At 44.9% G+C, this 142,747-nt stretch overlaps 5 protein-coding genes across 7 annotated transcripts; 4 read left to right on the top strand and 1 right to left on the bottom strand.

Annotated features, from left to right (window-relative positions):
- The first annotated feature begins 2,984 nt into the window (after window positions 1-2,984).
- GPANK1 (G-patch domain and ankyrin repeats 1) lies at window positions 2,985-8,107 on the top strand. Of its 2 annotated transcripts, none has more exons than XM_054978155.1 (3): window positions 2,985-3,071; window positions 4,804-5,447; window positions 7,425-8,107. In XM_054978155.1, the coding sequence occupies exons 2-3, from the start codon at window positions 4,861-4,863 to the stop codon at window positions 7,885-7,887; spliced, it is 1,050 nt and encodes a 349-aa protein (XP_054834130.1). In that variant the 5' UTR covers window positions 2,985-3,071; window positions 4,804-4,860; the 3' UTR covers window positions 7,888-8,107. The 2 variants fall into 2 exon arrangements, with proteins under 2 accessions (XP_054834130.1, XP_054834129.1); XM_054978154.1 differs by having other exon boundaries at window positions 3,010-3,155.
- Window positions 8,108-21,147: 13,040 nt separating this feature from the next.
- LOC129329072 (zinc finger protein 271-like) lies at window positions 21,148-37,825 on the bottom strand. Of its 2 annotated transcripts, XM_054978481.1 has the most exons (7): window positions 37,210-37,825; window positions 35,002-35,077; window positions 34,562-34,688; window positions 31,457-31,570; window positions 31,111-31,206; window positions 28,015-28,104; window positions 21,148-24,370 (listed from the first exon to the last, which is right to left on the bottom strand). In XM_054978481.1, exons 2-7 carry the CDS (start codon window positions 35,023-35,025, stop codon window positions 22,245-22,247), a joined length of 2,577 nt encoding a protein of 858 aa, XP_054834456.1. In that variant the 5' UTR covers window positions 35,026-35,077; window positions 37,210-37,825; the 3' UTR covers window positions 21,148-22,244. The 2 variants fall into 2 exon arrangements, with proteins under 2 accessions (XP_054834456.1, XP_054834457.1); XM_054978482.1 differs by lacking the exon at window positions 35,002-35,077.
- A 2,707-nt stretch (window positions 37,826-40,532) lies between these two features.
- NFKBIL1 (NFKB inhibitor like 1) lies at window positions 40,533-45,861 on the top strand. Its single transcript, XM_054977714.1, has 5 exons — window positions 40,533-40,610; window positions 41,250-41,566; window positions 42,831-42,943; window positions 43,037-43,154; window positions 45,272-45,861. Exons 2-5 carry the CDS (start codon window positions 41,278-41,280, stop codon window positions 45,811-45,813), a joined length of 1,062 nt encoding a protein of 353 aa, XP_054833689.1. The 5' UTR covers window positions 40,533-40,610; window positions 41,250-41,277; the 3' UTR covers window positions 45,814-45,861.
- A 983-nt stretch (window positions 45,862-46,844) lies between these two features.
- Window positions 46,845-98,338, top strand: LOC129327747 (TNF receptor-associated factor 2-like). The gene is made up of 6 exons (XM_054976506.1): window positions 46,845-46,986; window positions 91,602-91,869; window positions 93,117-93,171; window positions 93,700-93,798; window positions 95,084-95,203; window positions 95,671-98,338. The coding sequence occupies exons 1-6, from the start codon at window positions 46,845-46,847 to the stop codon at window positions 96,349-96,351; spliced, it is 1,365 nt and encodes a 454-aa protein (XP_054832481.1). The 3' UTR covers window positions 96,352-98,338.
- A 19,459-nt stretch (window positions 98,339-117,797) lies between these two features.
- On the top strand, window positions 117,798-122,150 carry TNF (tumor necrosis factor). Its single transcript, XM_054978152.1, has 4 exons — window positions 117,798-118,345; window positions 119,476-119,506; window positions 120,079-120,144; window positions 120,862-122,150. Exons 1-4 carry the CDS (start codon window positions 118,163-118,165, stop codon window positions 121,302-121,304), a joined length of 723 nt encoding a protein of 240 aa, XP_054834127.1. The 5' UTR covers window positions 117,798-118,162; the 3' UTR covers window positions 121,305-122,150.
- The last annotated feature ends 20,597 nt before the right edge of the window (window positions 122,151-142,747 follow it).

Genomic DNA, 142,747 nt, shown 5'->3' on the forward strand with positions numbered 1-142,747 from the left:
GAGATCTCTGTCTTTTGGTGCTACACCTCTGAAGATGGCAGCCACAGCTGCTGGCGAAACGTCAGGAACTACAATGCCAAGACCACTGCAATACAGCCCGGAAAACCTACAACAACCATCGTTCTCCGGCCGTGAAAGCCTTCGACAATACAGCTACAAAACTGTTTACTTTTGCTTGAACAGGCTTAACATGGCCACTCCTCTGCAGATTAAACATGACTCTGTGAGCATTAAAAACTTCATGAGTAAAATTTCACCAACCAGTATAGTGTCTAAATCAGGCCACAAAGGATGAATGAGCATGGCTTTTGGATTTCTTGAAGGTGAAAAAGTTGTGGTCCACGCAAAACCCCCAAACAAGAACAAAATTCATGTAGATAGTTTCAGGTAGGTCTGGGGTCATTTCGTAGAAAAAGAGCTGGAGAAACTCATTAGCATGACTCATAATATGTCCCCTCTTGCCCTCACCGGAGGTGTGTTATTAGTATAACTGATTTGCATATGCCACACCCCCTGACATCACCTATTCTGGCTGATTTGGACCCAATCCTAGCCAGGGCCAAAATTGGGCCCAAAATGGCAAAAAAGGGCTGAAAATGGCTGAAAGGGGGCACAAAATGGTCAGGATCAGGCCACTGCTGAGCGGGAGAGTGATCCACCACCTGTCAGAGGCCTGATCCAGGCCGTTTCGGCCCCAATCCAGGCTGAAACAGGCCCAAAATGGCTGAAAGTAAGGTGGGCAGGGCCACCTGACATGTGACCACTTTGGGGAACTGCTGGAACTATGTTCCTGTGAGTTCCCCCTCGAAATGAGCCCTGAGGTAGGTTGGTCTGCAGTAGAACTGCAAGATTTAAGTCCAGTGGCAGAGACCAAAAAGATTTTCAGGGACTGAGCTTTTGAGAGTCACAGCTTATACTCTCAATCACTTATACACTGGATATCTTGTTGGTCTCTAAAAATCCATGTAATACCATTTCTTAGGACCAACCCATGCTTTAATTCAACAATAGAGTTCAGCTATTGTCTTGCTTGTATCTCACAAAGGATGCATGCAAGATCAGACCTTGTTGTGGCCTGAAAAAACTACCTGCTACCCCTCTGTCTTTTAAAAATTTGTAATATCCAGCCTGATGATGAGTTATGGTGAGTTCAAAAGCTTGCATTATATTTTGTATCAATTTGATTGGTCTTAATAAAAGTCATTTACATGGATTTTATTCTTATTTTTGTATTTCTACCTATGTTGGACTAAGCAAACATGGGATGGCCTGGTAGCTTTCAGAAGGTGTGATAGTGCAATAAGTGGACTCTGTAGCAAAGACAGGTTAGTTGTATACTTTTGGAGTAATCTAGAAACATATCTAGTTCATTTCCCAGTAAGTTACCGTCCCTGATGCTGGTACTGCTTCGCCGGCTCGTTCTGTCTGAAGTGCTGGTCCTCAACATGGCTGTCATAATTAGATTCCTCTGTTAATTGGCCATACCTGTTAAAAGAAAAAGGAAGAATAAACAATTCATACAAAACACACATAAATCATACAACTAATCATGGAGGTCTTTTTGACAATATGCATTTTTATGTATGTATTTTCAGGATTTTTACACTACCTCTGTTCTCATAGAACACTATTTAACTTCTCTGTTTTAGCAAACACCAGAGGTACAGAATATTGTTTTTGATTTTAATGTTTTATCAAACCTGTTTTTTTTCTTTTACGTCACATTTCTGCTAATTAAAAATATCTGCAATGTTGTTAATTCACTCTTTTATTTATTGCTGCTTTGATATGGATGTTTTAACTATTTTATATATTTATTGTTGTCCTATGGATAGCGTTGCCAACCTCCAGGTGGGGTCTGAAGATCTTCTGGAATTACAACTCATTTCCAGATGGCAGAGATCAGTTCCCCTGAAAGGAGATGGCATGTTTGGACCGTGGAGTCTATGGAATGACATTCTTGACAAACTGAGCTCCTTCCCTCCCGACCTCTCCCCAAAGGGCGTCCTCTAGTCCAGGCACCACCTGCCACCTCCAGTAATGTATCAAACTAGAGTTGGTATTGCCACTTCTGGGATTTGTTAGCCAGTTCAGACTAAGAACGTAGGATATAAGCATCTTAAATAAACAGACAGCAATTTTGGATATTTTTTTCCTTATCCTGATGTCTGCATCTTGCATTTGGGGGGGCGGGGGGGGGGGAGAGGAGTTCTAATGCAGCTTGAAGATAGATTTTAAAATAAAGTAATAACTTGGATCCCTTGGGAAAGTTATCTTACAAGCATAGTGGGGCATAGTGCTGGTTTTCTGACAAGCCGGGTGCTGTTTTTAACTAATTTTTCCCCATTGGAAAACCCGCACTTCCGAGTACAGTAGGAGCTCTGAGGAAATTTGAGTGTTCGTATGCAAATTAGATTAACGGTCGGTAGAGAAAACGGCTGGAGCTAGAACGCCGCCCGCTGGAAAGCATGCGCCAACAGCAAAGGCGACCTGAGTGCGCGTGCGCCTGACTCCCCGTTTCTACTGTTTCCGAAGGGTAGGAATAGCTAGTCAGATGCGCACGCGCAGAAGTCCTGTGTATCCTCGAAGAGGTTCCCCTCCCGTGTTTTCCCCCAATTCGAAATACGGATGAATCGTAAGCAGATCTTGAATTCATCCCCTCGTGGCAACTACAGGCACGTTTATTCTTTTCACTTACTCAAGAAATAGCCGTGCGACTAAATTACTGGAGGACTTTACAAAGCACCCAACCCCACCCGGCCATGGAAAGGTGTTACTGTTAGGCATGGATAGCGTCCTTCCGTGTAGCCTGGCAACGCTCCCAGCACATGCGTAGAAGAATCGTCTCCTGTGGCGTATCAAGGCCTTAGCGAGGAGGTCATGAAGAGAATAACAAGATATATAATCTAAACTTCCGGTTTAAAAAGAACGCCGCTCTTGGGTCCTGTTGGACCTAGTTTGACTCTATGGTTTGCGTAGGAAGACTGGAAGCCCCGTTCATTTTAAACCGGAAGTTATAATAAGGACTGCGAGCCTTCTTTTTATGACAGAAGCAACTTTGTTCGGAGCAGGTATGAGGCGGACTTCCCGATGTTCCTGGCTTAGGATTCTTCTTTCGTCGTCGGTCTGGACTTTTGGATACATGCTTCTCTTTGGTACTGTGGAATGTTTGGGTCCCCTTGGGGTTTCCTGTGTGGTCAAGGCTTTACCTGGCAATTGAAACCGCACTAAGCCAGAGACTGCGTGGGGTAGTGGTTAGAGTGTTGGGCTAGGGCTAGGAAGACGGTTCAGATCCCTGCTCCGGAAGAGCCGGCCCTCTCTCCCCCGCCTCGCTGCTAGGCTCCTCGGTGTTATTGTAAAGATGAAGCAGGGGTGCAGGGAAATCAAAACATAGTGTCCTGAGTTGCTTGGAGGAATGATGGATTCAAAAATTAGAGGCAGAGGGTGAACGCAGCCCCCTTGAGGCTTCCTATCCAAGGCTTTGAGTTTCCACCCCGCTTTCCTGTCTGCCTTATTCCTTCGCATCCACTCCCAGAGCGGTTTTTCTTTGACTGCTTCTATCTTGCTTCCACCTCTCCCAGTTTTACCTCTTCCCAAAATATTTCCTCTTCACTCTTGTCTTTCTTCCGTGTATGACCAGGAGCCAGGTTTTCTACCTCCAAACTATTAGCATGGTTATTCTGACCCCCACCCCCACCATGGATTGGGGTTACATGGCCTGCGTCCAACAGGTGTGTGCTTTGGAAACGTCCCCTTATTCCTCGGCATCGTTTTATTGTCCTTTTTATAGCATAACATCCTCCATGTTCTCCAGGGCGACTTGTTGGCCACTGTGTAAAAAAGGCTGCTGGACCACTGTCCTGATCCAGCAGGGCAGCTTTTATAACTTGGAGGCTGAGCTGTAAACTGATTTGGCTCTTGTTTCTGTCATGAACTTAGTATGTTAAGTCAGTCACACACTCTTAACCCTTTTATTTGCAATAATAATACTCCTTTATCAAGATTAGTGAGAAAATGTATGTAAAGCACTTTGTACAACAATCATAGGATTGTAGCCCAAAAGTACTGTATACTACTTTGTGGTTGGGGAATTAGCACCAACTCTCCCCCCCCCCCATCGATGGCTGAGAGCATTTTATACCTACCCAGGTGGCTCATGTGACACATAAGGTGGTATGGTTTTCTGAAGTTCAGCAACTTGCATTTCTCAGATTTTTAAAAAGCAAGTTTCTATCCCTTTTGGTTATGAAACTTGCAGATGTGCAGATACACCTGGTAAAGCATCAGAAGCCAAAATGGGAAAGCAGCAGATTTTAGGTGCTCAGAGAATTTTTTTTGTGCTCTGTGCAACACACTTAACCTCTTTCTACTAGTAGAATAAATTATATGCATATCTGGTTTGCATTGGCATTGTACAGAAGTGGGGTTCTTTTATGACAGAGTCATACATCTGTGTGCACCAAGAAAAAGGAGAAAGAGCAATGCAAATCTGTTCCACTGCCAATTCTGTTTTTGCCAGTCAAGGGGAATGGCATGACACTATGTGTGATCCTGAAACCACAACCACAGAGATATCAAATTCGGCGAGGTCACCTCGCTGGCCTCTGTGATTTCAACAAGCATTGTCTACAAGCTTTAACTCCTATCTCTGCAGCTGTAAGGGGCTAGACACTTTTTTTAATTGAAAGATTTTTAGGAAGCTGAATTCTGCATCCAGTACCACACTATTCTCCTTCAGAATCTTAACCTGTGCACAGTCCTGTTCATAGTAAACCTCTGGCTCTCTCTTTTTCCCCTTAACAGGCTGAGAAGCTCAAGGTTACATTTTCCACTTTATAGCCAGCTCTACTCTGCATTGCCATGAGCTGTGGCCCACAATTGATCGCTTTCACCCGTGCCCAGGATGAATCAGATCTATGGAAAGATGGGCATGTCCAGAAAAAAAACCACCCGGTCACCCCTATCAATGGCCAGGAGGAAAGGAATGCAGATGGCGAAACAGCCCACAGCTTCTATGAGAGCTTGTTCCTTTCAGGTGATCCTGGGAGAGCATCACGCAGGAAACGCAAGGTGCCTTCTGCACATCCACCAGCACAGGAGACTGCTCACACCCAGAACCAACCTGCACAGACAGACACCCGCAAAGGAAACCAGCTCTTGAAAGCTGCTCAGGATGGTAACCTCAAGGCCCTGCGGGCATTAGTGGAGAAGGAAAAGTGTGATGTGAACTATAGGGACAGTTATTATTGGACAGCCACAATGTGTGCGGCTTATGCTGGGCAGACGGAGGCTGTAAGGTATCTGCTGAGCTGCGGTGCTGCCTGGGTGGGGGTTTGTGAGCCACAAGGCCGAGACGCTGTGGATTTGGCAGAAGAAGCGGGGCACCAGGAAGTGGTGGAGGTCCTGCAGGAAAGTGGAAGGCCCCGTGTGAAGGAGGAGTCTTCCAGGTGAGTTTTCTTGTTTCTGCAAGGTTGGGCGATTCCCTTCTCAAAGGAGATAGAAAATAAAATCTTCAGGACAGAGTGATAATTGGAACTCCTAGTCTAACACACAAAACACTACAGCATGCTATCTTTTGCCAGTTGCGTTGCTGTATTCCATATATTGATTTATTTCTTTTATTTTACTTCATTTATACCACCCTTTTCCCCACTGTGGGACCCAAAGCAGCTTACTTTGTTCTCTCTTCCATTTTATCCTCACAACAACTCTTGTGAGGTAGATTAAGCTGAGAGTAGTTCCTGTGTGGTTTTTCTCAGTTTTATTTAGACATTTGTACCCCAGTTTTCTCCCCAGTGGAGACATGGTCCTTCTCTCTTCCGTATTATCCTCTCCGCTCTGTGAGGTAGGTTGAGTGAGTGGCCTGAGGTCACCCAGCCAGCTGCCATGGCAGAGCAGGGCTTCAAAACTGGGTCTCCCACGATAACCTCCACACCACACATTGAAATCAAGCGGGCTCAGAAGGGTGTAACTAGGATGGCCCTGTCAGATAACTGGGCTTTTAATATCCCCGACTAATAGTCCTCTCCAACTCTGCCTATATCCATCTCCTGAAGTGGGGTGTGTGGCGTGGGGTGGTTAACCATTATGGCCCCGCAGATATCTCGGCTTCAGATGTCCCTCAGTTGATGCTTTTGGGCCTGTCTCCCATCTTCCTCAGCCTTCTCTGTGAACTAGCTGTGTACTTTTTGTTCGTGCAAAAACTACCAACAACATCAGAAAAAAGGCAAGCTGCAGCCTGGCACCTTTCCACCAAACCTGGATTCTACATCCCAAGAGAGCCCTCACCCCTTGGATTGGGATATGTGTAGGACTCTGATTCCCGTGAGCATCTTTGGGAATTAAGCTTTGGTTGAAAAACTGGATAAAATTATAGACCCCCGTTATCCTGGCTCCTGAGCTAATCGCAAAAGCAACAAAATCAGACTGCCCCAAGACAAGGCAGAGACCTCTATATACGCAAGAGACTTCCCAGGCCTGCAGAAAAATACGGCTTTGTAGATTAACCAAAAGAAAAAAGATGCGAAGCCACCAAGAACTTCTGTCTAATGAGGATGGAAATTGCTTGAATGCCTTGGTCTGTTAAGGTCCGTATTGTCTTCTCAGACTGGCAGTAGCTCTCCTGGGCCTCAGGAAGAGGTCTCTCACCTCGTCTGCCGCCTGATCCTTGTAACTGGAGATGTCAGGGATTGAATCTGATCCCTGCTGCATGCTAAGCAGAGGCTTTGCCAATGAATAATAATAACAACAACAACATTTGATTTATATACCGCCCTTCAGGAAAACTTAATGCCCACTCCGAGCGGTTTGTTGTTATTATCCTCACAACAATCACCCTGTGAGGTGGGTGGGGCTGAGAGAGTTCCTAGAAGCTGTGACTGACCCAAGGACTCCCAGCTGGCTTCAAGTGGAGGAGTGGGGAATCAAACTCGGTTCTCCAGATTAGAGTCCCATGCTCTTAGCCACTACACCAAACACAATTGCAGGAGGCAGGGAGCATCAATTAAAAGGCAGGACATAGGAAGCTGGGCTGTTCAAGTCCCTGAGATATTGAGAATAGAACCCTGGAAGGGGAAATTTTGAGAATATGAGTAGGGTTTCCAGATCATTTCCCTTGCCATAATTGCTTGTGGTCCCCAGCTTGTAATAAATAAAGTTTTTCAATTATTTAGAGGATGTACTTTACTCCATTACTGCTTTATTGCCTTGCTGGATGAGTTTGTCTTTCTCTGTTGGTATCCAGCCGAGATGTTCTTGGGAAGCTCTTGAGGGAAATAGTCGTCCCCTGAGCTTTGTCCCTGGCTTCAGGGGTATAGTGATGCTGAACATGGAGGATTCTTTTAGCAATGCTGTTCACAAATGTAAACAACACCCCTTCACCCATGGCACACTTTTCCTTAATCAGTTTTCCCTCCTTTCTGCAGTTCAGAGACACTGCCCGAGAGAAAATACTGTGCTGTGTGCCAGGCTCACTACAGCGAGGACACAGTGGCCCTCCATGAGCGCTCCACAGCCCACCTTTTCAATCGGCGTGATCCCCTACCCCCGACGCGATACCACATCCCAGAGAACAATGTGGGCTTCCGTCTGATGGTCAAGGGTGGCTGGGACCAGGAAGCTGGCCTCGGACCGGAGGGCACTGGCCGCAAGTTCCCCATCCAGACAGTCCTCAAGCGAGATCAGAAGGGCCTGGGCTTCTGCAGCAACCTCAAGCCCAAGATTACCCACTTCAACGCCCATGACCGTACTGCTGTGGCGCAGCCTAAAGGTCAGCGGCCCAGGACGGAAAGGGCTGCTACAGTGGGGAAACGGGAGGCTCGGCACAGGGAGGCCAAAGCTCAGGCTTGGGAACGCAACCTCCGCACTTACATGAACCTTGACCTTTGAACTTGTGCTGGACAGCAAAGCTTCATGCCTCGGTTTGCCTCAGTTAGTGGCTCAGGATCGGACTGCAGGAGAGAGATCTGGGAGGGAAGGAAGCCAGGAACTGCTTCCCTTTGGTAGCCAGGGAGGAGAACTACAATGACAGTCTCCCGGTCTGCCTTTGAAGTAGGTTGGCCTTCTGTGTACAGTGGTAAAAGTGCATCAATAAATACTGTGTAAAAATTATGAGTCTTACAATTTTATGATAGTGCTTAAACATTTCTCCCTTGTCCAGGAAAACCATCTTGAGTCTTCCCCTCTCTCATACTTGCTGATAGTCAGCCTGATACTTCAGATATACCAGCTAAAAGGAAGCTGTCAGAATCCTAAGACAGGGCTCCCCAGTGTGGCACCTGTGGGCACCATGGCACCCTCCAAGTGTTTTTAGAAAGTAGGCCGGGTCAGGTGGACCTCTTGTCCAGCAAGGCTTCTGACTGGCCATAGGAAATCTGAATGGCTGTGCAGATTTTTAAAAAAACATTTAGGCAGCAGCTGCTACTACCATACAAGGGTCTTCACTGTGTGACTAAAGGTAAGCTGGATGCAAGAAAACCATTTTAAACAAGAGTCCAGTAGCACCTTTAAGACTAACCAACTTTATTGTAGCATAAGCTTTTGAGAATCACAGTTCTCTTCGTCAGATGCAGAACTGTGAGAACTGATTCTTGAAAGCTTATGCTACAATAAAGTTGATTAGTCTTAAAAGGTGCTACTGGACTCTTTGATTTTGCTACTACAGACTAACACGGCTAACTCCTCTGCATTTTAAACATGTCCTATTTAAAAGGCATCCTGTTAAACAGAACTTCTGCCTGAAATGTTGAAGAGTTACTATTACGGTTATTCATAACCTTACCTCTTGACATTATGTGTTGGCACTTAGAGCAGCCATTTTGTGCTTGGCATTGCCACCTGTGACAGGCATTTTTGGTTGCCTCCACAACGATGTCCAAAGGTGCTTGCAGGTTGTGGGGCCCTGTTTTAAGGTCTTCAGAGACAGCAGAGAGGCCCAAATCAGTGTTCAGGTGAAATGATTGCATTGTCTCTGCTGATGTGAAGGGGCAGCTCTCTATCTTGAAAATAATTAAAAATTATCTGCCACAATAAGCCAAATTCTGTGGCCTATGAAAAGTAAATTTGCTAATGTAGAAGATCTCACTGCAGCTTTATATTCTCACACCTTTGGCTCCTCAGGTTTCAACCCACATGGTTGGAGCCCTGAGGCCAAAAACGTGCTTTTAGAAACAATAACAGACGAGATTCTCAGATTTCTGCACACAGCAGCCTTGTTAGGGTCTGTAGAGTTACTGCCCAGCAACACTATCTCCTGGGCTGCTCAGGGAGCGTCAGTTCTGCTGGGGTTGAGAACTGGGAGGTGTGCCTTTGGCATAACTGCCTCCTGCATCCCTTGGAAAGTCCTTCCAGTGTAAAGGACTAAAACTATGTACAATGTCCTTGCACATTTCTGTATGTCGGCTTCTTTACAAGACCAGTTAAAACTTGCCTTTGTGAGCATAGGAGCTGCATTCGCACCAAGAAACTTACAGCTCCTCTGTACAACACTTTGTTACCATCGCCCACGCTGACAAGAGATTTACTCTTCTGGATTGCAGAACAGGTCGTGGCTCCTCCAAACCAGCTGATTAAAAAAACTAGGAGACTTTCTGGATATTCACTTTAAATACATTACAAACACCTGGGCTTAATGAGGAAATTGACTGGCTTCGTTTGTAACTTACTCAGGACTGAATTTGTATGTTTCACCATGTACAGTGATTTGTATGCGAGTATTATCTCTTCAGGCAGGCTCCGCAGTCTGGTTTCGTTTTCTCTCCGTCTGTTCCTTCCTTCTCCCACCTCCTATTCTGAGCTTGAAAATTGCTGACACATTGTAGCATTATCTGCTCTAGACTTTGCTTTCTATATTAGACACGGGATTACTTTGCACACTGACTGGCACAAGGACAGACGCTTGGAACGCAACTTTGGCTCAGGACAGGTCAGTATGTAATAAAACATTTTGGTATAATTTGCATTGTGTATAGGGGCATTGTATAGTATTTAATAGTCATGGAACTATACAATGATGATAGGCCCTTACAATATATTTTCACAGAATGCTAGTTCAGCACCACCTCTGTGGAGTGAGGCCACCCAAGCAGATGTTATATTGGGGGCTATAAATGAAAGTGCTACTATCTTTTGACCATATATAGTAATATTTTTGACAGCATTCTGGACTTGACTTACACCAATATGTTTATTTCTATTTTTGATTTTAGGTTACATATTTAAACTACCTGGCCTGAACCAGCAACATTTTTTATATTTATGAGCCATAATTTTTATGTGTGTGTGTAATAACAAATTAGACCGTTGAGGAAGGCCCAGGGGACCGAAACGTGTTTGGTCTCTGTATATGTGCAACCAATTTTTGATATGGTTCTTGTATATGTGCCAACAATTTCATGAATCTGTCCAGAAGAGTTAAGCCGTGTTAGTCTGTAGTAGCAAAATAGAAAAGATGGTTGTTGTGGATTTTCCGGGCTGTATCGCCGTGGTCTTGGCATTGTAGTTCCTGACGTTTTGCCAGCAGCTGTGGCTGGCATCTTCAGAGGTGTAGCACCAAAAGACAGAGATCTCTCAGTGTCACAGGGAGAGATCTACAATGCCATACAGCCCGGAAAATCCACAACAACCATCGTTCTCTGGCCATGAAAGCCTTTGACAAAATAGAAAAGAGTCCAGTAGCACCTTTAAGTCTAACCAACTTTACTGTAGCATAAGCTTTCGAGAATCACAGTTCTCTTTGTCAGATGCATGATTCTGACGAAGAGAACTGTGATTCTCAAAAGCTTATGCTTCAGTAAAGTTGGTTAGTCTTAAAAGGTGCTACTGGACTCTTCTATTTTTTCACGATTATGTAATTGATGTTAATAGGTCTCTAGGTTCTTAACTTTGTTCCATGGTTTTTAATCATTTATGCAGTGTGCAATGAATAATTATTTTATATTTTCTTGGGTGCTCCACCATATTGGTTCCTGAGAGGGAAGAATTGCTCAGTTCCTACTTTTCCTCAGCCTTCCCCTGCAAGGGAAATGATGCTTAATGTGGCTATAACAGAAGACATGAGGAAAGTTGTAGTATATAAACACCTAGTTTCTTTAAAGGAAACTAAATCCTCAGGCCCAGATGAATTGCATCCAAGGGTACTAAAAGAACTCGCAGATGTAATTTCTGAGACACTGTCCACCATTTTTGAGAATTCTTGGGAAACAAGTGAAGTGCCAGAAGACTGGAGGCAAGCAAATGTTGTCCCCCATCTTCAAGAAGGGGGGAAAGGAGGATCGGGGTAACTACCACCCCATTAGCTTGACATCTATACATGAAAAAGTTTTAAAACAAATTATTGTCAGTCCTTGAGCATTTAAAAAAGATGGTTGTGATTAATAAGAGTCAGCATGGGTTTCTTAAGAACAAATTGTCAGACTAACCTTATCTTTTTTTTTGAGAAAGTTACTACTTTGCTGGATCAGGAGAATGCTGTTCCAAATAATATTCTCGTTGCTAGTTAGTAAAATATGCTTTGGATCCTATTACTGTTAGGTGGATCTGTAACTGGTTGACAGATCACACCCCAAAAGTGCTTGTTAACAGTTTCTCATCTCTTGGAGAAGAGTTACAAGTGGAGTGCCTCAGGGATTGGTTCTGGGACCTGTAAATGATTTGGATGAAGGAACAGAGAGAATGTTTATTAAATTTGCAGATGATACTAAATTGGGAGGGGTAGCAAATACACTAGAAGACGGAGTCAGGATACAGGATGATCTTGACAGGCTGGAAAACTGGGCTAAAACAAATAAAATGAATTTCGACAGAGATAAATGCAAAGTTCTGCATTTACGTAGGAAAAATCAAGTACATAATTATAAGATGTGGTGATTTGTCCTGGCAGTAGTATGTGCAAAAAGGATCTAAGGGTTTTGGTAGACCAGACACTGATTATGAGTCACCAGTATGATGTGGTAGCTAAAAAGGCGGATGTGATTTTGGGCTGTATCAGCAGAAGTAGTGTCCAGATCTCTCAAAATCATATTATAACTCTACCCTGCTCTGGTTAGACCTCACCTAGAGTATTGTATTCAGTTTTGGGCACCACAATTTAAGAAGGATATAGACAAACTGGAATGTGTTCAGAGGAGGGCAACGAAGATGGTGAGGAGTCTGGAGACAAAGTCCTATGAGGAATGTTGAAAGAGCTTGGTATGTTTAGCCTGGAGAGGAGATGACTGAGAGGTGATATGATAATCATCTTCAAGTACTTGAAGGGCTGTTATATAGAGCATGGTGCAGAGTTGTTTTCCATTGCCCCAGAAGGGGGTTGAAATTAAATTTTTTCATCTAAACGTTAGGAAGAACTCTGACAGAGCAGTCCTTCAGTGAAACAGGCTTCCTCAGGAAGTAGTGGGCTCTCCTTTGAAGGTACTTAAGCAGAGGCTAGATGGCCATCTGACAGCAATGCTGATTCTGTGAACCTGGACAGATCAAGAGGGGGAGGGCAGAATGGGTTACATCAGCGCTTAGTTCTTGTGGCCTTTTCTTACATGCCCAGGGTAATGCCAATCACCACTTTGGGGTCAGGAAGCAATTTTCTCCAGGCCAGTTTGGCTAGGGATCCTAGAGGTTTTCTGCCATCTTCTGGACATGGAGCAGAGGTCACTGGGGGCTGTGGTGGGGGGAGGTAGTTGTGAATTTCCTGCACTGTGCAAGAGGTTGGGCTAGATGACGCTGAAGGTACCTTTCCAACTCTGTGATTCTATGGTGTAGGCAATACTCCAGGAATTTCTCTAATATCTGTGATTAATACCATAAATATTTCAGAAATTCTTAGAATATCTCTGATTTCTGTGATGTCATTTCCACCCACTGAAATGGAAGTGATGACACCGTATCATTCCAATTCCCCCCACCTCCTGCTTTTCTCTCCCACTGCTCCATGAAGCAGGGTGGGAGCGGGAGTGCAGGCAACCTAGTAACCTAACTTCAATACAGTGATATAATTATTTTAGACATGTTTGCACAAGCCATTTTGGGGATCTGAAGATCATGTTTTGCCCAGTACTGGATCTTTTAGTTTTTCTCCCATTTTCTGGTTTCTTGTACAATTCTGTGTATAATTCAAGGAGCTGGCTTTAAAATCCTAAACAACTTTGGCCACCATACTTAAAGAATCCCATCTCTTGCATCCCGTCACTGTTCCTCTGGTATTATATCAACTTCATTGGTCTGGGCCAAGCTTGAACAAAATCACATCTAGAAGTGTGCATTTTTAGTGGTTGCACCCCAACTTCCAGAGGCCCATCAAAGCAGCAGGGGCACTACCAGTGCCACCAGTTCATCCATTTGCAAAGAACAGAAGTCCACCAGCTCACAGGGAAAGAGGAGAACAATGCTAATGAGAAGCCCAGTGTTCAGGCAAGGCCCTAAGGTTATATCCCCTCCCTCTTGTCCTTGTGCAGGTGGAATCAATGCAGCTGAATTTTTAGTAGGTCTTTATGTGAAACAATGGCCTCCAAAATGGGAGAACTCACCTTATCATCATTGCTGTCCATTCAGAGCAAGGTGGAGCCTAATGGAGAGCTATTCTTCTGCCTGAACCTTGCCTTGGAACAACTGAGCCTGGAGCCACCATGCATAAGAAACAATGCCCGGCTCACAATTGCTGCTGGCCAAACTCTGATGGAATGGGTCTCTGGAACGGGTAGCTGCGAGATCGTGATCTTCCACAGTCAAGGCGAACCCCATTATTACACCTATGCAACCAAGTGGGAGCAATACCTCTCCCGCCTCTGCTCCAGACCCCAATTCCTGACTCTTGGTAACCTCCTCAAAACCCGTAGCAAGGTGCGCTTGTGGAGCTCATCCAACAAGTCTCTGTCCCTGGCTTGCTTTGACCAAGCCGTGAAATGTTTCTCTTTTTTTTTTGAAAAATTTTTTATTGGGTTAGAACATTGTTATTTTTACATTACAATCAATTTTCCCCTAATTTTTCGTTTCTAACCCCCTCCCTTTCCCCCCCTTTTGTTGACTTCCAACAGCTTTCCCACCCTCTGTCCCTTTTCCCTTACTTCTATTAAATTCCTCTATCTAAAACAGATATACATTCTCCATTATATTAAGCAGTACATCTTTAACTCCCTTACTTATTATACACCCAAACTATACGTCTTTAGATAAACAATTTATCCCATTTTCCAGTTTTGAATATTTCTATATAAACCTATATATCATAAACCATAAAAATTTCCCACATTTAAATCAAACAATTTGATTTGTTCTCTATGTATTACTCATTTCATCTTTTTATGGTAATTCTATATAACTCAATTTAACTTCTATACATTCAGTTTGGTGCATATAAATCTTGTCAAAGAAAGAAAATATTGTTAATTAGTCAATCCTCATGTTTAAACCTTATCATTAATTATTCTCTATCAGTTAATCTATACATATCTATATATATCTCAATCAATTAATCTAACTGCTTATAAATTCACATTTCTCTTCCTCCCCCGGTAAAGTCACCCCTCTCTTTTATACTTTTATTATACTTCAGTAGTTCTCAAACTGCCACAGTTTTCCTCCCACCTCCCATTTCTTCTCCAGATATTGTTTCAGCTTCTCCCAATCTGTGTTAAACTGCCCTGAGTCCAGATCTCTCAGTTTTCTTGTCATCTTGTCCATTTCAGCCATATACAGCAATTTGTAGATCCAATCTTCAATAGTTGGCACTTCTTGTACTTTCCATTTCTGCGCATACAAAAGTCTAGCTGCTGCAGTCATATAAAAAATCAACGTCCTATGACGTCACGACCAAGCCGTGAAATGTTTCTCGATGGAACCCAATGCTGTAAAACAAGATGCCCGAATGCTGGTGGAGTGCGACCAGCAGGTGGTGGAATTTGTCTCTGGCAACGGATCCTGCGAGATCTCCATCTTCCTCTTGGAAGACGTTCCCAAGTACGATATCCGAGAGCAGAGCTGGAATGTGTTCCTAGAACGTCTCCAAGCAGGGATTGTGCCATTGAACCTGGAGAACATAAAGATGGTGAGGGACAGGATACGGAGCTGGAAGAAAGAGATAAGTTGCTGTTTCAATGTAGCCTTGTTAACCTTTGTCAAGGAACCCAGATGCATCCGGGAGAATGCCAAAATGGTGGTTGTGGCCAGTGAGGAAACAATTAAACTGATCTCTGGGAAAGGAGAGAATCAGATAACAGTGATTAGCTCTGAGAATGGAATCCAGTACCAGGTATCCACACGGGGGTGGTGGGAGCTGATGGCCAGGTGGGCGGTAGGGGATCCTACACTCTGAGCAGGTGGTTGGCAACCCTACCCACATGCAATGTTCTTGAGATATATTTTTCCTCCCACTTCTCCGCAGCATCGTGTGCACCCCTGCATCTCCCCAATTCTCCCATGCATTCCTCTGATCTTTTTCAAACCTGCTTTGCTGTGAAGTTTTGGGAAAGGTTACTGTGAAGCCTGTATGGCTGCCATTTGGGTTATGAAAGTTTGGATTGCCCCTGCCTGCCTTCATGGCAGTCATTTTCTCTCCCATAGTCCTGTGGTGGCCATCCCCCCATCCCCACCATCAATCTCTTTTTCGATGATTTTTTTCTGAAGTAATTAACATAATGATACATTGATAGGATGTAATATTGCTAGGTTATTACTGGGTGGGAAATCATTTTTTTAAAACCTTGGTGATATGGAGCAGGGCAGCCTGCCACAATGCCACTGCAGCAGTTGTGGTGGGGAAAATGCAGGGAAATCAATCGTCTGGAAGCCCTGTTTCCACTGTGTTGCATTAGCAGCTGCAGCAATGACAGGCCTTCTATAGGAAAGCATTGCCATATGGAATGTTTTTTGCACTGAAGAAAGTCCAACGCTTTGCTCTAGAGGAGTTAGCCATGTTAGTCTGTAGTAGCAAAACTGTAGAGTCCAGGTGCTACTAGACTCTTTACTATAATGCTTTGCTCTGTATCTGGGCCTTGGTCTAAAATTCTCCTGAGCGTTCGCAGGTACCAGCATTCTAGGCTTTGCTTATCATAAAGTTTTGTAACCTTTTGCTTAGTACAGGGATGAGTCTTGAAATGTAAATTCGTGGGTTGAGATGGATTCTGATGTGATTGTGTGTGTATGTGCTATTAAGTTGCTTCTGACTTGCGGCGATCCTAAGAATTAACCACCTCCAAAATGTCCTATAATTAACAGACTTGCTCAGATCTTGTAAAATGGAGGCTGTGGCTTCCTTTATTGGTTTAAGACGTATCATTTTGAGTCTTCCTCTTTTTCTTTCTTTCTTCCTTTCTTGCTAGTATTGTCTTTTCCAGTGAGTCTTGTCTCCCCATGATGTGACCAAAGTACGATAGCCTCAGTTTCATCATTTTAGCTTCTAGGGAGAATTCAGGCTTGATAATCTAGATGTGATACTAGCCTCGTCTTCCAAAAGCAGCTTCAGAATGCAACACTTTCTACTAAAGAATTACAACAGAATTGCATCAAACTTTTCCTTCTCTCTGCTTTCTTACTGCATTAAAAAAAACTTCAGAAAGAAAACCTGGTGCATTTTGTCTGTGTTGTTGCAACCCCCTGAACCCTGACTTAATTACTACACATCACAACCTCGTAGGGAATCCAATTACTCCCAAACCTTAGGTGCGGCTATATCATCATAAGCTATCAATTTTAGTCCTAATAATTGACTATAAGCTCACTAAACTACTGTTGGGTGTCTGGGGTCTGGGTCCCAGCCCCCAGACTTGGTAGGAGGGAACAGCAGGTCAGCCAGGCTGACGGGCAAACAGAGGGGGCAGCCAGCAGGTCAACTGGTCAGCCAGCAGACAGCAGGTCAACTGGTCAGCCAGCTGACAGCAGGTCAACCGGTCTGACTGGCAGGCAGAGGGGGCAGCCGGGGGACAGCAGGTCAACCCCTCCCATGGGCAAATGGAGCCAGAACCTGCCGGTGCCAGGGGCAAGGGGCAAAAGCCCAGAGCCTCAGGAGGCAGGGGGAGACAGAGAGAGGCCAGCGAGTCCCACTCCCCTAGGGAAGGAAAGGGGACTAAGCAAGGCGGAAGGGGGCAAGGGCAGAGGGATTGGGAGCCCAGCAGTCACCCACCCAAATACCTTACCTGAGGAGGAGAAGCAGCAGCAGCCCCAACAACCCAAAGCCACGCCCCAGCTAGAAAATAGTAGCCTGGCCCAGGAGTTGCCAAAAGCCAAGCCACTCCAGGTGGGGCTATTGGAGGCACTCTGCAGGAAGCCCTGGGCAACCAGCCAAGGAGCCGCAGCTGGACCCACCTTCAGCCATCAGCTCAGCCAGGGAGGCCGGGCTGCTAGCCAGGGGACTGCAGCTGGACACGCCTTCAGCAATCAGCCAAGGCAGGGAGGCTGGACAGCCAGGGAACAAGGCACAGCTGGTGCTGGTCAGTGGGGCCAGATCAGCTACCCCAGCTGCAACTGTTTGGTGCAGCCCAAGACCAGGCTGGAAGAGGGGTGGGGCAGTAGAAGGAAGCCCTATAAAAGCTGGCTGGGAAGAGCCCTGGGGTGGTGGGTGTGAGTGAGGAGTGATGATGTGGAGTGAGAGCAGTAAGATGCAGGGGTGGAGGCTTGGAGGAGAGTTCTGGAAGGAGGAGATGAAGGAGGACGCAGAGGGTAAGCAGGCCAGGTTGAGCAGGCCAGCGAGTGGACTGAGAGGGAGTCTGGGTGAGGTATACTGCCCCTCCTTCCACAGAGCAGGGTCCTGCAGAATCCCTGGCCCCCCTATGATGTCAGGAGCAGACTGCCAAGTGCCACACCCGGTGGCAAGCCCTGACATTGGGCAATCTAGAAGAACCATTTTCCTAACTCTGCAGCCCATACTTCTCTTGTTCCGCGGAGGGTGGGAGTGTCAGATTGTTACCCCTCTCTCTAGGGAATTCATAATTAATATATCTAATAGTGAAGTAGCTGACTCATTTGTTGGGCACACAACCAACAAATCCAGACCTACAAAGGAGGAGTTTCTTTGTGGTTGGATTATTCCCCACAGATGCAGAAAAATAGAACCTTGCAAATCAACCTGTGTGGTGTAGTGGCTCAAGTATCAGACAATGATCTGGGAGGTCCAGGTTGCTTCTACACATGGTTTTCTCTCTATATGTAATTTTAGGAGGCCCCCAATTTAAATGGGAGCATCCAAGTAACCAGGGGTGGACTAGCCATTAACCTACGGGTAAATTTCCAGTGGGTCGCTGCTGGCCAGGAGCAAGCAGAGCCAAGCCCAAACCGCAGGGCCCAAACTTCTCATCAGCTATGGCCGCTGGGCTCAGCTCACTAACTGTCTTCTCCTGCTGCTCTTCGAGTTTGGGGTTGGACTAGATGACCCTGTAGGCCCAACCCTATGATTTTACAATGTAGGGGCTGAGCCCAAGCTGAGTGGCTTGTAACACAGTAGAGGTCACTCAGCTTGGCCTCCTGGGCCATTTCACTTCCCAGTCTGCTCCTGCATGTGACATAGTGTTCATTCTGAGGACAACTGGTGGGAACTCCAGCAGAACTTCTCCATTTGACCTGGCTCAATGGAGGAGCTTTGGGCTGTATATGTTTATCTTGACTTAGTAAACATCTTTATGCTAGAAACTCATAAGTTGACTAAGTAGTTCTTCTGAATTTGGTCAAGTAGTGTTAATTCCCCCACAATTGCAAGTTGTAACGTAGGAAAGATATGAGCTCTTAGTGTCACCCCTCCAATAACCAGAAGGAGAAAGAGTGACTGGCCCACAGTCACCCAGTGACCTTCATGGCAAGTTAGGATTTGAACGTAGGGCCCCTGGATTCTAGCATGACACTTTAATACCATACTGGCTTTCACAGACCAGAGTTTAGGGTAGGGTTGAGGAGCATCCTGTTAGTACTTTACCTCAAGGCTTTTACCATTTATTGCACCAAGAGTCACAAATAATTTATGGTTTCATTAACTCCTCATCATGAGGGGTTCTTGGTTGAAGTTTCAATATATACTGAAAAGGTACAGTTTTTTTTTAATCCACTGTATGTACATGTATCCTTTTCTTATGAACATGCAAGCAGGATGTATCTCTGATTAAAAATTTCCTCACAAATTTCTCTGATTTTGTAGAATACTGTGACATTTTCTCCTGTATGAGTCTTTTCATGACTACTAAGTGTTGACCTCTGACTGAAATTTTTCCACAGACTGGACATGCATACGGTTTCTCTCCCGTATGGATTCTCCTGTGCCTAACAAGGTTTGTTCTCTGATTGAAGCTTTCACTGCAATCTGAACATTCATAGGGTTTCTCTCCAGTATGAGTTCTCGCATGAGTAACAAGGCTAGATCTTCGACTGAAGCTTTTACTACAGACAGAACACATATATGGGGTTTCTCCTGTATGGGTTCCTTCATGTGTAACAAGGCTTGCTCTGTGGCTGAAGCTTTCACCCAGTGCTTTTTTCTGGGGGGGGGGGGGGGATGGGTACACTGAAACATTTTGTGAATCTAACGGGAGAAAGTAAAAATTTGTAAATGTTGGAATTCCCGCTAAACCAACTCCAAATGTATTATGGATATTTATGTGATTTGTTAAGTTTTATGTAGCGTATGTTGGCAACAAAGATGTTTAGTTATATTTAAACTCACTAGGAGCGCTGTTCAACTTACAAAAAATGGAACGTCTTTGAGCATCGAACACACCACCAAGATCACTGGCATAATTGGTGATCATTAGGGTGCAGACAAATACAAACAAGTCTTCTCTAAGCCACTTGGAGCTCTGGTAGTTGGAATCTAGCATGGTGATTGGTCAGACTTGTTGCTACCCCCCGATGGCAATGACCAATTTGTGTATTTGTGTACGCTTTGCGCAAAGTGTGCAAAGAGTTTGTCTATACCGAAACTCTTTGGTTGTACGCATGTGTCACTATAGGGGGGCTTGGTTGGCAATATTGATACCCATAATTCTCATCACCAACAGTCTTCTGACATCATTTCCTTTCACGGTGTTTCCTGAGTCTCAGATGGAAGTGTGTGTTTAATCTGTGAAGCAGTGTGGTGTTTTACTAATGAAAGTTTGGCCTATAACCTCATTAAGTGGCAGTATTTCAATATGAGTAGGAAAATTACTATTTTACATCATCATAGCCAGCAAAGAAGTATAAAGTGAATGATGACTCTAAAAACAAAAGATGCGACAACGGTGTTGTTTGATATAGCGTCTGCTGTAGACCACATGGAGAGTGGGCATACAGCTCTGTCTTCTGAGGATCTTCCTGAATGTTGGGATTTTAATAAGAAAAATGAATTCTGCAATAAATACGACTGGTTAGTGGTTAAAAATTAAAAAAAACTTGGCTGCAGAGCTTGCAAAGAAGTTGTTGCTTTGGGACCAGACCATAAAATGCAAGGCATGAACATTTCTCAACAATGGGCTTCAGCATTAATTAGTGCAAAAGGTGAGGATAAATCAGATCAGATGCTTTCTCTCCGATAGAAAATTTTCAAACAAAGTTCAGCTCATCAGGCAGCTCTGCAAAAACTAAATCTTTGGAAACTGTATGCACCAAAGCTTTCAAAAATGAAAAGGAAGTAACCGCCAATATATTTAGAACAGCATACAAAGTAGTTAAAAGGAATCAAACGTTTCATGATTTTGAGGCAGAAATTGATGTGCAAGAGCTGGATGGAATCAATATGGGCCGTATTTTACATTCGACTAACGCATGCATTAAAGTGGAAATGAAAAGCACTGTCATTAAGAACATAATAGAGTCGAATAATTAAATCGCCCTCCTTATAGACGAAAGCACTACAATAAGTCAGTTGTCCTCGCTCATTATTTACGTAAGAACCACATTTCCAGACATGAATGAGCCTACCAACCTGTTCCTTGATATAATTGAACTTAAAGATGTCACTGCTGAAGGAATACTCAAGTCGCTGATGACCCGTTTAAGGGAACTTGGTTTTCATGATGATTTTCTGAAAGAAAATTTCTTGGCAATTGCAACTGATGGGGCTGCAGTAATGCTTGGCCAAAAGAAACGTGTAGTGACACTACTTAAAAGTCAGTTTCCCAAAATTTTATTTTGGCATTGTGCTAATCACAGATTAGAACTTTCTGTGTCAGATGTAATTAACAAAGACTTCCCATCACAAGTAAACCACTTCAAATTGTTTATTGATAACCTGTACACCAGTCCCCTAAAAATGCAAGGGAATTAAAATGTCATGCGGAACAGCTTGACAGTGAAATTTTAAGAATTGGGAGGATTTTAGATACTAGATGGGTTGCTTCCAGTTTTAGAAGTGTTTCTGCTGTATGGCGAAATTTTGAGGCTTTGGTTGCCCATTTCAAAAGTGCTAAAGTAGATGACAATGGAGACAGAACTGAGCGAAGCTTGTATGAAGGACTGTTACGAAAAATCGCCAATATCAGTTTCATTTTAGATCTTGCCTTGATGTGTGATGTTCTTCAAGAATTAGCAGAACTTAGTACAGAATTGCAAGCACATGGTATCACACTTTACTCTGCTCACATAAAAATAACCAATCAACTTAAATTGTTAGATGAAAGGAAGACAAACATGGGACATTAGCTGGAAGCCTTAAAAGCAGAAAAAAGTTTGGACTTAGAGGAGTTTCACTGGAAAACGGGGCAAGACAGCGACAGGGAAATCGTATTGATCCAGTAAAACTCTATGACAGTCTGAAAGCCCATATGGAGAGCTGACTTTTAGCAAGAGAAGATGCTGAAATTCCACAATGGGCCAAGGTGCTGGATTGTAAAATTTGGCCAGATAATCCTCCTTTAACCTTTGGTGAAACAGAAAAAATGAACTTGTGTGAAAGATTTGGACTTCCCGATAGACAAATCCTAAGGAGTTTTTGAGAGTATCTTTCAGAAAAGAAGGTTCCATCATCTCTTATGCCTCTTTTAAATGCAATTTAATAGTGACTCCAACAAGAGCTTCATTGCATTTTAAGCACTGTAGCAAACTTAATGTTTATAAAATTGGTAGGCCCCCCTTTGAGTTTGTTTAAGCCTTCAGTGTATGTAAATTCATGGTTTTTGAAAGGACAACATCTGGCGATGGATGCCAAAAGCAAGCAGAGGAATCGGGAAGATGTTAGGGAACACAACTTCATGCCAATCTGGAAGTTATTGTGAGCTGTGTAATATGAGGTAATGCATGTTCTTAGTAATTTTGTCCATTGACTGCATTTTTTTTTCCGATTTGGTAATGGTAATTTTCTTGTGTCAAACTGAGAGTACCCTTAAACATTTTTTTAGAAAAAAAGCACTGCTTTCACCACAGTTGGAGCATGAATATGGTTTCTCCCCAGTGTGGGTCTTCTCATGTCTATTAAGGTTTGATGTCTGTGTGAAGCTTTTACCACAGAATGAACATTTATAGGGCTTCTCCCCAGTATGGGTTCTTTCATGAGTAAGTAGCTGTGATCTTTTAGTAAAGCTTTTGTCACAGCTGATGCATTTACACAGTTTCTCCCCTGTATGGGTTCTCCTATGTGTAATCAAGCTAGAACTGTCACTGAAGTGCTTTCCACATTCAAAGCATTTATACGGCTTCTCTCCAGAATGGATTCGCTCATGAGTAAAAAGATTTGTTTTACGACTGAAGCTTTTACCACAGACTGTGCATGTATGAGGTTTTTCTTCTGTATGGATTTTTTCATGCCTAAGATGAGTTGCTCTTTGACTGAAACTCTTTCCACAGATTGAACATGCATACGGTTTTTCCCCTGTGTGAGTTCTCTCATGAGTAGTGAGGTTGGATCTCTGCTTGAAGCTTTTACCACAGACTGAGCATCTGTATGGTTTTTCATCTGTGTGGATTCTCTCATGACTAAGAAGCCTTGATCTTTGCCCAAATGGTTTCCTGCAGATTAAGCACACATAAGGTTTTTCTCCATTGTGCATTCCCTCATGTGTAATCAGACCTGATCTCTGTCTGAAAAATTTACCACAGATTGAACACGTATATGGCTTTTCTTCAGTGTGGGTTCTGCCATGTGTTATCAGCCCTGACTGCTGACTGAAACTTTTACCACAGACAGTGCAAACATACGGTTTTTCTTCTGTGTGGATTCGCTTATGACTAACAAGGCTTGATCTGTGTTTGAAACTTCTACCACAGATGAAGCACATATATGGTTTCTCTGCTGTGTGTGTTTTTCCATGTGTTATAAGGTTTGATCTTTGATTGAAGCTCTTCCCACACACTGAACATGCATATGGTTTTTCTTTCGTGTGGATCCTTTCATGACTGATCAGGTTTGATTTCTGATTGAAGCTTTCCCCACAAATTGAACACGGATATGGTTTTTCTTTTGTGTGTATCCTTTCATGACTAATCAAGTTTGTTCTTTGGCTGAAGCTTTTCCCACAAATTGAACATGGGTATAGTTTTTCTCCTGTGTGGGTTCCCTCATGGGTAATAAGGTTTGATCTTTGACTGAAACTTTTTCCACAGAGTGAGCAGGTATATGGTTTTATTCCTGCATGGCTTCCTTCATGAATAAGAAGGTTTGATCGTCCTTTGAAGCGTTTACCACAGATTGAGCACTGATGTGGTTTCTCTTCTGAGTGGGTTCTCTCATGTGCAAAAAGGGCTGAACTCTGACTGAAGCTCTTTCCACACTGGGAACATTTATATGGTTTCTCTCCTGTATGGTTCCTTCTATGAATAAACAGGTGATTTCTCCAATTAAAGCTCTTGCCACAGTCTAAACATGTATACGGTTTAGGTCCTGTATGGATTCTCTCATGTTCGATAAGAAGTGATCTCCAGTAGTAGCTTTTCCCACAAACTGAGCATGAAAATGGTTTTACTCCTGTATGGCTTCCTTCATGGCTAATAAGGTAGGACCTTTGACTGAAGCTTTTCCCACAAACTGAGCAGGTATATGGTTTCTCACCTGTATGAATTATTTTATGTTTAGTTAGGTTTGCTGACTGGCTAAAGCTTTTCCCACAAATGGAACACTGATACGGCTTCTCTCCTGAATGAATTCTTTCATGATTAATGAGAGTTGTTCTTTGATTGAAGCTTTTCCCACAATCAACACACTTATATGGTTTTTCTCCTGCATGCCTTCTCTCATGTATAATAAGGAGAGACTCTTTGATCCTCTTCTGTATTTCAACTTCACTGACTTCAGTATCACTTGTCTCAGGTAACATTTTTCCTGGTCTCTTTCTCTCGTGGATTCCCTCCTGCCCCTTTGTACAGAACAGACTCTCATAGGTATCTCCCTTTCTGAGGCAATGGAAGCTTCTCTCTTTGACAATTCCAAATGACATCCCATTGCATTCAACTTGCTTTAGATCTTTTGACAGAAGATTCTCTTCACCTTTTACAAGTCCTTTGAATTAAGAACAAAACAAAAAATTAGGACAGAATGGATTCCTGACAAAAATGTGAACAGTGATATAACAGCAGGATGAGAACTTACTTACTCAAAGGCAAGACTAGGCCTTTTTTTCCAGTTATGACATCAAAAGAAGGGGGATATCTTAAATTTGCATACAAGTAACAGTTATGTCCAATAATCTTTTTGTGTATAAGGTTTTTGGGGAGTGTCATCTTATATTCAGGTCATCTTCCTTTCAAGTAAATACGGTAAGGTTAAGATGGCAAAGTCAGACAAGAAGAGGGAGAAGATAAAAAATACTAAAGAGGGAAACCTCCTGATATGACTGTTAACAAAGAAGCCAAAGCTCAAGGAGATTAGGATTACAATGAAACACCCTGTGAAACATACATAGAATGTCAATTTCAATCTTCTATTTCACATGGACAAATTCCGATTCGTATATACAATCAATCACTCAATCCCGTTCCCAATATGGATATATTATACACATATCATTAAATAGTCCTGTTATTAGGATTCTCTCAGTTTATATCTCTTCAATTGCTCCAAGAACCTAGTGGCTGTCACACAGTGTAGGCAAGCCGCTCGTCCTCCTCCAAGGGTGAAGATAAAGGCAGCACTTCAAGCTGCTGGCTATGAGCTATGCCAGCTCATCTATTTACAGGCTCGTTTCAAGTCCCATCTTCTTCTGGCAGCTGCTACTTTCTCCCAGGGCGTCCTGCAGGCTGCCTGCTCCCAAGGAGCTGCTCTGGAAGCTGCAGCAGCAGTGAAGCTTCAGCCGCAGTGACAGTGGAAGAATCTGCAGCAGATCCTTCCACTGTCGCTGCAGCTGAAGCTTCACCGATGTGGCCGCTTTCTCCAGAGCAGCTCCCCGGGAGCAGGCAGCCCACAGGACGCCCTGGGAGAAAGAAGCAGCTGCCGGCCCCCAAACGAAGCCCTCTTGTGGCTCTTCAGGCAGCAATTCTAACAGAGCGGGGAAGGACCACTCGGACTTCACTTCCCAGGTAACCTTGTGAGAAAAATTTAGTGTTCTCCACGTGAAGAAAGTCACTTGTTGTCACACTCTTAAGTTAACAGATGTTATTCATTTAAGGGACAAGGTTTGAGATGTGGCAATGGAAACATAGTTGGCTCAGGGAATAGGTCAAAATAACCCAGAGGATTGATAGTGATATGTTTTGGGAAATTCCAAGATGAGTTAAAGCGATCCAAGAGGGAGGAATAGTTCTGGGTAAAGGGAAAGTTATGTAACCATGGGCGAGCCAACTCCCAGAACAAAGGAAATTCAGTAAGGTCACAATTGTTTTGCAGAATTTTACTGATTATGGGACTTTCCTTGCCAAAGATAAGATAAATTCCAGGGATCCGATTGGATGAGAGAGGTGGGCAGACTCGCCCAAGAGGGTATGAAAGATGGATGCAGAGCTGAGAAAAAAAACACAGGAGAGGGGGAAGACTGCTCCCCTCTCCACGTCACTCTGGCTTTCAGGTGCCCCACCCAGAAAGATTAACATCTCTCTTTGCAATACAGATCTCCTGGATTGGTGAGATATTATATTGTAGGATGACTTATTTCAAATGTTATTACTTTTGCTTCTGTTGGACTAGTATTGTTAGAAATAAAGTTAAGTTCTAGAATTTTACTTTATGCACTACATGTTTTCCCTTATGTTACAGTTTGGTTCCTTAGAGTCTTGTGCTATAATTTTTAAAGAGATTTATTCTAAATAAATTCTATAATTCTCTGAATTAGTTGTTTGATTCCTTTTTTCTTCTTCTTGGAGGCACACTCTCAGAGCGGCTAGAAAAGATTCCCCTCTTGCAAGGGAGAACTGTTGAGTGGTTATAGAATACCAGTTAACAGAGGGAGAGGCAAGGAAGAGGCAGGTAGGGAGCTTCCTCCCTCTCTATTGCAAGTCCTCCTGATCCAAGCAGGTGTATCCAACTCCAAGAATCAACTTTCCTAGGGTTGGATGGAACTGCTGTGGGGAGAAGAACATAAGAAAACACTTTCCACTGACAGACTACAGGATTAGCCATTTAACTCTAAAAGCATGGGGGGAAATGATACTGAAATTCATTTGGTTAGTTCGACCACTATAGGTAACAAAACAATTCTCTTCTATCCAGCGATTGAGTGAGTGAGTGAGTGCGTTTCCCAATATTTAAACTTTATCATATATGTGCTAAAATAGCTGCCATAAAGGATTGGCATAACCCTGATAATGCCATCCTGGCTTCATATCTTAAACTGAAATAGACAATCGACAACAATCCTCAATAGTTACACCCTTAGAAAACGGCAGCTCTTCTTAGGATTGCATTCTTAATCTGGTTTCAAGAGAGGAGGGTGGAACAAAATAATCTAAAAATACGCTTTAGTCATCCTGTCTGGTATAAAGTTTTAAAAGATACGAGTCCAGGTTTTTCACTTCTGATGTTGGTTTTTTCCGCACTATAAACAACAGAAGGATGCATCATATCTGAGTATCATTCAGCTTTGTAAAGTTCACAGTCTGGACACTGGACAAATATTCTCATATGCACAAGTGCAGAAAATGGAAGGGACAAGACCTCTATTTTTTTCAAGAAAATATGTATTGAATGAGAATGCGAAACTGGCAGTGTCGACCAAAACAGTGCCTTTCTGAGCACATTTACTCCAATGGACTCAGAAGGGTGTCCCTCTGCTGAGGATTGCACTGTAAGAAACTCTTCCTACTGTACTGATAAATTCACTGAAAGAGGAATATAATTTATTATTTTTTGGAATAGCAAATTTGAACTTATCCTTTCACATTTTTTTCCCGTTTTGTACAATTAGCTTTTTGGTACTTACTGTTCTCCTGTGTCCAGTTTTAGATAAAATAATATTTTAAAATATGTCCTTTAGATTGTCGAGGAGTTACCAGTTTTGAAATTAGTATAGTTAAGTCCAAACTATAAAGACACGGGGAACTGTTTTAAGTTGGTATTAGAACACGTGCTCCAACTGCACTTGTAATCTAACTCTGTAACAAAGGTATAAACAATACAGAATGCAAAATATCACATGATATCAATACAAAAGTAAAGTGAGCCATCGCACAGTGGTCCCTGAAGGAAAAGCAAGTGACATATGTGCAGGGCAGGAAAGAGAAGGCATCAGCTCAGTCCCCCTTCCAAACATCTCTCTCCTCCAAGCAGGCCCTGTAAGAGAAGCCCTCCTTAGACTGCCAAGAGTCTCTGGGTTCAGAGAGAGGTGGGAAGAAAGAGAGAGGGAAACTTTTTAACACACACACACACAAAAAAGGAGGTGTGCTCAAAACTTCAATGCAAGTCGCTGTTTCTGCTCACAACATAGATTTTTGGCTGACAGTAAGAAAAACAAAGATTGTTATTCTCACACTTACTTAAAAATTAAAATTTAAATTAAGAAATAAAAATTAAATTAAAAATGTAAAAAGATTCAAGTTTTGTGCTTTTCATTCTTCCTACATTACTTCTGTTTTTTAAAATCGGTTAGCGGGAAGGGAGGGGCAGCCGCGCAAGTAGGTATCTCGCCTCAGGCGCCAGAAACCCTGGCACTGGCCCTGCATATGTGACCGTGGAAACAACTGCTGAATAATTTCTTATCTGGACACATTGCTCACCTGGAGAAGGCTTGCTTTCCCTGGAGACAGGACCAACTGGAACCCAAAGCTCTTCTTCTTTTTCCACTTTGATCACTGCATCAGAAATCTCTGATCACAAAAGAGACAGGAGTGGATAAGCAGCTGTGGTCAACTGGAGCAGTAGCAGCAGATCCTATTTATTTATTTATTGGGATATTTTTACCCTGCTTTCTCCACTGAGTGTGGAATCAATAGAGGAGAAAGTCCCAGGCCAAATCCTATTAGGAAACACACTACACATTTTCCCATGAGTAGACCTTTGCCTTCCCTCCCTAAACTGTGATCTGGTAAAGTTCTGTTTTCTTCCAAAAGCCGCTGTTCTGGAATCCATAACTCTTCCCCGTGCAAAAATTGTGACATGAAGGTAGGTTTGAACATATAAAGTCCTGTTTAGGGACAAAACAGGAAGATATAATGAGACTGAATCCAGCATGTGAAATACATTGTGTCTAGAGACTATTTCTTTCCTCTGTATGCAGGATTCCCCCCTTCTCAGTCTTGGAACATGCTTAGTTGGAAGAACTTTAGGGGGTTTTATTACAGAAAAAGTAGGTTGGATCCAACAGAGCATTTCCGCATGGATTCCTTCTTTAGAGCATGATTTTCTCATCCTCCCCACAAAACACCCTCAAAATGATGTTGAGAGCATTTTCAACTGCTGCAGGAAAGAGGTTGGGAAGAAAATTGTGCTCTGTAGATGGAAATCTTTCCATCTGTGAAAATGCTCTATTGGATCCAAGCCCGCGGTTGCATAAAAAGATACAAATAACTTTAAGAAAGTAAAAAAATGAATGTGAGTATCAAACCAAGGAGAATAGTACAGATAGCTGAACATTATTTTGGAATGTACATTGTACAAATTACAGTAGTACAAACAATGCCTTTCCCCATATTAATTTACTTTGCAATACATAACCTTCTCTAGTTTGTACACATTGTGTTGCCTTCTATGGTTAGGCTGGTGGAAGGTGCTCACAGTTGTGGATCTTTCCTCAGCAGTCCTGTGCAACCTTCAAAAAGTTATTTTGGGGGTTGGGGTGATTCTCCTAGGGAAAAGCCACTGGTTGTGGCAGGCTGTAGTGAAGAGAACTGGGAAAAATCACCCCTACCTCATTTTAGAATCACCAGAAGGCTTGGCAGAGGAAGAGCGACAGAGCAAGAATTCCACTGGCCCAAGTGTACTTTAGGGGAGATTCCATCTGATTCTAGCTTGGAGGCCTCACTTCAAAAAGGATGTGGACAAAATCGAGAGGGTGCAGAGGAGAGTGACGAGGATGATCAGGGGTCTGGAGACAGAGCCCTATGAGGAAAGACTGAGGGCCTTGGGAATGTTTAATTTGAAGGAGATTGCGGGGGGATATGATTGCTCTCTTTAAGTATTTGAAAGGCTGTCATTTGGAGGAGGGCAGGGAGCTGTTCCAGTTGGCAGCAGAGGGTAGGACCCGAAACAATGGGCTTAAATTACATGCACAAAGGTACCGGCTGGATATTAGGAAGAACTTTTTCACGGTCAGAGTAGTTCAAAAGTGGATTCAGCTGCCTAGGGAGGTGGTGAGCTCCCCTTCACTGACAGTTTTCAAGAAGAGGCTGGATGAATATTTGTCTGCGATGCTTTAGGCTGATCCTGCACTGGGCAGGGGGTTGGACTAGATGGTCTGTATGGCCCCTTCCAACTCTATGATTCTATGATTCACTGCAACGCTCCTTCCCCCTAGCTTGGTGGTATTTTGACCATGGGAATGACACAGGATTCCAGTGGAAAAGGGAAGATGGGGAAAGATCAGCCACCTCAAGTACCTTCTGTGTGCACAATCAAAGGATCCAGCTAGACTGGCAAATTCTGACACAAGAGACATATCACTTATAGAGGAAACTCAAATTGAACAAGTAAATGGTATGCAACTGTGGGCAGGGTATGCAATTGGGGGCAGAGTGTTAATAAGGTATTCCCTCCTCTGTCGTCCATATTAACCACACTGTGCAAATATATTTAACACACTGTATGTCAAGCCACACTCGACCCATTTCTTTGCATGCCAAGAGTTTTAAATCCTGAACCAAAGGGAAAGAAACATTCTTTGTTGGAAGGAATTTTATATATGTTGCACATTGTTTCTTGTTCTCTGAACCCAATGCAAATTCCTACCTTGTTCCATGTCTAAAATTGCTTATAGTTTCAAGCTCTACAGAATGCAAGCAGTGTAGTGGTAAAAGGTTTAGAAACAGAGATGATTAAGCCTTCGACAAAATCAGACACTATGGACTCCGTACAAGGTATAAGAGGCACAATAACCCCGTTATAGCAAATAAATGGTTTTTGTGAAGGGTAGAGTGTGGCTTGATTCCGTAAAAATGAAGTGATTATGTAACTCAGTCAGGGGAGTAAACAAAAATCTTTCTCCTAGCTTCTCATATGTGGTTAGATCCAATGAGTGTTGCCAGGTCCCCCAGCCTTAAAACCGGGGGACAGGGTTGGGGGGGCACTCCCAGAGTCCACATGCACACTCTGGAACCTTCCTTGATAAAGAAAGTGAAGGCTCCTGCATGGGGCTTTTTTTTTGCTTAAAATCAGTCAATTTTAAGCAAAATGGTCCCAAGCAGGGGCCTTCACTTCCTTTATCACGCCGGGAATGATACCATTCTCAGCGCAACAAAGAAGGAACGTACCCTGGAGCTCCCAGGCTCATTCCTCATGTCTTTCCCCCCACTAGCTAGGTGAATGTGGAGGGGGGGGAGGCTGAAGCTGGAAGCAGGGGATTCCCCTGCCCCCACCGGGGAACTGGCAGCCGTAGATCCAGCCAGCTTTTCTCTCAGTCTTCCCCAGTTCCATTACAGCCCCTGTCACACAAGGCATTTCCTCATGCAGCTCCCATGATCCCTAGCTCAGCCTTTTTGGTGGTAAAAGGGAATTCCCCCTTCCTTTTTCACCAGTGGAAATGTCAGCTGGATCCAACCCACTCTCTCTGAAAATCTTTGAAGTTACAGGAGAGGTGACGTGTGTGTGAATTTGTAAACAGAAATGAATAACGCGTTGTGAAATAAATTAACTCTGTGCTTTGAATGAGTAGAACTCACCTAAGGAGGTACCTGAGAAGGCGTTGTTTTCTTCATGGATTTCCAGGGTACATGGTTCTTCCTCTTCTTCTAGCTTTATAATCACATCAGGAAACCCTGGCCAGAAGAATAATATTGGACATGTTTCCTCACCTACATGCAACCCAACATGGTGATGGATGACATTCTGACTATCCATATATTTCACTGTTGATTTTATTACTTGTATCAAGTTTTGAGTATATTCCTTATAGAGACCAGCATATCATAAAATTAATCAATTGATAATAATAAGGTTGGATTCCTGTGTAAACGTGGGTGTTACCAGTTTGCTTGCTACAAGCCGTTTTTCTTGCTCTTGTCTCACCTGAATTGTAATCTGACGGGATGACATTTCCCTCCAAGCCTGGCTGATCCGAAATCCATGGCTCTTCCCCTCGTTGAAGCCGGGAGATCAAGTCAGGTTCGAGAACAGGAAACCCTGCTCCAGAGCAAAAGAAAACCAGAGGCAAGGAAAATGTAATATCAGGATTGCTGCATCTCCATGAAAACCACTGGGAAAATGTGCATAAGCTATTGCACTGTACAAACGGAAAATGCAGGAATTTGCCATTAGAGCTAGGCTAAGCTTTCTTTTTTTCTTCCTGTTCCAAGAATAAAGCTTGGGTGTAGTCAGAGGTATAAGCTGAAGAGCAAGAGCCAAAAGGGCTATGGCTCACAGGCTGTGGCCTTGAGTGAGTCACAGTGGGTGTGTTTTTGTCCCCACTGGAGGGGACAGCAGGTAAGAACCCCCAAATAAACATTAAAGAAAATATAAATAAACACAGCTTGTTTCCTTGAAAAAGCCTGAATAAATGCAAAGTCGAGACAATTTGCTGAGGCCAAACAGGAAGTTCTAGAAAAGCTTCATATGCATGAAATTTTAAGAAGGATAGAACTCAAAACGAACAAGCACCTAAAAGTGTGTCTTCCTCAAAAAGGGCATAACCTTTCCAGTTCCACCATCTGGCTTAGAAATATTCAGTACGCAGAAGAAAGTGAAACAGAACTAATGGGCAAGACTAACTGACTACAGAGGTTATTTCCAGCTGATCAACATTTCCTGTTAGAAAAGGCCTATTGATTGCCATTTGTTGTGCTTTTCACAGGGTAACTCTCTGGGGAGGGAAAATTTTACTTCCCTGAGTACATTATTCCCTCCTCTTTGTTATCTACATGCTGGGCCTATGCCGTCATCTTCACCAGCTATGAAAGGCAACGTGTTTGCTCCCTCTAAATGATCATTACAGCAGTCACATAAATCCTCACAGAAAACATAATGAAGTAATCACTGCCATTATCAGAAAACCTCCATCATACTTCTTTAGTCTACAAGTAATTCAACAGTAGAATCCACTATGAGAGGAAGTAGTGATAGCCACAAGCACAGATGGCTTTTGAAAAGGGATTAGACAGATTCATGGAGGAGACGTACCTCAAAGGCTACGAGCCACGATAACTAAATCCTAGGAGGCAGCATCAGGGGAAGGCCTCAGCCTCTGTCCCCCACTTGTTAGGCGTCCATGACAACCAGCTGGTTGCAGTGTGATACAGGATGCTGGGCTAGATGTACCACCGGCCAGATCTAGCAGGGCTCTTCTTATCAATGGGCCATTTCAAAAACCTCAGCTTCAACCATAAGTGTTCTCTAGGCTTTTAAATCAGGGAGGAAAGATTGTTGCCAAGTAAACCAACTCAGTAGGCAAAGAAGAGCCTCTGGCAATGTGTAATAGTTGCAGGGAACCTCAGATAGCAGGTGTTACATATCCCTAATATCGTTTGTGAAGTGCTGGAAGACACACTGGTGTGAATTTTAGCAGCAAGCTCCTTATTTCAGTTGGGCCTTTAGCCACTATGCTTGTCATGTTACCATACCACAGATCTGTCTTCTCCCTCACTGATATGAACTCACCATCCCATATTAAATACACACCAATGATGTGACAATCTTAACACAACTGATTGTGTCTCCAGCAGAGTCTCATGGTTGTGCACTTTATGCCAGCTTTGCTACGTATTACCAGGCCATCACATTCAAGAATTCTGGCTATTGTTCTCTCCTGTGCTTTGGGGATCTCTCTCTCTCTCTCTCTCTCTCTCAATGAAGTGGAGTTGCTTTACCCTAGGGATACTGTCCCTCAGTGTTTAATTCCAGCCTGTTGCTCTTTGTTTAGATTCATTCTTATTAGCATTTAACGGCTTTTATTGTTTTATATTTCTCTCTGCAAACCAACTTGGCTTCTGCATGTCACAGGTGACCACACAATGTGCTCATACGCACTACTGACACACCTCTCTCTTCTCATGCCAAAAATCAGAGTTAAATAATATCTCTAGCAACCTGCGAAGAACAAAGTCAGGTATGCAGCTTATATGAAATGATGCTTCTTTTACTAAACAGGATCAGAATTGAACTTAGCAAGGAGGAAACTAACTCCTGTTGATTCCTTAATCCTGCATTTGTCTTTAACTGCATTTATTTATCTAGATATTTATACTCAGGGCTTTTTTTCTGGGAAAAGAGGTGGTGGAACTCAGTGGGTCGCCAGCACATGGGGCAACTCTTGGTGGGAGGTGGTACCCCTGGTACCACATGTGCATGCGCAAAGTGCATGCATGTTCCCAGAACCAATGACGTCACTTTGAGTCAGATGGAACAAGGGGGGAATTTTTAAAAGTTTAAATCGCCCTTGGTAAAAAAGATCACATGGCTGGTGGCCCCACCCCCTGATCTCCAGACAGAGGGGAGTTTAGATTGCCCTCCGTGCCAGCGGCGCGGAGGGCAATCTAAACTTCCCTCTGTCTGGAGATCAGGGGGCGGGGCCACCAGCCATGTGACCATTTTCAAGAGGTTTCGGAACTCCGTTCCACCGTGTTCCAGCTGAAAAAAAGCCCTGTTTATACTCCACTTTTCAACCCAATGAGGACTCAGAAGCACCTTACAACTGCATTCTCTCCTCCTCCATTTTATCCTCTCATCAACCAACTGCCCTGTGAGGTAGGTTAGGCTGAGAGAGAGAGAGAGAGAGTGGCCCAAGTTCACCCAGTAAGCTTCTATGGCAGAATGAGGATTCCAACCCAGGTCTTCCGGATCCTAATCTGACCCTCAAAACAATTCACCATGCTGTCTCTCTATTATCCATGCAAGAAGGGAAGGGGAGAAGTGACATTTATGAGCTAACCCAACAACAGGCTATATTTATGTGCACTGCCCCCTCACCACAGTGATATCCAGGAGGCAGCTAGGAATACACCTTCTTTCAAAAGGCAACAATTGAACAATTTTAAAATAAATAAAATTAGACTCATACTAAAAAAAAGCTTGAAGATAATTTGTCAGTTACTGAGGGGCATCTGCCAGGAAATTTATGGGAATACTTAGGGGAGATGCAGCAAACTGACAAAAGTTACAAAACAGTTTCCTTCTCCTCACCTAAGGAAGCCACATTCTCATAATTCTCCTGCATGACATCCTGGTATAAAGCTCTTTGATTTGGATCCAGCAAAGCCCACTGCCCTTCTGTGAAATATACGGCTACATCCTCAAAGGCCACCTGTGCCTAAAAGAGGAAAGCAAGTAAGACTTAAGTCAGTTGCTGCTGCCACCTTAGAAACAATCCTAATATGTCAGTCACTGAAACATCCACTCCGTCTGAATGGAAACAATTTCGAATAATCAGGCCTTTTCCTTTCTCACCCACCCAATATTTCCCCTCAGAATCTGAAAATAACAATTACAGTGTTCTTGAGACTACCAGAATGGAGTGCTGGTTGGAGATAAAAATACAATTTTATTCCTTTCTCACTCTCTCTCACACACACATGCTTTATTTCTACCACAAATGTGTCAGCAGTTCCACAGAACCACCATACCTGAACAAGTTCTGCTGCCTCCATTTTCTTTTCCGAAATCCACGGAGAACCAACAGACTTTCCCCCCCCTCACATCCTATGAGAACAGAAAAGATGTCAGATGGGATTTCTCATGTGAACCTATGAAGATGCCTTATGGTGAAGTGGACAATTGACCATCCAGTATTAGAAACTGGCAGCAGCACTCCAGAGTCAGAATCACCACAGCATAGCGGTTAGAGTGTCAGACTAATATAGGGGAACCAGGTTCAAATCTCCACTCTGTTCCTGGACATCCTTGGTTCAGTCACTCACTCTCAACCTAACCTACCACACAGGGGTGTTGTGAGGATAAAGTTTTTAAAAAACAGCTGTTCTGTATCCCCATTGGGGAGAATAGTGGGGTAAAAATACCTTAATAATACATTCAGATAGGACGTGGAACCACCTCGTTGTCCATGACAGGGACAAATACAGATTATCATTGTGTTTATGTGTTCATCTTCTGCTTCCTCTCACACATATTCTGTGATTGAAAGCTTCCTGGTTTGTAAAGCAGCAAGATTCAAGTCCAGTAGCACCTTAAAGACCAAGAGGATTTCCTGAGTGTAAACTTTTGAGAGTCAAAGCTCCCTTCGTCAGATACAAGTAGGAATAGAGATCCCTGAGAGAGAAGGTGGGAGGGGAGTTGCAAAGAAGGGCATCTGGAGGCAAAAGGCACAACAGTACAATGCCACTCGATTAGAGCAGAACTTAACATCTGTGTGCAAGATGAAGAAGCGGGAGAGTATGTTAGCACAAGCAGCTGCATTTGGGCCCGTGAAAAACACAGAGGTCCGGATGTCTGAATGCAGCTCAGGCAAGGAAAGGCCTTTCCCAACACGACATATTGGAGGCTTTCAAGGGTCAAGAGTTCAACTTGTGTATACAAGTATTATATGCTTATCCCTGAGGCTCTTGCCATCTCCTTTTTTAAAACAAACCTTTGAGGTACGTTGGGCTGAGGAAGGGGGACTGGTCCAAGGGCACTCCATGCATTTCATGCAGACTGGGGATTTGAACCAGGGTCCCCTCTAACCACAGTATCACACTGGTTCTCCCAGAACATTTTGTGGGCAAAGCCAGTGCTCTATCACTGAGCCATACATATCTCTGATACCCCCAAGGCATGAGGGATACCATTTCTTTGCACAAACAGCACAACTTCTCTTACTTGGGGGTCAGGGCTCTGACCACATCCCAGGCAATCTGGCTAGAAGGACATAGGAACTGATTTACAGACTTGACGTAAACTGCACTATGTGTAAAGTACAGTTAAAGTCACATCTGACTTATGGCAACCCCTTGTGGGGGTTTCAAGTCAAGGGGCTAACAGAGGTGGTTTGCCATTCACTGCCTCTGTGTAGCAATCTGGGACTTCCTTGGTGGCCTCCCATCCAAGGACTAACCAGGGCTGACCCTGCTTAGCTTGCGAGATCTGCTGAGATTGGGCTAGCCTGAGCCATCCAGGTCAAGGCAACCTACGCTAAATACTACATTTTATTGACATCATATCCTTGCTGTAACCAAACCTCAACCTTCAGAGTAGAAATGCAGATTATGCATACAGGGATGCACTTAACTGCACACAACTCTTGTGCAATACACAAACCAACAAGGTCTCAGCTTATGTGAGGCAAAGAAACAATGACTTAATTACAAATAAGTGGGCCAATTCAAGCCACTGGATGCAAGACTGATGGATACAGCAATAGACGACGACTGAAGAGAAATCAGGTCCAGGGAGAATCAGGTCCGGGGAGATGAGTGTTTTCCCTCAGAAGGCAAAGGCTAGAGCCCAGGAAACTGTCTGACAGAGAATATGGAAAAAGGCAATGCAAGAGGCAGAGCAGAGTGAAATCGATTCCCTGCAGCCTCTTGTGGCATTTAAGGGTAACACAGAAAAACAGACAGATGGAGGTGTACCTGTCTAGTCCAGCATCGTGAGTCTAACAGCCAGAGGCCTCTGGAAGCTCACCGGCATGGTATGAAGACAAAGGCCACCCCGCTGACCGCCCCCATGAGAGCATCAAAGGCAGACTGCCTCGATACATGGAGGTTCCACTGAGCTGTCACAGAAATCTCAAGATAGACATGCCAGAAGGCTACACGATCGAGGGAGAGAGGGGGGCTTTTCTGGCCCTTGGTAACCCTCCCCACCCTCACCCTCACCCTCACCCTCACCCTCACCAAATTTGATCACTCGCGTCCCGGCGCAGCAGATCCCCGTTTCAGTTGCCACAGCCGTTTCTTCCTCTGCTTTTCTGCACCGGCGTTTCTCACCGATTCTTTCTTTATGGGCTTCATAATCTCCACGGATTATCTTTTAAGATAAATGGCATCCGGCTGCCTGTTTGCAGCAAAACCTGATCTTTTAATAACGCTGCAGGGTTCCGTCCTGCCATTTCCTAGGGAGGCTAGTTCCTCGGTTTCCGCTTCTCACCATGTGATCGACTAATGCAAAACCCGATCCTCCTAGAGCTACCAGGCGTTTGAACGCCTTCCTCCGACTTGATGGAGCCGGGGTGGATGTGAAGGGCTCAGGTCTGCTTAAAATCTTTGCCGGCTAAAGTAAAGGGTTGCTGAAGAATCTCCTGGAAAAATCCTTTGCAAAGAGAACTCAACATTGTTCTGGACATTTTAACAATTGCAACAAGCAAGTTTTCGAGAGTCAAACTGCCTTTATCAGACACTTTAGTTAGTCAGTATACCCCGGGAGCAAGCCCCATCCTATCGCAATTCAATTTACTTCCGTGTAGACATGCACGCATAGGATCGTATTGCTGTCCTTGGTTTCTCTTTGAGAATGCAGTCAGGACAGCTTCTGTTCTCGGTGGGGATGCCTTCGCGGCATCTGGTTCTGAGCCCAGCAGTCCCGCATTTAGGGACCATTCTTGAGTTCAGTGAGGAGACTGGCCGGTCCCAAACAAGGACAGGATCTCATTTGCAGTTCCAGATGTGCAGTGCAATCCTAAATCCGTTTACTCAGATGCAAATCCCATGGGTCTGAGAGCCAAAACACACGTTAAGAAAAACCTAGGTTCAGCACGTGTTCTCTTACCTCAAGGTTTGCCGGGATCTGTAGGAGTCCTGGAAGCTTAAAGTAGGCGTCCTGGAAGCTTAAAGATCTGTAGGGGTCCTGGAAGCTTAAAGTCCTGGAAGCTTAAAGGATCTGTAAGCGTCCTGGAAGCTTAAAGGCGTCCTGGAAGCTTAAAGCTTAAAATACAGGCGCCTGTATTTCCCTTTCCTTTTTTGCTGCTCTGTAAATGCTAAACTTTAAGCTCCCAGGACGCCTACAGATCCCAGCAAACCTTGAGGTAAGAGAACACGTGCTGAACCTAGGTTTTTCTTAACGTGTGTTTTGGCTCTTACCCCCTTTTAAGTAAAAGCACAACGTTGAGCTGCTATTCAATGCAATAGATCCAGAGGAGTTAGCCGTGTTAGTCTGTAGTTGCAAAATAGTAGAGTCCAGTAGCACCTTTAAGATGCATCTGACGAAGAGAGCTGTGATTCTCGAAAGCTTATGCTACAATAAAGTTGGTTAGTCTTAAAGGTGCTACTGGACTCTTTACTATTCAGTGCAAGTGCAAGTTCAACAAGTTTATTGACAGGCAGCTTTTTAAAAAAAAGGAGTCCTTGGTCCCACAATTTCTCTTCTTCCCACCCATACTGAATACAAAAAGCAAAGATCTGCGCATCCTTCGGCAAAAATTCTCATCAGCTGGGATCTTAAAAATTCAGCTCCCACCCACTATTGGCAGGATAGGAGGAAATGGCTATAAAAGCCACATCCGCCCTCACCTGGTGAGCTCTTTTATTCATTCCCCTGTGCAACTGAACTCTACAGGAACTGCCCTCTTCTGACTGCAGTTATAAAAAGTTCTCAAAAAGCCTTAAAGTAATTTGTTCAGAGGCAGATGGGGGAGAGGTGATAGTTATTGAGAATACAGTAGGAAGAAACCGGGTTCTAGGCACAGATAGGGACAGGTAAATAAGGAATAAGGTTGGATGGGAGGACAGAGGAGAGAACTGTGTGTAGTGTCATCTAAGGGTTAGAACGTTGCACTAAGAAATCAAAGATCCTTGGCCATAGGAGATTGCTGTGGGATCTGGGGCTGGTCACTTTCTCTCAGCCTCTCTTGCATGTTACATGCCATCAAGTCATTTCTCTAAAACCTGTTATCATCATCAGCCTTGATCAAACTCTTGCAAACTGAAGGCTGTGCCTTCCTCTACTGAGTCAAGCCTAATTTATTTATTTGCATTATTTATTGTCCTCCTTTCTCGCTAAGATTCAAGGCAGATTACATAGTGTAGGTCAATACGGTCAACAGCTGGAGCATTCCATAAATAATACAATAAGGATTGCAGGAAAAAACAGGCAGAAATCTGACACAGCTGAAAATGGTACCAAAGAAACATAAGCAAATTGACATGACCGTTACAAGATGCAGAAACTATGCAGTAGGAGCATATTTACAGCAACAGACGGTACACAGTAGCATAGCCTACAGACAGTCCCTGCCCCTTTCCAATGGATCTCTCTGCACTACTTCCTTATAGCACAGTACTATTACCACTCAGGATTGTTGGGAGGATCAACTGGAAGATGGGAGAGCCTTCCACACTGCCAGGAGCTCCTATTTATTAATATAAATTTTTAATACTGTCCCATTTCTTCAAGGCACAAGGTAGCCTGTGCATTGTTTTCCTCCTCTCTTTCCCCCTCTTCACAAGTCTTCAAACTAGGCTGGCCTGAGAGAGACTGACTAGCTGGCCCATGGCCACGCACTGAGTTTCTTGGTGAGCATCAGATGAGGTCTCTCCAGACCTCATCTGATACCCCCTCTAAATTTTAACTCTGTGTGTGTGTGATTTACAGGAGTGAGTGCTTGCTTGCTCCTTTCCCCCCCGCTTCCCACCCAATCATGGAGGACAAAGCCAGAGCCCTTTGACAATCCAACCCACCCCACCTCTATTAGGATATCCCCTGATCCCCCACATGGATGGAGCGGAGGTGGAAACATTTGGGCTGGAGCCTGCTTTTGAACCAAAGCATGCAAAACACTGAAATTCATTCTTTCTTCCAGTGCACCAGTAATTTCCACTGATTCTCCAGAAGTTTTTTGATTGTTGTAAATAGTAATAGTTTGAACATCTACACTCCTTTTTTCCCTGCTGTTTCTATTCGAGCTTCGTCTCCTTTCTACCATGTGATCGAAAGGAAAGCCACCCGAGCCAGCCCCTCCCTCTCCCCCTTCCTTGTATTTACATAGCTCCTTCCAGCGTTTCGCATACACGACCTCATTAATCCTTACAACAGCCCTGCAAGAGTGAGAACGACCGGGTGCCCTCTCTCCGTCAGTCCCGGATAGTAAATTTCCTTTCTGGTCCTAGCTCAGATTTCCTACTCGAGCCCTAAAACGTAGGGCGCAAAGTATGGGCAAAGGGGAAAAAACCGCTCAATTTTAGATAGCCAAATGAAGTCATATCCGCCCTCAACTGCGGTTGCTCTTTTTTTCCTCTTCCCCTATGAAAATCGCAGAGATCAACATAGATGTGCGCTATTCTGCGTGGAAAAGCTTGATAAGGTAATAATGAAGAAGATTGAAGAAGAGTTTTGGGGAGAGGAAGGATCTTGGAGCGGTTAGCAAGAGAAGGAGGGAGATGTTGTTATATTATTGTTATTTAGTACATATTTTTAAAAGTCCCATCTTCCTTCAAGAAGTTCAAGGCAGTTAGCGTGGCTCTTCTCTCCATTTTATCCTCACGGCAACCCTGTGAGGTAGATTACGGTGGGAAAGAGTGACGGGCCAGCTTCATGACGGTGTAGGGATTCAGAGCTGGATTTCCCAGATTTCTAGTCTGGTTCTCTATAATCACTACAGTGGCTCTCTGACTGGTTGGGCTATATGGGAGAAGAGTAATAAGCAGAAAGTAATAAATACAGAAAACACAGGCTGTGAGTCCTGGACAGGAGGGAACAAAGGATTCTGGAGGATTGTGGAAGTAGATAGTAGGCCAAAAAATAGTAAGACAGGGAGCTTAGCTGATTTAAGGCGATCCCTGGTGGGGTTTTCATGGCAAGAGACTAACAGAGGTGGTTTGTCATTGCCTGCCTCTGCAACCCTGGTCTTCATTGGAGGTAGATAGGTAGGGTATTGGTAGAGGGAAGGGTGAGCAAACTGGGATTTGCCAGAATTGGTGCCAAACTTGTATCTTCCCCACAGCCTTTCCAAATCCAGCCATTCAGACTAAATGCCTATCCCCATGGCATCAGGGTATCAGCGTCGCTTGTGGCGCTACATAGATGCAGGTCACCGTCGCAAGCTGCGCAGGCTCCTGCGACGACACAGGCAAGCACTGAACCTGAGTGAGACTGTGGGGCACAAAAATCGCACCCCCCTGCATCGATCCTGTGCCCGACAGGACCACAGAACTGCCATCCTCTTGATGAAGTATGGAGCGGATCCTTTCCTTCTGGATCAGCGTGGAGACACAGCTCTACATGTGGCTGCCCGGCAAGCTGCACGCAAGGGAGGCACTGGTGAGACATGATATTGGAATAGCACCTAAATGGACATGTAGACATGTGAATGCCTCAAGCTTTCTGCACTACTGGAGATCTGTGATCATTTGCACTGGGTGGTGAAAAGGAGGATCCCTATCCCTCCTATTGGTCCGTGTTTGGTGGCATGTCCCCCACATAGAGATGGCTTCCTGGTCTGTCACACTTATGTGGGGTGGGCAGGTGTGGTTCATCAGCTTGGCTGCTGCAGACCTTTACAACCTGGGAGCTCCCAGGCTTGAGTGGAGTTCTGGTCATGAGGTCCCTCTTCCTTACCCTTCCAAGAGGAAGGTCAATGTAGAAATCTTAGCCAATGAAAAAGATCAGAGCCTCAATACAAACATTACAAAAAGAAGAAACGGAGGCAAAGGAAAGGTATAAACACATACAAAGTAAGAGGAAAAATTGGTGTAGTGAATATCATGTACAGGAGATATTAAAGCACAATAAGATTCTGAATTGTATACTCATTCGGGACCTTTCTCAGATCTATACAAGTACTTTCCCAGTATTAATGCTGGAGTATCCTTGACTGTAGGACATGAATTACTAAGGGAAGCTACTAAATTCCAATCCGGGTTGAAAATCTGAATGTATTGGTGATATCTCAACTTTCCTAACATGTTTGTGCTTTTTCCGAAGCCCCTCTCCAATTTTTTTCTAGAACATTACTATTTCTAGAGGGGGTAGCTACATTAGTCTGTTGTCACAGAACAAAACAGAAATCCAAGGACACCTTAAAGACAAACTGCATTTATTCTAACATGATTTAATGAGTCAGAGCTTCAGGTGCAATGGAAAGAGAGAAAATCATTTTCCTCATATTTATCCAGAAAATTACTGAAGAGGAGGGGAAGCAGGGAAGGAGCTGAGCAAAGAGAAGCCTGGCGGTCATAAATAAGGTGTGATTCTCTATGCCAGGGACCTGAACAACTTAGGTTGTTATACTTAACAAATGATGAGAGAGGGTAGAGGTTTGCAATGTCCAGAAATTGTGCTAGGTTGGCTGGAGTGGGCTCTAGCCCGCAAAAGTTTGTGTGTCAATAAATCTATTAGACTTTAAGGCACCACTTTTTCGTTTTTTCTTTCTAGGAAATTGTCATGAATTAAGTTGGCTAGCAAATATTAGGCCCCGCTTAGTTAAAATGTTTGCTTTTTTAATTCAAAGAGTTATAAAAGCTATCTGCTTTTAGTGACAGAGGTCACTAAGAGGCATCATGACTCTTGTTCTTTTCCCCCTTAGTGTATGAAGACCTGTTTGTTCCTTTGCGAAATCAGTGCCCCTCTGCCATGAGCATCAGAAACAGAGATGGAAAGACACCAGGGGACCTTTTGGGACAGACAGAAGACAAATGGGTATAAGTACGGCTTGGCAGGAAAGAATGTGCCTGATCGGGTTGGATTTGGGGTGCTCTTTCCAAAACTTGCCAATCCTGTCCTTTCCCACAGTGCCCTCAGGAGATGTTTGAGGATGGTGAGATGGACCTTGAGGCGGAGAGAGAGTGGAACCGCAAACTCCTCGGTGAATGTGAAGACGAATATCAGGAGACCTGGTGGCGGTATGAAGGTGAAGAAGAGTGTTTCTTATATTTGAGGTTCCCATAGACTGTATTCAGCTATAGCAACAGAGCCGTGAAGCTGCCAACTCAGTTGCCAACTCAGTCAGTATTGTCTGCTCTGACTGGCAGCCTTCTCCAGGGTCCCAGGCGGAGGCCTTTCACATCACCTGCTACCTGGTCCTTTTAATTGGCAATGCCAGGGATTTGACATGGGACCTTCTGCACGCAAAGCAAACGCTCTGCCACTGATCCATACCCCCCCTCCCTAATCGTAGTGGGAACAAGCCTTGGATCCGCTTGGGCTCAAGTGCTCAAGCCTGGTTTTGAGCCTGATTCATAGACAAGAAACAGACCACAATTAGGGGTTAGTGGTTCAAATAGAATGGCAAGCAGTGGTTTGTGACAAACCAGGAAGTCGTCTGCTTGCCAGCCTATACGATTGGAAGAACGAGTGTTCAAACCAGAGGACTTCCAGAGCTGATTCCCATAACAACTATGTTTTGTCTGAATGCAGCCACAGGGTGAACTCGGCCACCTTGAGTAGGTATAGCTAGTCACCATGGGCTGTACAAACACCTAGGATTAGCACAGTTTGTGTTTTTCCTTAGCTGTTAATACCAGTTGGATATGCCAAGGTCTGCCAGAGGAAGCTTCTATCATTTTCTTTCCAAACCAAGAGAAGCTTACTTTGTTGTATGTTGAGCTGCCATGAATGGTATAAGAACAGGGCCAGTAATAATCAGCAGCAAGAGCAACAAGCTCCCCTCCCAAAACTAAATGTCCCCATCTTTAGTGGACCATTCAGTTAAACGATGGATCCCCAGAACCCCCTTCCAAAATAGCAGCTGTTAATAGACTTTTGGTCGTGAGTTGGGAGATGCTTCCGTACACGTTGGCCACAAGCATACGGGATCACCTAAAGCAAGCCTTGGGGTCGCAGGCATTCCGGCTGGGTTGAGTGAATTCATAGCTCAGGTGAAACTGGATCCCAAAGCTTCCTGGTTTACACCTGTTAGAAGCAAATGCAGTTTGAGACCTAAGATGTGTGTGTGAAGCTGTGAACCAGAAAGTCCTTGGTTCAGCTCTTATCTCAGCCATGAAACCCGTAGTTGAGACCTTGCAGTATGGGGATGCTAGCTCATCTCACAGGATTGTCCTCGGGTATTATCATCATCATAATACTTGTGAGTGGGAGTTGCCCTGCTGAGACCTACCACGGCCTCAAAAAGACACGGCAGTAGTTGGTGTGTGCCAGACTGTCACTGTACCGGACTGGTGTGTGCTGGACTGTGGCAACAGCCAAAAAAGCTGCTGGCCTTGGCAAGATGGTATGAGCACCAGAGCACATCCTCAGAACCAGAAGAATGGGACTGAACAAGGAAGAGGCCGGGAGCTCTCAGGGCATGCCAGTGCCAGCCAGTGAATGTGTGGCCTGTGCTGGACTACTTAAAGCTGGTCAGAAGGAAGGCTGCTCTCAACTGATTGGCTTACTTAGGTGAGAGGTGGAGAAGTTCGGTGACAGGCAGCCCCCTTTCCTCCTGTTCCGAGGACCTCGAGGGTGGATGGGTGAAAGCTGAGTTGGCTCATGGGAGCTTAACCTGACAGATCTGCTGGACAGCCCCAGTGTAGTCTATTTCTGCTGTTCCACCTCATTGCCGTCTTCATATGGCAATAAAGGGTGAAGCTTGCCTAAGGCCTTGGGTGGGTTTTGAAGCAAGGACTTCCTGGTTCAAAGGTCAATCTTTCAGCTTACGGCACTGCACTCACTTCTAACAAATTCTCACCGTCGCATTTTTTTGGAAAAGCAGAGGGATGTGAAACTGCACTCATAAGCATTTCCCTGGGATGACTCTGAAGGTGGATTTTGTTCAAGATTTGGCAGATTACCTTTCAGGAAAAAAAATCCACATTCACCCCCGGGTCAAATTGGCTAGTGATCTTGAAAGGTCTTTCTGAAACTTGTAATGTTGTTCATTTGCTTTGAATCCTTTGACTTTCAAGCACCACTTCTCTGCCCAAGAGGGGAAAGAACCACATGGTATATATGCTAGAACAGGACAGGTCACATCAAAACGGAGATACTGTACCCTCTTGTATTAACCTCCTTTTTTTTACCCTTTCATAGAGGATTTTTATACTACCAGTCCAGACCCGGAGACCTACGAAGCTTGGGCTGATCGCATAGCTCATGAATATAGCCAGAAACGCAGGCAAACGGAGGACCGTCACCGGCAAAAGCCTAAAAATGAACCCCAAAAGCCCGTCCTGAAGTTGCGGCCTCTCTTAGAAGAGGAGCATCTGCTCTATGAGAAACGTGCCCGAGCCAAAGAAGAAGAACTGAAGGCCGCTAAAAGAGCGCGTTACGAGGAGGGCTGTAGCCAGGTCTTCACCACTGACAGTTCTCATCTTCTGAGATATGCAGACGTTCCCTGGCCATGCCCAACTGGGACTGCTGAGGAAATGGCTGCGGTGGCACTCCATGGTACAGATCCCTCAGACAAAGCAGCCTACCGGCGCTTCCTCCGGCGCCAACAAGCGCTGTGGCATCCGGACAAGTTTCTTCAGCGCTGCGGCACACGCTTAGCTGAGCAGGATCGCCACCGGATCCTGGACACCGTCACTGCATTATCCCAGGCTTTCAACCGGCTAGCTGAGGCAGCCAGGTGATGCTTTGCTGTCAGTCTCTTGTAGGTTAATAAAGTTTTGTCTTTTTGAGAGTGTGGAAAGAATGGATTATTGGGTAGGAAGAGCTCTGCCAATAAAAACTGGTTTCTCTGTGGGTTTCTTTGGATTGGCCCCAGCAAAGTGTGGGATCATGCTTGTGGCCGATGTGACAATATCACTTCAGGAAGTAATATCATCACGCCCCCCCCCCCATGAGCATGCACGCCACACGTGTTTTAAGGAGCCCGCTGGTGGCAGATGACCTCTGGTGGGTTAGCCACCTTCTGCCGATTGCTGGTGGAACGGTGGGCAACGGGGTAAATTTCCAGGAGTTTACCTGCCATTAGCAGGCACCTAGGAACCCCATTGCCTACAGGCCTGGAGAATAACAATAATAACAACAACAACATTTGATTTATATAGCACCGTTCAGGACGACTTAACACCCACTCAAAGCGGTTTACAAAGTATGCCATTATTATTATCACAAGAAACAACCTGTGAGGTGGTTGGGGCTGAGAGAGTTCCTAGAAGCTGTGACTGACCCAAGGTCACCCAGCTGGCTTCAAGTGGAGGAGTGGGGAATCAAACCCAGTTCTCCAGATTAGAGTCCTGCGCTCTTAACCACTACACTCCAAAAAAGTCCTGTCCCTTTAATAGAAGTTTAATGTGTGGAAATGAGCATTTGAAGCTTTTCATTGCTGGGATCTGAATGGCATCACCTGATAAATATTATCCAATTAAGTTTCTATTTCAGATTTTTCTGAAGGCCAGTTGCCAACCTTATCCATGTTCTGGAGGAAGAGGGTGAAAAATAACGGCAGTCTGTTGCCACCTTGATGCCAGAAATGATGTCATCATGTCACCAGAGCACATGAGCATGGGCACGCATGCAAACACAGGAGTCCCCCCACCGTCTCTTCCTTCCAAGGGCAACTTGGCAACGCTGTTGGGGAGCCTATTTGGGTAGAAAGTCAGCAAGCAAGTGCTTTAAATATAAATACATAAATAATGAAACAAAGATGGTAGTCGGGATGTATTTCCTCTTTGACCCACTATGCGGCAAGCTTGAGCAACCCAGCACTGTGGAAGTCCCTTCTAACATTCCTGTGTCCCTGGATGTCCAAGCAACTTCAGTAGGCTTCCCAAGCATGCAGCAGACCCCTCGGATGGCAGGTATTGATAGACAGAGAATGGGAAGGTTGTCTGTTCATGAAAGTTTTGTTTGTGCTTTTACAGCAGGTGTGGTCACCCAACCTCTGTTTCTCTTTCTACTTCACAAATATCCCTTTTCCCAGAGGTGTTCTTGCACAGCTCCTGTATATTTCCTTGACGCTTGTGTAGAAAGAGTTTCCAGTGGACTGAGTCCTTGGGCAGGAAGGCTGCCAGGTACTGTTCTGAGAACTTGCTCTTTGAGGCAAGCCAAGTTATCCCTGGTGGACTGAAAGGAAACAGCAACTCTTCCTTATAACCTGAAAGCTTATTTTTAATGTGCACAAGCTCTGGGAGTTTCCTCACACAGAAGCACAGAACAAATCGCCTCATATCCTTTTATACTTTTTACATAAAAAAGTGGGAACAAGGAAGCAATAGAAACATTGCAAAACGACAATCTCCTTATATGGGAGAATTGATAGTTGTCTCAATATTGCCAGTACACCGTTGGCCCCTGGTGTATGTGACCTCCTCGCTTTGAGCTTATGGCTCCACTCTTGACCTCCGTCAGGACCTTAGTCTGATTTCCCAAGACACTCCCTCCGGTAGGGGCAGGGGATCCCCCGTTCCCAGCCTTTGCCCCCCACCGCCACTTACCTGACTGGCAGGGGGGCAAGCCCAGGAAATGGACCCAGGAGGCAAAAAACCTCCCAAGCCAGCGCACAGCAGGCACACATCTAGAGGTGCTGTCATTGCCTCTGGCAGGGGGATGCTCCCATGCTTCACATTTGCCCAAATTGGCCCTCTGAAGCACAGCAAGATGCCCACTCCCGGGTGCAATGATGTCACTTCCAGAATTGACATCATCGTGCCTATCTGGGAGCACGTGTGCGTGCAGGAGGGGATCCATAAGGTAAGTGCCAGTTTCCCCCACTCCCGCTGAGAGGGTAAGGGGACCTGGCAACCCTATTGGGCGAGCCTGTTGTGTCCTTGCTTGGTTGCTATTAATAAGGCTTCAACTTTGTTAACTGTGAAACTGCTTAAAATCACAGTAGGAAAATTTGTGGCATTATTCAGAGTGACAAAAGAGACCAGACATATCTAGGGTTGCCCTCTCTGAGTCAGGAAATTCCAGGAGATTGAGGAAGGCAGAGTTTGGGGAGGGGATGGAGCTCAGAGGGTATGATGCCAAAGAAACTTATCCCTACAGTTGGAGATCTGTTGTAATTCTGGGAGAACTTGTAGGCTCCATAGGGAGGTTGGAACCTTAATAGAGTTGCCAACCCCCAGGTGGGACCTGGAGATTCTCCAGAATTACAATTGTTCTCCAACTGCAGGGATCCTTTGGCATCACACCCAGGCCACAGAGATCAGTTACCCTGGAGAAAATGGATGCTTTGGAGGGTAGACTTTATAGCATTATATTCCCCCTAAACCCTAGACTGATTTTATTATGGCTGTAAATTTGTTCAACAAATCTTAAAGCCATGAATTGAATTTTCGTCCATAGACCAATCTACCTGGTGCCTAACCTGGCCTAGTCTGGCACTCAGAGCATAGAGCTCCCCACGCACTTGTGTTTGCCACATGGATGCTCAATATTGTGCGAGTTGAGAAGTCCTATCATGTTTATTGGACCTTAAATCACGCAAGTATGTGCAGAATCGTAGACACATGTAGCTGTAAGGGACCCCAAGGGTAATTTAGTTCTACTCCCTGCACAATGAAGGAAAATCACAGCTACTTCCCCCCACCCAGAGACCCCTGCTGTAGCCCAGAGGAAAGCAAAAGGCCTCCAGGATTCCTGGCCAATGGAGGAAAATTCCTTCCTGACCTCAAAGTGGTGACCGGCATTACCCTGGGCACATAAGAAAGGACAGCACTGGCTCATCCCTTCCTGCCTCCTCTTTCGATCTGCCTCAGTTCTCACCATGAAATCAGCATTGCTGACAGATAGCTATCTACCTTCTGCTTAAAAATGCCCCCGTCTCCTGAAGGAGCCTGTTCCACTGAGGAACCGCTCTAACCATCAGGAAGTTCTTCCTAAAGTTTAGCCGAAAACTGTCTTAGTTTAATTTTAACCTTTTGTTTCTGGGCCAACAATCTGGAGCAACAGAAAACAACTCCACTCCACCCTCTATGTGACAGCTCTTCAAATACTTGAAGAGGGCTATTGTATCACCTCTCAGTCATCTCTCCAGGCTAAACATGCCTAACTCGTTCAACCTTTCCTCATAGGACTTGGTCTCCAGACACTTCACCGTCTTTGTTTCCCTTCTTTGGACACATTCCAGCTTGTCAACATCCTTCTTAAACTGTGGCACCCCAAACTGAACACAGTACTCCAAGAGAGGTCTAACCAGAGCAAAGTGATACCTTCAGTGAAACCGTTTCAGAACTAGAATGTCATTGGGATGTCCTCCCATGGGAAGCTTACTGAAGTCAGCATGAGCTGTGTGCGCCAAGTTTGCCTGGGAAGACAAGTACGCAAAGCTTCTTTGCTTAGCAGCCAGTCCTTTCTTCCCTCCATCATCTGAACCACTTATGCCAGGAACTCTGAATACCAGTTAAAGGACCACCACACACAATTCAAGACCTATATTGTGTCCCAGAATGCTTTGCAACCCCACCTCTGGGCACCCACATATCCTGCTGACTGCCAGGCTAATATTTCTGGGTCCAAAGATTTTATTTACTTCATTTATACCCTGCCTTTCCCCTCCAATGAGGAGGACCCAAAGCAGCGTATATCATTCCCCTCTCCTCTCTTTTATCTTCACAACAACCCTGTGTGGAAGGTCTGACCGAGAATGTGTGACTGGCCCAAGGCTGTACAGCAAGCTCTGGTGGCAGAGCAGGGATTCAAACTTGGATTTCCCAGAACTTAGCCTGGAGCTTTAACCACCACACCACACTGGATCTGGGTGAAGACTATAAAATTGAAGAATGGTTTGAAACAGCTTTAATACGAACAATAACTAAACAACTTGTACAGCAATCTCTTAGGCTTGTTCCAGAACAAAGTAAAGTCATGTAATCTTAGGGCAAATTAGCAGTTATGGGGCAAACTAGCAATTCCTTAACACTATAAAATATAAGGGAACATCTTCAAATTGTAAATTCTATCACTACAGCCAGCCCAGAGGGAGCAAGCCAAGGCAGGGGTGGGTCTGATGTCCTTTCCCTCTCTGTCTCCTTTTAGAGATCACCTTGCAAGATCAAAGCTCCATTGCCATCTGGGAGAATCGCACCTGGTTCGAAGCTGCTGCTGCCCTGCCATAGCAGAGGCTAGCTGTTGGCTGGGAGGGTTGCACAGCAGCAGGGGGGGAAGGCTTGGTTGGAATTGCACCGTCATGGACTGAGGGGCTATTGGGTTTGGGCTGATGGGAGCGCTGAGGAGGAGCCTCAGACATGAGGGGGCAGGGGAGCCGAATGATCCCCTCTGGGGCAACTGTGGAGTGGGAACAGGCACAGGAGAGGAAGTAACATGGGGAGATGAATGTTGTGAGCAGAAGATGTATTAAATGTGCAAATAGAGCCCTTTCTATCATCCCAACTTATTTGTGGTTAGGGTGACCAACTGCAGGTTGGGAAATTCTTGGAGATTTAGGAGTTGAGCCTGGGGAGGTGGGGCTGGAAGAGGAGAGGGACCTCAGTGGGATATACTGCCATTAGAATCCATTATTCAAAGCAGCCATTTTCTCCAGGGGAACTAAACTGTATTATCTGGAGTTTAGTTGCAATTCTGGGAGATTTCCAGGACTCACCTGTGCCTAGGGTTGCCAGGTTCCCTTACTCTCCCAGTGGGAGGGGGGACCTGTCACTCAGCTTTTTGTGGCTCCTTGCACACACGCAAAGCACACATGCACTCCCACGGCTGCAGGAAGTGATGTCACCATGCAGACACAGCAGTGCACTTCACAGCAGGCTAACTGGGGCCTCAAATGGACCCGGTTCAGACTATTTGGACCCCAAATTGATCCACTGAGAAGCACAGGAGCACTCTCAGGGCAGCTCAATGATGTCACTCCCAGATGTGATGTCATTGCACTGCCCTGGAAGTGCACCTGGGAGGCCTGTCCCCTGCCTTTCCCCACTGCTGGCCAGGTGAGCGGTGGCAGAAGGTGGGAGTGGGGGATCCCCTGCCCCTGCTGGGGGATCTGGTATTCCTATCTGGGACCAGCCTTCTCTTCACCTCATTCCTGTTTTGTCTGCTAATGTGGATTAAATAATAATAATGTGGATTAAATAATAATGATGTGGATTAAATAATAAGCCCCCTCAACAAGGACTTTGTCAGAGTTTTGATGTTCCAAAAATTCTGCTTTGTCAAGAGGAGACTTGGATTTATAGATTTAAAATTTTAATGCCCTATGGACTTGATACAAATATGGATTTGTCATGTTATATATAGGAGTTACTTCTTTAAGACCATAATGTGTTTCTATTGCAATTGTTATAGGTTGCATTAGGAGATATTGTTATATTAAGGATTTTTTAAAATGTATTGAATGGTTGAGGTAATGTTATGTTGTGACCTGTATCTTTAAGGATGTGGTAGTTTCACACACAGCTACATGGAATTATGGTGGATAGTTTTTCTTAAGAAGGGAATGTTGCCAGTAGAGAGTATTTTGCTGGCAAATATTAGGCTTTTTACCTGATTGAGGAAAGGCTATCAGACTGGCGTGCTTCCAAGGTAAGTGTTGTACTGTAGATAAGAGGTAAGTTTAAAATAACACAGCATACGTTTCTTTGGAATACTAAGATTCCATTAAGCTCCGTGGTATCCCTTGTGTTGTAATGATTTGGTTAATTGCAGGGAGGTAACTTCTGGGGAAGATTCATTAAGAATAACTTTTGAGGAAAGTCAATTATGAAACAGGCTTACATGTAGATGCTCGTCTACAACTTATTATAGAAGCTGTTCAACTACGTCACAAGGATGAGACTATTCTAATAATTGTGACACAGAGTGACATTATTGGCTGTGATTCTTTTTTGTCATCTATGTAATATGTAACAATCATCAGAGCTTTTTTTCAGCTGGAACGCGGCGGAATGGAGTTCCGGAACCTCTTGAAAATGGTCACATGGCTGGTGGCCCCGCCCCCTGACCTCCAGACAGAGGGGAGTTTAGATTGCCCTCCGCACTAAGGGCGCGGAGGGCAATCTAAACTCCCCTCTGTCTGGAGATCGGGGGGAGGGGCCACCAGCCATGTGACCATTTTCTCCGAGGGCAACCCACTGAGTTCCACCACCTCTTTTCCCAGAAAAAAAGCCCTGACAATCATAGTATAAAACATAGCAGCCATAAATCACAGTGACTGCTTGTTTTTGAGTCTGTATATTTTTGGGCACAGCTGGCAGTGAAGCAGTTGACAATTGGCTGAGCTGGTGTGATTGCACAGAATGGTCATGAACATTCCAGTTAGGGCAGCCAACACAGAAGTGGGGTTGGAGTTTTCCCAGAATTACAACTGATTTGCAGATGAGAGATCGGTTCTGTTAGAGTAAATGGCTGCATTGGAGAGCAGACTCTATGGAACTATACCCTGATGAACTCCCTCTCCTCCCCAAACACCACATTCCCCAGGCTCAATCTTCAGGAATTTCGCAACCTGGATCCACTGTAAGCAGTCCACCTAGCTCCCCACTGTCTAATATGTGCTTGATCATAAGCCCTATGTGCTCTGCAAACTGCAATAACCAGCCACCCGATAAGATGAGGCATTGCTAGCTCCCGCCTGGGAGAACTGAAATGCGAATAATGCCAAGAGATTAGACAGGATTGGCTTCTGCCCCTCCAGATGTGAACATGCAAGATCCTTGAACAAGAAAGGCGCCTGAGTGATTTCCTTTTCAATATCCCTTGGACATTCCTTCCCCTTTTATCCCTTTGATAAATAGCCCCACGATAATCCTGTCCAGCAATCGAGAGCTATCAACCATCTCTGAAAAAGTTTTACTCCTTCTTGGGAATCTAAATTTCAACGCCCATCATCCATACCCAGAGACACTTAGAGCCTTGCTACAAGTGATATTTTACACGTGACGGATAAAGGATCATTTTCGCAAGTCTTTCTGGGAACTGAAGTTCCTCTTCCCCCACCGCTTTTCCTTCTGTTCCTTCCCCTCGCTGCCTGAAGAGACAGAGAGAGCCTAGGGTAACATCAGCTTTTGCAAATCGTCTTGCTGGTGGGGGGGGAGGTGGAATGCTCCGGAGAAAGCTGAGAAAGTTGCAGCTGCCTGCCCCAAAGATCATTGAGAGCAGGCTTGTGACTGGAGGAACGATTTGCAAAAGTTGCTGTTGCCGCAGGCTTTCTCTGTCTCTTCAGGCAGCGAGGGGAAGGAACAGAAAGAAAAGGGGTGGGGGAGAGGAACTTCAGTTCCCAGAAAGACTTGCAAAAATGATCCTTTATCCTTCACGTGTAAAATGTCACTTGTAGCAAGGCTCTCAGTGTAAGCTACAGGTTTATTGCCCAGCACCAGAATAATCAATCGCTTCCTTTTGTCACATCCCGGAATGCCAATCAAAGTTATTTAATCCTTTTGTACATCCCAGGAGACACACATCAAGGTCTTTTGTTCAGGGACTGATCTACCCCAGGGTCTGTTTTGCCCAATAAATATTTGGGCTTTGCCCCAACCAAAGTATCCGTACTTACTTGGATCCACATGCTTCCATGCAATGCAGGTCGTTCACTCCTTTCTCTGTGGACTTCTCTACTCCTCTGATAGGTAATTATTACCCAAAGCCTATAGCTACTCCCCATTTCCTTTCTGTTATTCTCTAGGACTCTTAAGTGTGTATGATTTATGCATTTAGCTATCTGTGTGAGACTTTTCCTCTTCAATAAAAAATACCTTTGTTTTGGAAGAACACCCGTCTCGTTCGCATCCTCGGGGAGGGGACCTGGTAAAAACTGGTAGAGGATCCCACTTGTTACCGCATCTTGCTAAGCCTTCTCCTTGTCTGCTAATTCCCCCTACTCACAAGGAGACACATCTAGGTAACACCACCTGCTCATGAAACAAAGATGTAAGAGTGCTTGAAATCTATCTGCAGCTTTTGTGAGGTTGTCAGTCTGGGATTAAATCCGCACACAGGTATTAGGTTCAGGGTGAGGACTGGGAAGAAGTCCAAAAAATAGCTATTAAAACATTTGGTAAAGTCTGTAGCAAAAGGCTGGTTTACATCACCTTTAAAGTGTATTAGGAAAATCAAAAAGAGTCCAGTAGCACCTTTAAGACTAACCAATTTTATTGTAGCATAAGCTTTCGAGAATCACAGTTCTCTTCGTCAGATGCATCTGACGAAGAGAACTGTGATTCTCGAAAGCTTATGCTACAATAAAATTGGTTAGTCTTTTTTTTTTATAAATTTTTTTATTTTTCATAACTACAAAACACTACAGACTATCACAAGGAAAGGGGAGAGGGAAGGGACAAAGGGGAGTGGAAAAAGAAAAGGGGGGGGAATGAACTACAAACACTAAACACTACACTTCAATGTTTCCCTTCATACTGTCATAATACAAAAATAGCTCCATAGAATAATGATGGAGTGGTTAATCATACAGAGAATAAACATTTCAAAATCTGATTAAACTTTCCTCCCCCTTCTAGGTCCCGGACGCAATTCTCTCTGTGCAACTGCTGTTGCGATGCTCTCCTCCTCCTCCCCCCCCTCCGGCTCCTCCTTTTCTTCTTTCTTGGTGCAGCAGAGTTCTGGGTTTTTATTCTCAAAATCCTTTAGTTGATCTTCTGATAATATCTTATAGGCCTGATCTTTATATCTGAACCATATTCCTTCCGGGAATAACCATTTGTACTTTATTCCATGGTCCCTCAGAAGAGCTGCAAACTTTTTATATTTAAAACGCCGTTTCCGGACTAGAAATGGAACGTCCTTCAAAATCTTGACTTTCAAACCCATAAAGTCCAAATCCGCATTGTATGAGTTATATAGGATGGTGTCCCGAATCTTTTTAGATGAAAAGTCAATAATGATCTCACGAGGCAACTGTCGCTTTGTTGCATATTTTGAAGAAGCCCGACGGACCTCCAAAATGGCGCTTTTAACCTCTTCTTTAGTCGTCCTCGCGGGTGTCGCCAGTAGTTCCGAGACCAAATCCCACAGATCCTCATTTTCCTCCTCTCTCACGTTTTGGAGACGCAAAATTGTCTGCGTTCGTTCCACCTGTAGCCCGATCAGCTGGTTCTCCACCAACTTCAGCTCCTTTTTTGTAGCCTTCACAAGTGACGCACTTTCCAGAGCAGACTTTTCTGCCCCCCCCTGCTGCTGCCTTAATGGTTTTCACCTCGCTTTCAATTAAGCCCACCCTTTGATCAGTTTCGTTCAGCTTGTCAACAAAGGGTTTTATGGCTTCCACCACCGCCCTGCGCACCAACTCTTCGAGCGACTCCCCCTTCAAGGTAGCCGAGATTGACTTACCGAGAGCGGGACTTTGCTTCTTTGCTGCCATTTGGGGGGGGGCGCCAACAAAATTCTGGAACTCAACGAAGGGGAAGAGCGAGTCTTCTTCAGATCAACCTCTCCTTCACAAACGCTTGTAGAACAGAAGGGATTCGCTTGTTTACAGGCTTCCGCCTGTTTCTTTTACTTGCCGTTTCTCGTTGCCCGGCGGCACTCGAGGCGCCGCGCACATCTGCCGGCCTCCATAGGGACAAACGGGCAATTCCCCCCCCGCATTGATTTCGGGGAGTTCTTCCCGCCGCGTCCCGGACCCTGGCTCCCTCCCTGGGAGTCCTGGGGGCTAATCCTTGCGGATCAGCCGCCCGGTCAGGGTGCCCGGTCGTTTCCTCCCGGACCAGCCGAGAGGAGCGTCCGGCATGGCTGAGAAAACGATGGCTGAGAAAAAAAAAAATTGGTTAGTCTTAAAGGTGCTACTGGACTCTTTTTGATTTTGCTACTACAGACTAACACGGCTAACTCCTCTGAAAGTGTATTAGGATGTGGATAGGGGGGGTCTTACAATTGTCTTTTGAACTCATTCCCCTTCTGATTTGAAGGGGTCATTACAGAGGGAATAGTGATATTATTCGAACACAGTATAAGGTGCTTTAAACACCTTACAAACTAAGAACTGACATTTGTGGAAGATTTAGGCCACTTCCACACAGGGTTGCCCCAGGTTCAATGCTGTTGAGAAGCATGTTTTCCCCCTCCCTTGCTTCTCAACACCATCATGGTGATCATGCCCACATGCATCCCTTGGGTTTTCCTGGCTTTCCCCCAATCTTTCCCAAACCTGCTCTGCTGTGAAGTTTGGGAAAGATTGCAGCAAAGCTTGGGGTGGATGTTGTGTAGGTGGGAAACTTTGGATTTTCCCCTCTACTGCCAAACGACAGCAATTTCCCCCACAGTGGCCATCGCCTCCCTGCCACTGGTGGGTTCTTTATGGTTTCTTTAACTGGAAATCGTATGTCATTGTATCAATATAATATACAGTCTCTCCAAATTCCCAACCTCCATGTTTTAAAAACAGTAAGTCTCTGGCCTCTTTTGCTGTAGAGATATGCCTTTCCCCTTATATCTCCACAATGAAAGGTGCTAGAGATTTGCATTTTTAAAAATGAAAGCTAAGAATTCAGAGAGCCTGATATGCATATCGTTACGTTATATCAATGTAATGATATTCAGTTGCCAGTTTAAAAAAACTAAAAAGGCCATGGTGGTACAGAAATGGGAAGGGTGGTTTCAGGGGACTGGGGCAAGGAACTATGGAGAAACCTACCATGTGGAAGCCTTGTTTCTACTGCATTGCATTGGTAGCTATGGGGAAATTACCCATGCCTGTCTCTGTGTGGGAAACATCTTAATTGTGTATCTATGAATCATTTATTTCACTCTTCTTCCAAGGAACTTATGGCGATATATGTGGCGTCTCCCATTTTTCCTGTGATGTGAGGCTGAAGGAGAATGATAGACCTAGAGTCACCAGTGAGCTTCATGGCTGAGGGCCAAACTAGACCATACTTCATCCCCAAGCCCATCAATGCAATTTTAGTGCTTGGTTTTTGACTTTTCAAAGTACTGTAAAGCCTCATCCTGCTGGGAGTGCAGTGCAGGGGGATTAGGGGCTCCTGCCTCTCCCCATTTTCAAAAGCCAACACAGCAGCCTCCCTTCCTCCAAACCATGGCTGCTACCCGAAGGGGATGAAGGACGGCTGCTGGACCTGCAATAAGAGCTCAGGTGACCAACTTTTTTCCTACTCATCGTTCAATCTGGTAAAACAATCTGTCAGGTAATCCCCGTGGAAGGAAATGTGGCCAGATGATTCATCCAGTGGCCAGAGAAGAACCTATGGGAAAAGGATGGTCTGTGGCACCAACTGTGCCGCTACAAAAGTTTTATCACACAGCAACAGGAAAAGGCATTTGTGAAACACTTGCACTCAATACCATGAAAAATTCCCTCGGCAGGAGTCAGGGGGTAATCATTCATGACTTCTGTTCCTCTTTTTTCATTTTTCAGGGTTGTTTGCCATTTTATCTCTTGTCCTTCTTGGTTGCCACTTAAAATCAACTTAAGGTATGCTGCAGGATCAGAGTCCTTTTAATCCAGGCTTCTGCGCACAACAACAACAACAACAACATTTGCTTTATATACCACCCTTCAGGGCAGCTTAACACCCACTCAGAGCGGTTTACAAAGCATGTTATTATCATCCCCACAACAAACACCCATGGAGTGGGTGGGGCTGAGAGAGCTCTGGGAAGCTGTGACTGACCCAAGGTCCCCCAGCTGGCTTCAAGTGGAGGCATGTGAGGATGTGAGGATGGTGTTGCACATACAAACAGGACAAGTGCAGCCCACCCACTTCCGGGCCTCTGGTCTGTGTACAGGGAGCTCTATTTTAAAAATACTAAGTTGTGGTGATTAGATGCTTGGGCTAGTTTTGTTTATTTAGAACATGTTTAGCCCACCTTTTCTGCAATGAAGGAGCCAAGGCAACTAACAATGATTGCCAAAAACAAGCACCTGTGAAACTGAATCATATATTTATGAATTTATATAAACCAGATGTGATTTATGCATTGCATGCACTTGGAAACTGAATAATTTTTGGTTGATTGGTTAATTTTGTAGAGGGGACTCTATTTTCCTTAGCTGACTGTACATTCCCTCGATTTGGTCTTTTCGCTTTGTCAACTAACAATGATTTCCAAAAAACACGAACTGATACAGATTCGATAGCTAGTTGTAGAAAATCTCTGCCGATAAAAGGAATTTCTGTCAGCAGAGTGGGCTTTCCTTGCCTTCCTATCCTGCTGCAGCACAAAATCCCTCCAATATTGTTCCTGAATTTATTTATTTATTTATTTATTTATTTATTTATTTATTTTGATTTTTATTCCACCCTCCTCACACAGGCAGGCTCAGGGCGGATAACAAGAGCCCCCCCAAAAAACAGCATGGGGGGACTGGAGGTCAGCATTGGAGGGGGAGCAGATGTGAAAATCTGCCTCCCTTTCTGTCAGTGGAAATTTTCTGCTGGATGCAACCCAGGATCAGGAATTCTTAAATGGGGCCAATTTGTCAGTCTCGGGGAACATTCTGCACTTCTTGGGGTAAATGAACTCAAGGTTTTAGGCAGTCTCTTCTTCCTAGTTGCCACGGCTTCTGACAGCCAAGGCAAGTACGTTGTTTTATACTAAGAAAATGCCAGATCTTGAAACACAACTAACAAGAAATCAAACCTAACATGAGGTAGTTGACTGTCCCAGGTAGTTTCTTATTCACATTTTTTTTATTTCTCTACCATTGCATTATTCACTGGATGTCTTTTGCTGTATGAATATGTGTGTGTGTGAGGTGCCCTCAAGTCACAGCGGACTTATGGCGACTCCTGGGGGGGGGGGGTTTCATGGCAAGAAACTATCAGAGGTTACCCACCTTAAATCTCAGCAAGAAGAGTGAACTATTCTAAGAGAGAACTTTTCAAATAAAGAGAGTGGAGAGAGCCAGTTTGGTGTAGTGGTTAAGAGCGTGAGACTCTAATCTGGAGAGCCGGGTTTGATTCCCCACTCCTCCACTTGAAGCCAGCTGGGTGACCTTGGGCTAGTCACAGCTCTCTGGAGCTCTCTCAGCGCCACCCACCTCACAGGGTGTTTTGTTGTGGGGATAATGTAGCATACTTTGTAAACCGCTCTGAGTGGGCATTAAGTTGTCCTGAAGGGTACTATATAAATCAAATGTTGTTGTTGTTGTTTGGATATGTATTAGTTGTATGCTTGGCTGATGAGGTAAATATGCCAATCTTTAAACTCTTAATGCACCCTAAACTGTGAAGATGGGATATATTTTGCTCATTTTCTCATGTGGAAGGCATGTGGCTGCTGAAGTCTTGCTGTGTAATACGTGGGATGTGAGATTTGCTTAGGAGACCTTGTGTATTCTCCCCAACCCCAATTCAAAACTTGGTGACCAGGGGACCCAAATTCTGCATTCAGAAGGCTGAATTCTGAAGACAATATATTCTGGGGTCGCCATAAGTCAACTCTGACTTGAGGGCACTCTCCACCACCATATTATTAATTAACAATTTATCACTATCTTTGGAAATCTGCTGTATATAATTCGGGACCTTGCATGCCAAAGGACCCAGGCACTATTCCCAAAAACTCTTTTCAAAAGGCTCAGGTAGGAGGCAATGGAAATGATCCTTCCCCCACCTGAGATTTTGGAGAATGGTTGCCAGTCAAAGTTTGACTGGGCTGACCTTCATAGACAAATGGTCAAACTCGGTATAAGGGAGTTTCATATGTGTTCATAATACTGACAGAGTCCCTTTGACTCCTGGATATCTTGTTCAGCCATTCTTTTTCATTTCTGAAGTTCTGCAAAACATTACCTGCCCACTTACACCATCTTCTTGCTACTAGTGACTTGCTTTCTTTTGAAATGAAATCTGGGATTCTCCTGGGGTGGGATTCTGTACCTAATATTACAATATCTGCTTCTGTAGAATTGCTGCATGATACGTCCAGCAATAGTTATCCCCTCTTGCACGACTCTGAGCTGGTTCACAGTCACAGCCTCTACACATTTGCCTCTGAATCAGTGCAGAAGAGGTGAATGTGGTGAACTGGAAATACTTGCAGACCTCAGGCTACGCAATTGCAGTAATTAAGGAAGGTTTTAAAAATGTATCATTTTGGTAACAGCAATTGTGTCTATCATTTCCTGAACACTTAAAGAGTTGAAGTAGTTCTCATCCGATGTGTGATGTAATGCACCGTGCTATTGTAACATCGCAAGTAGACAATATGCATTTTGAAATATTTCCGTACCATAATGAACTTTAATCTGAGCAACAAAGACGACAGTGCCTGGCAAGTGTAGAGGGAGAAGGAGTTCCACAATGTGGGTGCCACCACAGAAAAAGGCTCTGTTAGAGCCAGGGCTCATTTCGAGGGGGAACGTGCCGGAACGCAGTTCTGGCAGTTCCCCGAAGAGGTCACATGTCAGGTGGCCCCGCCCACCTGACTCTCGGCCATTTTGGGCTTTTTTCAGCCTGGATTGGGGCCAAAACGGCCCGGATCGGGCCCTTGACAGGTGGTGGATCACTCTCCTGCTCAGCAGCGGCCCGATCCTAACCGTTTGGCGCCCCTTTTCAGCCATTTTCAGCCCCTTTTTGCCATTTTGGGCCCAATTTTGGCCTTGATTGGATGGATTGGATCCATAACAGCCAGGATAGGTGATATCAGGGGGTGTGGCATATGCAATCAGTTATGCTAATGAACCACTTCCAGCGATTACAAGGGGCGTGGCATATGCTAATAAGGTATGCTAATGAATTATACTAATGAGTTCCTCCAGCTCTTTTTCTACGAAATGACCCCTGGTTAGAGCTACCCAGAGCAAGCCTTGGACGATGGTTTTGACAGATGAAGTTCAGATGGGAGAAAGCAGGCCTTCAGCTGATAATTACAGATTTTCACAGGTCAGGGCTGAATCCACACACCCGCGGAGCGTCCCGGCGTTGCGCTAAATGTTCGCTAAACACCCGGAAGTGTAGTGTCTTTCTAGCGCAAATCGCACTAGAAAGACACTACACTTCCGGGTGTTTAACGAACATTTAGCGCAACGCCGGGACGCTCCGCTGGTGTGTGGATTCAGCCCAGGTCTCTACTTGCAAGGAACTTGCAGTCTAAAATAGACCATGGGGAACGAAAACGGAGGCAGGGAAAGATAATACTGAAGAGGTGGATGCTATTATGTAATCTTAAGGTCAAAAGGTTGCACCAAAAGAGCAGCTTGAGGTGGATTTGAAGGATGGGAGACTGGGCATAGTGTACAGCTCAGGAAGGCGTTCCATGCATAGAGAGGAGGAAAGGTGGCTAGGGAAAGCCACGAACAACTCAAAGAGATGGGTCGTTTTCACACGTCTTTACCGTTGCGCAAAATCGCGCAAAACTCACGGAAGGAGGGTGTCTTCACGGCGTGATTTCTGTCATTGCGCCACAAAACGGAATCATGATGGGGTGACCATCATTGGAAGAATGAGGTTCACAGGCAAGGAAATGGTGGGAATTAAGAGCCAAAAGATAGAAAGGTGGCAAAGGCGGCAGCAAGCTTTAAGAGAAGAGAGGTTGTATAATATAAGGAAAGGAAAGAGAAGCCAGTGAAAGGATCTGAGCAGGGTCTGAGCAGCAGTAAAGGGGGCTGATTCTTTTCTGATTAATTTTGTGCAAATTGGGGGAAAGAGAAACACTTCTTTTTCTCTATGATTCATTGTGGGAAAGAAAGTTTGCCAATAATGAACAGATTTCAACATAACTTGTGCTTTTGCAAGAAGGCTCTAGAGTAAATATTCTTGATCGACGTGGGGCAGGTATTTCCCATCTTAGCAGCCAGGCCCGGCTTCATCTCTGGGAAAATATGGCTCCTTGTTTAGACTGGAGTCCCACCGATTACTGTAGTATAATTATGGTTTCTCCTGAGTGATGCTAAACCCCTACTGGCAGTTGGGCTGGCTTCTTTGTGGTGTGTAAGATCAACAAGCAACACTTAGCCACTCTCCCCACCCACCTCCACCTCAGTTTCAAGGTCACATTGAGGTTTTCTTCTAGAAGGGGTAGGTGTGTTATTCTGAAGAGGGTCTTGTGGCACTTTGAAGACCACCACATTATTGTAGTATAAACTTTGGTGAGCCAGAACCCACTTCGTCTGATGCATGACCTGTTTACATTTTCAGCTGGCATAGATATACCCATTGCTATAAACAGCAGAAGTATGTGTGAGTGTGGGGGAAGTTATTATAAACAGAGGCAAAAGGGATAGTTTTCTATGGCATGTGGGTGTTATAAGATATCAAAGGAAAAGAAGATCCAGTCAAAAGTGTAAACAGTCTAATCAGAGCGGGTGATGTCTATTACAGTTTCATTTTCATCTTCCTCCAAGTAGCTCAGGGTGATATATATGGTTCTCCCTTCTGCTATTTTATCCTCACAACAAAATATAAGTTAAATGGCAGATCTGAACTTTGGTCTCCCCAGTTCTAGTCTGACTCCACAGTAGCGTTTCTAGGTGCTCTTACTCTCCCGCCAGGTGGGCGAGTATCCCATGCGTCCCGTGTCTGTGTGATGACATCATTTCCAGGTGACATCATTGCATAGGTACAGAAGTGCGTGAGCACTTGGCAGGGGACCAATTTGGGCCTCAACTGGGCCCACTGCGAAGCACGCACACATTCTCAGGGCAGTGTGATGACATCACTCCCGAGAACTGACGTCATCAAGCTGCCCTGGAAGCACACCTGGGAGGCTCATTCCTATGCCACCCCCGCCCCAGCCAGGTGAGTGGTTCAGAGCCGGGTATCCCCCGCTACCAGTGCGGGACTGGTAACCCTACTCCGCACTTTACTGAGACCATTTTTGGAAAGATTGCAAAGTACGTTTGGACATCATGTGGACAAGAAAAGCACATTTCTTCAGGTCTTGCCTACATTGGTGCCATTTAATTTGCTTTAGTTCCTACAATGACCATTTCCCCTCACTGTTCAGCTTTTTTTAATTAGGAAAAAAAATCAGGAATAGCTATAGTGTTACAGCATTAGAGCAATATATTGCAATAATGTGCTTGCCCCTAGCATTTTTTAATGTAACTCTTTAGCTCTTTTAGTTGCAGAGTTATAAGGGGAAAGGTTCTGGCTGCAGATTTCTCATTATAACTGCAACCAGAAGGGGCAGAGACTTGCTTTTTCATTGCTTTTTTTTAAAAAAAAAAGTTGGGAACCAGCACATTGTTGCAATAAATTGTTATAATGTTAAAACACAATACCAATATAGCCACTACCGTTTTTTTAAAGCCTGGAAAAAGACATCTGGTAGCAAAGAAGGAAAGGGCAGCGAAAGCAAGGAAAGTTTGGGAGGTGTTCAGGAGCCTTGCATTCACAACGAGAGCTGCGCGGAGAATCATCTCTGTGCGGGAGCAGCTCTGGGTTCCAATTTTTGCTGTGCCATGGCATTCACTGTGTGACTTTCATGCCACCCCGAAATCCTTAGGGGAAGGAAGAGATAAAAATCTAATAACATTTTGGAATACTTTTAGAATTTACATTTCGGAGTTGATGTTTCAAAGAGCTTCATGTACACCATTTGCTTTCAAGCTACTTTGTTTATTACCCTAGGTTTCTTCATGGGTATTTCTGTGCAGCTGCTAACTCAGGGCCAATTCACACGTTACAATATTCTTGCATGTAGGGTTGCCAACTCTGGGTTGGGAAATTCCTGGAGATATGGATAGGACAGAGATATGGATAGGACCCTGAGGAGGACAGGGTTTGGGAGAGAGAGAGATTTCTGTGGGATATAATGTCATAGAGCCAAGCTACAAGTGACTTTTTTCACGCGTAGAACCTTGATAGTTTTCGCAAGTTTTCCTGGGAACTGAAGTCCCAGTGTCCTTCCCCTCTCTGTTAGAATCGCTGCCTGAAGAGCCAGAGAAAGCTGGCTGCAGCAGCAGCTTTTGCAAATCCAGAGCAGCTCCCCAGGAGCAAGACGCCCAGGGAGAAAGCTGCAGCTGCCCGCCCCCAAAGATCGTTGAGAGCAGGCTTGTGACTGGAGGAACGATTTGCAAAAGCTGCTGCTGCAGCCGGCTTTCTCTGGCTCTTCAGGCAGTGATTCTAACAGAGAGGAGAAGGACACTGGGACTTCAGTTCCCAGGAAAACTTGCAAAAACTATCAAGTGTTCTACGCGTGAAAAAAGTCACTAGTAGCTTGACTCTGAGTGTCCAACCTCCAAAGCAGACATTTTCTCCAGGGGGAGATCACTTGAAACTCTGGGAGATTGCCAGCCCACTTGTAGGTTGAGTCATGTCCTCCACGGCTCCTGTCAATCACATCTACTCAGAATTTACTTCCTAGGAACACAGGGATCCAGTTTGGATCAGACGGGGCTTTAGCCTTCCCCCAGGCCACTTTCACAGTATTTCTCCTCACTTTTGAGTGCTCTGTGTTGGAAAATGGCTCGCTCTTTCCTCATCCACTCTTTGGTTTTGCAACCCTTTCCCCCAAGGCAGTCAAGCCTGCCCCAGCTTTCGCCTGTTTAAATTCTTGGTTCCAGAGTGGGGAGAAAGGAGGGGAAACTTGGTGAAAAACAACCTGCAGGAGGCATCAGAAAAGCAGCCTGTGGGGGAAGGGTTAGGTAGACACCTGCCTGCCGGTATTCCCTTGCGGAGGCCTTCCACTGCTCACGCTGTAACACCACAAAAAATGAGGATTTGGAAACTCTGGCCCTCTTTTGGTATTCTTGGAGTTGGGGTTACACCTTTGCAACCCACTGATTATCTCAAAATTCTCCTTTCTACATTCATGTCACTTCATAATATGTGAATTTGGAACCCATGTTTTCTGGGATAATGTACTTTTGGTCTAATCCCTAGAAGAATGTGTAAACATTGACATTGATGTGAGTCATGGAGCTGGATAACAGATTTCAAATGACGTAGGATTCTCGGAAAGAATGCCAGGAGTGAAACTCTCTAGAATTCCTGATTCAGGATAACATGTCTGTTCGTAATTTCCATTTTGTGTGTCACAAATCAACGCACAAGTTTTCAGCTCCTCAGAATTCTTTTTCAGACTGGCTGTTACGCAAAACAGCCTGCTTGATGAAGAGTTCTGTGATACTCAAACTTGCTTACTGATCTCTGACATTTGAGTTGGTCTCCTACATTAATGGTTGTATCTGAATTTTTCAAAAGGACCAACATGGTAGCCTACAATTTTATGTTGGGTGTGGTTTTGTTTTGGATTTTTAAAAAAATCTGTGGGTAAGCCCATGTCCTGAACTCTGAGAGCCAAGCTACAAGTGATTAATTACACTTGCCTGGCAAGTGACCAGACTCACGTGTATTCCTCCCTGTTCACTTGCTCTCCACTTGATCAAGTGGAACACAAGTGAATGGCAAGTGAACAGGGAGGAATATACGTGAGTCTGTTCACTTGCCAGGCAAGTGTAATTCGTCACTTGTAGCTTGGCAGTCATTCTTACTGAAACAAGGGCATTTGTATCGGCCTCTCTTTCAGGCTATGACACTGCTATTGTGTCACTAATGCTCTTGCGTGCCTGTGCAGTTTTGTTGGCAAACACAACTTTGGTTCCCTAGCAAATATGCCAGAAGTTCACTGCCCTTTTCACCCCACCCCTACTTTCTCCATCATGAAAAGGAGGCATTTCTTTGTTTTGTTTTCTGAGGAAAGGCCTTGGTCTGAAACAACTTGTTAGTGATTTCCTAAATTTGAGTCATATGTAGCTGCCTGTGTACTGAGTCAGTCCCTTAAGTCTATCTCGCTCAGTCTTGTCCAAGGCTGCAGCAGCTCTTGGGCAAAGAAAGGGCTTCCCCAACACCTGATATATGAAATCTTTACCTGAAGGTGTCAAGGGCTGAAACAAAGATAGCCAACTTTGGGTTGGAAAATTTCTGTAGGTTTGGAGGTGGCGCCTGGGAAGGCAAGGTTTGGGAGGAGAGCGATCTCAGTCGGGTATAATGCCATTAAGCCCACCCTCTGAAGTAGCCATTTTCTCCAGGAGAACTGATCTCTCTAGTCGGTAATTCCAGATCTTCAGGCCCCACCTGGAGATTGTCAACACTAGCTAAATGTGGGAGCCTTCAATATGACATGTGTTCGACCCGCCTCTCATTGGCTACTAAAATGATTTTGCACACAATCTAACTCACAATGAAAAGAAATAGCAGGTCTCTGTATGTTTTTTATATAAATGTTATTGTCTGGCTTCCTTTGATGCATTCTGGAAGGGAAAAGGACTGCTATCCGCCTGACTTCTGAGGAGATTTTGCAGGAAATACATTCCTGCCCAATATCTAACAATAATCTCATACTCTCTGGATCACAGATGTGTCTGCTAGGAAGTGCCATTTTATTTATCTATCTATCTATCTATCTATCTATCTATCTATCTATCTATCTATCTATCTATCTATCTATCTATCTATCTATCTATCTATCTATCTATCTATCTATCTATCTATCTATCTATCTATCTATCTATCTATCTATCTATTTATATTATATTATATTATATTATATTATATTATATTATATTATATTATATTATATTATATTATATTATATTATATTATATTATATTATATTATATTATATTATATTTGCATTCCGCCCTCACCGCAAGCAGGCTCAGGGCAGATAACAACCTTAAAATCATTTTTTAAAGTTCCATATTAAAACATTAAAACATCATATAAAAATAGCAGCACTCTTTGCCTGGCAGCAGCAATACAACTATGGTTGTTGTGGGTTTTCCGGGCTGTATTGCCGTGGTCTTGGCATTGTAGTTCCTGACGTTTCGCCAGCAGCTGTGGCTGGCATCTTCAGAGGTGTAGCACCAAAAGACAGAGATCTCTCAGTGTCACAGTGTGGAAAAGATGTTGGCAGGTCATTTGTATCTACTCAGGAGGGGTGGGGTTGAGCTGAGTCATCCTGTAAGAGTTTCCCAGGGTGTGGAATGCTAATGGCGGGAGGCTTCACTGTATCCTGAGGAGGTTCTTTTGCATATGGATTGGTGCTTGATGTGCTAATCTTCTCTGCAGGGCTATTGTCGAGTATAGAGTGTTTTGTTAGCCTGGTGTTTTTCAGAACTGGAAACCATGCTCTGTTCATTCTTAAGGTTTCTTCTTTCCTGTTGAAGTTTTGCTTATGCTTGTGAATTTCAATGGCTTCCCTGTGCAGTCTGACAAAGTAGTTGGAAGTGTTGTCCAGTATTTTGGTGTCCTGGAATAAGATACTGTGCCCTGTTTGCGTTAGGCTATGTTCAGCCACTGCTGATTTTTCAGGTTGTCCAAGTCTGCAGTGTCTTTCATGTTCTTTTATTCTTGTCTGGATGCTATGCTTTGTGGTCCCGATGTAAACTTGTCCACAGCTGCAGGGTATACGGTATACAACTATTAACAAACAATACAGTAGTACAACTTGATATAGCAGCACAGTAACAGCAGCTGAAAAATAGTGGTGGGCAGCTTTCACAGGGAGGGGGGTAGATGTTGCATCCTCCGGCCCGTGGAGGCCCAACCTCAACCATGAGCCTAGCAGAACAACCCTGTTTTACAGGGCCAGCGGAAAGATAGTAAATCCTGCCGGGCCCTGGTTTCAGTAGACAGAGCGTTCCACCAGGTAGGAGCCCGGACTGAGAAAGCTCTGGCTCTAGTCGAGGCGAGGTGGGCCTCCTTGGGGCCAGGGACCGATAACAATTGTTTTTCTCCTGATCGGAGGGTCCTCTGGGGAATATATGGGGAGAGACGGTCCCTCAAGTACGCTGGCCCCAGTCTGCACAAGGCCTTATAGGTCAATACCAGAACCTTGAACCTGATCCAGTACTCCACTGGCAACCAATGCAGCTCGTGCAGTATTGGTGTAATATGCGCCCTATTTGGTGCTTTCATAATGACGTGCGCCGCTGCATTTTGCACCAGCTGCAATCTCTGGGTCATGCTCAAGGCTAGGCCCGCGTAGAGCAGATTACAGTAATCTAACCTAGAGATGACCGTTGCCTGGATCACTGTAGTTAAGTCACAGGTAGACAGGTAAGGGACAAGTTGCCTGGTCTGCCGCAGATGGAAAAAAGAAGACCTGACAACCGCTGCGACCTGTGCCTCCATTTTCAGGGAGGCATCCAGGACCACCCCCAGGCTCCTGACCCTTGGCACTGGCACAAGCTGTGCCCCATCGAGGGCCGGGAGCCAAAGTCCTGAACCCAGTCCCCCGTGGCTCAAGTACAGGACCTCTGTCTTTGTTGGGTTCAGCTTCAGTCAATTCTGTTTCAACCAATCAGTCACGGCTGCAAACGCATGTTCCAGGACATTGGAGTCTGAGTCGGGCCGTCCGTCCATCATCAGATACAGCTGGGTGTCATCTGCATACTGATGACACCCAAGCCCGAAACTTCACACCAACTGGGCAAGGGGGCGCATATAGATGTTAAACAATTGCCCCCTGCGGGACTCTGCACACCAATGGGTGACGAGGTGACAATTTCTCCCCAAGCGCCACCCTCTGTCCCCGACCATGGAGAAAAGAGACAAGCCACTGTAAGGCAGTCCCTCGTATCCCCACATCGGCGAGGCGGTGAGTCAGAAGATCGTAATCGACTGTGTCAAACGCTGCCATAATTGATATCCTGATCCTTTTTAAAAAAATCCTCTGTGGGGAGAGGGAGCTCCTAATTTTGACACACATCTTAAGCTGCTTTAAGCCCTGGTAGGAAAAAAAAAAAGACAGACACGATACAGGTCTGTGCTGCTAAAGGAAGTCAAGGGCATTTTGGATCAAGGAAACAGCACAGTGGATTAATTCCCCCCCCCCCACACACACACACACTCATCCTAGCATCATGGGTTAGGGATGCCAACAAGTTTGGAGGGGAAAAGTGCCCTGTCTCTTTAACAGAAGCTTAATATGTACTTCCTACTTTTGATGGAGTTTGTCTGACCGTTGCAGACTCGGTTAAGAGCCTAGGGGTTATACTGCATCCAGTACTACTACTACAAAAACAAGTTAAGGCAGCCACAAAAAATGTTTTCTACAACCTCGCTTTAGCCTGGAAGATGCTTTCTTACCTTGACACGGCCGACCTGGCTACCTGGATGCATGCTAGGGTAACATCAAAACTTGACTATTGTAATGCACTATACATAGGTCCAGGGCCAGTGCATCCATTGAGATGGTGGTGGGGGCAGCCGCCTTGAGCGCTGATCTTAGAAGGAGGTGCCATCCCCACTCGCCTCTCCGCCCCTTTGCTGCTGCTGCTCGCCTCGGCTCAGGTCCCGGTGAGCCGGGTGGCCTGGCAGCGCAGCAGCGAGCAGGGAGGTGAGTGAGGAAGCGGGTTGCGTCCCCACTTGCCTCTCCACCCTTTCACCGCTGCTGCCCACCTCAGGTGAGGGGGATGCTCCTGCGTGATGATATCACAAGTGACATCACTGCGCAGGGCCAGAGCGTGCACGCGCTTTGCATGCACGAAGAGAGCAGGTATCTCGCCTCAGGCGCCAGAAACGCTGGTGCCGGCCCTGCATAGGTCTCCCATCTAAGTTAACTAGGAGGATCCATGGTGAAAAATGCTGTGGCTTGACTGTTATCAGGAGCAAGCAGGAGCATTGAACATCACCCCCATTCTGCGGTCACTCCATTGGCCACCTATCAGTTACTGTGCTCAGTTCAAGGTATTGGTTATCACATACAAAGCTCTTCACGGCCTTGGCCCGACATACCTATGGGACCGCCTCCCTCCCTATGTTCCTCCATGGCAGCTTTGCTCATCTGAAGAGGGTCTCCTGCAGGTCACACCCTGCACATGGGCGAAATAAATAGCAGCCCTAGGGTTGCCAGCTCCAAGTTGGGAAATTCCTGGAGTTCTGGGGGGTGAAACCTGGAGAAACCTGGAGAAAGTGGGGTTTGGGGAGGGAAAGGACCTTAGCATGGCATAATTCCATAGAGTCCGCCCTCCAAAGTAGCATTTTCTCCAAGTGAACTGATCTCTGTGGCCTGGAGACCAGTTATAATTCTGGGAGATCTCCAGCTACTACTGGGAGGCTGGCAACCCTAAGCAGCCCGAAGACGGGCTTTCTATGTGGTGGTCCCTACCCTGTGGAATGGCCTGCCTGAGGAGATCAGGATAGAGTTGCCAGGTCCCCAGGAGGCCAGCCCGGGGTTTCTCAGTTCCCTCCACTCCCCTGGCGGGAGATTGGGAGCCCCAGCACTCACCTTCTTGCTCCCAGGATCCCGCTTCCGTGCGTGCGCACAGCACGCATGCTCACAGGGGCTGCATGATGACATCACTTCTGGGAAGTGATGTCATCATGTGGGAGTAAAGGGTGGCTTGGAGCACTCCTGCTCTCACCAAGGGACGGATTGGGCCCTGTGGGGCACGATCTAGCTTGAAATGGGCCCGCTGTGGGCATGGGAGTGCGCCCCAGTGCACTGTCGGGGGGGAGGGTGCGCACGCCGCATCACCAGCCAAGTAAGTAGGTGCAAGGGAGGGAGGGGTGGGAACAGGGGATCCCCCCGCCGGGCAATGGCAACCCTAGGTCAGGAGAGCCCCACTCTCCTGGCTTTCTGTGAAGGATGCAAAACCGAATTATTCAAAAAGGATTTTTACTCAGATAGGAAGGCTGTATTGTAGGGAGGGGATCTCAGGTGATCTGCTAATGAGTTGGGAACCATAGACCTCCCCACTATGTTGCCTTACATATTATCTGTTGCTTTAAATATGTACTCCTATGTACTACCTGTGCTTCATGTTGTCTAATGTCAATCCAAGAATTGATTATGTTCTGTTTCAGCATTTCTTCAATTCTGTACTGGATCCTTGCTAATGCTATGTCTTTGTAAACTTGCATTTATTTACCCTATGGAAATGCCCTTGATACTGTATGGAAATGTCCTTGATACTGATTGTACTGATCTCACACCATGTAATCTGCTTAGAGTTTCAGTGAGAAAAGTGGACTATAAATGACATAAATAAATAAATATGTGAAAATGGACAGTTGAAGCTCCTCAGGGCATGGAAGTAAACATCACTTGGCAAATAACAAACAGCCCATTAAGCCTCCAAAGGATATTTTTTCCAGGCCTACCAGCAACATTCCTAAGCAGCCATTTTCTTTAGAGGAACTGATCTCGGTAATTTGAAGATCAGTCGTAATCCTGGGAGATCTCCAGGCACTACCTGGAAATTGGCAAACCCAACAGGAATATGTTTATTCGGGTAGATAAGAGTATTTTGAAAGAAATGCTGGGGCTTTCCCGTTTTTTGTTTCCTTTTGGATGTACGTAGTGCCCCCTTCATTTTAAGTCTTCTACAAGGTGCAGATCTGGGGCTTTCCCATTATACCTTCAAAAAATTATGCCCTTTTTTGTACTGAATGCCGAGCCTGATGTGGAGTGTGACAACTTGTTTGTTTCTCATAAAGAAAAACACCTCTGTTCATTTTGAGGCTTTATAAAGAACCAACATCACTATAATTTTTCCCAGTGTTTTATTTCCCTTAATGCACCCTTGCTTCCAGCAATTAGGTCACTCTTCCAACCATTTTATTTTGAGTGTTTAATAAATAGGCATTTTATTAAATTTTTTTAGGGAGGATTCGGGGGGCATATTGTTCTTCAATGTTTTAATAAAGTACTGAAGAGCCATGGGGAAGGGCAGGAAAGAACTGATGTAATAAAATAAATGCATAAATTTTAAGAGTGGTTTTCAAATTAAAACCCTGATCAGCAGTTAATTTTCAACATGTACCATAGAGCAGGGGTGGGCAATTGTTTTGGCTCGGGGGCCACTTTGTGGGAGCGGAGGTTAGCGGAGGGCCGCACCTTTTAAAATGATTGCATTCATTCGGAAAAGGTATAAATTGTATCATAAAAATCAATAAATATAAATTAAATAAAATAGTGGTAGTTTTATTCAATTTATTTATTGTGCTAATTTCATATCATCTATAGCTGCAAGCACATTTAATTTTAGAAGGAAATCTCGGTTCAAGGCGGATTTTTCTGACTGTCTTGGCGGGCCACAAAAAACTCTGTAGCGGTCCGCAGGTGGCCCACAGGCCTCGATTTGCCCACCCCTCCCATAGAGTATGCCCTGACCTGGATAGCCCAAGTGAGCCTGATCTCATCAGATCTCAGAAGCTAAGCAGGACTGGCCTTGGTTACTAATTGGATGGGAGACCTCCAATGAAGACGAGAGTTGCAGAGGCAGGCAATAGCAAACCACCTCTAATAGTCTCTTGCCATGAAAACCCCGACAGGGGTTGCCATAAGTCAGCTATGACTTGAGGGCACCACATACCCCCACACACCATAGAGTATAAACGAAACAAACAAAACAACATTTAGAATTGGCCAAGGGCTTAGGATCTGGTGATGTCTTCAGCCACCGCCACACTGGCAGTGGAATAGGCAAAGGGCTCTTCAACCACTTCCTCCCCAGTATGAACTGAAACAGAGGCTTTGGCTTAGACCTCCTGATGCACTCTCTTATATGTGACCAAAGAAGGGCAGGTTGAAGCTAACAGATTTGCCATCTAACTGCCACAGTGAGCTGACATAGGCAAAGGGCTCTTTAATCTCCTCCTCCCTAGCATCGGCCACAATGGAGGCTTTGGTGTGAGCCATGAAGCTGGAAAAGAACATCTAAGATTTTCTTTATTTGTGTGTGTGTTTATGTTATTTTATAGTCCACCTTTCTCTCTGAGACTCAAGGCAGATTACACAGAGTAAGTCAATATGATCAATGGCTGGGACTTTGAGTAAACAATATAATAGGGTATAGATTGCAGAAATTTTAAAACAAGCATAAATCTGAATACAGAGTTGAAACAAAACATAAGCAATTTGGCATGGCATATTAAACAATGTGGAAACTATCCAGTAGGATTATACTTACAGCAATAGATAGTACGCAGCAGTATAGTCTACAGCCCCTATCCCTTTACCAAAGCATCTCTCTGGATTGTCACTGTTGCATATGGTCCATACTGGGATAGGAAACAAATTAATTATAACAGTGGAATACCCATTTGCCCAATAAGCTATGAATGGGGTGTGAATGTGGCCCTGATTTTAGAGGAGTGTGTGAAAGGTGAGATACTCTGCCCTCTCTCCACCTGCAGCTTGCCTCCCTCCCCAAAACTTCTTAGGCCCATTTCTTCTTAGCTGAATAGTGGAAGTCAGCCAGTAGTCCTTTGGGAGAGACTATGAGCAGAACCACAAGTGACAAAAGGCACAGATTGGACACTTGTCTGCTTCCATCAAGTTTTGATGGGAAATGTAGGCATCCTGGTCTCGCAGCTTTGCTCTCTGACTGCTGTCCAATGGACTTTTCAACTGTCACTTGTCCAACATTCCGCCAAGCTGCCTACATTCCCCATCAAAACTTGAGGGAAGCTGACAAGTGTCCAATCTGTGCCTTTTGTCACTTGTGGTTCTGCTCTAAGTGGTGGCTGCAGAAGGGTTCAGTTCTGTCTACTTGTGGTGCAGTGGTTAGAGTTTTGAGCTAGGATCTGGGAGAACCAGGTTTGAATCCCCACTCCGCTGTGGAATCTCACTGGGTCACCTTCGACCACTCACACACACTTGGCCTAAGCTACTTCACAGGGTTGTTGTGAGGATAATGTGGATGAAAGCAGAATTATGTAAGCCACCTTGAGTCCCCACTGGGGAGAAAGATGGGGGTATAAATGAGGCATTTTTCCTGCAGATCTTAGGCATCCTTATCACAAATGGTTTGAGGCTCACATTGTCCATTGAACAGACATGTAGGCAAAAGGGCTCTTTAATCCCGTGAGGACAGCAGAGGCTTTGGCAGAGACCTCCCTTAATTATGCATTCTACTCCTGTGTGAACCAAGATGCAGGCAAGGGCAGATGAGATTCCTCAGGGACATAAATCTGTGTTTGCTGACTTGGGTAAAAGGCCCACTTCTGACTATCTATGCATAGAATTGGGCAGCAAATCTCTGATATGAAGCCTGGCCTGTTACCTGAATTGGTCTCCTTGCAAATAAGAGAATTGTGGGGGGAATTAGCAGCAAGGAAGATGGCTATGCAAGAGGCAGTAACTACAGGATATTTTCCACCAATTTTTACAGGGTCCCTTCCCAGGCAGCAGACGAGACTGGTGCTTTAAATTCAAAGAGCAAACTTTTATTGAAGAGGAAATACACATGCACACATGAGTAGTTAATAAAATGGTTACACGCACACAGAGTCCTAGGAAGCTAGTCAGAAGTTGGAATAGAGTGAGAGAGGGCAAAGTACATCTACATATCCTGAAGAGTAGTCCAGTCTGTGGGAGAGGAGAGTAGCTTCAAACGCCGGCATTCTCAGACAGGAGAGCAAGAGGCTTTGAGCAACCTCAAGGAAGCAGCACTTTGGATCCAATAAGTGTGCACAATTTGAATGGGCCAGGGCACTACTCTTATAGGGTAAAACGTGCCCTGAGGTGGGATAGCCCACCTAGCTGTTAGAACAAAGACTCCAATGGTCAGTTCCTGGGAGTAATAAAAGGTTTGATTACCTTGATCACTAGTGTGAAAGAGAATGCAAAATTTGTTCTGGCACTGTACAAAGAGGCAGTTTGTTAATGAAGTCCACCAGAGCTAAGTTGATGAATTTAGTTGGGGAATGTAGCTTCCCAGGAATGAATTATAAATACTTACAGATGCTAATTGATTTGCTCCTCAATCATGGACAGGAGATCTCATCACGGAAGAAGGGAAAGGAATGTGTTAAGTGGGGTGACTCTGCAAGACTTTTGTTGCGCTGGATTCCTTTTTGAGGCCAGGGAGCCTGTAAACTTACCCACGCTAGTCTCTCCACATTTACATGCAGCATTCCATTTATGCCTTGATCTCCCAGGTGGGACTCAGCAACTGCTAGCCGGAATTCCCCTGGCTGCAATACAGACTGCCATTTTAATCCAGGGGCCTTGTGATATTATATCACAGGTAGCCATATCAAATGGCTATCAAAGATGGTGGAGGCCTGGCCGACTGCTTACAGGCCTGGAGGAGCATCAGGCTACGGTGCAGAAGGGACCCTGAAAAGGAGGAAGTTTTGACTGAGTTGTTCTGCATTGTTGACCAACAAAAGCTCAGAGTTCTCAGGCAATAGGGAAGTGAAAGAAGATAATGTAATATCCCCAGCTTGCCATTTACTGGCAGAATCTTAATGTTCTACAGCAAGCACTGTGGTGCTGATGACGATGATTAAGTGAAATTCCATGCTGGCCAGCCCCAACACCAGGCTGACGGGCACCAAGAGTTCTGTACATGGGAGCAGCAGGAAGGGAAAATCTGTGATGAGACGGTACAGCTTTTTAGGTGACAAAATTCCCCACGGTGGCATCATGTGATGGTGGGAATGATTGGCTGAAACCCAAGAGAAAGTGAACCAGGGATTGGCCTTGTTTGTCTGTAGAGGGTGAGGGTCCCCATTGTGGCCTACAGCAAATCTGTCCCCAGCCTTCAGAAAGGCAATGGCCTCACCCACTAATGCGTTTTGCAGCTAAGAGTGTAAAATGGGAGACCAAAGACCACGGAAAGACTCTGTGGCATTATATACCTGGCTGAGGTCCCCCCCCTCTCCCCAAACCCAGCCATCCCCAGGGTCCACCCCCAAATCTCCAGGAATTTCCCAAACTGGAGTTGGCAACCCTGGCTGTAGCCTACTTCATTTGGTGCGTGAAATGGATTCTCAGAAAAATATGTACCCAGCAGAGGGAAAGAAAACCAATATGAACAAGGGGGTGAACAAAAATGTGAACAAGAGTTCTGAAATTCAAATGCGACTATCAATTGTTCTTTCCTTCTGCTGTGTGTATTTCTGCTGACGGAGAATCCATTTTGTGCACCTGTGGAGACGGCTTATGGTTCAATAAGCTTTCAATACAGAGCCATAAACGGACTCTTTCCCCGTTTGGGTGTGGCCTGAGGAATGTGAGTTTGGGTCTCCGTTCCATTTGGGTCTGGTAACTCCGGTATCTGAGCTGCCGTCATGGTGGGACCAGGAGAAGCACCTCCCCCCCCCCAGAGCACTGATTTTTTTCCACATAAAACTTTTTTTTTTTAAAAAAAAAGCATGTCACTAATTTAAATAATAAGAGCTTGGTTTTAAAATGGGAAATTTTCTGGATTTTATGAGAGAGAAAAATCAATGTCAGCTAGTACTCTCCCCAAGTCCCCACCCTCAGTGGAAGTGTTCCAACCTCCACCCCAGCTCGGGGTAGATTTTTGCCTAACTGCAATCATTTTTATGCTTTAGTAATTTGAGGGAGGGAGGCGGATCCTTTTAATTTCCTAGATGGCAAGTGTGGCAGGATTGCTTACATAGGATAAAGAAGTTATTCGTTCAAGAATGGTTGTCTTTCCATATACCCAGGGCTTTTTTTTCTGGGAAAAGAGGTGGTGGAACTAAGTGGGTTGCCCTTGGAGAAAATGGTCACATGGCTGGTGGCCCCGCCCCCTGATCTCCAGACAGAGGGGAGTTTAGATTGCCCTCCGCGCCGCTGGAGCAGCGTGGAGGGCAATCTAAACTCCCCTCTGTCTGGAGATCAGGGGGTGGGGCCACCAGCCATGTGACCATTTTCAAGAGGTTCCGGAACTCTGTTCCACCATGTTCCAGCTGAAAAAAAGCCCTGCATATACCTCACTTTTCCACACAATGGGGATCCAAAGCAGCTTGCAACATTGCTCTCCTCTTCTCCAACTACCCAATGAAGTAGATTAAGCTGAGAGTGGTCCACTTCCATGGCAGAGAGTGGATTCAAACCTGGGTCTCCCAGATCCTAATCTGACACTATAAGCACTACACCATGCTGGCTGTCTTTCTTATTCAAAGGATTTGTTCTGACACTAAATTTCACAGACACTTAAAATATACAAGGGCTCGGTAACATGAGTTACAGATGTTTCTTTTGATTATTAGGGAGTTGTTTTACTTCCGTTCTTTTGATCCCTCTTTCTCCTATTGAGAAAGGCTGTCTGTGGTCCTGCTAGGGTTGCCAGCTCCAAGTTAGGAATTTCCTGGAGATCTGGGGGGTGAAACCTGGAGAAAGTGGGGTTTGGGGAGGGAAAGGACCTTGGCATGGCATAATTCCATAGAGTCCGCCCCCCACAGCAGCCATTTTCTCCAGGTGAACTGATCTCTGTGGCCTGGAGACCAGTTGTGATTCCAGGAGATCTCCAGCCACTACCTGGAGGTTAAATTACAGACAAAACCAGGGCTGTGAAGTGAAAACTCAATGAATACACATTAAGAACACTCAAATTATCAAAAATATAGTTATAATGTGTATATACAAAATAATCCAAGTGCTAAAGTAATCAAGATGTGAGTAAACAACCATCCCAGTAAATACATCACAAAAGTGCTCACTGGCACAAAACAGTAAAGGGGGGGTGCACGCAGGCACCTCCTAAGAATTATACAACCTAAGGGCAGCAACACTCAATTACAACAATACAAGGGTGCACACTGGCACTTCCATTCAATTAGGCAGCCATGAAACGGTTTACAAAGAATACCGTCCACAGCAAAAACATTTAAAGGGCGAAAATGTCCAATAACATCAAGCTGCAATTGAAGAAAAGAGGCTGTGAAGAGCTGAAGGGGTCCAACGCCAAGTCAGCAAATTCAGCCACCTCATCAGCCACAGGACGGGATTTGCCAGCATACGTAGTATTAGCCCGTTTCGTGAATGGATCACTTCTTCAGCAGGCACATGTAGTTAAATCCCTGTGGAACAGTTTCGCATACTCTCTCAGAGCCAAGCTACAAGTGATGCCTTACACAGGTTGGACACTTGTCAGCTTCCCTCAAGTTTTGATGGGAAATGTAGGCATCTTGGTCTTGCAGCTGTAATGGAGAGCCAAGCTGTAAGACCAGGATGCTTACATTTCCCATCAAAACTTGAGGGAAGCTGACAAGTGTCCGACCTGTGTAAGGCGTCACTTGTAGCTGGGCTCTCAGTGAAGCCGCCAATTAGTCACAGACGCTGCAAATCTATGGGGGTAGGAAACAAAATTAACTTGGCGTATGTGATTTTACACAGAACAATTCTATGAGGGGGGTATCCATCTTGGTCTTTTGCAGTAAAAATAAGCTGAAGCCTTATGGCACCTTAAAATGTGAACAAGTTTTTATTTTAGCGTAAATTTAGAACACATCAAATGACACAATAGGGCTCTAGTCCACAAAAGCTTATGTTGCAATAAACCCTTATTCATCTTTAAGGTACCACAAGATCCCTGTTTGTTTTGATGCAGTTATTCAGGACTCTTCCTCAGGCTGGACAATCGTTTGTTCATTTGTTCATAAATAAGGAGAAATAAAGAACATATTTTAAGCTCCACCAGCTCTTTAGTACAGTTTTGAGAGGATAACGGAGTAAGTTTTTGCAAACTGATTATGTTTTGAGCCTGCCTTGCACAAAAGATGCCAAGTACACACAGGCGTTATGGAACAGGAAAACTCAGGAATTGTGTAAGTTTACCTCATGCAGAAATCATAACTCCCCATTCTCTGCCTATTACTGCGCCACCCAGGGGTGCACTGTGCTGCTGGGGGGCACCCCAGGGGGCACACCACCCTGCTGGCCTGGTAAGTGGGAGCAGCTGTGGGAGGTGGGAGCAGGGGATCCCCCGCCACTGAGTGACATCGTCGCGCAAGCTGTGGGAGTGCTTCTGCACTTTGCGCTGGGCTGATTTGGACCCAAAATAGGCTGATTCGTTAAGAACTGGCCCAGCGCAAAGTGCCGTAGCCTGCTCAATGATGTCACTCCTGGAAGTGACATCATCGTGTCGTCAGCACTGAGTGCTGGGTCCCCCCTCCCACTGGGAGGGCAAGGGGACCCAGCATTGCAACCCTACCTCACCAGAGTACCTACTTGAGAAGGCTCACAAAACAAAACATCATAAAGATGCAGCATGATAAAAGTTTACAGAAAAAACAGTATTAAACACTCAACTATGGCATTAAAAACAGCACAAAACAACAAGCAGCTTACAGAGAGTCTCAAAACACTTCTCAGGCTAAAAGCAGCCTATAAAAATGATGGTAAAAGAAAGATCAGCCCTTTAATTGAAAACCTGGGTGAAAAGAAATGTTTTGGCCTGGCACCTATAAAAGAATAGGATAGGCACCAAGTTATCTTCAGGTGCAAGGGTATTCCACAGGTAAGGCACAACTGCTGGAAAAGCCCCGTGTCTGGTCACCACCACCACCTGCCTCAGCAGGGTTGCCAGCTCCAGGCTGGGAAATTCCTGGCGATTTTAGGGGTGGAGCATAGAAAGGGTGAGGTTTGGGGAAGGAAGGGGCCTCCGCATGGCATAATACCCAAGATTCCACCTTCCAGAGCAGCCATTTTCACCAGGTGAACTGATCTCTGTCATCTGGAGATCAATTGTAATTCCAGGAGATCTCCAGCCACCACCTGGAGGCTGACAAACCTATGCCTCAGTGCTATAAGCAGGTGGAGAGGGCACAGAGAGTAGGGCTTGTGCAGCAGATCTTAACTGGTAGGCAGGACAATATGGGAAGAGACTGCCCAAAGTAGGCTTGCCAACTCCAAGTTGAGAAATTCCAGGAGATTTGGGGTTGGAGCCTGGGGAGGCTGGGATTTGGGGAAGGGACGGAGCTCAGAAGAATACGATGCCATACAGTCTACTCTCCAAAACAGCCATTTTTCCCCAGGGGATGCCCCCTCGAGCTCATTCGTAATCTTGAGCGATCTCACTTGGAGGTTGGTAACCTTAGTCCAAAGCCATTTAGTGCCTTAAAGGTGAGAACCAGCACTTTGTCTTGGAGTATTTAAAGGGCCAGTATAGATGAATGCACAGAATGTTGGGCTTGAATTAAGGAGACCTAGCTTTAAATCATTCTGCAGCCCTATTCAGGCATGCCATTTAGGCTAACAGCAATGCAAATTAGGAGAGACAAAATTGCCCTTCTTGTTTCTTCCAACAGTGTCAGTATGGAAGAGGAAGAAGGAAGCAATTTTGCCTCCTCCCCATGTAGCCTTCTTACCTTTGTGGGGGAAAGGGAACATGGGAAAGATTCGCAGCACAGTCCTTGCACCCACAGATCGCAGGATCCAACCCCATGCCTGGTAGCGGGTTGGTATCCTCCTTTACTAGGCATGGTTTCACAGGGGCGTTTTGCTGCTCTGCCTTGGCTCTCAAATCGGAGCAGACTTTTTTCAGAGCATCGGCACAAAGCTCCTTCTTCCCATCTCCTTCTGGTTCCCAAACCTGCTTTGCTCTGATATTTCTGGTAAGATTAGAGGCAAAACAAGTTTGCCCATCGTGCAGACCGGAAGGTCGAGATTTCTGAACCTCCCCATGCTGATGAGTTCCATTTTCCTTCCATATCCCCAGATACACACACACTTTTCTCCCCACCACCACAACTGTAGGCTTTTTTCTGGCTTTTCAAAACTGGTAATTGTGATATTGCTGTAACACTATAATGCTAGTGCTGTAATACTATAGCAATATAACTATTACTGATATTTTTTAGTTTAAGATGGCAAAAAACAGGGTGGGAAGCACACAAGAGGATATAGCAGAAAACATGGATAGCCCCCCTCCCCCGTCTGGGCACTCTATTGCCACTATGAACACCCCTGTGGCATTTCAGTCCACAATGAGGAATGTTCCCCATGTGAAAGCACAAGCTAGGACTAAAGACTTTTGTGTAACTCTGGCACACATAGATAGTCCTTAAGTTTATATAACTGGTTTTCACAGAGAACCGCCAGCTACAAGGCCCTCTCCTCTAGAAATTTTTTTAAATGCAAGCTCACACCCCTAGAGATGATTCATCTGCTGTGAGTCCCATCGTTTCTCAACAGCTCATTGAGAGCCACTTGGCTGGTCTGACTAGATTCAAAAGCTAGGAAACAGTGTGTTGTCGAATCTGTACAGAGGGAGAGACCTGCTTTCGTTTACATGTCTTTGAATTTCTGTTTCCAATTTAACATTTAGTTTTGTGACAGAAATTTATCACATCCAGTCAGTGTGATGTAACAGAGTACTAGTGACGGGGTACAAAACCCCCTTTCTGCCGAGAAGCTCACTGGCTGAGCTTGACACACAGTCGCATTGTCTTAGAACCCAACTTACCTCACAGGGTTGCTGTGAGGATAATATGGAGCAGATGAAAATTTACTATGAAGGGAAGCATGGAGTTGTAAATAATAAATAATTCTCAACAGGTAATCGAAAGCTCTTGATGCAATTGGATAATTTTCTTGTTCTATCTTATGTTTACTCTTTGGGTTTAAGTTACTGCTGTATTTGGAGTTAAGAATGAATTCCTCCCACCCAAGTCAAATTGGTTAAATTAGTTCAGTGTGAGTTATCTTTTTCCTGCATGCATGCTTGACGTGTTCTCATTTTTTTATTTATCTATTATCTAGTCTCATTTATTTATGTATCTATTAAGGAAAGAAATACACCACCTCTCCAGAGTCCCACATGAGGTAGCTCACAGGTTAAAAACAAGATCATAAAATCATCATGAACTATCTTTATAAAAACAAGCCCCCCCCCCCAAAATCCCTGGGTAGCAGTAGCAAGCAACATTTGGGATAGTGTTGCCAACCTCCATGTGGGCCTGGAGATCTCCTGGTATTACAACTGATCTCTGGATTACAGATATCAGTTCCCCGTGTCAAGTTCAGAAAGCTCTCCTGTATGTTATAACCAAAGAGACTCCATTTTAATTCTTTCAGTATTCTGAGTGCTTTCTTCACAGGTGCCAAGCTGTTCCCAAGCAGCTTTCTCACAGAGGAGGATTGTTTTGGCTACCGCTTTTCCAGCCTTGAAAGACTTTCACTTTCTCAGCTTCAAAGGGATTGTTATGAGAACCATGGGGGGAGGTTGGGCCTGCTGGGATCTGTTACTTTGTACCTTATACTTTGCCTGTCATTGGTAACAGTACACGTGTACCAGTTCAGATATTGCATCTGGACCAGTGGACTATAATGGTTGCATTTTCAGTAAAATCTTTTGGAAACAACGGATTCTTGTCTGATTGCAGAAGGTAGTCTGGATACAACTGTTATTTAGCCACAGATCTGACACCCCGGAGAAAATGGCTGTTTTGGAGGGTGGACTCTCTTATACCCCACTGAGGTCCATCTGCCCCCAAACCCCTTGCTCCTCAGGCTCTACCTGGAGTTGGTAGCCCTACAGCAGGAATCCTAAAAAATATCTATAAACAGACCTTAGATCAGAAGGAGAGCATAAAACAGCTAAAAAGATTAAAAACTCTTTAGTTAAAGCCCTTGGTTAAAAGAAATGTTTTGGACTGGCATGTAAAAGATAGTTTGATAAGCACCAGGCAACAGGGGAGGCATTCCAAAGGTGAGATGCCATGCCACCACTGAAAATGCCACCTCTAATTGCCATCCACCTTATCTCTGGACAGCTTTCATGAATCACCTGAAGCTATCTGAAAATGGTGGTGGTGGGGAATAAAACCAGTACTTCTTTTAATCATATGTTTAATGAATTTTCAAACAATTTCAGCTACAGTAAATTTCTCTAATTAAAAAACAGGTCCGAAATGAATGAACTCGGCAAACAAATAATCTCCTCAAATTAATTGATTGATTGATTGATTAATTGATTTATAGTCCACCTTTCTCACTGAGACTCAAGGCAGATTACACAGTGTGAGCTTAGTACAGTCAATATCAAGGACATTTGCATAAACAATGCCATAGGGTAAATAAACACAAGTTTACAAAGACAGCATTCGCAAAAACCCAATACAGAGTTGAAGAAATGCTGAACAAAGGCCCTGTTATGATTTTATAAAGGGCTTATTTTCTATATAAAGAAAGAACTGTGGTTATCAGACCCAGCAATAGTTTATTTTGTTGGTTATGGATTGAAAGTTGAGGGGGGAAGAATTAGAAAGGTATCAGAGGACTCTTAACCACTGACCCACTTGGGTGATCTTTAACTCTTGTCACCAGCTGATCACCTGATCATTAGTCACTTCTGGCTGCTATGTCTGGATAATACTATAATTGTTTTGTGGGGTGTGAGTGCCATAGGGCAGGACAGTTAAAAGTGAAATGGGAGACAAAAACTGAAAGAGATACAGGAAAGAAGAAACTTCTTACTACTGTTCCCAAGTTAAAAAAACCTTTCGTGGTTGCAGGTAGTAAAAGGGATTCTCTTTGGAATCATGAACATGAAATTATCTTTTTTAAAAAAGATATTGTATATCTTGTTCTAAATTAGTAAGAATATGGCTATATATCTAAGAAACATAAATATACAACCTTATGCAATAATTTATTTATTTATTTATAGTCTACCTTTTTCACTGAGACTCAAGGCAGATTACATAGTGTGAGATTAGTACAATCAATATCAAGGATATTTCCATATAGTGTCAAGGACATTTCCATAAACAATACCATAGGGTAAATAAATATACGTTTACAAAGACATAGCATTAGGAAGGATCCATACAGAGTTGAAGAAATGCTGAAACAGAACATAAGCAGTTCTAGGGCTGACACTAGACCACATGAAGCATAGGTAGTATATAGGAGTACATATTAAAAGCAACAGATAATATGTAAGGCAACGCAGTGGTGAAGTCTATGGTCCCTAAAAAAAATTATATAAACCTATTCATATTTAGATTCATATTTGTTTGAGGTTAAAGCAACAAATTTGTTATATACTTTAACTGATGGAAGTAACTGAATAGTAATGGAGGATATTGATTTAAACTGCCTCCCCCAATGACATTAATATGGTTTTAAAAGTTAAACTGTCTTGATTCAAATAAATGCACCTTGTTTGAAAAGAAGAATATATGCCTTGCCTTCTGGGATCAAAATAAGCTCTGTCTGCTTTAGGAGTCTGTATCCCACAGTCACCTAATCTAGAATTCTGCATAAATCAACAAAAGGGCCATGGTTTTTAAAGCTAGTATAATACCCACATATCACCATGGTAAGCTGAATTTCAAAATATTGATAAAATATTTATAAATCTGGAATTCTTGCCAGATTTATAAATATAATATAAATTTATATAATTTGTAATTTTAGCAGGAATCATGAAGAAAGTAACCTTGCCCTGTTATTTGGTCCCAATCTCAAAGGTAGACTGCTCCTGGACATGGAGGTTTCATTTAGCAATCATGGTTTACAGCAGGCCTGCCCAATTTGCAAATTGTCTACCTGAATGCAGCCCAGCAACCATGTCTCGTAGTCTGATAAACAGGCTATTTAAGATGCTCACTTTGGACTGCAAAAACATGTGTGGGATCAGGCCATATTATAGGGCTGGTGAGAAAAGTTCACCAAGAGCTACTGACAGCTCTATCCTCCATGTACTGAACCTACCTTACCAGATATCTAATCTAATAATCATTAATGCTCCCACTGTGCAGATTTAAAAACAAAACAAAAACAGTGGAGCCATGCTAGGGAAAACCTCAGGTGTGCAGAAAAATCCTGAATGTTGAAATGGAAAAGAGACACACACACCCCCGCCACCTCTTAAAATCAAGTGAAATAATCTCTGTGCTTGCACAGATACTACTACAAGGAACAGAACACCTTACCATGTGAGATCTTGCGAGATTTTGGTAGGCAGCTTGGATTGCCGAGAAAACTTAAAACAAGAAACGTCTTTCTGCAGTGATGGGGGGACAGCTGGAGCATCCACCCTCAGGCATGAGGAGGGCTATGAGGTGGAGACAATCCCACTGTAAATGCCATCATCAGGCAAGCTAAAAAAGAATCTGTAGCATTTTTTTACAGACCCTCATGTGTACCTTTTAAAAAGCCACCTAAGCAAGTGGCCATTGCCGTAGCCTGAGGTAAATTCCATACGTTAATTATACGAAGTAGGCGTTCTGTGTATTAATTATATGAAGGGATTAGGGTTTGGTCTGGTATTGTGAGAGAGGAAGAAAAAGCGTTCACATTGTTCACAGCATTTATAACATTAGGAACCTCTACCCTATTCTTCCTGTCCTTAGGCCATTTTTTTTTAAAACCAAGAAGCACTTTGGCCTTTTCTCATTGGGAGCTTGTCTTTTCCCTCTCCTTCTCTTTCATGTCTGCAATATTCTTACATAATAGAGTGATAAGAACTGTACGCAGTATTCAGTGGCTGGCCATGATAAAGAAATATATATAGTGGCTGTAAGACACCTACTGTTATATTATCAACCCCTTTCCTAATAATCCCTAGCATTACAACAGCTTCCCCTGCCCCATATTTATCACTTGTTATCACAAAGAGTTGTATGATTCTTTCCTCTAATTCTTTTTAACAACAAGAAGCAGTCTAGTCAGCCTGCCAGTCTGAGGGAAGAAAGGCAGTTAGGAAAAGGCTGCCAATCCCTTTACCTTTAATCTCTGCTACTTTTTACCCTGTATTTTCTATGAGAAATTCAAGGTGACTTACACAGCATCCGTCTTTTCAATTCACAGCAACCCTATGAAGCAGGTTAGGCTGAATGCTGACTGACACATACCAAGTCCTAATCTCCACCACCACCCACCACCACCACAGGGCCCATCATGGATCCATGTCAGGGTTGCCAGCTCCAAGTTGGGAAATTCCTGGAAATCTGGGGGGTGAAACCTGGAGAAAGTGGGGTTTCGGGAGGGAAAGGACCTTGGCATGGCATAATTCTATAGAGTCCACCCCCCAAAGTAGCCATTTTCTCCAGGTGAACAGATCTCTGTGCACTGCTGGCGCCAAGGTTTCTGGTGCCTGTGGCAACCCTCATCACGCAGCGCAAGTTGGGGGTATTCGCTGGCGGATGGCTGGGGTGACGGGCGGAGGCTGCTCCACGCTCCGCACGCCGCCCCAGCAGCAGCTCATGGCTGCTGCGTCTGGCTGGGTCGTGTGGCAGCGGTGGCGGCACAGGGCTGGCTGGCTGCAGTAGCTGGCTGCAGTAGCAGCTCCGTGGTGCACGCCTCCGCCCCCAACACCCCCTCTGGCGCCTCTCCAGTGCCCTCGCACCCAAGGCCACCACCTACCTGACCTCTACGGGCGCGCCGGCCCTGTCTCTGTAGCCTGGAGACCACTTGTAATTCCAGGAGATCTCCAGCTACTACCTGTGGGTTGGCAACCCTAATCCAAGTTGATCAGACTTGGGGCCAAGCTACAGATGACGAATGACACTTGAACGGCAAGTGTATTTCTCCCTGTTCACTTGCCCTCCACTCAATCCACTTGCCGTTCAAGTGTCATTCGTCATGTGTAGCTTGGCCCTTGCTGTGGAAATGTTGTGCTCGGCACTAAATTCCCTGGCATGCAGGGGCTCTGATTCAGGTCGGGGACCACTGTCTGTCCGAAGAAGTGGCTTAAGCCTCCTGACCCCATGTCCTATTCCCAACTTGAAATGGCCCTGCTATTTTCCTGTTAGGGAAACTTACACATATCTCTGAAGAGGCAAATAATGGCTCCTCAGGGACCATTTCAGATCAGTAAAATAGTAAGGAGGGGAGGTTTAAGCTTTTTCTGTGCACTCCACAATTCTGCTCAGAACTGCAGTCATGTGTGATTGTGAATGAAGTTCCAAGCACAGAGTTCCCACTGCACATCAGTCAACCAGTCACATGAGTAACAGGAAGATTTTGTGACCTGTGAGTTGGCTGTTAGGCTGAGAGAGCATGACTGGCCCAAAGTCACACAGCAAGCTTCAGAACAGAGTGGGGATTTGAATGTGGCTGTCTGAGATACTAGTCCGTCACTCAAACCACTCACCATCACTGCCCCATTAGTAGCTCCAAATCTATTTCCCCACACTGCTTTTTCAGTGTGTTGGAATGGGCGGGGGGATACACCATGACAATAGTCTCTTTCCAGGGTCGCCAATTCAGATCCCTAATGCTTAAACAAATTTGCATCACTGTGCATTTATTCATATTGAATGTCATTAGCCATTTGATGGCTCATTTTTCCATTTTGGAGAGAACTTTGGGGAGTTCTTCACAGTTTTCTTGGGGCTCCCCCCCCCCACATCTTACATAAACTCAGTGACCTTGTAGTTCACCCAGCTCTAGATCATTTATGAATACAAACTGTGCTCTCCAAGGGCCTTTCCAGAGTTTCATTTTTTAATGCAATAAATGTGCCTGTTACTCATTCATTGCACAGATATGCCAGGACATGTCTCTTTGAAGGCTGTACATGCATTTGCATTGCAGGCATATTTTATTCCCCCAACATTCGGAGTACTACAGTTACTGGGGGAAATAAATTTCTTTCCTAAATTGTAATTGCCAGCTGAGAAGTGGTTATGTCAGGGCATCTGAGAAATGAATGCAGAGAACTTTTTAAAAAAGAAAATCAGCATGAATCATCTCTTCTCATGAACACAGTGTAGGGCATCCCCAGAGATGGTTAACTGTGAATGTAGCTCCTGATATGATTTTTATCAGGCCTTCCTCACCTCTATTAAATCTTAATCAAGATAAAAAGCTTGGCAGCAGTTTTACTTCTAGGGGAAAGTACATTTTTACAAGTTCGATATGTGAGTTTGTAAGAGACGGCATTTACTAAATATTTATATCTGCTTTTGGATCTTCTGTGTCATATCCTATCATTTGAACACCCAAAGCAGCTTATAATGTTTCATAAAACAGTTTAACATAAAACGGTCAGTCAAGAATGAAAGGACTAAAAATTTGGGGTTGGGGTGAGTTCACAGCGCTTCTTTTCCTCACAACAGCAATGATGGTGGCCGGAAGCGGCAAAGCTGACAAAATTCCCAGCTGTAGCTGACACATATCTAAGCGCAGTTTCTGTCTTCGTAATGTTCGTGAGCAGGCTAATTTCTGAAGCAAAATATGCTTTCAGCCTCTGGACTTAAAACGAAAGACTGATGGTTCCTGAGAAGCCACCTTGAGATGCCTTATATGGAAGAAAAGGCAGGACTGAAACATTTTAACCAAAAAAAGAGGCTATGTATGTGTATGCTGCTTAGCCCTCCCTTCTCTGCCTCCTCTTAAACAACAAGCCCAGCCGCTACAAGTCAAGAGAGGCCCCTTTATTGTATTTATTCTACATTTCCTCAGAGGAGCTTTGAGTGGTGTTCACAGCGGTTATATCCCCCTCACAAAAATCCTATTAAGTTGGCTGACCAGTACTGGCCTTCATACCAAGTGGGAATTTCTAACACAGCTCTTGCCAATCAACATCCATCTGGCTGTGTCAGAGAAGCCTAAACACCTAAGGCATGAGATACCTGTGGGATCTTTAAAAAGCCTTCTTTGATTAATAGTGACCAAGTGTGTTGCTGTGTGTCCTGCCCTGCTGAGCACCAGTGTGTGGAGGGAGAAATGGCACAATGATAACTTACGACGTTTCTTTCACAGATAGGAGGGTGAGTGGGTCTTGTCAGTCCATATTTTTTTTTTTATAATTTTTTTTATTTTTCATAACTACAAAACACTACACCAGACTATCACAAGGAAAGGGGAGAGGGAAGGGACAAAGGGGGGTGGAAAAAGAAAAAGGGGAGGGAATGAACTACAAACACTAAACACTACACTTCAATGTTTCCCTTCATACTGTCATAATACAAAAATAGCTCCATAGAATAATGATGGAGTGGTTAATCATACAGAAAATAAACATTTCAAATTCTGATTAAACTTTCCTCCCCCTTCTAGGTCCCGGACGCAATTCTCTCTGTGCAACTGCTGTTGCGATGCTCTCCTCCTCCCCCCCCCCTCCGGCTCCTCCTTTTCTTCGTTCTTGGTGCAGCAGAGTTCTGGGTTTTTATTCTCAAAATCCTTTAGTTGATCTTCTGATAATATCTTATAGGCCTGATCTTTATATCTGAACCATATTCCTTCCGGGAATAACCATTTGTACTTTATTCCATGGTCCCTCAGAAGAGCTGCAAACTTTTTATATTTAAAACGCCGTTTCCGGACTAGAAATGGAACGTCCTTCAAAATCTTGACTTTCAAACCCATAAAGTCCAAATCCGCATTGTATGAGTTATATAGGATGGTGTCCCGAATCTTTTTAGTTGAAAAGTCAATAATGATCTCACGAGGCAACTGTCGCTTTGTTGCATATTTTGAAGAAGCCCGACGGACCTCCAAAATGGCGCTTTTAACCTCTTCTTTAGTCGTCCTCGCGGGTGTCGCCAGTAGTTCCGAGACCAAATCCCACAGATCCTCATTTTCCTCCTCTTTCACGTTTTGGAGACGCAAAATTGTCTGCGTTCGTTCCACCTGTAGCCCGATCAGTTGGTTCTCCACCAACTTCAGCTCCTTTTTTGTAGCCTTCACAAGTGACGCACTTTCCAGAGCAGACTTTTCTGCCCCCCCCGCTGCTGCCTTAATGGTTTTCACCTCGCTTTCAATTAAGCCCACCCTTTGATCAGTTTCGTTCAGCTTGTCAACAAAGGGTTTTATGGCTTCCACCACCGCCCTGCGCACCAACTCTTCGAGCGACTCCCCTTTCTGCAAGGTGGCCGAGATTGACTTACCGAGAGCGGGACTTTGCTTCTTTGCTGCCATTTGGGGGGGGGGGGGGCGCCAACAAAATTCTGGAACTCCACGAAGGGGAAGAGCGAGTCTTCTTCAGATCAACCTCTCCTTCACAAACGCTTGTAGAACAGAAGGGATTCGCTTGTTTACAGGCTTCCGCCTGTTTCTTTTACTTGCCGTTTCTCGTTGCCCGGCAGCACTCGAGGCGCCGCGCACATCTGCCGGCCTCCATAGGGACAAACGGGCAATTCCCCCCCCGCATTGATTTCGGGGAGTTCTTCCCGCCGCGTCCCGGACCCTGGCTCCCTCCCTGGGAGTCCTGGGGGCTAATCCTTACGGATCAGCCGCCCGGTCAGGGTGCCCGGTCGTTTCCTCCCGGACCAGCCGAGAGGAGCGTCCGGCATGGCTGAGAAAACGAAACCGAATCTTGTCAGTCCATATTTTAATGCTTTGGAGCAGAGGAGCCAATTCCCAGAACATGAACCAAACCAGCAGGACGCTTTTGCTTAGCCCACAGGGCCAGTTCTCTGCCTAAGGGACTCTGCCTAAGGGACTGAGGTGAGTCCTTGAGGCAGCTTGCACCCAGTGTATCTGTTTTGGCCAAGCACAACAGTATAATGCAGTATGAGGATAAAATGGGGGAGAACAATATTGCGAGCTGCATTAAGTCCCACTGAGAAAATAGCAAGTATAAATATATCTAAATAAATAAAGACTCCTCCCTCCTTTTGCTTTCCAGAGCTCCAAAATCAGGTATTGCTAGGTTATTTTCTGGCACTTGGGCCAAAAGCTTACCTTCCCCTGCTTGAAATGAAAATTTCTCTCTGAGGGGTGTTGTGTGTGTTATGTGCCGTCAAGTCGCCTCCGACCTATGGCGACCCTATGAATGAAAGACCTCCAAAATGTCTTATCATTAACATACTTGCTCAGATCCTGCAAACTGGAGGACATGGCTTCCTTTATTGAGTCCACTTTTCCTAGCATTATTTTTTCCAGAGAAGCTTGTCTTCTCATGATGTACGTTCATTTATACATACACAATGTATAGTGGCGTTTCAATTTTCCAGTTTTTAAATGTATTTATTTATTGAAATAAGAATGCCCCAACCTTGTGATATACCATTTTAAAATTTAAAACATACAAAGTACAGTAAAACTTCATGTGATTTGGGGCTCTATATGCCTAGAACTGTAGCTTCAGGGGATTAATCAATGGATTAGCTCCACATAGATGTGTCCATGACCAAAACATCCTGGACACAAATTTGAAGTAACAACAAAACTTCCCCCGTATAGTATAGTGGTAAAGGCACCGACTAACGCTTTGAAGATCCACAGAGCCCTTCCTAAGCAGAGTGAGCCTAACCTACCACACACATTTTGTGTGGGTAAAATAGAAGAGCTGAGAAGAACCACATGGCTTGAGCTTCTTGGAGGAAGCCGGGGATTAAAATGTAGTAGACAGATAAGAAGGTTAAACGAGGGCTTTCTCAGAAAGAGAACTGAGTGAGATATTTCAGGGTTTGTCCTAGGGGGAATCCAAACGGCTCCCCCCACCATGGCAGTAAAAATTCAGTGAGGCACAAATCATGCCAATTTTCTGCCTTTCAGCGCCCTGACAAAGGGATGCCACAATAATAAGGGGTGCCACAACAATGTCTCCTTTTAGTTTCTACCCTCTCTGCCTCAGAGTGGCACCCCCAAAATCTGTTCCCGACTAGGGGGCCTCGCTCTGACGGAGGTCATGGCCTGCCTGGCCTCCCCGGGTTTTGACTCCTGCGCCTTCCAGTAACTGCCGGCCCCCGCTCGGCCTGGCTTTCGTTGCCTTTTCCCCGGCTTTTCGGCCAGGCCCTCCTCCCCGACGGACATTCGGTTTCCTTCGCGCCCACCCACCGCCCTTTCCGGCGGGCGCTTTCGCAACCCCTTCCCTCCCCTCCCCGCCTGGCGCCTGGCGCCCGGCCCCCTTTGCAGTCAGGGGCATTTCCCGAGCCCGCCAGCCCGTGTCCCTGGAGGCACGTTCGGTGACTCAGCGCTGGGATTCCCTGCCGCGTCTTTTGCCGACTCACAGCCCGGGGAGGGCCCGATAAAAAAGCCTTCATCCGGGTCGGGGCGCTCAGATCGCGCTGCGAGAGAGGGACGGAGTGGGAGAAGAGGGCGGTGGGCTTTGTTGTGGCTGCGATTCGGATGATGGGAAAGCTCAAGGGCGCCTTGATGCCCGTGGATCCGATCAGCAACGTTGGCTTGCTCTGCCAGGCTTGCGGCTTCCTGCTCATCAACCCACAGCAGGCAGAATGTGGGCACCGCTACTGCCTGGGCTGTGTGAAGAGGCTCTTCAGGTGGGTGAGGGGGGGCTGATCGGCTGAGGGCATGCTCCTTACCCCTCGAATCCTCTTCCTCCAGATGTTTCTTACTCCGCTTTGAATGCACTGTTATATTTTACTTGCATTTATGAACTTTGCTTAGTATTGTTTACTCTGCCAGGATTTGAGTCCAGTGGCACCTCAGAGACCAACAAGATTTTAAGAGTCTAAACTCTTCAGAGTCAGCCCCCTGCTAGTAGCCCTCCAGGGTCTTGGGCAGTGAAAGATCCTTCCCAGGTCCTTTAACTAGAGGTGTTAGGAACTGAACCTGGGACCTTCTGGACTACTGAACAGGATTCCCCTCTGAATCAGTTGTTGGTGTTTTATTGGAAATAGAATTGTAAGCCTCTCTTTTGCTGATTAACCGTTGAGGAGCGACTTAATAATAACAGCGCTCTTCTAGACAGATTAGTGTCCCACTCAGAACTGTGAACAAAGTCAGTGTTGTTATCATCCCCACGATACAGCTAAGGCTGAGAAGACTGGTTTAGCCAAGGCTGAGCTCAGGGCAGTAGCGGGATTCAAACCAGCAGACGGCTGATTTGCACCCCAACCACTTAACTGCTAGCTACAGCAGCTCTCTAATTAATTAGGAAGGTCAAAACCACTGTGTACAGAAACATACTTTAAATGCAAGATTTGCCATAGTTTTGATTTGGGTGTGTGTAAGCCAAGATTCCCACCCCAGATATTTGATGGAGATGCTAACACATTAACCGGTAAATTAAGTGCCACTTCATCTTTCTAGCTTTTACTTACCTGTGTGCTCCATGTTGGCTTCCCCCCACCTTTTAAAAAATTCTTCTTGGCTGGTTTATTTCACTGTTTGCTCTTGACTTGCCTTTAAAAGATCTAATAATGATTAATGAGAGACGGTTAGGTTCATCATGTCAAAGTCAGCACTGTCCAGATCCAGCTTCTGATGTAAACATGAAGAACATCAGTGTGTATAATTCAAAAATGTGTATAAGCTGCCCAGCCCTTTAAAAATTACATTAGGCGGTCCATAGAAATAGATGATACGCCACAGATTGGAAATCCATATATTCGTCTGTTAAATGTGAAGGATTTGTGTATGTGTGCAAAGGATAAATAGATAAGTCTGGTAGATGATATGCATAGATGAGAAAATGGGATTTTGTGTGTGGGTGGGGCTTTTCAAAGCAAACATTTTTATTTCTAATTTGCATTATATTAATTTTCCATTTTTCTTCCTACTACAGGGACACAGACAAGACGGTATGTCATACTTGTAGGAAAGGACTGAGCCCCAGACAGGTGAGTTGCAAAACAACAGCAGAAGTTCAGCAAACCGAAGTCCCAAACTGCTTGTTACCTTAAATGCACGACTGCTACTTAAAACTGTTTGATTCCCTCTTCTGTCTTCATAAAGTGTGGGAGGAATCTTAATTAATTATGTTTTGACCTTACAACATTGTGCGTTTCCTTGTTGGCTACCATTGGTTCAGGCCAGGGGAACAATGTACACCTCTGTGGCTTCAAAACACAAGAAAGCTGTCCTAGAAGTTAGGATGGTGGCAGTGGAAATGAAATAATAATAACAACAACAACATTTGATTTATATACTGCCCTTCAGGATGGCTTAACACCCACGCAGAGCAGTTTACAAAGTATGTTATTATTAAATGCATGGTTGCCACTTTCAGCAACAGTGATGTGTTTATGGTGTAATTGATTGTTTGGTCCTTAGTTGGAGGGAATGGAAGTAGTTCTGTGGGAAAGGGTGTGGGTCAGGCTTAATAACCATCAGCTAACACCCTGGATCTCCTTTTTTCCCATCCTCAGTTCCACAGTGACAAAGCTGCAGAGAATGATGCGCTTGCCACGGAAGTTGCTTGCCCAAATTTTGACTGCACCTGGTCTGGAACTCTGAAATCATATCAGGTATCTAATGAAGAGTGATTTCCCCCCCTCCTCTCCTTAATAACAGAGCTCAAGGTGCTTGGGAGTGAAGGGTTTCAGGCTCGTAGTTCAGTGGAAGAGCATCTGCTTGGCATGCAGAAGGTCCCAGGTTCTATTCACGGCCTCTCCAGTTAAAATCATCAAGTAGGAGGTGTTGTGAAAGACCTCAGCCTGAGACCCTGAGAGCCATTGCTAGTCTTGAGTAGGCAATACTGTTCTTGATGGACCAGTGGTCTGATTCAGTATAAGGCAGCTTCAAGCAGGGCTTTTTTTCAGCTGGAACGCGGTGGAATGGAGTTCCGGAACCTCTTGAAAATGGTCACATGGCTGGTGGCCCCACCCCCTGATCTCCAGACAGAGGGGAGTTTAGATTGCCCTCCGCGCCCTTGGCGTCAAGGGCGTGGAGGGCAATCTAAACTCCCCTCTGTCTGGAGATCAGGGGGTGGGGCCACCAGCCATGTGACCATTTTCTCCGAGGGCAACCCACTGAGTTCCACCACCTCTTTTCCCAGAAAAAAAGCCCTGGCTTCAAGTATTGAACTTTTGGGTTCTTCTCTCTGCATGGAGTCTTTGAAAGGCTACCACCTGGTTGGGAGGAAGGTTCTTCTCAGGTCAAAGGGCTTCAAAGAAGTCATCCTCCAGTTTGCACACTCAGGCTGGTGAGCTGTAGCAGTTAGATCGAGATGGGTAGCCGTGTTAGTCTGTCTGTAGCAGTAGAAAAGAGCAAGAGTCCAGTCTAAGTCTAACAACATTTGTGGTAGGGTATAAGCTTTTGTGAGCCCGAAAGCTCATACCCTACCACAAATTTTGTTAGTCTTATAGGTGCTGCTGGACTCTTGCTCTTTTCTACTGTAGCAGTTAGGTGTGTGAGTTGTGAGATGGAAAATCTTTGGCTACGAAGAACCCACTAGGCAGATTTTGGCAGGTCATTTTTCTCACAGCCTCTACCCTGCATCTGTAATGTTGGTGGAATAACAGTGGCCTACCTTGCAGGGTAAAAATGAACCACAATTTCTGATCAGTTTAGAATACTGCCTGCACGTTTTTTCTTATGTCTTCATAGGTAAAGAGATAGACTTTTCACTTTTTGAAAGGTGAAAAATTAGAAATGAAGCCTGGGTTTTGCTGTCCCACAGATTTTAAACGGATTTGTATAGTTATTGCTGATCCTAGTATTACCATCACTATCGTTAGCCTATGCAAAGCAGCTGAAAAACAATCCTCCCACCCTTCAACCTCCCTGATTTTCTGGCTTGTTCTGATGCAGGAGCACATTTGCCCCCCTGTGGCTCACTTTGGAACAGCAAAGAAATCTGCCTTTGCTCTTGGGGATCAAGAAGCTGTTGAAGAAAAGAAGCTTCCCTGGAGCAACAACGATACCAGCGTGGTAAGTTGCTGAGCAGGCCAAGGAGCTCTGGTTGTGGGACGAGATTCAGAAGGCACATGCTGGACAAAAGTAGATGTCAGACCCTATATACCACTTTGAGAAAAGTAAATCACATTTCCTAACTATTCATCCACTCTTAAGGGCAAGGGTGGGTGGGGGCAAGAAGCAGAAGAAAGGATCTTTTGTTGCTGAGACAAGATCAGCAAGTCTGACCTGGAAGCTTTTTTATTTTTAAAAAAAAGTGATACGCTTTTTTATAGGGGTCAGGCCTTGCAAATATAACCTGCTCCAGCCTGCTTTGTTGGCCAGCCTCTGGCTCCCTTTTGTGGCCAAATTGAGTAGTGCTCACAGATTTAAGCTCCGCTCAGTAATCCCTCGGGCTCCAGGTTCAAGAGATTCGTTGTAGGCTTGAATCCTTAAACGAAGCACGAATCCAGACATCAACTCTTTAATCTCTCCCTCCACAGAGTGAATCTTCTTTGAACATGGAAGCTGTCCTGTTGCGTGTGGAGTCCCTGGAGCTGATGGTGACTTCCCTGAGGCGGCAGCTGAATGGCCAGGTAGCTGCAGTGAAGTCTCTCCAGCGCTGCTGTTCCCAGTATGAGAAGCAACTGAAAATCTCCCAGGAAATATACAGGAGCTCCTGTGGAACCAAAGGGTCCGTGCCAACATCATCGGAGTTGATAAGCACCGACGGAACGCTGGTGTGGAAAGTGGAGAACTTCTCCAAACTTCTGAGGGAGGCCACTTCTGGGAAGAAGCGGTCCATCTACTCTCCAGTCTTTGCCACCCATGCTTTTGGATACCACCTCTGTGTCCGTATGTACCCTGATGGCGATGGCATTGGCAAAGGCAGCCACCTTTCACTCTTCCTTGCCGTAGCCAAGGGGCCCTATGATGACGTCTTGCCGTGGCCCTTCCAGCAGAAGGTCACCTTCACTCTCTTGGACCCCACACGAAAGAAGCCAGCCCTGAAAGAAACCTTCCTGCCCGATCCGAACAGCACCTCCTTCCACCAGCCACGCGAGAGGCTCAATGTCGCCAGTGGGAGCCCCCTCTTTGCCAGCAAAGCCCAGATTCCCAGCTACCTAAAGGATGATGTGCTCTTCCTCAAGGTTGTAGTGGATTTGGCAGGGATGGACGTTTGAGATCAGAAATAAATGGGGGAGAATGAATGGTTGTCCTTGGACCCAGACCTTTCCACAGTTCTGCAATACCACTTCAAATCCCCTTCCCCTTCTGCGTGTCCCCTCAATTGTGTCCACTACAATTCCCATTCCTGTATGAGTATTCAGCTACCTCTTGGGAGAGTCTAAATCTGCACGACCATCTTTGTCCTGTGAATTTATGAAATATCAGCCCCTGCTGTACACTCGGGTAGATCTTCTGAGCCTTACAGAAGCTCTATGACTATTGACACATTTTGGAAAATCTGCTTCTGCTAAATGTGTATAGATCCTGGTGGTGGGTTTGGATAGGCTTTTCAGTGTTCTAAGGTATGTTGTACCTTTTGTGGTATAGTGGTTAGATTGTCAGGCTAGGACTTAGAAGACTTGGTTCAAAAATCCCACTCAGCCATGAAACTCATTAGATGACCTTGGGCTGGTTGCATTCTTTTTTTCAGCCTAACCTACCTCATAGGGTTGTTGTGAGGGCAAAATCTATCTGACCTACCCTGGACTGCTTGGAAGAAGGTCAGGATAAAAATGTACTGGTAGATGTATTTATATAGTTCCTGATCCGCAGAATTTATTCCACCTCCAGAATTGGGGTGTTCACATCGTGCAGTGATCTACCTAGCCATTGGCTGAGATACTCTGTGACATCATGGAATGCTGACAAATATGCCAGCTGCTTTTGTGAAGACAGTAATGCCTGAGTTTTGTTAGGGGGGAATCCTCATACAAGATTTGTTTATTTTATTATTTATTTATATCCTACCTCTCAATTCAAAAGAATACCCAAGGCAGTTAGCAAATATGAAATCCTATTAAAGTGATCAAATAATTAATTATTAACAATTTTTTCCTGTGCAAAAGGTAGCATCTCTGTGTTGAAGCTTCTTTTAAAAGGATCTGTAGTCAACGGGTGGGGGTGAGTAGGTGGGAAAGCTCAGTCTAGATGGCAAAATCTTCCCAGACAAAGGCTGTGGTGACCGGAGGGGCCGCAGGCCAGTGGTAGAAGAGAAGTGGAAAATCAAGAGCTGAGGAGGCTTGGGTCCTAAACAAGAAGTTGACCCAAACAGATGGGGGTGGGGCTGAGAAATGAGATGGGTAGATGTAGACACTGAGAGATCTCTGTCTTTTGGTGCTACACCTCTGAAGATGCCAGCCACAGCTGCTGGCGAAACGTCAGGAACTACAATGCCAAGACCACAGCAATACAGCCCGGAAAACCCCCAACAACCATCGAGATGGGTAGAATTAGCATGTCTGATGTAATAGGACCAGTGGACTGAGGGGTCTGGATGGATAGAAACCTGGGGAAAAGAGGAGTGACTGAGCAAGGGATTAGAGAAAGAACCTTGTGTGGGGCCTAAGAAAAGAAAAGACTGAATTGTTTCTGGGAATTACATAACCAGATAAAGAAGCTTTGGAATTTGTGATCAGGGATGTCCAAGAGACGGCTAAATTCCACATGCATTGTAACCAAGTGCCCTGATGTTTGAATGTGGCCCTCAGGTGGCACATAACTCCCATCTCTCTTGCATTCTCTGAACTGCAAGGGATCAAAGCTGCATGTACAGCTTTAAAATAGGAAGAGTCATTTCAGAGAGAAATACATAAATAGGAAAATCCCATCCCTGCTATCTCTTTGTGAGAATTTCCAGTTTGTGTGTGTGTGTGTGTGCCTTTGTTGATATCAGTTCAAATTGTGATATGTATGTGTTTTCCTATTACTCAGCAACAATGTATAGCTGAGCATGACGACTTTTTGAAATTTACATTATTATTTGTTGATCATTTTTACAGCACTTTAAAAAAAAAACTGCACCGGGCTCCGCAATCCTAATTATTAAGAATTTCAAGTCCTCGGACGTGATGACAATTGTTGCTACCTCACAGTTCTATTTATTATGCAATAATATGACACAGTTATTACGCAAATTATAATATTAAAAGTTATTTATGTGAATGACTTCGTTATGCTGCTTATTAGAAGGGGGAAAACAACCCATCGGTGTACTGCACTGGAGTCAGTGATAGCTATTGATCTCCGTGTATAATGTCTCTCTGTTATCTTGGAATGGACATTAGACAAATGACGATCCATTAATGCAGAGGCTTTAGCCGTGGGAGGGAGGTGTTCAGTGATGTTTCATTTCCTTCTTAAATGTTCAGCATTTTTTAAAAAGTTTCTAGCTCCTTTGAATTGCAGACATACCAGGTACTCGGTGACCATCCTTTTCAATAGTTCGGCACGAAGCCAAACTATTCTTGCTCTTCAATGTCATCTTACTAAAGAGCAAGTGCACCGCAATGATAGAAGTGATTGACATTGTAAAAGTTTGAACAGTCCTGTTTCCATACCCGTCAGAATCACACAGCAATCAAAGGAATCAAAGACCACTTTGGGCTGCGGGAGGGAAGGAGCAGATGAGTTGGGGGTTGTGTCTTAGCAAAGATCCCCCTGTGCATAAAATCCTTGCACAACAGCATTTAGATTACAGGAGTCAAGGGTGTGTGTGGGGGGGGTTGCTCTCTGTCTCCTGTAATGTGGCTCTCTTTAGCTACTGTTCTAGAAAACTTGAGGGGGGGTATTTCCTCCCTATCTTTATTCAAGAGCTTCCCTGCCTGGCTGTCTTCCCTCATGTCTCTCTGTGCCTGTGTGGCCGGCTGAGTAGGATAATCAGAACTGCAGCTCTGCATTGCTTTCGCCAACCTATCCAGATCTGCCCAAGGAGGGCCTTTTTTGAGCCAGATTCTTGCCTGTCCTTTCCCCCTGCCCACACACTTGTTTTGGTTGGAGTCTACCACATCTACTGGCTGAAGGAGCTTCCAGCCAAGTGCAAATTGTTGCCCTTAAACCTTCCACTCTCTCTGGGCCAATGGCAGGACCTAAAGGAACCCTGGGTAACCCCAAAGATAGCAGGGAACATTCTTGAACTCTGGAGGGGGGTCTAACTTCGATGGGCACCAGGAACCACACAGAAGAGGACTCGATCTTGCTTCTTTATCAGCTGGAAGAGAGGGAAGGGCAGATTGTTGTTGTTGCTGCTGCCACAGAATAAATGCTTGAGTCTTGGTCTCTGCTTTGTGATGATCCGGGATGGAAGCAATGGAGGCTTCCTTTACTGAGTCAATCCGTCTCATGTTGGGCCTTCCTCTTCTACTGCCTCCAACATGTCCTAGTATTATTGTCTTGTGAGTTTTCTCATGATGTAACCAAAGGATTCACAATACGGCAACAAATGTACCCGAGTACCTAGCACAATTGGTTTTGTGCACGAGCATAAATCAGTGCATGGTTCACACTTAGATTCCTGGCAGCTGTTTTCCTGTTTCATTTTCCGTTTCGGTTAAGCATCTCAAAGGAACCCTTGAGTTCTAGAAAAGAACTTTCACAATCTAGTCCGCAATCAACAAGAAAAGACGATGCTCCCACCTAAAGACCACAACGCATTCAGATCTTCCCATTTCTCTTTGCCTTCTGCAAAATGATTTTTCAGATTACTACTAATAAAGGATGGTCATGTTTGCAAACTGCTTTCTTTGTACCAGTTACCAGCCACCAGTTATTTCTGCACAGACTCTAAAGAAACAGCAAAACAGGAGGCTGATGTGCTAGTGGATCCTATAATGTAATTTTACTGGATGCAGAATGGAGCTTCTCTGAGGCGTGAGAATCCTTTTTTGGCCTTTAAGGCTGTGTATGCAGATGACACCATGTTACTGGCAGAAAAAAGTGAAGAAACCATGACTGATGAAGGTTAAAGCAGGATTACAGCTGAAAATCAAGAAGGCAAAAGTAATGACTACTGAGGAATTACACAGTTTAGGGGAGCTCATTTGCAGCTGCAGAGTGGGATATCATCAATATGCAGATTTGGCAACAGCTTTCCCTTTCAGCCTCCTCCCACCTCTACAGCCTGATCCCAACATTCCTGCTCTCTGAGCTCCACTTCTAGGCAGAGGAACCAAAGGTGCAAAATTTTAAAGCAGATATCAGCCCCCAACAGCAATGCCCCCCAAGAGACCTGCCCTCCCCCCATTCAGGGGCTAGCAAGTCTATGTTGAACAGGAACGCTGTGAATTCTCATAACTCTTTCAACACCCCTGTACCAATTCACAATTTCCAGTTCTATTTGTAGACACAGAAAGGTGATCAAACTACTTAATGCCATGAAAAAACTTCCCCTCCTAATGCAAGGGTCTGCAGCCTATGGATCTGGAGCCAAATATGGCACAATAAGGAACCAAGTGTGGTTCTTTTTTAAAAAAGAAAAATAAAGGAACAGAAATCAATTCCCTTGGCAACTTAGGCAGGGATTGTCTGAACTCTGACTGAACTCCTGCTGTTGCCCTGGAAACCCCAATCTAAGCCCAATTTAGCTTGATAGGCAGGTCTTCCTTTCAAGTGTGGAGCTCCAAATTTGTTACAACAAGGGAGCAAAGACCAGGGGGAAGGGGGGCTCCCAGCTCTGGCTTAGTTTGCAGACAGTGGCGAGGGAGAGAATTGCTGTTGGCATTTTGATAGAGAGAGTGCATTGGAGCTTGAATTTTCTTTGTGTGTGGCGGGATAGGGATCTACCCCTTCAAGTTCCAGGGCTGCTGCCAGGCTCTGGGGCCAAGCTATTATTTATTATTGGTACCTTTCCTGCTGCTTGCTCAGGTCAGGTTTCTGGGAGTGGTGCAGTAGGGATCTTGACTTGGATGATGGCTGGAGGAGAGCCTGCTGGCCCCCACAAACAGCCAACCACGAACATGTTTGTGAACAGGGCCATGTTCATGGTTGTTCGTGAGTCCCTATTATTGGATGGCAACGAACAACGAACATCATGTTCGGGTTTTTTTTTTCTGTTTGTGCCCATCTCTAGTTACTACTGAAAAAACAAATGAAGGCAGTTGCAAAAAATGCTTTCTACAACCTCATTCTGACCTGAAAGATGGCTCTTATCTGACCTGACAACCTGAATCTATGTTATGGTAAGATCAAGACTCGACTATTGTAATGTACTATACATGGGTCTCCTGTCTAAGTTAACTGGGAGACTCCAGTTGGTGCAAAATGCTGTGGCTCAGCTGTTATCAGAACAGAGCAAGCAGAAGCATGAACATCACCCCCATCCTGTGGTCACTCCATTGGCTACCTATCAGTTACTGTATTCAGTTCAAGGTGTTGGTTATCACATACAAGGCTCTTCACTTGCTCGGTCTGGCATACCTACAGGACTGCCTCTCTACAACAGCAGCTTTGCTCACCTGAACAGGGTCTCCTGCAGGTGCCACCTTGAGCATGGGCAAAATCAACAGCTGCCCATATAAGGACATTCTCTGTGGTGGCCCCTGCCCTATGGAACGGCCTGCCTGAGGAGGTCAGGAGAGACCCCATTCTCCTGGCTTTCCACAAATGATGTAAAACTGAATTATTCAAGAGGGCATTCTACTCAGATAGGAGGGTTGTACTCTAAAGAAGTGGTCTCAGTGAAATGTTCACTAATGAGATAGGGACCATAGACTTCACCACTGTGTTGCCTTACGTCCTATCTGTTGCTTTAAGTTGTGCTCCTATGTGCTACCTGTGCTTCAATTATGATCCTACTGGGTAGTTATATGTTGTATAATGTCAGTCCTAGAATTGCTTATGCTCTTTTTCAGCATTTCTTCAACTTCGTATTGGATTTTTGTTAATGTTATGTCTTTGTAAACTTGTATTTATTTATCCTATGGCATTGTTTACTGAAATGTCCTTGATATTGACTGTACTAATCTCACACTATGTAATCTGCCTTGAGTCTCAGTGAGAAAGGCAGACTATAAATGAGAAGATTAGACAGACAGACAGACAGACAGACAGACAGATAGATAGACGGACGGACGGATGGATGGATGGATGGATGGAAGGAAGGAAGGAAGGAGTTGACAATGAGGAAACTGAAATTGTTCAAAGTTTTCTATTTCTTGGCTCAATTATCAACCCAAAAGAAATCAGAAGACAATTGAGATTTGGAAGAGCAGCCATGAGGAAACTAGAAAAGATCCTTTAAGGATCTCTCTCTGAGGACCAAGATCAAGATAAACCAAACTATAGCATTCCCCATTATTATGTATGGATGTGAAAGTTCAACAGTGAAAAAAACTGACAGGAAGAAAATTGATTCATTTGAAATGTGGTGCTGGAGGAGAGTTTTGCAGATACCATGAACGGCCAAAAAGACAGATAAGTGCGTTCTAGATCACATCAAGCCTGAATTCTTCTTAGAAGCTAAAACGACAAAACTGAGGCTATCGTACCTTGGTCACATCATGAGAAGACAAGACTCTGGAAAAGTCAATAATGCTAGGAAAAGTGGAAGGTTTAGGATAAGAAGATCCAAAATGAGATGGCTGGACTGAATAAAAGAAGCCGCATCCTCTGCAAGATCTGAGCAAGTCTGTTAATAATAGGATGTTTTGGAGGTCTTTAATTCTTAGTGTTCTGTTCCAGCAGCAAGCTGAATATATTACTCAGTTAATCAATATGTACTAGACTAGAATGTATGCCTATAGTTTTAAGAGGAGTGCATCTTGGGAGTTGTAGTGCCTTACCCCACAGGTTTCAGTTCCTGGGACATTCAGAGCCTGCCAAAACCTGGGCCATTTCCTCCTTTGTTAATTCACACCTCAGCAGGGAGAGGAGCAAATTGTCTCTTTATTTTCAGTATAGTCACTGGGCCTACAAAGCTCCACCAAGCGCCTTTGTGCATGAAAGATGCATTCTCTTCTTTAGTTATTTAGAAGAAATATGAGTAGAGATTCCTTACATGCAGGGCTTTTTTTCAGCATGAACGCAGGGGAATGGAGTTCTGGAACCTCTTGAAAATGGTCACATGGCTGGTGGCTCCGCCCCTGATCTCCAGACAGAGGGGAGTTTAGATTGCCCTCCGTGCCGCAGCGGCACAGAGGGCAATCTAAACTCCCCTCTGTCTGGAGATCGGGGGGGGGGGCCACCAGCCATGTGACCATTTTCTCCTAGGGCAACCCACTGAATTCCACCACCTCTTTTCCCAGAAAAAAAGCCCTGCTTACACGTATGAAGAAGTTAAATAAAAACCATTTATGTTTGTAACCCGTGCATGTGAGTTGACATTTGACGACAAAGGGTCAGGATTCCCACCTCACATCGGAACACTTAGGGCCACCATAGGTCGGAAGCAACTTGATTGACAGCACATAACACATACGCAAGCCTGTGTATGCTATAGTTAATTTATGTAGATGGCCACTGGAGGGCAACACCACCAAAATGCAAAACATTATTTAAAATCAAGCAATATTTTAAAGATACAATTTTTCTGACAAATTAGATTTCCATCATTATTTCATTTTTATTTATTTAATAAATACCTTCAACTGATCAATATTTTTGTAACATTTCTAACTATAGCTACTTCTTTAGTTTCCTTGCGGTCTTTCTTACAGATGTGCAGTTGGATGTATCCAGTATGAATATCTGTCCCCAAAATACCTTATTAGTATTTTCGGGTATACTCAGGTACGCAGAGAAGTATTTCGACTTCTGAGGAACACCAGTATCCGTGTTCCGTATATTTCTGAAAATATTCCTGAATATCCAGGGCTGGTATTTTAAGACTTCCAAGCATGGCCGTTTCCACACTACCCACCTTCTTCCGGAACGGGGTGCAACGTCACAAAAAAACCGTGGAAGATAGCATCTTCTCGCATGGGTTTTGTGCGACGTCGTGCAAAACTCGCACGAGAAGACGCTATCTCTCATGGTTTTTTCATGATGTTGCGCCCCGTTCTGGAAGAAGGTGAGTAGTGTGGAAACGGACCGTGTTTTTTTCTCCCTTTAACAGGCTTCCTGAGCAATGGGAAGGTCGCTTCAGACTGATATACATCTTGCCTGGCCCGGGGAAGGGGGATCCGGGTCAGAGCATGCCAGATGCAGGGCTTGGCAAAGCTGTGGACCTAGTGGGCTCCTTCTCTTTCCCTCCCTCCATTGTACGGGTGGGCCATTTTCCAGGACCGGTTTTTCCCCTCTCAGTCCACACCACTGCAAGGAGGGTGGCTCTGGCAGTCTTGTTCAGGTGCCTATAGAATATGACTCCTTGATCCAATTTGCTCAAAACTTGTGAGGTCTTTAATGGACAAGCCACACTGGTTCTCCTGCAATCTTGGAGCCATTTGATTGAAAAACAGCCACTCCAGCCCTCCTGAAAAAGGTCCCACATAGGGAATAATGGAGCCCAAATAATTCCAGAAAAACCTGAACCAGAATTCCAAAATGGTTCTGGGGGGACTCAAATACCATCGGATAGCAGTATTTATGCCCTTACCAAAACCTGAGTGAAAAGAACCCTGTTTTTCCCCAAGGGCACATCCCTAGCTCTAACCTGCTTGACTAGGCTACTGAAATTTAAACTTTGTTCCTGTTCTCCAGCATTCCACTTGGACCCTCTAATTTTCTTTACTTTTCTCGTTTGAAAGAGTGGGTTGTTTCAATTAAAACAAAGAATCTTCCCAAAATGCACATGCAAACACCCACGGAGAGGATTCCCTTGCCCAACTGATCCCCCCTCCAAATGCTAAAGCCCCCCTCCCCAGTTTTCACAAAGCTCTGCTATCTTCTGTTTTCTTCCCACTAAGCCATCTTACATAAGAGCATTTATGGAGAATGAAGCATAATGACAAGATTTTAAATATATCATCAAATAAAAAATTTAAAGCTGATTGCCACAAGATGCTCTCTGAAGCATCTTGTTCTCTACAGTATATAAGGTCACCAACTTTGGTTCGGATTGGAAATAACCCTCTTTTGTTAAAGAACTTGCCTATTAGGCAGTCCAGTTATTTGTTGGGCCATTCGTTGAACAGCCTGGAGCTAATGCCACACTAATCCAGTAGGTGGCGCTATGTGTCTAGCAGTTAGGCGACTGACTCGGCTGCCATAGCTATCTCTGAGGGCATTTCCACACAGGGTGTGTGTGATGCTGTTGAGAAGTGGTTTTTTCCCCTTGCTGCTTCATGGCATCGTGATGCATTTGTGCACTTCCTGAGGTTTCTCCAGCTTTTCTCTGATCTTTCTCAAACCTCCTTTGAGGCAACATTTTGGGAAAGATCACAGTAAAAACTGGGGAGCTGGAGGGCTTGCGCCTGGTGGACCAATGGCTGCAGCAAGGCCGCTTTCCCAAGCCTCATCCTAAATAGGCTGGGAGTTCGTCAGGCTCAGCTGAACTATGCTCTGCCAGCAGCCTGTGAGGGAGTCCTGCTCTCAAAGCACTGCTCTGGATCTATGGTGGGGCGGAGTGCCGCCAAACTGGCACTCCACCTCCTTTGAGCGACCTGGGCTCGGGGCTTCTGCTGCAGCTGTTCCTGTGGAGGTCCTGAAGGGTTATGTGCCCAGGTTCACCTCCTGCCTGGTGGAGACCTGGTGGCTATCTCAGGGGCCGGTGGAAAGATCTCCCTTTTAGGCTCAGGCAGGATGGCCTGTGGAGCAGCTGGAGTGTCGTCCGCAGGAGCCTCTGCAGGGTGAGACCCTCTCTGGTCCCTCTGGTCCTCCTCAGCTATTGGAGTTGGCTCCTCAGGCTCTTCCCTTGAAGATTTCCCCTGAGTTGGCCTCACTGGGAGGATCAGAGGGGGCCATGACAACTAAGAAGGGTTACCAGGTCCCCATATCTTCCCAGTGGGAGGGGGGGGCTAGCACTTACAAGGAGACTCTGTCCTGCGCATGTGCAAAGAGCACCCATGTGCCTAGTGCCAACGTGATGACTTCACTTCCAGGAAGTGTACTGACAGCGGGCATGCACCTGTGCTTTGCACAGGGCCAATTCAGCTTGGTGGGGAGCCAAAATTGGCCCCTATGAAGCGCAAGAGCATGCCCACCACTGGTACGTTGATGTCACTTCCGGAACAGACGGTAGTCCAGGGTGGGACTGGGGGGGGGGCATGCCCTCCTATTTATTATGTCTAGACAAGTACTAATTTGATTTATTCCTGTATGAGCTGTTCGTTTATTTCTGCTTACTTTCTGGTTTTCGTTATGCTATTGCTTGTTTTTGTTTTTAATGGTTGGTCTGGAGTGCTGCAACAATTATTTTGTTTTATGCTAGAGCTTTACTTGTTGATCATCTGTTTACAGCTTTGAAAGACTACATGGAGGCAAAGGATGTACAGAAACATTCAAACACATATGTAAAAATCAGATCATAAGCAATAGTACGATCCGCCCCCTCATCTGCTCAGCTCTGAGCGTATAGGAGGGGCTCCTTGATAGGATTCTACTGAGACTTTGTGGTACTTTCCCCATTAGCCCTCAGCTAGACACAGTGACACACTCAGCCCTTAACAAGAAGGGTTTTCAGAGCTTCATATTAGCCCTTTTCACTTTTTATGTTTTTCCACATGTATGATGAGAACATGTTACATATGATACATGATACATATGGCCACTATTTTGTCTGAAAGGAAAAATGTGTACATTTTCAGTACACATGTACCAAAGCTACAAATATGCATGCTGCCCCTTTCCGACAAAAGAGCATTGCACATCTGAGGAAGACTGCATGTAGTGTGTTCTCCTCATACATGTGGTAAACTATAAGAACTGAAAAGGGCTACAAGGTAGATGCTGCTCAGGCTACTCCCACAAGGCATCCATGTGGTATTGCAGTTAGCTTCTCAGACAAGGACTGAGTTCAAGTCTTCCAAGACCCCACTTCTCCCCACTTGAGGACTCAAAGTGGCTTACAACATAATTCTGTCCTCTCACTTGAATAGCTGTATGAAACAGGTAAGGCTGAGAGACAATAATTGGCCCAAGATCACTCAGTGAGCTTCACAGCACAGTAGGGATTTGAAACCAGGCTGCCCCAGCACTCTGACCCGTACAATCACTCCCTGGCTCTCCACGAAGAGAGAGCTCACTGGCTGGGTGGACATCTTCCAGCTCAGAAAATTCAGGAAAGCTTGTTGGGCTTCCTTCGTAGTTCAGTCAGACTTGGACATGACATCAGACTTCAGAGGCCAGAGCAAAACTCATGTGGCAAAACTGGGGAAGGAAACCAAAGAGGGAAAATGAAACAAGAATTGAGGCCACTAAAGATGAAGAACATCGGAGCAAACAATGGAACCAAAAATGGAAGTACTGTACAAACTTAGAAGAGGCAGTTTTCAAAACAGTGTTCAAGCGCTAATATGCAGGAATGTGAAGAAGACATGAAATCAGAAAATCACCCTACGAAATACACAAACAGGCAGTTGTTGTTGTTATTTCGATTTATAAACCGCCCATCCTCAGGGGCTCTGGGCGGTGAACAACAGTAAAAATCAATAAAAACAAGAAAACAATAATTCTAAAATCAACATACAATAAACAATAATAAAATTAATTAACCAAATACATTAAGGTGCAATGGTGGGGAGAACCCTCCCACCCCAAAGGTGGGAGGCCGACATGGCACCGCCCCCTTCAACCACTGAATGCCTGGCAGAACAGCTCTGTCTTACAGGCCTGGCATAACGATAATATGTCCCACTGGGCCCGGGTCTCCATTGACAGAGCGTTCCACCAGGCTGGGGCCAGGACTGAAAAGGCCCTGGCTCTGGTTGAAGTGAGGCGGGCTTCCTTAGGGCCGGAGACCACCAGTAAACATTTATCTGCTGATCGAAGCAGTCTCCAGGGAACATACAGGGAGAGGCGGTCCTGAAGATATGCCAGTCCCAACCCGCTCAGGGCTTTAAAGGTAAGAACCAACACGTTGAACCTGATTCGGAATTCAACTGGAAGCCAGTGCAGCTGGTGCAGGACAAGTGTGATATGTGACTGGTAGGATATACTGGTCAGGACCCGCGCTGCCGCATTCTGGACCAGTTGTAGTTTCTGGATCAGGCCCAGGGGTAGCCCAGTGTAGAGTGAGTTACAGTAATCTAGCCTGGAGGTGACCGTTGATATAGTTGGCCTTCCAGAAAAATAAATTCAGTAATGACGGATGGGTAGCCACTGTACCCGCTTCCTCAAAATCTTCGCTGAGGCAAATCATAAGAGAAAGCCAGCTGTCTATTACAAGTTGTCCCCATACTAGTAGGAGATTAAACAAATACAAATGATCTGTTGTGTTACTGTCTTGTTTCTGGATAAACAGTTACTTTTCTGCCTGCCCTGCTCCCAATGCAATTTTGCCCCAAATTTGTACTTCCTTGCATCCCAAGAACATCATGGAGGGTCAAAACTGGACATTTATAGTGAGATGAAAGAATTTGCAGAAATCGCCTTTCTCAGCTTTCATGAGCAGAAATGCCTACTTTGAACACAATGGGCTCTTAACACCTAAGCTTGTATTTGTTTATTCATATATCAATATGTGTGGTGGTGGAGAGTGCCCTCAAGTCATAGTTATCTCATGGCAACCCCTGGTGGGGTTTTCAAGGCAAGAGACTAACAAAGGTGGTTTGCCATTGCCTGCCTCTGCAGCCCTGGTCTTCGTTGGAGGTCTCCCATCCAATTACTAACCAAGGCCAACCCTGCTTAGCTTCTGAGATCTGACAAGATCAGGCTCACCTGGGCTATCCAGGTCAGGGCACGTCAATATGTAGTGACTAATTATTACATTTTTTTATCCCACCTTCCTTCAAAAATTCAGGGCAGGCTGTTCAATCCCCTTTTCCTTATCTTGTCCTCTCAACAACTCTGTAAGGTAGGTTTGGCTGAGGAAAGTTGGTTCAAGTTACCCTTGAGTAGGGATATGAATCCAGGTCCCCCTGGTTCTTCTAGCCAATTACAATGGCTTGAATCTTACTGACTGCCTGTGGACACGTGGGATGTTTTGTGACTTCACGCTGCAGTTATTCTTTTCATTCCCTGTATCTTAAGCCTAATTAGGCGGATCTAATTTGGTCCCTTACTTCCTTGCACAGTTCTGGAGAGGCCGGTGTTGAGGCAACAGGCAAGAGGAACTGGGTGCTAATTTCCATGAGCACCACAGCTCAGCTTTCGGTGTGGATCCAAGGAGAGCTGTGGGTTTCCCTGTTAGGAATCAGGAAGCAGAAGTGAGGCAGCATCATTTCCTCAGAGTCTAAAAATAAACCCTTGAGGGTAGATGAGCACTGTTCTAGCTCATATTGAACAATTCAGGACAAAGCCCTGTTACCTCACCTCATGGAGTATCTCTTCAGGAACTAGTTCTCCAAAGTTTGAAAGTGGTAAGTAGCTAAAAATAGGCCCTTAAACAAGTAAAGGAAATCAGGAGTATTTTCCCTCAGGCTCCTAAAGAAAGATGAAACAAGCTTACACGTGTATCAGTCACTTATGTATCAAAACATTGAGATATCTATGTCCAGGGCCATTTCCAGATGGCTTACCGGCCCCCGGAACGTCGCGCCACAGTGCGGGGAAAACGCGAAATATCGCATTTTCTCGCACGAGTTTTGCGCTATGTCACGTGATGTCGCGCAAAACTCGCGTGAGAAAACGTGATATTTCGCGTTTTCCCCGCACCGTGGCGTGATGTTCCGGGGGCCGGTAAGCCGTCTGGAAACGGCCCAGGGCTTTTTTTCAGTGGGAATGCAGTGGAACGGAGTTCTGGAACCTCTTGAAAATGGTCACATGGCTGGTGGCCCCACCCCCTGATCTCCAGACAGAGGGGAGTTTAGATTGCCCTCCGTGCCGCTCATTTTCTCCGAGGGCAACCCACTGAGTTCCACCACTTCTTTTCCCAGAAAAAAAGCCCTGTCTATGTCTATCTGTCTTCCTAACATACCTCTTCTTATTTTCCTTCTAAAGTACATTTTTAATCATTGGTCTGTAATGCACTAAAAGATGGTTTTGGGGGGAATAAGTATATATCTCCTTCTTGGATTCACACCTTAATGTAGTTAGGGCATGTGTCAGTGAAGCTGAGAGCTCATTCAAGGTGGAAGAGGCAAAGCTGAGACACCAGATTAAGATGCCTCCACCGCCTTCAGAAATCAACAACCACATCAGCAGAAAAGAATTTCCAATTATAGTTACTGCACAGCTGCAGTGCCACAAAGGCAGTGTCCAGCTAAATCTGCTTAGTACAGCACAGAAGAAGGTAACGGCAAACCATTTCGGATCATCTCATACCTAAAAACCCAATGCCGAGAAAACCCCAAATGAAAAAAGATATAGTGCTGGAAGACACAGGACTCCAGGTCAGAACAAGGCTCTCAATTAGAGCCAAGCTACAAGTGACACCTTACCCAGGTTGGACACTTGTCAGCTTCCCTCAAGTTTTGATGGGAAATGTAGGCGTCCTGGTTTTACAGCTTGGCTCTCCATTACAGCTGCAAGACCAGGATGCCTACATTTCCCATCAAAACTTGAGGGAAGCTGACAAGTGTCCAACCTGTGTCAGGCATCACTTGTAGCTTGGCTCTTAGCTGCAGAGGAAGAGCAGAGGACAAGTATCAATCGCACTGTTCTTAATGACATAACTAGATTAAAGATTAAAGGACATTCAGTTGCTGATATGCACAGATGCAAAAAGAATAGCCAAAGCTTTATGACACGTATAGGTCACGTCAAATTACTTATGTTTCGTTTCAGCAATGCTTCATCTCAGTATTCCTGCATTTGAATGTATGCTTCTTTTCATATTTCTGCTGTGCATCCCCTATTGTATTGTGTATTGAATGTCCCAGCTGATGGACTTATATTGCGTGAGTCTCAGTGTGAGAAAGGCAGACTATAAATAACATAAATAAGATTTTTAAAAATAACATGGAATGTGAGAAGTGTGGTTCAAGGTAAGATAGAAATCGTAAAACAAAAATTGGAACATTTAAATATCATAATTCTGGCTGTGACTGAACGAAAGTGGATTAGTACTTTTTTTTTTAGTAAGAAACAGTTTTACTCTGGGAATGACAAACTCAGAAGAAATGATGTTGAAGAAATAGTCAAGCGAGACATACCAGAAGCAATCAGGGGCTATAATGCAAAGTCTGACCAAATAATATCAAACTTCATGGAAAGGCGATTAATATAACCATCATTCAAGTTTATGCCCCAACTACAGATGCTGAAGAGGATGAAATTGGAAGCTTTTATGCAAGTGCGTAAAATGCAGGAGGAAATTGATCATAGAACTAAATAAGATCACAGGTGAGTGAAAGGCAAAAGTAGGAAACAAAGCAGAATCAAAATAATAAAGAGTCCAGTAACACCTTTAAGACTAACCAACTTTATTGTTGCATAAGTTTTTGAGAGCCACAGCTCTCTTTGTCAGATGCATCTGATGAAGAGAACTGTGGTTCTCGAAAGCTTATGTGACAATAAAGTTGGTTAGTCTTAAAGGTGCTACTGGACTCTTTACTATTTTGCTACTACAGACTAACACGGCTAATTCCTCTGAAAGCAGAATCAGATATTGTTGAAAAATTTAGACTAGGATTACAAAATGAAGCAGGAGAGTGACTCAGAATTTTGTGATGCCAACAATTTGTTCATTGCAAGCACATGCTTCAACAGATGATTACACACATGGATGTCACTGGATCGCCAATAGAGAAATCAAATAGAGTACATAACAAGCTGACTGTGGTATAGACTATGAATTGTTATTATAAAAAATTGAATAAAGCTGAAAAAAATACTAAAAAAAATCATAGTGCGGAAATATAATCTTAATAACATTCCTGAAGATCCAGGAAATCAAAAGAAAATTCAAGCCACAGGTAGAGATGCTGAAAGATCTACAGAGAGATACATTATCTGATCAGGGCAAAAAGAAAAGAAAAGATGGAAACAACACACTGAAGAACTATACAGATGAGATGAAAGGATGACAAATTCCTTCAAAGAAGAATGTTTTGATGAAGAACTTGGAATTTTAGAAAGTGAAGTGAAAGTTGCACTTCACTTTCTAATATTGCATTTGTTCATTGAATGTTCTAGTTTTTGATGATATTGTATTTTTTCACTGAACATCCTATTGACTTGCATTGTGTAATCCACCTTTGGTCTCGGTGAGAAAGGCAGACTATAGATAAATTTTAAAAATTCCCAAACATGCAAAGTGATGCTCAACATTCACACCTATGACTGCTCATTGTCCATAATGTGTATCTGCTAATTCTGTTGACTTATGAAGGAATTTACAGTTAACCTTTCTACCTTTACTCCTCCCTTTCCCCCCTACATTGAGAATTGACACTTGAAAAATTCATGGAAGAATTCACACCAGACAATCTCCTTCAGCTCCTGCACGCTCTTTGCAATTTTTGCCATAAGAATAATTCCTGTATGATTTCCTCTTCTGATATCTGAAGAAGTGAGCCATTATTCCCCAAAGTTCATACCGCAATAAATGTTAGTCTTTATGGTGCCGCGGGACTTTTGTTCTATAAGCTGCAATTACCATTCACACCAGAAGGGGGCAATGGTTTCCCATTCATCAGACCCAAGTATGGTGGAAATAGTGCTGAATTTTCAAAAGGAAAGTAGATGGATATCAATCTTATGTGGCAGTTAACAACACCCCGTTACTGCTCCTAATTTTATAAGCATGGTGCCTGGTTGTAGTTGCTCAGTCACTCTGCACATCCCTTAAGGACAATATTGCAGCTGTATTGCTGAAAATATACCCAAACTGAGTTTTGCCAAACAGATCAGGCTCCATGACTTACATCCTAGCTGAAATTAGCTATGTAAAAACTTATTCTTTCTTTTAGGAGGGGCAGTGGGTGCATCAGGTGGCTATTTACCAAATGATGATTTACCATTGCAAGCATCTGAGGGTGAAGGTAGACATCACACACACACACACACGCATACACACGTGTATAAAGAGCTCACAGCTGGTTTTTCAGCTACAGTGTTTATAGCTCTGCAGCCGTGTGTATCTTGACTATTCATTCACTGTCCTATTAACTACAAAAACAAGCTTTAAAGTACAACACTCCTCTGGGAATTAGGCAAGATGTTTTTTGGTGACTTCACATGCACTAGCCAATTGGTACAGTACATAGATGGCTTCTGCTGCAGATCATTTGATTCTGCCCCCCAAAATCTTGACCCGAAAGGAAAGGAACATTTGGACTGAATGCAGTGGGGGTGCCTCCGGATGGGGCACAATGGTCTTAAAAAGATGTCTGATTTCAAGCTAAGCCAGGCTTCTGCACCACCCTCCCAAGCAGTGAGCAGAATTTTACCCCTCTGCTGCTCTCGTGGGCTGATGAATAGATGCAAAAAATCATGATAAAGCTCTCCTCACCATTCACTTGCACAATGATATGGCAGGTGGATAATGAAGACTATTGCACCACACATTCTGTTGCCAGATGTTTCAACATACATCTGTGCCTGATGTGCGATGATGATCAGAATGCTCTGAGATGAAGAGTCTCTCCCTGGGGCTCACTGTTGCAGATTCAGGCACCATCCCTAATAATCAGAAAGACATCATAGCAAGCTTGTGTTTTGCAAACAGATGTCAGTTCAAATACAGTTTTGCATAAGAAGAACCTAACAAGAGCCCTGCTTGATGATAGACCATCTCAGCCCAGCAACCTGTTTCTTATAGTGAACAATGCCCTGGAAGGCTTATGGCAGGGGTACATAGATCAATCCCATTGCTGTTGCCCCCCGACAGCCAACATTCTTAGGAATGCTGCCTCTGTTCATGGAGGATTTTACTTCAGTGGCAGCTCAGAGACCAACAAGATTTTCAGAGAGTAAGCTTTCAGCAGTCAGAGTTCCCTTCTTCAGACACCTCTCTTCATGGAAAATCAAAAAGAGTCCAGTAGCACCTTTAAGTCTTTGGACTCTTTTTGATTTTGCTACTACAGACTAACACAGCTAACTCCTCTGCATCTCTTCATGGAAGTCTCCATTTATATTGGTTGAAGCAATGAGATCCACCAGATAACTATATATTGTAAGCCCAAGGGGTTTTTTTACCAGTCTTAGATCTAATGCTCATCAACTTCTTTCCACCCCACCCCGTTCCAGCTCCATTTAGGCAGATGGAGAGAAAAAAATAACACCATCAATTTTCTCTGCTTCATGCATGCTTTTATAAATCTCTCCCTTTAGTTATCTTTTCCCTGAGCTGAAAGGGCTCAAATTCTTTAGCCTTTCCTTGAAGGGAACATACTTTTTTGAAAAAGGATGGCCCTTTCTTCTACAAGAAGCTTCTACAAGTTTCAGTTTTCAAATGTCTTGGGAAAGGGAAGGTAGTTTAGAATCACAAGGGCAAAACAGAAAGCAACCGTCCCGCCTTACTGGTGGTCACTCACCACCACCACCCAAGAGGAAAAGTAGAAGTATAAAAAAGAAAGAAAACTCCTCCAATGAGGTAATTTTAGTGAAATGTCAGGGATTTTCCTGATTGTTAAATCCAGATTGAGAAAAAGGTATTCGTTTTGCAGCCATTTTTTCTTCATCTTTTTAGATTACCAGCACCTTTGAGAGAGAATGTAGCATATTGTTGTTTAAATGTACCCAGCATGGCCCATTTCCCTTAAAACTCTGTGAAGAGCCTGTCCAGGGATCTTTTGGGTCTAGTGTGGTTTCATTCCCTGGAGACCTGGTAACAATATCAGTGTTACCCAAAGCAATCCTAACACGTGTTTATGCTTTTATATGCACGCATGCACACAAGCATGCATGCATGCATCATTTCAGATTTTTCGAACTTTTTTAAAAAAAAGAACAGATTGCAGGTTGTACATCATATGGGGGCACCTTCTGAAAAGGAGACTTAACAAACTTTAAGTGTGCAAATTGAACACGAGCACACAGACTACCGGGCACGTTCACTCTGTTTCCAGAAGGGGTGTTGTGTGATCCTTGAATTTTACACTTTTGGAATCCAACCCTCCCACGCATTTTGTTATTTTGGCATATTTACATGGGCCTATCTATGACAATCAGTTCAAAACTTGACCAAAAGACTTGACAACCTGCATATAAATGCATACAACCCCTTATCTACATGTATGCACAAACAAGGCAACCACCCAGACAAGAAACAACCGCATCAGTGAGCTCACGAACAGGTATCATGCAGGGGTTATCTCACAAATACCAAAGAATTGTGTCACAGTAGGCAACGTACAAACTCAAAGCTACAAAACTGGAGAGCTAGCATGTGAGGCACAAGAGTACATATCTCACCTTGGTCATAAAATCACTATTCCTTTAGACAAGCCGCAACCTCTCAGCTTCAGAGGCTTATTTACAAAATGGAGCAAATCAGGAAGGGGCCATGGCTCACAGGGAGAGCATGTTCCATATTATTCCTTTATTTTATTTAGGAAATTTCGGTGTTGCCTCTCCAGGGAACCTGCCCGAGACAGTTAACAAAGTAAAGCACATCAAAACACCAAACCCCATTAAAATAATTTGAAGTTGCAAAAACCATTTAAAAAGTCAGCAAACCACGCCCCCCCTCCCAGCATTAAAACCCAACATAAGAATTGTAAGCTATTTAAATGTAGTTTAAAAGATCAATCCCTGAACGAAAACTGGGTTAAAACCTGGTACTGAAAAGACAGTAGGGCAGGTGCCAGGAGAGCCTCAAGGGAGAGGGCATGTCACAGGCAAGGTGCCAGCACTGAAAAAGCCCTGCCTCAACACCCCCCCTCACCTCTGCAGATGGGGACACAGAAAGCAGGGCTGGGCAAGCAGAGCTTAATCCTTTACATGGAGTTCAGCCTCTGATACTCCAGTTAAAGACCCCAAGAAGCCCAAAATCTCAAGACTTCCCTTGCTTTTGCTCCCCACCCACCAGCAAATAGTATTCAGAGATATCTAATCTTTGAACATGAAGGTTTCTTTTAACCATCATGCCCAATAACCATCTCTATAAATTACACAACAAGATTCTGATATGATCCCCCTATTTTTATTTTTGATTGAACAGATTCAGGGTGCTCAAAATTTGACCAGAGAAGCAGCACAAGAAAAGGGGACCGTTTCACCCTTCGCTCCCCACCATTTTCTTGATCCAACTTCCCTTCTTCCCAAATTGTTAATAGCCTTGTACAGGTTCCTGTACTCCCCCCCCCTACTCCCCCAGTGCAAAGAGATGCACGTGGGAAGGTGGTGTCTGGGTGCTGGCCAGAGTAGAACTTGCTCCAGCGATTCCCCCCACCAATGCCCCATTACTTCTTGGCAGAACTCCAACTCTGTTGTGCAGCAGGGGAGAAGGGGGGTAACAGGACTTCGTTAGTTCAGCGATGAGGAGGCAAACGAAACCTGACTTGGCAGATTAAAAAAACTTGCCTCAGTGCAGGGGTAGGCAGATTCAGGAACCAGTTTGGGTTTTCCAGATCCTAATTTCCCCTTCTATTTACCCAGAAGGGGAAATTTATAGGTATCATATGGGCAAAAAAGTTGGCAAGGGGGAGGCAAAATTCAAACAGGGCTGGCCCGTCCATTGAGGCTAGTGAGGCGGCTGCCTCAGGGCACTAAGGCGCCGGAGGGGCGCCGACCCGGGGGGCAGGGGCGTGCGCCATGGAGCTGCTACCGCTGCCACCAGCCAGGAGCATGTGCTGGCGGCGGCAGCATAGGGCAGCTGAGCAGGCAGCCTCCTGTTCAGTTGCTCTGTGGGCCAGGCACAGCCGGCTGCACCTGTCCCTCAGAGCAACTGAATGGGAGGGCTGGAAGGCTCCCCATGCGCGCGTACACGCATGTATGCACGCAAACACACAGAGGCAGCATTAAGCTGCCTCAGGTGCTGGCAACGCTGGAGCCAGCCCTGAATGCAAAGGTATAGAAGGAACGCCAGGACTGTGATCCAGCAGTATTTAATGAGGGCTAGTATGGTATAGTGGTTAGAGTGTCAGACTAGGATCTGGGAGGCCTCAGTTCGAATCCCCACTCGGCCATGGAAGCTTGCCGGGTGACTTTGTGCCAGTTATACACATTCACTTAGCCTAACCTACTTCACAGGGACATTGTGAGGGAAAAAAGTGGAGGGGAAGAGAATGATGAAAGCATTTGGGATCCTACTGAGGACAAAAGTGGATATAAGTATAGTTTAAAAAGTTAATATATAATATCACATCCTCAGGATATCCTCTCAGCTCCTAATAGTACAGCAACCCTCTTTGCTCCCTAAAACTTTTCCCTTGCAAGCTCCCCCCCTTTTCTTCTGAGAAACAACAGGGCTTTGAGCATTCTGCCCCATTTCTGCCCTTTGTCTGAAATGTGCCACACACACACAAAATCCCATTTGCAGGAGGGTATATTCTTTCATCGACTTGGAGATGCCCCACAAGCACAAGGTGGCTCTCTTCCGCTTTGGAGTGACTCTTTCTATTACAGTTTTTTCCTCTGAGCTGTGGGCGGGGGAAAAATTGTTTCCTCACTGTATTACCGGACTGGGAAGTTTGCTGGGTTAGAAGGTTTATAAAGAAGTGCCAGCAGCCCTCAAGCATTCATTCGCCTCTTCCCCCCAAAGCCGCAGTAACGTAAAGAAGAAGCAAGTTCGGGGAGGTTCATTCAAAAGGAAGATATGCTCATTCATCAAGCCAACAGCCACTAAACCAGCAAAATCGTGCGGCAACTCGATCCACAGAATCATCTTGACACATCCACCTGTCTGAGTCGACGGCATTTGCTTTTTATTTTAAAAAAATTCTGACAAATCTGGCTGAGCTTTCTAAGGCCGTTTCTGAAACCACCTAAATTTTTGATAGAAACATCTGTGAAGACCACCTGGAGAAAACAGTTCACCAAATTCCACAAGGCTCTCTGAAGGCCATCATCTACGGCTCCAGCTCATCTGAGGAAAAACTGACGTGTCTCTCACCTGAAACGCATCTCCAAGTCATGAGCTCCGAGCATTTGGTGTACGACGTGGAGAAGGGCAGCAACGTGATCGTGGTGCGTGACCCACCCCACAAAGAAAGCCACTGGAAGTGTTTGAGCATCTGCTCTTTCCTGCTCCTTATTGGGGCTGTCACTGTTTTCACTCTGCTGCAGTTCAAAGCATTTGGGACCTCGGAAAACCAGGTAAAGAACAAAGGGGGGGGGGCGCTAAGTCTTGGGAGGAGGGTTTGGTGGGCTTTTGGGGTGGAATTCATTTAGGGTACCCAAAAAGCTAACTTCACAAGAAAATGTCTTTGTTCAGATTCGCTGGCAAAAGTATGACTTAATAAACGCACGTGTGTGGTGGTGGTGGTAGGTGATATTGAATTTAAGGGCTTTCAGAAGAAACGAAGTGTGAATAGATCTGGCAAGATGGCAGGAAGCATTATTTTAAACCTCATCATGTAAAGGCTGTTTTTTAAAAACAAGTCTCACTCAACCAAATTTTGAAAACAAGATTCTGAAAAATATTCAAAAATCATAGATTTTGAAAAGTCTCTACGCTTGATCTGGATGAAGATTCACCTGCTGGGGTCCTGCCAAGCTGAGCGTAGTCCATCACCCAGCTACTGGACAATCCCTCGCTTTCTTTTTCTAATTCAAGTGACCAAGCACTTCATCTAGGCCTGGGGTGAAAACTACTGTGCTCAGCTTGGTGGGGCATATTCTAGGCCTTATAGGAGCCCCTTATATTCTGAAGTCCTTCCCAGGAGCCCAAATTTAGGAGGAGCGCTGAATTTTTCTTCAGGCCTATCTATCTAACCAAGAGTTTTATTCTGTCTGGATTCTCTGAAGTTGGGCTTCAGTTGAGCTAGTGGCCAAGCGGAGAGACAGACAGCTTTACTTCCCTTTCCGTTTGTGGGCACCTTTTTTAAAAAAACTCTGTGGAGATGCCTAATTTTGTATCTACATTTTTTAAAAAAGTATTATTCATTTATTAATATACTTTGCCTACTTAAGCAAAAGTGCTTGTCAAAAGAAGTCTGCCCTGAGCAGATAAGGTTTGGGTTTCACTTCCTTTTGCTCTACGGAATATTTCTGTGTGACTGGAGACTCAACTCTGCTTTGTCTGTGTTTTCAAGGCCTGCCCCAGGCAGCTTTGCGCCTCAAACATACGTCTCTCACCCATCCACTGGGCATTTGAAAATTTGGCTCTGTATGCATACTTACTGCATCCATTTAATACATAGAATGTTGCTTAATAAGAATGTTGATAATAGTACTAATAATATTTGCAGCATCCATATTTACCTCATCTCCATATTTCTTTCCAGGATTCTATAGGAAGTGGAAATCCCTTTCCTGGTAAGTTCTTCCCAATATTTTTTTTTTCTTAAGAGAAACTTCAACCTATCAGAGAGATCATAGAATCATAGAGTTGGAAGGGGCCATACAGACCATCTAGTCCAACCCCCTGCCCAGTGCAGGATCAGCCTAAAGCATCTCTGACAAGTATTCATCCAGCCTCCTCTTGAGGAAGAGGAAGATCACCTCTTCCTCTTTGCTGGAACCTCAGGAACTGGGGAGCATGGGGCTTCTCCTAATTCTGGAAATCCCCTAACCACTTTATCTCCCCCCCCACCCCCCCAGAATTCCTGGGTTAAGATAAACACTCTTTCATACCCACTTGTCCTTTTTGATGATACAGAGAAGGGTTCTGCTTCAGAGGGTTGGACTAGATGACCCTAGAGGTCCCTTCCAACCCTATGATTCTATGATTCATATGCTAGCTAGACTATCAGAATTTTAATATTGTTGTCCTCTGAACCAACTTCTAAGTACTGGTAGTCCAGTTAATGGAAGGCAGTCTAACTTCAAAGAGAAGAGGTGAGAAAATACTTGATCTGACAAGCTGTCTTCTTCTTTTTTCTTTGCAGAAGGAATGCCACAGACACTGAAAGTGCAAGCTGTCACATCTGGGAAACCTGCTATCCATGCCATTGGTAAGAGGCATTTCCTCAGGGCTGAGGGGTTTAGGGAAATGGGGTCCGGGTTGAAATTGCCTTCATAGCTAGATGGAAATAGCAATATGACGGGACCAAATGGTGACATGGATGATCTATGAGAAGCAAATGCTTTGACACCACACAGACTGTCCATAAGGGACCATCTAGCAACTTCACTAGCAAGAATTTGCAACAAGGGAGACAGCGAAATCTTAAGCAAAGTTTCTCCTGTGTAAAGAAAATCAATCAACTTAGACTTGAGTGATTTTGTATAGGACTGTTGCCCTACAGAGTCCTGAAGCTGAGAGGAGCTGAGAGGAGGAAAGGGGGTGATATGTAGTTAGGTTATAGGCAACAAGCAAAGTCTCTGTCACTGGATTATTGCTATCACCTACCAATGCTAGAGTGAGGAGTGGTCTGAGTTTACCCACCAAACTGTAGCCTCTCACAGTTTACCTAGCTGACCCAGCCTCACTGTTATGGCCTGGACTCCTAGTAGCATCTCACAGAGTTTTGAAAAATTAAGGCCCTTTGGTGTTCCTGTCCCTTCAATGGTTCCCCCAAAACTAGAATCAACCAGACCAAACCAAAGTTCCTGAAAGGGAAATAATACCTGAATCTCATAGGTCGAAGCCTTACAGAGGAGCATAGAGAATGGCTCTTTGCATTGATGACATTCTGCTGACTGGTTCTCCTTCTATCCTACCTTTACAGCATCCAGAACTCATAAGAATAACCTGATTTGGATTACCGATTTGGCACCTGCCATGACAAAGAATGGTATGCGGCTCGATAAGAAGGAGAATGTTCTCGTGGTCCCTTCCTCTGGTCTCTATTTTGTCTATTCTCAGCTCTTGTTCCATGGAGAAAGCTGCAGTGGACACACCCAAAACTCTCTACTGCTCACTCACAAAATCTTTAGGAGGTCCAAAGAGTACAGTGGGGAGGATGTGGAACTGATGAAGGCCGTCAAGTCTGTCTGTGATGGTGGAAACGTCAGCCCAGACCTCAACAAGCTATGGTTTGAATCCATCTATCAAGGGGGTGTTTTCCTGCTACAAGAAGGGGACAAGCTGGGGTCAAACACAGAATCAGCCCAATATCTGAACTGGGATCGAGAGGGACAAGTGTATTTTGGAGCTATAGCCTTGGATTAAAAGGCCATCTTGATTCATACTTACACAACCCATATTCCTCTGACTCTAGTCCCACCATTCAAAATGCAAACCGTCTCTGTACCCTCAAGTTCCCAGAATGCAACAGTTCCCCAAGGGCTGTGGAGAAACTTCTCAGCACTCCTTGCTCACAGAATAACAACAACAACAAAAAGAGGGTACAGGATGGAATCTCTTTTTAAACTTGAAAATTCCCACATTGCAACTGAAGGGACAGAACTGGAAGAAGTGTAGGAGGACAGTGTTGTTAATAATAATTATTGGCTATTAGGGATTATTAGTCACTTTTAATCTAATTTATTTATTTATATTTATTTATCAATTCTATGATAGTACTGTTGGAGGACAGGGAGGGCTATTAAAAATGCTTATATGCTCATGAGTGTGTATGAAGAGCACAAATAATTTGGGGGGGTATGAGTGTGTGTGAGAGAGAGAGGATGTCAAAATGTCAACAACAACAACTAAACCCTGGTGTGGGTGCTTTCTAGAACCTGCCTCCCAGCGCTTTCTTTCAGTTCACATGTATGTATACTGTGTATATCTGCTATAATCTGACTCTCATCGATTTAATGATGTATGTTACACGAACTGTCCCTGAATTTTTTGGGGGGCGAAAGTGGAGACTAGGACTCCTGTTTACTATTTCAGTTATTTAAGAGGGGAAATTTTTCTCTCTGTTAGATGCTGTTTGTATCAAAGATACAAAGATATTCTTATTTTTTGGTACTCAATGGCAGGTAATATCTTATGTTGAAATGTAATATATGTCATATATTTTCAAAGGGGAAAAAATCATGCCGATGTGTAACTATTATTATTTTTATACCAGTGCTTATTTATTTATTTATATGGATATTTATTTTTTTTCCATTTGACTCACTATGGAGAAATATTTTTTTTGTTCTGTACTTAAAATGAATAAGACTAAGCAATAACATTATGCAATAAAGTACTACTTTAAAAAAAAAAAACACCTGGATTTATTCCTTGAAATGATTGAGTTGTTTCAATTTGATTGGTTTTAGTTGTAAACTGTAACAATGATGACAAAACACAACACATAGTATTACCACAAAAACATGCAAATTAAAATAACATCTGAAATGAATATCATTAACAAGTAGTAAAATATCTAGTTCATATAACATTCTAGTGCTTTAGAGGCAAAACGGGACCTTTCCAGATTCTTCCTTATTGGCATTTGCTGGAGGGTGTTCTCATTTTTCCTGTTCTGGACACTGAGCTTTCTTCTGAAGAAACTGGAAGAGAAACTTCCACCATTTTCTGTGGTGAGGCAGTGACAGAAGTTCAATGCAGTGAATTGGGATTCTGAATTTAGTCTGTTATTGTGCCACTCTGGCTGATTCACATATTCTTGAGAACATGGCTGAGATCCCTGCCCTTTGTCTTGCATAAATTGTAGAGTGCACCTGAGTTGCCGATTCTTCTCAGTTCCCATAGATGCACTGTGTCTGGGCTTGCGGCAGCCGCCATTGGGCGGGGCACCGGTCTGCCCGGCCCTGACGTCAAAGGGGTATCAAGGATGCTGCAGGACCCTGCTCTGTGGAAGGAGGGGCAGTATACCTCACCCAGACTCCCTCTCAGTCCACTCACTGGCCTGCTCAACCTGCTCCACTCATCCCCTTTGATCTCTGCCATCTCCTCCTTCATCAACTTTCCTCCTTGCCTTTGCTTGCTTGCTTGCTCGCTCCGCTCCATCACTCCTACTCAACCCACCCCACCCTGTGGGTGGGCTTCCCTTTTATCCCTTCAGCCTAGCCATGCTCCACCTGCCAACCACATCCTCCTGCTGCCTTCTAACCATGACCCTAGCTGGCCTAGGCAGCTGCACCTGTGCTCGTTTGGCTGGAAGCACTGGGCCGGTCCACCTGTGCCTCATTGGCCAGCTGTCCAGCCTCCCTGGCTGAGCTGAGGGCTGAAGGCAGGCACAGCTGAGCCTCCTTGGCTGGCTGTCCATCTTCTCCCACAGAATGCCTCAGGCAGCTCCACCTGGAGCTACTCATCTCCTGGCATCCCCTGGGCTAGGTTATTGCTTTCCAGCTGGGCTGCAGGCTGGGGCATGGCTCTGAGCTGCTGAGGCTGCTTCTTCTCCCTAGCTGGTAAGGCTTCAGCTTGGCCTGCTGCTGGCTGCCTGTCCCCACAGTCTTGGCCCTTTCCATCTGCCCTAGCCCCCGCTGGATTGCCCCCATTCTCTCTACCTGGCCCCCTGGACTCCCACTGGAGGGTGGGACTAGCTGGTCTCCACCTGCCCCTTCTAACCCTCTGGGGCTTGGGTGTCTCTTCCCTTCCCCCTGTGGCTGGCTGGTGCTGGGTCTGGCTGTCTGCTGAGGCAGCTGGGCCACTGTGTCCCGGGGGTCTCCCGTCCTCTTCTCCAGGTAAGTCCGGGGGCTGGGCTGGAGACCCCGGACACATTGCCTGATTCAAATTGCAGGTGCGGTGCATGGCTTTGGCCTTCTCCCTCGAACCATTTTCTCAACCTGCAATGGTCCCAAAGTTTGCTATTTAACCCATTGGAAAAACACACTTTACACCTAAGGGTTTCTCCAGTAGACCAAATGGCATCCTCTCAGACTGTTTCAGATGAGGCAAATGGTATGGGAGCTGAAGCCCTTTTCCCTGTGTGCCACAGCTTGGGCATCACATACAAAAGAACTAAAGAGAATCTGTAATTCACTTTACACAGGACACAGTGTGTAGATCCTGGACCCCAACCTATGTTCTCTGTGTTTATCAGCCTATTTTAAAAAGGAAGCATTTGTTGACAAATTGAAAAGGATTAAGAGCTGCATTTAGGGGCAGGTGGACCAAGTGGCTGTTTGTGGACTCAGCTGAGGACCACCAAGCTCAAAATATTCCAGTCACAAGTAGACATGGGCACGAACAAAAAAAAACACCAAACATGGTGTTTGTTGTTTGTTGCCATCCACGAACAATGAACAATGAACATTGACGAACATGACCTGTTCATGAACATGTTCATTGTTCGTTGTTCGTGGGGGCCAGTAGGCCCTCCTCCAGCCATCAAGATTCCTACCATACCACTCCCAGAAACCCTACCTGAGCAGGCAGCAGGAAAGGTACCAATAATAAATAATAGCTTGGCCCCAGAGCCTGGCAGCAGCCCTGGAACCTGAAGGGGTAGATCCCTATCCCACTACACACAAAGAAAATTCAAGCTCTAATGCACTCTCCCTGTCTCTCTCAAAATGCCAACAGCAACTGTCTCTCCCTCACTGTCTGCAAAACCAGAGCTGGGAGCCCCCTCCCCCCTGCTCTTTGCATCCTTGTAATAAATTTGGAGCTCCATACTTAAAAGGAAGACCTGCCTATCAAGCTAAATTGGGCTTAGATTGGGGTTTCCAGGGCAACAGCAGGAGTTCAGATAGAGTTCAGGCAGTCCCTGCCTCCGGTTGTCAAGGGAATTGATTGCAGGTGCCAGATTGTCTGGCTTGATGAACAGCAACGAACAAGGCTTGCAACGACCACCTGTTCATTTAGAATGGGGCCTCACGAACAGCTTGTTCGCGAACAGCTGATTGGGCTGTTTGTGGCTTTTTTTAGTTCGTATTGCCGTTCGTGCCCATCTCTAGTCACAAGCTATCTACACAACTGTCTACACACCTGGATCAAATATTACAAAACCAAAATCCATGTAACACTGTTCATCAAGACCTACCAAAATAGCACATCATGCAAGTTTTCATGTTCCCCAGCACTCTGTATCAAGAATGATGTTAAAAGAAAACACAAGAAGGGAGAGGGGAGAAAAACACATCTTCATGCCATGGTAGTAATGCCTCTCATAGGATGCTTTTCTCTGGCATGCTATGAAGAAGCAAAAATGGAAGCCATTACAGAGTTTATTACGTATTACACACTAGCTCCTCCCACTTAATCTGCTCACCAACCTTGTGGCTAGCTGCACTTTCAATATAATAAAATATAGTTTTATAAGGGCTCTGCCCCTACATGCTCTGCAGGCTAACCCCCAAAGTCGGGTTTGTCCCCATTTTTCTGCTATAATGATAAGTATTTTCAATACAGTTGCTTAGAGCTTCCCCTACAGCATTATTCCAATAAGCATCATTCTCAAGAAGACCCCTTAACTGGCAAATTGTCTGAAAGTTTGTTTTGCAAAGGAGGGGATGGACTCGAACCCCACCTGCCTCCACCTTCCCCGCTTGTAGGGAATTAACCATTGCTTCCATAACTGTAAATAGAGAGATGTTCTGGAGATAACCCGGGCCAAGCTGTTCTAATTCCCTACATATTTTTCACTGCAACTCCCATCTTCATCCTGAAGCTATTGGCCAATTTTGAGATTCCTGGCTTTATTTTCTCTTGAGTTATGCCTGCCACAAATGGAAGGATGGGCAGACAGACACATCCTTTTATTATTAAAGAGTATATTATTACATTACTTAGTTCATTTGTGTAATCAATATAAAGTATAGGTCGTATCCAACCTATTGATTGGATTCAACCCTACGTGCAAAGTTGACTACACTGTAAAAACCACGTTGTGTTACCGTTCCCCTTTTTCAATTCGCAGGCTAATTGGCAACATCAGCGCACATTCGACTGGAGTGGTTGTGTCTGATGGTAAAATCACGGATGCCGTAAAAATAATTGAACATCGTCAGATTAGTATGTATCAAGCCTGGGTTGACATAATGTTCATTTATCATCAGTGTCAGTGATATCATGCATGCGGATTGTACATCAGTGTTGCAAAATGCAATGCAAAATAAAACCATTAAAAGCTGAACAAATGGGGTGGGGTGACACCAAAGGCACTCCTTACCTGGGGAGTCATCTGGTCTAGAACTTGCTTTGTTGGGTAACAAAATTATAACATAGTAATATAGCTGGAGACCATATTTGCATGGAAGGTTCTGCACATACACCTAGATGAGTATCTGCATGCACAAACGTGCATGACCTTCATCACCCTGGCCCAGCTGCGAGGTGCGGTGCTCTGAGATACAGCAAGGACTATAAACCACAGAGCCTGCTGGGAGATGTAGAATTGTAGGACAGGAAACAGGAAGTAGAAGGGCGGAGTTCTGACCTGGTATTATGATGCAGAAGTTGTTGTAACTGTTTAAGATTTACACTAACAGTTGTTTGAGATCTAAATTGTATTCGGTTCCTTGACACAACACAAGGGCCATCAAATAATTGTCATCAGTATAAATTGGTGGTTCAAGATTAGGCTTGCTAGTCCCCTCAGGGCACCCCCTACCCCTAGGTCCCATTGACTTGTATGCACTTACAGTGGCCAGATTTTTTGAATGAAAAAAATACATCATTACTCACCAAAAACAAGTATTTGTTTTCTTGTTGGATGCAAATGAAACAGGGCTGCAGAAATCACACAGTCATTGTGGAGGGCACAATGACATCACTTCCTGGCATGCTATCATTGCACTTCACGCGAGAGTGCTCCCCTGCTTTGCAGTGGCCGATTTTGGTCCCAAATGGGCCAATTCTAAAAGATCTCCATGCCGGTGAATACCGCCCCCCCCCCCCACTGTGAGAGTATGGGGACCTGGTAGCCCTCTTTTTACTGAAATGGCAAGTGTACACAGAAGCAGAAAAGAAATGGCACAGTAAGCAAATCACAAAAAACATACACATACACACAAATACTAATTTACCTATCACTAAGCACTTCTATGCTTGCAACACCCAAACCTGCATACTTATGATGAAGTGGCACCTGAATACCTGTTGGAAGATTTTATCTCCCTAAGGAGAACTAGTTGTTCAACTTAACACTGTTTAGTCTGCCTTGATTCTCAGAGAGAAAGGTATACTATAAATAACATGAACAAACAACTAAAAGGGATAATCCCATAGGTTATATAGCAGTAAAAGAACACCCTTTATAGCTTCCGTGATAAATCTGTTCCTTTCATCTCTCCATTGAGTGTTCATTAAAGAAAATGTTCTCTTGACATTTGCAAAAGATAGATTCTCCTGTTTTAAGCAATTCAGAACGGCAGTCTGTGTTGCAGCACTTTTGAAAGCACTTAATCCACTTGTCACTAACTGGCACACTTTTGAAGTTTTTGTTGATCTGAACACTTTGAACAGAAGTCTTCAGGTTACAGAACTCGCCAAAACTGTCAATTTCTGCAAATATTCCAGGCACACTTTGGACTCGTGAGAAGCGTCTTCCATAAACAGGTCAACTTCTTTCTCCAGTCCATCTTTCTTTCCTCTGCTCAGGATCACTTTTGTTTACCGTGAAAAGAAGGCAGCTTCAATTCTGAGTTGCTACATTTGACAAACTGACTGCCATACTGCAAAAATGTCCAAAATTGCATCTAGCCCTTTCTATTTCCTTCGGTTTTGCACGAAACATTGACATGACAGGAATGCAAGTGCCACAGCTGTGCATCTGCTAAGTCATTTTCAAAGTATTTCCTCAATATGGATGGTGGATTGCATTAAGACAGAAAAAGGAATTTCAGGCCAGGGAAAATCATTCTACGGCTGGAACTGAAGACCGAGATATAGAGTTGGGTGTCATCTGCATATTGAAGACATCCCACTCAATAGCTACAAATGAGTGGGGGGAAATGTTGTAATGTGTACAAGCAGCCTATAGGGGACAGCTTTCTGTTTTGCGTATTCTTCAGTCTTGGCCCTTCAGGGTTCCTGTAGCAAACTGGTGGCTGCTGATTCTTGACTGAGAGGCTGACGAAAATGCAGGCTGAGCCAGAGTAAGAGCTGAATGAAAATCTGTTTATCTTACTACATAATTCTGTAAGCGGGTTTCCAACAACTCACCTGTTATCCCAGAGCGCAGGCGCGGTAGGCCCTAGGGGATAACAGGGGAGTTGCTTTGCCGGCAGTGGTCATACTGTGCCAATGGGGCAGGAACGAGTCGCTGCCGGGCGCAGCAGCCCATCTGGGAACTGGCGTCATCCTCACGCTCCTCGCCCACAGCGGCCAGATCCGGCCCCGTTGGGATCACAATCCTGGGGAGCAGGGGGGCATGGTGGCAGGCAGGCCTCGCTCGCTGGCTCTCCCTCCCCAAGCTGCAATCCCAGAGGGCGAGGGGGCACGGTGGTGGGCAAGCCTTGCTTGCTGGCTCTCCCCCCAAGCTGTGATCCTGGCAAGTGAGGGGGCACGGCAGTGGGCAAGCCTCGGTCGCCGGCTTCCCCCCCAAGCTGCGATCCCAGTGGGTGAGGGGGCACGGCAGCACTGGCTCTCCCCTCCAAGCAGTGATTTTGGTGGGCGAGGGTGCACAGCAGCAGTCAAAGCCTCGCTCACCAGCTCTCCCCTCCAAGGCACAATTGTGGGTTGCAGGGGCGGGGGGGGGGGTGAGGTGGTCAGCAAGCATTGCTCGCCTGCCAAAGGAGCCTTGAAAAGCCTACAAAGAAGAGCCTGTGACAGTTGGTGGGAGGTGGCAAGCTGCACAGTGATCACTGGCCATTGACAGTCAACCTGGGTAAACACGTGGCACATGTGCTCCCAGAGGGGTGTGATGCGGTCACTTCCAGAAGTTATGTCATCGCACTGATTGTGGAAGTCCTCAAAGTCTCTCACCCCTTCCCCCAGCCGGCTGGAAAGGAGAAGACTTTGAAGGGAAGGAGGTTCCCCGCACCGCTTGCAAGCCGCGCAGGGAGCCTCCTTCCCTTCAATGTCTCCCCTGCTCCCCAGCAGGCTGCACTCAGCCACTTGCCAGGGAAACCCCTGACAAGATGCTGAGTTGGGGGTGAAATGCCCCTCTCCCTGCTACTGAGCAGCAGCAGGGAGAAGGGCATTTAACCCCAGCAGACCACACTCAGCTGCTTGTCAGGGAAACCCCTGACAAGCGGCAGAGTTGGGGATTTAAATGTCCCTCTTCCTGCTGCCGCGCAGCAGTACAGAGAGGGAAATTTAAACCCCGGCAGAGTGTACTCAGCTGCTTGTTGGAAACCCCGACAAACAGCTGATCAGTGGTTTAAATGTCCCTCTCCCTCCTGCTGCACAGCAGCATGAAGAGGGACATTTCTTCAACCCCTTGACCCGAAGCTTCCTGAAGCTACACAAATAGCTTAGGGAATCTTTGATTCGGGGTTTCTGAAATGGCCCGGGTATGCTGGGGCCATTTCAGAAGTCCCGAATCTTTGTGAATTGGGTCCAATTTGGGTATTTTTCCCTAATCGGAAACCCGAAGCGCACATCCCTATTGGTGACCCTATCATTTGTTTACTCAGCTCAATACTAACTGTCAGAAGCTGTCTAGGCCAGGGGACTTTTGTTGGGCCTATGGAAACTATAGATAGTATGGGCACCACCACAAAATGGCAACCATGGAGGGATGTGGCCAATCACATGTTAGGAGAATAAAAGCCAAGCATCATCCTACAGTGGTGGCCACTGCTGCTGAATGGGTGCTTCTTGAATACATAAGGTTGATGCTTCTTTCTCCTGGAGCCCCTTCTGCTCCAGTGAAACGGAGGAAAGCCAGGACTGGCTCTTTGCTGTGTGGAAGAGATTCTTTGATGAAGAAGCAAATGGGAAGCAGGAAACTAATTGGTGAGCACCACTTTGGGGATCACTGTTCTAGACCAAAAGGAACTATATGCATTTAGACTAGGCATGCCATTCCTTATCTGGGGAAGGGGAATCCCCACTCCCTCTTGCACCCCCAGACCCCACTCACCTGGCTGGCAGGGGGGGAAGAAGGCAAGGGGTAGGGTGAAGTGCATGCACCCCCAGCACCCATTGTGCTGGCGACAGAGGAATCGCTGTGCTCGCTGAAGCCAAGTGCTGTGGAAAGCGCCCCTCTGTATGCTGTTTTTACTAAGCTTAATGGTTGGATACTGTATGAATGTTGCTGAACCGTGTTTGTTTTGTATATTCCAGAACTTTCTGTATACAGTAGTAAGCTACTACTATCTTGAATGTTCAAATTGGGAAATAGTGGTAAGGGTTATTGAATATCCTATATTTGCAATTAATTGTTAAACTTAACCAGAGAAATAGTTTACTCACAGTTCCTTTTCCACTTTCCTTTTCCACTGTTCCTCTTACACTTCCATAGCACAGTCTACTTAACTGTGAGTTGAAGAAATGCATGTAACCGTTACAACTTTGACAAATCCATACTTGAAGATGTTTTCATCGAAACATGGTTTATAACCAGAAGCATGTTGATTATGTGTTATTGTGTATTGGATATATGGATTTATAATTGACGTGAATTTTGCCAGAAAATTGTATTTATTTTGGATTACATATGACCAGCTGCATTGGTTATGTGAACAGTGAATTATATATGCTTCTATGAGATACTGACAGGATTGTTACTAGGGATTTATATGATGATTACTTACCCTATGCATTGTTTGTAAATTTTCTTATTACACAGTTGTCATTTTCCTTTTTCCCCCCAATATATTTTTATTAGTTTTCATTACAATTTAAATTAATAACAGATTACTCAAGCTTTACATACTTAATACATGTAAATACCATACATTTCAGACCATCTCTTCTATACACTCATAGTTATATATTCCTTTCACTGCTATCCTCCTATTATTGCTGTAGGTCTACTATGTTTAGTTCTAATACTCATTTTCCTTTCTCATTCTGTCAGTTTGTGTCCTGCTAAATCATATTTAAGTTCTTATTTTGTATTTTCAGGCCATCCATCTATAGAGCGGAGTCCATCTTCATTTCCAGTTATGTTTATTTTGTTTTTTTCCTTTTATTTATTCTGTTAGTTTATCCAGTTCTGTCAATATATTTTATTAATTTTAATTCCAGCTTAATCTAGTACCTGATATTACATAATCCTATAACAATTCTCTTAGCGGGTTTCTGACGACTCACAGGGATTCCATAGTGCAGGCACAGTAGAGCGCCCCTGGCGGGGATAAGGGAAGAGTCGCACCCACCTGCTGCCACGGATCAGAAACCAAGGAGGCCAGAACAGCCACTTCAGGGCTCATGAACTTGCCAGAGGCCTGCCTCCCCCTCCCTGCTTCTGGCCTTCCCACTGGCCTGGGGGGCACTGAATCGCCCCGGCTGGCTGCCTCCTCCCCCTCTCCCTCACCTTCCCACTGGCGCGAGGGGCGCTGAATTGACCCTGCTGGCCGCCTCCGCCTTCCCCCCTTCCCACTGGCCCGAGGGGCGCTGAATTGCCCCCAACGGCCACCGCCTCTCTCTCTCTCGCCTTCCCACTGGCCCAAGGGGCATTGAATTGCCCTGGCCGGCCACCTCCTCACCTCCACTCCCGCCTTCCCACTGGTCCAAGGGGCACTGAATCGCCCCAGCCGTCCGCCTCCTCCCCCCACCTCCTCACCCCCCCACCTTCCCACTGGCCCGAGGGGCGTTGAATCGCCCTGGCCGGCTGCCTCCTCCCCCCTCCCCTCCCCCCTGCCTTCCCACTGGTCCGAGGGGCGCTGAATCGCTCCGGCTGGCCGCCTCCCCCCACCTCCTCCCCCTCTCCCCCACCTTTCTACTGGCCAGAGGGGCACTGAATCACCCTGGCGGGTGCCTCCTCACCCCCACCCCACCTTCCCCATCGCCTCTTCTTCCTCCCCCTTCCTGGCTTTTTCTTCTGAGATCCGATCTACCTTCCCCTTTCTTGGCTGCCTCTGGACCCACAGAGGCCAGGTATACCTGCCACGGCTTTGCTGGCTGTGTACACCTGGCCTTTGTACTCCTAGAGGCCAGGTCTACCACCCATAGCATTGCCAGGCAGCTGTATGAGCGCACTAGGGTCATTGCCACCCCCTGCCGGTAGTGCTCCCTGCCTCTGCAGCCAGCTGCAAGGTGCAGGAGCACACCAGGGCTCTTGATGCCCCCCCCCACACACAGTGCTCCCCACTCTGCAGCCGGCTGTGGGTCGCAGGAGCACTCCAGGGCTCTTGACACCCTGGCAGCACTTCCAGTTTCTGGAGCTGCCTGATGCAGCCCATGGAGGCAGCAGAAAGGTCCAGCATGGCAGCACTGCCCTCCCAAGGCCAGACAGCAGGGCCCTGCGAAATCAGTTTTCTAGAGCCCGTTGTATTTTTTTTCACAACGGGCTCTGTTTCTAGTTAATACATATTTATGCAGTATATTTCAGTCCATCTCTACCATTCAATCACCTTTCATTACTATCCATCTATTGTTACTATAAGCCTACTTTATTTAGTTCTAATACTTCTTTCCTTTTCTTGTTATTTTGGTTCCTATCTTACTTAAATATATTTAAATTCTTATTTTATATTTCCATTCAATCCGTCTGTCGGGTGGGGTCCACCTTGATTTCCAATTGTGTCTATTTTTTCTTTTTAAGTAATTGCATCATCATTCAATAATGAAGAGAGGAAGTAATATTCTCTTCTTTTCTGCCTCGTACTCCAGGGTGTCTCCTTGAATATCTTCATCTCATTCCCTTTTGTATTTGCAATTTTATCTCTCATTTCTCTCGACGTCATTTCTCTTATCCTTCTCCCCTTTTTAATCCAGTTGGCAGTTTCTGTCTTTGCTTAACTCCAAAAATGGGGGGGGGGGCCTTCCCCCAAATTCCTTCTCCCATCTGCCTCGTATACTCAGTTTATCCTCAGCCACTTTCGTTTTCAGCTCTTGGCCAAGTCTCTCCTGTCGCTTCATGCTGTAAGTACTGTCCTCCGCTCCCTTCCCCTTCCTTTATGTCTTTGATGAACTTTATATCTTAGTGAAACTTTATTTTCTTTACTCGCTCACTCTTATATTTTCTTTTCTATTTTCTTTACTCACTCAGCAGGTCTTTTCCTTTCACCACTGTAGGTTTGTAATTCCAAGCAGGTCGTTACTCTTCCTCTTTGCAAGCCTCTCCCATGCTTGAGACTCCCATCGGAAGCTGTTTCTTCCGGAGGGGGGGGGGGGTGGAATCCACCACACTGTCCCTCTCTTTAATTCTTTCCGAAGGGCTGAGTCTTTATTTCCTTTCTATTGTCACACACAGCTCTCTTTTATTTTGTAAACTTACAGCTTGTTTCTCACTGGCCCCTCTTGTTTATAAGAATATCGCTCTTTGTAATCTGTACGTCCTGGTGCTCGCAGCTTGTTGCCTGTAAAATGGTGTCCACAGCAATCTGTACTGTGAGGCAAACTCACAGAATTCCAATTCCAATGCCTGGAGTGAATCTGCGGATAAGCCTCTCACTTCAGAGACCCCTCTCTGTGGGTTCTCCCCAGAACTCAGGAATCCCAAGTCCCCAGACCACTAGGTTTTGGCTCTCCTTCGGAGACAAGCAACAGAAGTGGTGTGGTGCATGCTAAAGCTGAGCGCTGTGTAAACTGCCTCCAGAGGGGCGGTTTTCACAGCACTTGGCTTCAGCGAGCACAGCAATTCCTCCATCGCATTGGAAATTGATGTCATTTTCTGGGATAATGGGGAGCCTGGGAGTGTACACTACAGACTCACACAGGAAGTGGGTACCCCACTGTCCCCTTCCCCCCTGCCCCCCATACCCTTGCTTTGGCCTTGAGGCCCCTGGCAACCGTAGTTTAGCCTAAATGGGTCAACTGAGGATTTAAAGCAATTCTGTTGGCCCTGACGGGGTCCTTCTAATTTTAATCAAGCTATTTTTTTTAATTGCTCAGGATTTCACTTGTAACACCAATACAGCGGTTTCCAAGAAAGGGTGGGATGCTTACAGGTGTTCACCTGCTGGAGCTGGCTCTGGATAAAGGACTCCAAGTCCCTGCCTCATGAAGCAGAAAGCTGCTGAGGTACTTAGAAAAAGGTCCTGAGAGAGCCTGAAGGGAAGCTTGCCTTGAATCATCACCGGACCAGCCACCGCCTATCCCTACATTATGGAACACTGAACACTGAAACTGCTGTCAAGGATAAAGATCTATAGAAGCCATTAGTCATTGTGAACTGATTTTGCTTCTTTGTATTTATAATTAAAATAAAACAATGAGTTTAGATTAGGGTTGTTAGGTTCCCTCATCCTCCTGGTGGGAGGGGGGACCCTACACTCACCTATAGGGTGTCCTTGTGTGCATACTTTGCACTCGTGCTACCAGAAGTGTATGGGGTGGAAGGGAGGGAATGAACACTTCAGGAGATTATTCCCCCCCACACACACAATTTTAGGTGAGTCATTTGTCACATGAGAACTGGGTTGGGGTCATTGTATGGATAAAATGGAGGGAGGGGAGTCATTTTGTGTCCCCACCAGAGTGAAAGGCAGCACAGACAGAAAAGTAGAAAATGTCCCCTCCTTTACAAAACAAAGGAGGTTCTAAGGATTTCCCTGATCTATCAGAGCCAGTGTCATTTAGTAAGTAGAGCATGTTACTAGGATCTAGGGCGACTATGTTCAAATCCTCACTTTGCCACTGAAAGTTGCTGGCTGCCCTTGAGCCAGGCACACAATCTCAGCCTAACCTACCAAAAAGGGTTGTTGTGAAGATAAAATGGAGGAGAGAACCATCTAAACCACTTTGTATCCCCATTGGAGAGAAAGGTGGGGTATGACATTTGTTAGAAATTTCTCTTCTCTTTGCAGTTTGCCAGGAAAGGTGGGGGCCACCACAGATAATGTGTATTGGGGGGGCAATAGTTAATTTTGCATGGAGCGCATGCAGTGGACCCTAACCAGATGAGTGATGCTGCCACAGCAGAGCATAGGAAGAGAGGCGGTCTTTCAGATATGAGGGACCAAAGCCTTTCCCCTTCTCTCTGATCTACTGTACATTACTTACTGAAGACACATGCTCAAAGAAGATATTGCCTCATCTGAGGCACTTGATAATGAGAAATAGAGTTGGGTGTCACCTATATATTGAAGATAGTTTCAGATGGGTAGCTGTGTTGGTCTGTAGTAGAAGAGCAAGATTCAGGGCCGGTAGAGCCCAATACCGGACCAGAATCTTGCTCTTCTATATATTGACCACACTCCCATAATGCTAGATGACTTCTCTTAGCAGTTTTATGTGAATGATAAAAACAAAGTTGATATAATCTGCCCAAGAGGAAACTTTCAAGGCAAATCTGATAGAAAAGAACAGAAATCTACCATGACCATCTTTTGAAACTTGTGGTAAAGTGGTTAGAATGGAGGACTAGGACTAAGGAGATCCAGGTTTGAATCCTCAATCTGCCATGTTAGGTTGCTGGATGACCTTAGCCCAGTGACACTGTCTCCACCTACTTTGCCACTTTCACAACACCATAGCCAATAATTTTCTAAGATAAGTGATAGCGACCCTTCCTTCCATAGTAAAAGAGCTCTCTGAATTTATTCCCTTTTGACTATAAGTCTATTGAGCTCTGAAATTCACACAAGTGACTTGTTCTCTTACTAGGTGGATTCTGGATACTCTGCCTAAACCAGCTTGTAGTATTTGACTGAGGAATATTTCTAGATGTGGATTTCCCACCCAGGGAATTTCCCAAAGCTTCTGTTATTGTATCAGACCAGAAAGGCCACCCAAATACTGAAACACGATTGGGATGCCAGTTGCAAGTGACTGTGTCCTTTTGCAAACACTCAGCTTTTACTTTCTCTGTTATCAGATAAAAATAATCTTGCAGAGAAGTGAAGATCGGTTTCCTTCTGTACCGTGTTAAGTCTGGTCTCACATCCTCCAACAAAAGTGCAAGCACTGAATTAATTCATTAAAGGATGTAATTTTTTTCAAACTCGAGTTCCAGCTTAAAAAAAAAATATGACACAGTCAGAAAAAAATGTAATGGTAACAACAGAGAGGCAGCAACGAACACAATTTATAAGAGGAGAGGTTGCCTTTAAGTCAAAACAGGTATAGCACTCTGGGCATTGGGGGGATTTTGAGAAAGGGCGATGGAAGACCTCCACAAAATGCCAGCTATGGGGGCAAGGCAAACACAGAATGGTTGACGTGGCAGGTGGGATTTCAAAGAAAGAAGAGTGTTTGCTTCCCCTGTGACCACAGAGGGAGACTGTTAAGCCCAAAGACATAAGAAAATCTGTGTCTGTGAAAAAGAAGACCCACAGCTTCGAGAGCAGCAAGTGTACGGGGATGGTGTGTGTGGAAAAATTTTCTTCCCTACTTTCTACAGCAAGGGCGTGCTTTCACCCTTGTGTGGAAGCAGCCTCCAGTAACGCACTTTTAAGCAATTTGCTGCCCTAAAATTCTGCATCCTGAGGCAAGAAACCTCACACCAGCTCTTATCCAGCTACCACAGAGAGTGATCCAGATAAGCCAAGCACACGGTAGTTGCTAAATCAGCAGTGGGAGAGATTTCACTGCCAGCAGCAATGGCAGGACCAGTCTACAAGAAGGAAAATATCTCAAGGATGAAGTAATTAACAAGCATGGGGGGGTCTCTGTTTTGGAAAGACCGTTGACATTGTGCCATTACAGTTTTATTAGCAGCTATCAGCGCTGGCATCGGCACAGTGCTGGCAACCTCAGGTTTTGGGTGCACTTTAAGTGCACTGAGACGGCTGCCAAACCCTTTGTCTGGAAGTTTCTTACAAATCTATAAACCAATCAAGAAAAGAATTTGATATGGTTTTCTTTATCTGAAATCAAGGTGACTAATGAAAATTTTGACATTTCCTGTTGCAGGCTGCTGTTCAGGATGTTATACTTTTAATTCTGGCATTGTTAGACTGTAATTTCTGTGGCTTAGTCAGTCTCACCCAACATGATTGAGTCACTTCCAGTTTTAGAAAAGGATTTAAAAAGTAGGAGTGAGTACACCAGAGGGAACAAAACTGGGATTGTCAAATTTCCCAAGACTAAAAAGGGGTGGGGTCTGAGAGCTAATGGGTGGTGCCTAGAAGATGAGGGGTGGAGCTTGGTGAGATAGGGGAGAAAGCCAAGCTGTGCCTATCTGTTGAGTATTTTTTAATTCTGCTTTTCCTCCAAGGAGCTCATGCTTTTCCTTTCCCATATCCTGTGAGGAAGTTGAGGCAGAGAATGTGTGACAGGTCCAGGGTCACTGAGAGAGCTTTACCAAAGATTGGGGGATTTGTGTGGAGGATTTGAACTCAGCTCCTCCAGCTCCTAGTCCAACGCTCTGAATGACTACAGTGTCTTCCACACAGGCATGGAATTTTGGGTGTGACTGCAGATGGAGCATAGTAGCACTGGAGCTTCTACATGGCAAGTTCTCTCACACAGCAAGTTCCTTCCTCTATCCTCTGGAAGTGGCCAGTCTCCCTTCCCCGGGCCAATGGGGCTTTTGCAATTTTTTTAAAATCGGCACAAGAATATTGTTACATTGATATACCACTACATCAGTAGCTGTAGCAGGTTCTCTGAATTCCATTCTTCCATTTTTTTAAAAAAAGGAAGTCTCTTGCCCTTACCTTCTGAAGATATTAGTTTTTCTAAAAATGAAAGCTTTGAATTCAGAGAACCTGCTGCATCTATTTTTACAATGTTATAGCGATATAATGATATTCTAGTGCCAATTTAAAAACAATTCTTTAAAAAAAACTGGTGGCAGGGGAAAGAAATGGCTGCCATAAGGGCTGGAAAATCCAAATTTTCTGACCTGCACAGCAGCCATCCAGGCTTTGCAGGGATCTTTCCCAAAACTTCAGAGCAAAGCAAGTTTGAGACATTTCAGAGAAAAACTGGGGAAACCCCCGGAGGTACACAAATGCACCATGATGCTGTGGGGAAACGGAAAAAAAACCCCACTTCTCAACAGCACTGAACTTGGGACAAATAAATCACGTGAAAGACATCTGGCTCCTGCAGGTTGGAGTCTGGACATGGGTAGGGGCAAAATAAGGGCAAAATAAATGGCAAGGCCTTTTAAATCATACAGAAAATACTGCCCCCCCCCCATAATTTTGGCCCCTCTTGCTCAGATTTTACTTCTTTTTTCAATAAGTTTGCAAAAAAAAATCTTCCCCGTTTAACAGAGGCTTAATGTGTGGAAACAGGCACTTGAGCTGTTATGATACAGGAATGCACAATACCTCAACTCACAAGAAGCACTCACTGGTGCCCAGGTGGGTCGACCCTCTTTCCTGTGAACAAAGCAATAAACTCCTCCGATTTCAGGCCAAGAGGAGGTGGTTTCTCTTTACAGAGACAAAAGGGCAGGATGGAGTTGACCATTTGCCCACCTGCCAGGATTCCCTGAGCTGGGCCATAAATGACAGGGATGTGTACTACTTCAAAACTGGATAGAGGGAAACCCCCCTCCCCTCAGCTGGGGAGGAAAGGGTCAAAAAGCTTAGTACACTCAGTGGGAACATGCAAGCCAAGGCCCAGGGAATGGGGAGCAATGGAGCGAAGCCTGCATCAACCAGTCTCTATTTCAAAGTTCCAGCTTTGCTTGTGTCTATTCTTTGGAACAGAATGCAAAAGTAAAACCACTGTCTTGTTACTTAGCTGTTGTACTTCTTTTTCTTAGTACAACCTCTGCAATGTGTTGACATAGTTTTCCAGTGCTCCTGTGCTCTAGTGAATAGAGATATATGTCAAATAAAGATCCCCCCTCCCCTACAGATCTCTGTGTTCAAAGACTTCACTCAGGTATCTGGCTGCTTGCCCACATATAGACCAAAAACTCCGAAGACTGGGTATGTAGCAGCTCCCATGCACGCGCACATAGCCTCTGTCTTCACCTTAAACCACAGATAGCAGAACAGGGCAGAGCTGGAGTGGTGACTGGTATCTGAATGAGATTGGGGAGAGGACAGATTCCCTGCAATCTCTTGGGTAGTTTCGGAGAAAGACAGTGGGGAGGAGGGGTGGAGAATCATCACAGCAGTTTTCTGTGCCATGGAGGTAATTGACCTCACCATCTAAATAAGATACCATGAACCCCCTGTTAAAAAAGCAGGACATTTTTTCCTCCGGGCTATTGGCAACCCTGTTCCAAAGGCTAAAACTCAACACTTTCCTTCAGCCCCTGACACCTGGAGCACACAAATAAGGAACGATGCAGACTCAATGATAGGGTTGGCAACTCTGGCTTGGGCAATTCCTGGAGATTTGGGGGTGGAGCCAGGAGGTGGAGTTTGGGGAGGGACAGGACCTCGGTGGGATATAACGCTATAGAGTCCACCCTCCAAAGCAGCCGTTTTCTCCAGAGGAATTTATCTTTGTCAACTGGAGGTCAGTTGGAATTCCAGGAGATCTCCAGGCCCCAAGCTGGCAACTCTACCTGAAAGGGTTCCCAGGTGCCTGCTGGTGGCAAGCAAACTCCCGGGGGTTTGCCACCTTGCTTGCCAACCCACTAGTAGTTGGTGGGAGGTGGCAAGCTCCTGGAGGTTTCTTGCCACTGGCAGGCACCTCAGGAACAGGTGCCGTGCGCACACTCACAACAAGCATGGCGATGTCACTTCCGGAAGTGATGTTGTTGCACCAGCTGCGGGAGCATTCCTGTGCTTCGTTTGGGGCTGATTTGGGCCCCAAACAGGCCAAATCGGCCCCACATGGAGCATTGGAGCGCTCCTGTGGCTGGCACAAGCTCTATAAGGAATAGAGATGGATATTCTAGGGAATAAAAGAGGAATGATAGAATCTGATGTTCCAAGCCTGCGGGTGATTCTGCTAACAGAATTTAATCTGTTTTTTTGTTTCATTCAAGAGGTGTTAGGAATGATGTAAAATCTATATTGGTGAGAATCAGGGCTTTTTTTCTGGGAAAAGAGGTGGTGGAACTCAGTGGGTTGCCCTCAGAGAAAATGGTCACATGGCTGGTGGCCCCGCCCCCTGATCTCCAGACAGAGGGGAGTTTAGATTGCCCTCTGTGCCGCTGAGCAGCATGGAGGGCAATCTAAACTCCCCTCTGCTTGGAGATCAGAGGGCGGGGCCACCAGCCATGTGACCATTTTCAAGAGGTTCCGGAACTCTGTTCCCCCACGTTCCCCCTGAAAAAAAGCCCTGGTGAGAATTCTGATTTTTAAATGATCAACTTCCACATTCTCTCCTGCTCAAGGGTCTTGCCTGCTGTTTTGAGGAACCCTGGTGATTCTGGGAGGGGGGAATGGAGGAAAAGGAAGGGAAACAGCGAAGTAAACTTTTTAAATAACTTATTTGCAAATTCAAAGACTTGTGGGGGCTTGTCCCTGAAACATAGTGCCTCAAGCACAGCCCTCATTGTGGGGCCATTTGTGAGACAATTTCCTTCCTCATTTTTAATTTAGTAACAGAGCATGAGATTTCATTCACCCTCTCTACCCCAAGTTTTTAAAATCTTTTCCCCAAAGATGGAACAACAAGGCCTTGTAGGTTGGTGATACAGAGATGTTGTGAGCAGGGGAGGGCAGGGAAGTTAAAACAGCTCAGGAACAAGCCAAGCTGAACAGCCACTTTGACACTATAAGCTAGCACTGAAGGTGGCACACTATTCAAACCCAGCCAGTCCCAGATGTGAATATAAAGCCTGAGATAAATAGTTGGGGGGTGCAGGCATAGTTGACAGGACTGACACTCCAATTTACAATATCCCTCCCATCCTCTGCCTGGATTATAAGGACATGTTCCTTTTCCTCACTCCCTATATCTGACAAAGGGAGGGCTAAAATCTCATGCCCTGGATATCTGGTTGGTCTTTAAGGCGCTACTAGACCCAAATCTTACTGTCTAGGATAAGAAATTCTACATGCTTTCTGCTCACGTGGCTTCCTTACTGAGCAAAACTTATAGAATCATAGAGTTGGAAGGGGCCTTACAGACTGTCTAGTCCAACCCCCTGCCCAATGCAGGAACAACCTAAAGTATCCTCAACAATTATTCATCCAGCTGCTCCTTGAAGACTGCCAGTGAGGGGGAACCCACCACATTCCTCCACAGCCAGTTCCACTGCTGAACTACTCTTAATGTGAAGTTTTTCCTAATGTTCAGCCAGTAACTTCCCTCCTGTAGTTTAAACCCATTGTTTCAAGTCCTATCCTATCCTCTGTTGCCTACAAGAATAGCTCCCTTCCTTCTTTTAAGTGACAGCTCTTTAAATACTTACAGAGAGTAATCATGTCTCCCCTCAACCTCCTCTTCTCCAGACTGAACATTCCCAGGTCCCTCAATCTTTTCTTGTAGGACTTGGTCTCCAGGCCCCGGGTCATCCTGGTTTCTCTCCTCTGTACCCCATCCAAAACACCTATTAGGAAAAGTATATAAAATCCTATTGCAGTATGCCACAAAATGGGAACAAATCAAAAACTGCATGATAAAATGGATGCAAAACTTTGAAGAGAACATTTCTGTGAGTCAATGGTAAATTTACAGACTGTCAAATGTTAAGAGAGAACTGGTGCAAAATGTTTTTAGATGGTATATTCCATCCAAGGACATTGTAAAAACTAACAAGGATTTTAGTGGAAGGTACTGGAAATGTCCATGTATGGATGCAACATTCTATCATATGTGATGGACATGCAAGAAGGCAAAAAGATATTGGATAAAAAAACATAATGAGATGCAAAAGATATTAACGTTCCACTTTGTGCTGAATCCTAACACTCTTATTAATTTTTTTTCAAGTAATATAATAAAAGAGCACAATGAACTTTTAAAATATATGGTGATGGCAGCGAGAATAGTATATGCAACAAAATGGAAGGCAGACTTCTGTCCAAATATGACTGATACAATAAAATTGGTTAGTCTTAAAGGTGCTACTGGACTCTTTTTGATTTTGAATGGATGAACAAATTGTATGAATATGCATCAATGGTTAATTTAACTTCTTTTATGCACAATAGACCAATCCAAGAATTTCAGGGGGGAAATGGAAAGTTTTTTTTATTATGTAGCTGGAAACTAAGAAAAACTAAGAATAATTATTATATAATGCTGAACATAATGTTGAATACAAAATGTTGAATGTAAAGTAATAACTATGGGGATGAAGAGAAGTATTATGCAGTTTAAGTACTCTGTTACATATTCTGTTTTCATTCCATTATGCATTGTTTATTGTTTATAGTTATTTTCTTCTTTAAATAAAATACACAGAAACTCAAAAAAAAAAAAAGGAAGTGGTGGACCCCGCATGTGACCAATTTGATAAAAATTGCCCTCCAATCTAGTGTTTGATGCCAATTTTTTTCAAAACATCCCCGTGCAGGGGCCTTCCATTCTTTGTTGCACCGGGAATGACATCATTTCTGGTGTGACAAGGAAGTGCTTGGGAGCACGCTCGCGCTTTGCACATGCACAAGGTAAGTACTCCCGAGATACACCCCCCCAATTGTCCCAGTCCCCCAGTTTGGTCTCCAGGGGACTGGAGGCAACCCTATTTGGAACTCCCTCGCCAGGGAGATTCATTTGACTTCCTCTATCATTCTCTACTGTTAGCGAGTAAAGACTTTTTTGTTTTCTATGTGTTTTATTTAATTGTTAAAAATATGTTTATATTTGTATTTTAAACACCATTTTAATGTTCGAAATGTTCACTGTCTTGGGGACTTTGAGTTGGGTAGAAAGGTGGCATAAATTTATATATATAAACAAGA

The sequence above is a fragment of the Eublepharis macularius genome, chromosome 4, assembly GCF_028583425.1.
Source record: "Eublepharis macularius isolate TG4126 chromosome 4, MPM_Emac_v1.0, whole genome shotgun sequence".
NCBI classification, from domain to species: Eukaryota; Metazoa; Chordata; class Lepidosauria; order Squamata; family Eublepharidae; genus Eublepharis; species Eublepharis macularius.

Excerpts from the sequence above, each read along its gene's own strand:
- LOC129329072 (XM_054978481.1), bottom strand. The coding sequence starts at position 35,025 with ATGGAGGCAGCAGAACTTGTTCAG. Across the intron at positions 34,689-35,001 it reads AGGCAGCAGAACTTGTTCAG|GCACAGGTGGCCTTTGAGGA; the intron begins GTATGGTGGTTC and ends TTCCTCTTTTAG. Across the intron at positions 31,571-34,561 it reads TGAGAATGTGGCTTCCTTAG|GGTTTCCTGTTCTCGAACCT; the intron begins GTGAGGAGAAGG and ends GCTCTGGAGCAG.
- TNF (XM_054978152.1), top strand. The coding sequence starts at position 118,163 with ATGAGCTCCGAGCATTTGGTGTACGACGTGGAGAAGGGCAGCAACGTG. Across the intron at positions 119,507-120,078 it reads AAGTGGAAATCCCTTTCCTG|AAGGAATGCCACAGACACTG; the intron begins GTAAGTTCTTCC and ends TTTTCTTTGCAG. Across the intron at positions 120,145-120,861 it reads ACCTGCTATCCATGCCATTG|CATCCAGAACTCATAAGAAT; the intron begins GTAAGAGGCATT and ends CTACCTTTACAG.
- NFKBIL1 (XM_054977714.1), top strand. The coding sequence starts at position 41,278 with ATGCCTATCCCCATGGCATCAGGGTATCAGCGTCGCTTGTGGCGCTAC. Across the intron at positions 42,944-43,036 it reads GACAGACAGAAGACAAATGG|TGCCCTCAGGAGATGTTTGA; the intron begins GTATAAGTACGG and ends CCTTTCCCACAG. Across the intron at positions 43,155-45,271 it reads GACCTGGTGGCGGTATGAAG|AGGATTTTTATACTACCAGT; the intron begins GTGAAGAAGAGT and ends ACCCTTTCATAG.
- LOC129327747 (XM_054976506.1), top strand. The coding sequence starts at position 46,845 with ATGTATTTCCTCTTTGACCCACTATGCGGCAAGCTTGAGCAACCCAGC. Across the intron at positions 46,987-91,601 it reads GCAGACCCCTCGGATGGCAG|CCCGGGGAGGGCCCGATAAA; the intron begins GTATTGATAGAC and ends GCCGACTCACAG. Across the intron at positions 91,870-93,116 it reads TGTGTGAAGAGGCTCTTCAG|GGACACAGACAAGACGGTAT; the intron begins GTGGGTGAGGGG and ends TTCCTACTACAG.
- GPANK1 (XM_054978155.1), top strand. The coding sequence starts at position 4,861 with ATGAGCTGTGGCCCACAATTGATCGCTTTCACCCGTGCCCAGGATGAA. Across the intron at positions 5,448-7,424 it reads GTGAAGGAGGAGTCTTCCAG|TTCAGAGACACTGCCCGAGA; the intron begins GTGAGTTTTCTT and ends TCCTTTCTGCAG.